The sequence below is a fragment of the Lepidochelys kempii genome, chromosome 5, assembly GCF_965140265.1.
Source record: "Lepidochelys kempii isolate rLepKem1 chromosome 5, rLepKem1.hap2, whole genome shotgun sequence".
Taxonomy (NCBI): Eukaryota; Metazoa; Chordata; order Testudines; family Cheloniidae; genus Lepidochelys; species Lepidochelys kempii.
Genome location: NC_133260.1, coordinates 22,136,082 through 22,280,260, shown reverse-complemented (window position 1 = coordinate 22,280,260; position 144,179 = coordinate 22,136,082). Strand labels below are relative to the sequence as shown.

Sequence of the window (144,179 nt, the reverse complement as noted above, 5' to 3'; positions counted from 1 at the left end):
CCTAGGAGATCGGTTCCAGTGCTTAACCTTCCTTATAGTTAGAAAGATTTTCCTAATATCTAACCAAACCTCCCTTTTTGCAAACTAAGCCACAGTACTTCAGCTGAGGCCTCACCAGTTCTGAGCAGAGCAGAAGAACTACTGTGTCTTACATACAACACTCTGTTAATATAACTGTCCCAAACTGAGGCTGTGCCTCAGTTTCCCCTTTTGGCTATATAAATCAGTCCCAAGTCAGACTTACTCTACAATAGCCCCTTGTTCATGGAGCCTGTCTCTTTGACAGCAGTCTTGATCTTCCTATTTCCTTCCCAGGAGTCAGGCTCACACTAGGCCTCTCTGATTGAGAGGCAGACATCAGCTATCCTCCTGAAGCTTACTGACAGAAGCTCCCCACTGTCTCACTTCCCCAGGGACTCTGACAGTTTTCTTGAAGCTTTTACTGTAAACTCTAAGCCCCCATTAATGACTGGTCCTCACAGAGGCCTAGTCCACCTCTTGTGAGTTCCTCCAGCCTGCAAGAGCCACAGGGCATCTCTATCTCATCCTCTTTGTATGGTTCTACCCTTCCAACTCAGCTGCTCCATTTCTAATTAGCTAAATGGTAAGCACCTGGAGCACCTGATTACTCCCAGGTCTTCCCCAAAGGGGCCTCGTGGGCCAGTTAGGCCTTAATCCTTCCTGATCCTATGACAACAATCCAGAATGACATTTACTTTTTTCACAATTGCATCCCAGTGTCGACTCATTCAATCCGTGATTGCTATGACCCCTAACTCAGGGGTCCCCAACGTGCTGCCCGCGGGTGCAATGGCACCCGCCGGGGCAGTTGTGTGCGCCCGCAGGACGCCGCACCACCAAAATGCCACTGCCGAGCACGGCCACCGGAGAACCGCCCGCTGAAATACCGCAGAGAAGTGTTGTCGTTTCTCAGCGGCATTTCAGCGGTGGGGTGTCTGGTGCCCGCCACAGTCTTCTGGGAATGGAAATATGCTATTCCCACAGAAAGGTTGGGGACCACTGCCCAAACTTCTTTTCTGCTGTACCGCTGCCTAGCTGATTTTTTCCCATTTTGTATTTGTACATTTGATTTTTCCTTCCAAAGTCCAGTACTTTGCACTTGTCTTTCTTATAATTTGATATATTATCAAGACTTTCAGAATTAATGGATACCTGAAAAGAATGATTTTTCCTACAAAATGTCAATAAGTTTTGTTTCTAAAACTTAAAGAGGACAAATAGTCTAGAGAGGTTAAATACCTTAGTCTGAATGCTCTTTGGCTCAGACTGCTTTGGGTGAATATTCCTTTTTTATTAAAATAATGTATTTTGTTTATTCAGATTTAAATACTAACTAAAAAGATGCCTATCCAAGCTTTAAATGCTCTGACACCCCATTAACAATGTAGTTAATAAATTATGTAGTGCTATAATACTGGCCTAGAAAGTTAAGATAATAGGAATGACTACACTGACTTGATGGTGATTGAACTTCTGTGTTAGGAAGAAGAGGGGAGAAGCTGCTGTTGAGTTGGCCATGCCAGGCTTTAACCAGGTATTTGAAAAAATGTATTAAGACAAAACTGAAGACTTGTATATACTGAAAATTTCTCTCTTATTGTTATGACTTTGCAGAAGTCATCCTTTGAATAGCTATTCATCCTGAGTATCAACATTTTGGCTGAATAGCTATTCAAAAGCTATTCAAAAGCTATTCAGTGGGGAAGGTTTAGATTGGATATTAGGAAAAACTTTTTCACTAAGAGGGTGGTGAAACACTGGAATGCGTTACCTAGGGAGGTGGTAGAATCTCCTTCCTTAGAGGTTTTTAAGGTCAGGCTTGACAAAGCCCTGGCTGGGATGATTTAACTGGGAATTGGTCCTGCTTTGAGCAGGGGGTTGGACTAGATGACCTTCTGGGGTCCCTTCCAACCCTGATATTCTATGATTCTATGATTCTAAAAACTAATTTCCATATAAACCTAGTAGTAAGAGATGAAGAGTATTTGTGGAACCTTACCTTGTATCTGAAGGAGATGCAACAGGAAGTCTGAAAAATGATGACAGCAAGGCTGTAACAGTGAAAGATGCCAGGAACAGAGTGGTTCCTAAGATAATCAACCCACATTTGCTTCTACAAGTAAAATGTAAAGAAAAACATTTTTAACATCCAATTTTCTGATCTCATTGCAAACATTTCTTTCATCCTGTAATTTAATCCCATTTATTCCTTTTCTGAAGTATCAAAATAATTTCCTCTAATTGTGTCACACAATCATTTCACAGATCCATTGTAAAATCTTGGGATATCTCATTGTAAATGTCATGAGATCTGATTATTAATACTGCAAATGTGCAATTATAAGACCCCGATGCATTACAGTACTTAACCATGTGCTTTAAAGGGACATGCTTTTCTCTGTCATTGATTTAGGGTCATATATTTTGTCGCTGTTCAATTTATTTACTTGATTTAAAACATCTTCAGAACATGGTACCAATGATAAAAAATTGGGGGGTTATAGCTATCTGATGCTTGAACAGACAGATACTTAATATTTATTGTGAGCATGTAAATCCAAAGCTGAACTGAGAGGCTAGTGAGACAAACAGCTCCAGAGAGTCTGCAAATCAGGCGAAAAGTTTTTCAAGATGTGTACCCAAAACCACTTATGAAAATTTTGCTGCAGTCCTATCACATGCTACAAGGCCTAGTAGAATAGATGATGGCAAGGTGTGAGTCTCACCTGAGGGATATGATCATTGCTTGCACTTCAGCAAAGCGATAATGGAAAGCATCTACCTTTTACTCAGTTCTCTTGAGATGGACCCTTCTGTGAGATGTTCACAGCAATCTTAAATCAGGTCTTTCATCATATTCCTTAAGACTTTTCAGAAACCATATATGACTGAAGCTTATTATATTGTGTTCTTTGGGGGAAATACAGAGGCCAAAAAATTAAGAGGAAGAGAAATGTGTAGTATCTGAAGCATTGTTCAAAGCATACAGAATTTGAAATTTTACAGTAGACAGAAGGCCGCTGGTATTTTAGAATTAGCATATTTGATCTCAAGGTATTGATTTCTCAACAAACAACAGGAGGTGTTTTTGAACACACACAAAAATACAAAGTCAGGCTGAAATACTGGCCCCATTAAACTCAATGGCTTTGCCTTCAGTGGGGCCAGGATTTTATCCTAAATTTCTAGAGCAGTATATATACTTAGGGGGAATTGGGTGATATTTATTCTAGCCACTCCTGATCTGCAGACAACAGGCCAGATTTGACTGAATGCAGCCTAGACAGAGCTTGGGGAGGCTCTCTCTTGGGTATTCCTGATGGTAAGATTAAAAAAGCAAAAGCAGACAAAATGTTTACAATACCTTTCTGGACTTTTTATGCATCATCATAATCAAAAAAGGACATCAGTCCAATTTTTTAAAAATTCCATTAGAAATCATCTTTAAGGACCTGGACTGTGTGACATAGCCATTAGAGAGACGTGGTGGGTGAGGTAATATCTTTTACTGGACCAACTTCTGTTGGTGAGAGAAACAAGATTTTGAGCCACACAGAGCTCTTCTTCTTGACCTGATGAATAAAAGATATTACTTCACCCACCTTGTCTCTCTAATATCTTGGAACCAACATGGCTACAACTACACATGACAGCCGTTGACACAGAACATCTGCAGAAAATACTTGTCCAGTAACAGTCAAACCTTCAGTTCCTAGCAGTTGTAGTGGCATATCCAGGAATAACAGATTATCTGGCAGCAAGAGTAATGTATGGGCCACTCCTGCAAAGACAGCACTTGAGCAGACTGCTGTGCCCTATGAAGCTCATTTCACTTCAGAACTTATCTATATGTTATGTAAGTGCAAAATACTATTATTTTTGCTATTAATAAAAATGTTCACAGACTATGTCTGTCTGTATAAAACCCCTTTCTATATTTTTTCAGTATCAATTCTCTGTACATACAACTTGCATACCTCATGCAACCAGCTGACTGAAAAAAATACCCTTGAAAAATATTCAAAGCCTAAACTATATCCAGTGTGTTAAAAGAAAAGAAAGGCATACAACTTTCCCCTGTACACAGTACTTGTGAAGTGCCTTTTAATGAACTGAGGCTCTCTACTGGAAAAATATGCCAAGTCTAATGTGCCATTTTTATGGTAAACAATCTCCCTTTCAAAGAATACTCACTTAGTGTATAAAAAGATCACCAAAGGTGTTGTGAGATAGAACTGGAAATCATTAGCAAGATACCACGTCCATCCATTGCACTGAAAATAAAAATGTTCAAGCTTTTATCACACTCTGGGTTTTTACAAAAATGATTTCCCACCAAACAGCTTTCTGACTTAGTTTTGTCATTAGTTTCCACTGACTTAGACATGAAGCCATGTTTCATGCAGGGCATGATTCTTGGGTTTGCTTAGCTCTTCAAGAGGTTCAGCCTCCTCTTTTAGACTCCCTAATAAAGGGATGAGATTGGTCATTCCAGAGAGATCACATATACAGCTTTGTTTAGGCCTACAAAGAAAATAACTTTTAAAGGGAGTAACTTGTGCATGCATGCAGGGTGGGATTACAATGAGTTTATAGTCTCTCCTTTGGCAAGAGGCTAGACCCCCAAAGCATCTAAAGCTGGTGTCTTGCACCCTGCTCCAGGCCCATAGGGAGTTCAAGTCCTGCAAGGTTCCAATACTGATATGCAAGGCCTTCTCACTGTCCTCTGACCAGGATACCTTGAAGATCACCTTTACATCTACAATCCATCAAAACCTTTGCATTCCTTGAGGACATGAAAACACTCAGGGTATGTCTATACTACACACTCAGCCTGGGCTCTGACTCAGATTTGCACCCAACACCCCCTTCAGTCCACACACAAATCAGTCTGGCTCAGGTCAGCAAGCTTGGGACTTGGGTCCTAGAACCCTGGTAGGGGAGTGAGTCAGAGCCGGAGTCTTGCTGTAGTTGTGGTCCAGGCCCAAGCCTTGTAATTTTGCAGTCTGGATGCAAGTCAAGCTGCAGGATTGAAGGGTTCTGGGTACTGAAACTCCCTGTTGGAAGAGATCAAAATGAGACATGATCGTAGGGTGATCAGATAGCAAGTATGAAAAATTGGGACGGGGTGGGGGATAATAGGTGCTTAAATAAGAAAAAGTCCCAAATATCAGGACTGTCCCTATAAAATGGGGACATCTGGTCACCCTACACGTTCAGCTTGATTTCAGAACCGAGTGCAAAACTCCCTTTTTACAGATGTGAAACAGTAAAAGACATTGAAGAATGAGGTTGAAAGGAAAGGAGGAAGAGAAAGGAAAACATGGCATATGATCATGTAATTGAGGACTTTATCATAAGCTTAAATCTGGCATTTCCTAACTTGTGGGGGCTTGATTTGCAATCGTAACATTCTTTTAACTGAGGGGTTGGGTTTTTTTGATGCAATAGTATCATATGTGAACATGATCCATGACAGACAAATAAGAACATGAGGTCTTAAATTTACCACCTATGATGGGCAGATAACAAAATGACAAGAAACCATGAAGAGAAGGACGCAGTGGCAAGAGAATAGTAAATAATGGGAAGAAAATTCAGTTGTTAGGCGATTGTTTTCCAAGGAAAGTAGCTCATATATATTTCTTTGGGGGCAGGGACCTGTGTTTGTACAGTGCCTAGCACAATGGGGTCCTGATCCATAACTGAGGCGCCTAAGGGCTACTCTAATTATTAATAAAATAATAATAATACATTTCAAGGTAGTTTTTTCCATTAGTTCTAATATGGAGGGGTGTCAGAGTGGGAGTAGATAACATGGGCGTGCGATTGGGGTAAAAAGCCAAGAAAAAAAGAGTTTGGAGGACAGCCTTTGAGGCGAGAAAGGCCCTTTGGTACATGAAAAGAGGCAATGTCAGAAATCGAGCGCAAGCAACTGACTGTTCTTAAGAGATTTCCAGGCTAGGTTTGCTGATTCAAGAGGTTTGGATAAACTTTGGAGAGGCATCCAAAGTTTTGGTTGCCTGTCTGAATTACACACAAACGCCAATCTCCTGTTCACGTCTTGGTAGCTGACAGTGCTCTTATAGTGCAAAGTTATGTTCACTAACTGCAAATATAGAGTCAAAGCTTGAAGTCCTTACTGAATTTTTACTCTTTACTTAAGTAAAATTCCCTTTGATGTCTTAATCTATAATTCTGTGACGCTGGCAGGCCAAGTGCCCACTCTTGCCCAGGCTGCAGGCATTAGCTAAGAACTAACAAACTCATAACTAACAAACCAGATCAGTTTACCTGTATGTTAATTTTCTCAAAGTAGGCATTACTCTTATAAGAATGTAATTAGTGTTTAGACTCTGTGAAATATTATTTAAATTGCTGCCTGCATTAATCTCACTTGTTATGTCTGTATTCCATGCTATAAGAAAATATGTAAAGATTTGCTTCATAACTTTGAAAATGTTTGCTCTGAACTTGTGAATCCAGGCATGGGAACCATCCTCCCCCTCTTCCCTTTGCCCCCCCGCCCCCCGGACAAGTTTTTAATGATACAGAGGAGGGTGATACTAAGGTGTATAAGAAATTTAATGAATATGTACTGAAAAGGTTTAAGATTACCCCTATTGATCGAAGTATAGAAATCTTAAAATGTCTGACAATGTCACTCATGTGGAATATATGCAGGAGATATTTAACTATATGAAAAATGGGTGGTAGGAGCAGGGGCTGAAAGTAGCTATGAAGAACTGTTTGATCTGGTGGCAAAAGAGCAATTACTGGGGACAGTCACTGATGAGGTAAAAGTGGCCATCTGACAAAAAGCCTTCCACATTTTTGGAGACAGCAGAAATTGCTGGTGAATACACTGAGTGAAGGGCTCATGAGGGGTTCAAACTCCAGGGGAAGGGAAATCCTCCTGTTCCCCAGGTTAAGAGGGATGAGGGGGTCTAGGAATAAACCTAAGACCAACTTCATTAAAAAAACCTCAAGGGAGCCCAGATTTTGAAACCTCTTATCCTAAGGGAAGGCAGGTAGTCTGCCATCACTGTGGGGTGCCTGGCCACATAAAACTAAATTGCCTAAAACTTAAGGTCACCCCCAATCTGCACCCACTTCCCCCACTGGGCGTGCCAATGCTACCACCTTGATCTCAGAGGAAATTGTAGGGGAAGACAATGACCTCATTAAGTATATTAGGACTGAGTCTTGGGAAGGTAGTGAAGAATTTGTTAAGAGTGCTAGAATGAATGGCATTGAATGTGCTGAGTGGAGAGATGAGGCATCACAAATCATTTTGCTTAAGGAAAGTTTGGTAAGGGGACAGACTTCCTGGCAAAAAAGTCTAAATATTTTAGCTTTGGCTGAAATTTCTGTGACTGTGCCCTGGCTAAAGTCCACCGTAAGGAGGAAGATTTAAGGGTGATGTTATTGTAGGCATCAGAAATTTGCTATTAATAGGAAATAACATTTTAGCCATATCTAAGCAGGCTAGTGTTATAATACTGCCCCGAAGAGATCTACCTATTTTGTCCATGGACAGCAGGGAAGGTGGCAAAGGGGAGGGAAGTGCCCTCAGTCTGTTGACAGTTGCAATTTAGCTTCTGAGGGGGAATTTGAAAATCCTTCAGAGTCTGCTCTGAATTTAAGTGAAACTCAAAGGAGTTTGTGAAGGTTCAGCAAGCTGACCCATCTCTGAACCAAGAGAGGGTTGCAGCTCAGAATAATGCCCTGACTGGGGAAGGAAAAGGTAGACACTCACATTCGTGAGCCACTCTAGACAGCGTGACACCACCCAAAGACATCAATGGGAGTTTTGCCTAAGAAAGGACATCAGATTTGACCTGTATGATTTGTTATAGTAAATCATACCATCAAGTTTGATATCCTTTAACAATTGTGAATACTCGATGCTTCAGAGGTAACTAACAACAATTCCATAATTCTCCTAGCCAGTAGTAAAATGGGTTTATTTCTTCTTTACTGTGTAGATATCATCCATTAGACCAAAAGAGAAGATTTGGTTACCACTATCTTAGCATATATGACTACAATTGCAGTTATTCATCATAAAATTACCCAGCTACAGCATTCGACTTCTTGTGCTAGTGAATTAATTTGGTTAAATAAATGATGCGTGAAAAAATATTTCTTTGTTTAGACTTACTGATTCTGTTACAGAAATGAAGTTGTTTAGGAAAAAAAGATTGGACCACCAAACCCTTCTGCAGTTATCCAGATGAAATTTGGAGATCTCCCATACCGATCCCCAGGGAATAACAGAGTAAAGCCCAACTAAAAGACATATGGAATACATATGGAGTGGCTGAAGTCTGAAAACACAGCAAGAAGAGAGTTGATTAGGTTTTATAAAGGTTCTGTATCCATGATTTAGGTAGGAGTTTCCACAGTTTTAAAGTGCTTTCATTTTCAAGGCAGACTCTGCTATATAATTATATTATTGTATGTTTGTAAATATAATACAATCAAAAGAGATTCATTAAAATGTATACATGGTGGATGAACTTGTTTGGAATAACTCTGTAATCCCCAGGGTTTTTTGCATTTTACGGTGATGCCAAGAACTTTCCAGGTCTCTATCTTATTACCATGGGTGCTGTTAACTTTATGTATAAATGAACATGGGGGGTGAGGGGGTAACAGACTTGCCATGGACTTCAGTGGGAGATTTTCTTTCACAAGGAGTATGGAATTGGGTCCTCAGCTGCGTTTAGGCCTTGGCATAGGCACTAAGGAGCAGTTATTGGTGGGGAACGTGATCTACAGATGTTTGGTCCCAACTTTAACCATGAGTTGACTGGAAACACAACCCACCCAGCTCCAATGATGAATCCCTAAAATGCGGTTTTACTAGATCTGCAAGAAAGTTAAAAAAGTGTGCAGAGACCAACATACTGCAATAAGTCTCTCCGGTGATATGGGGCAGGAAGCAAGAGGGGCACTTCCCCAGCTCCACCAACATTGTACAGACCCAGAAGGAAAACTACAGTTGAATCTAGATAGCATCTTCAAAAGACTTAGAGACCCTAAGTCTCTACTACATCCAAGCTGTGCTTGGACATAGTGGAGAAGGATGGCCTCATGGAGCCAGATGTGGCTCTCCGATTCAGAGCTGTGGGGACCTGTTCTGATTTACACGTCTGATGCTGATTGTATAAAATCCCTTACACCATCGGAGATCTGGGCATAGCCTCTTGCCCCAGTCCCACATGCCCGCTTCCTTTGTCTTATGTTAGGGGGACTGGTGGCTGATGTACAAGGTGGCCATGCTGTCTGCACCATCTCTACACCAGCACAGAAGGATCCACACCTGGGAATCTCTGGCTGGGTTAAGGCCATGTTGAACAAAACGGCCGTAGCAGAATGTTCAGGCTACACAACCACGGGGGGTGGGGGTGCGGGAGTGGGGCTTGATCCTGTGAGGTGCTCAACACCCTCAATACTCATTGAGCCTGATGTGCATTCACATTCAGGCCCATTTACACTACTCAGGCATTTCAGACATTTACACACACTTTCAGGGCAAAGAGGCCTCAGTGTAAATAAGAATCAGACCAACTGACTTCATGAAGAATTAAAGGGACACAGTACCTTGCAAAATCCAGCTGTTAACACTTATTTCTGTTGTTACCATTAATATCTCATGCTGCAGATAAGCCCTTAAATAATTTTTAAGAAAGGAAGCAAAACATCCTCTCTATAAGACTAACATCACTTTTTTTTTTGTTTTCGTTTTACACGTCTTTTTTTGCTTTTAATTTCTAAACTGTGAACCTTTCTACCAACAATTGTAAGAGAAAATATTGTTAAACATACCTGGCTAGTCGATTACAAAGATATTTCAGTGTGACTTTCAGAGTGATTCCTTTTTCTGAGTGATGAACCATGTTTAGAAGTGACCTGGAACTCAACCAGCCACTGGAAACAAATTAATATTATGTTTAATATTTCCCCAACTTTGGAGACTGTCCCGATTAATAGGTTTCTTGTGAAAGTGTTAGATTGATAGCACCAGAATAGGATGTCCTGTGTCCATAGGTACAAGTAGGTAGAAGTTTTGTTCTATTGCCCCACCATTGTGTCATGGGGCACAGACATGACTAGATTCTCCATGCCACCCGATCCTAGGCTTCTGTCAATTAAAGTAGTGTCTTTGTGTGTGTCAGATTTGGACACCTACCCACCAGGAATTAGACCGAGAACACCAATCCATTGTATATAGGCCAAACAGCCAGTAGGTGTTTTTAAAAAATAAAATTCAAATATGTTTTCTTTCAGATAGAGATTATTATGGAGGCATTGGATACAACTCCATACTTAAGGATGCGTTCTGTTTTGCACTTAGAGCAGGGAATCAACCTCTTTTGTGTGAAAAACAGAATATCCTCCCCAATACAGCACTTATTCTGAGAGTACAGAATGAATTTGCTGAGAATTTACAAGTAAATCTGTTTATTAGTTTATGACTTGCAATTAATTAAAAACTTGGACCCAGATCCTCAAGGCAATTTGTCTCCCCCCAGCTTCCATTGATTTTAATGAAAGTTAAGAGCCTAAACACCTTTGAGAATCTGGGCCTGGATCCTTTCAGAAATTTTGCATGTGTGTCAGTCTTTTTTTTTTTTTTTTTTTTTTGTCCCAAATTATCTTAACAATGGAATAATACAGGCACTTCAAATTTTTCATGCAGTTAAAATTAATTGAAATCTTATGCCTCGGCTATATTTGACTAAGTTATGTTGGTGACTCAGAGCTTTATGATGAAAATGATAGAACTCAGATCTGTTAGCTCCAAACCACATGATCCTAGCACCTGAATGAAACCAGACTCTCTCTCAGTTTTAGCAGCATAGGCCTCTGACATACAGTTGAGCAATTCTGAGACCATCCAGTTAAAGAAAGCGGTGTAAATAGACGAGACCGTTCACTAATACAAAAGCAAGGTGTCAAGGTTCCTTCCCCACTCTGAACGCTAGGGTACAAATGTGGGGACCTGCATGAAAAACCTCCTAAGCTTATCTTTACCAGCTTAGGTCAAAACTTCCCCAAGGTACAAAATATTCCCCCCTTTGTCCTTGGATTGGCCGCTACCACCACCAAACAAATACTGGTTACTGGGGAAGAGCTGTTTGGAAACATCTTTCCCCCCAAAATACTTCCCAAAACCTTGCACTCCACTTCCTGGACAAGGTTTGGTAAAAAGCCTCACCAATTTGCCTAGGTGACTACAGACCCAGACCCTTGGATCTTAAGAACAATGAACAATCCTCCCAACACTTGCACCCCCCCTTTCCTGGGAAATGTTGGATAAAAAGCCTCACCAATTTGCATAGGTGATCACAGACCCAAACCCTTGGATCTGAGAACAATGAAAAAGCATTCAGTTTTCTTACAAGAAGACTTTTAATAGAAATAGAAGTAAATAGAAGTAAAGAAATCACCTCTGTAAAATCAGAATGGTAGATACCTTCCAGGGTAATTAAATTCAAAACATAGAGAATCCCTCTAGGCAAAAACTTAAGTTACAAAAAAGACACACAGACAGAAATAGTCATTCTATTCAGCACAATTCTTTTCTCAGCCATTTAAAGAAATCATAATCTAACACATACCTAGCTAGATTATTTACTAAAAGTTCTAAGACTTCATTCCTGGTCTATCCCTGGCAAAGGCAGCATAAAGACAGACACACAGACCCTTTGTTTCTCTCCCTCCTCCCAGCTTTTGAAAGTATCTTGTCTCCTCATTGGTCATTTTGGTCAGGTGCCAGCGAGGTTACCTTTAGCTTCTTAACCCTTTACAGGTGAGAGGAGTTTTCCTCTGGCCAGGAGGGATTTTAAAGGGGTTTACCCTTCCCTTTATATTTATGACACAAGGGATATGGGAAACACAGGGCCTGATTCACCATTGCCTTGTGTAGTTATCTGCATTGTGCAGAGTGGATCTGAATTTCTACCAAATCAGACTTTGCCACTCACTTACACCAGTGGTGCCATCTGCATTCACTTTGCACAGAAGTAACTGACTACTGAGGGTGCAAGGCAGTGAAGAATTGGGCCCACAATGTTTACAGAGCAATAAACCATAGTTGCTAGTAGTTTAAATGTCAAAGCAACCTTTATCAACCCAATAGAATGCAAACAGTCAGAGTTTAAATAAACCCAGATAATTTAATCTTATTACCTGATCAGAAAAAATGTATCAACACCTAAATAAAAAGGTCCACTCCGAGAATAAACATATATGGGATTTTTTAGTACTCGTGCTTTCCATTCCAATACATTATCTATAGTGAAATATAAAATATATAGTAAAAAAGAAAGAAACATAAGATGATGTGTTTTGATAACATATAACGTCACACAGGGAAGGCAATGTTGTCTAGTAGATAGAGAAAGCACGAGGGTGGGAGTTAGGATTCCAGGGTCTTATCCCCTGCTCTGTTATTGACATGCTGTGTGATGTTGGACAAGTAACCACCCTGGGCCTCCGTTTTCCCATAGATGAAATGGGGACAATAATGCTTATCGTCTTCTGTAAAAAAAACTTTGAAAGCCAAGGACAAAAAGCACTATGTTAAGTGCTAAGCCTTATTATCATCCTCCTCTTAGGTTTGTCTATGCCTCCATCACCATAGTGTCTAAATACCAAATTACTTCTAACAAATTACTATTTATTTCCCTAGGAATTCTTGTTTTAATACCATCCAGTCCTACATAACAATTTCAATTACATTTCTCAAGTTTCTCCATCTATTTTCTCTCTCTCTCTCTTTTTTTTTTTTTCTTTTTCCCTTTTGGATAAGTTTATCCGTGACAGTTTTCTACCTGAATTACTCCTAACAAGAATATAAGGCTTTCTCCATAATCCTCTGTCATGGAGACAAATGTGGAAAAGAAACTTCAGTTTCTCTATGATCTCTTTGATGGACCTCTTTGCACCCCGCTAGTCTAGAAGATCTGTAGATTTTCTGTTGGGCATCATCTTTATTTCTTCCTTTAAACAAACTCTTTACTTTTTTACTACAGAGTGTATAGCCTCATAGTGATTCCTCTTGCCCATACTACTTTCTCATAATTATTTAGGACCCCTAAAAACAAACAATCTGCTGGCAACAAATTACCCTGCTTCTTCCCCTTGGGGATGTTTACAGTCTATGGCAGGGGTGGGCAAATTTTTTGGCCCAAGGGCTACATCAGTGTGTGAAACTGTATGGAGGGCCGGGTAGGGAAGGCTGTGCCTCCTCAAACATCCTGGCCCCTGCCCCCTATCCGACCCCTCCCACTTCCTGCCCCCTGCCTGCCCCCCTCAGGACTCCCACCCATCCAACCGCCCCCCCCCCGCTCCTTGTCCCCTGACCACCCTGTCCCAGGACCCCCACTCTAACTGCCCCCCAGGACCCCATCCCCTATCTAAGCCCTCCACTCCTGTTCCCCATCCCTTGCCCCCCCCCCAGAACCTCTGCCCTATCCAACCACCCCTTGTTCCCCGTCCCCTGACTGCCCAGAACCTCCGCCCGCCCCATCCAACTGCCCCCTGCTCCCTGTCCGCGGACTGCTCCCCGGGACTCCCTGTCCCTTATCCAACCCCCTGGCATCCGCCCCCAGCCCCCTTACCATGTCGCTCAGAGCCGCATGTCTGGCAGCCGCACTGCCCGGCTGGAGCCAGACACGCTGCCACGCTGCCCTGCATGAGCGCGCAACCCCACTGCCCAGAGTGCTGGACGGTCCTGCAGACTGGATGTGGCCCGTGGGCTGTACTTTGCCCACTTCTGGTCTATGGAGTATGTACCAGACTTCCAAGTATGTTACAAAACTGCGATTTGATTGTGAACACAAAAAACAAACACTGGTCTTTCTTTAAACCCAATAATGTATGCTAATTTGTCACATCCCCCATACCTAAATTCTGCCAGGCTGCCATCTGACTGGTGTGTCCAGAAATTATCCATACAAGACTCAAAACTCGGATACCATTTAGTGCAGAGCAGACAACTTTAGAGGATTTCATTGTCCATATAGCTGGAAGATTCTTTTGCAGGGAAAAGCATTTTAGAGTGCTGTCCAAGGCACCTAAAAAAGCTAGAACAACAAAGATGAATTCACCCCGGAATTTTTAACCAATGAATTTCGTATCATTAACGTAAAAATGGCGTCTCTTTTTTTCCCCAAGGGCTCCATCTTATTTCCATAGAATTAATGAGTGTTTTGCCATTGTCTTGAATCCTGATCCCAAAACCATGAAAATCAATAGAAAGACTCAGAAGGGATTTGGATCACACTCCTTAGCGAGTGGAGGATTGGGCCCCACAACATCAGGGAGGTGATATTTAGTGACAATTCAAGTTGTAACAGTTTGGTAACACATAAATCATGTAAATAATTTAATTTGGCATTGTAAAATCCAACATAGAAATAATCAAAAACAACAAAGAAAGAATTTATAGAAAACCTTTCAAATACGGAATCTATTTTTCAAATTATCAAAGAAAATTGGATACACTTTTCCTTAAAGATAGATTTAGCCCCAAATATTGCAAATTATAATAATAATTGAACAGTTTCAATATTGTCAATGAGCAGTTTCAGTGAGATCTTGTTTCACTCTCAATTTATATAGATCATAATCAGTATTTTTCCCCCATACACCCTTTATATGTGGTATTCCAACGTAGATAATTTATAGTCAAGACTAATCCAGGGATTAACATGCCCTCATACAAATTATATAACAATTGAACAAAAAACTATTAAGTATTAAAAATTATGCAAGTGACCAGTTGATTTATACAAATATTCCACTAGCCATATACTATGTACATTCAGTGAACAATAATATTCCCGGGGGGAAAAAACCCTACATATTTCACAAACGGTTTTAGCTCTGATACACACAGCACACGGCTTTCAAGTTATATATTCCTGTGTCTAGTATGGTTTTTGAGATGTAATCACATGTCCACTAGAACCACACTTGGACCACCTAACTCGGAGCCTGATTCTGCAGCCACTATTCACCAGAATTAATCACTTTAGTCACCTAAGCAGTTCCATTTACTCCATTGGGACAACTCATGTGAATAAGGATTCATCATTTGAGCAAAGTTTGGAGGATTGGGTCCTCATTTATTTTCCTTGATTTTTATAACGTGGGCCCAATCCAAAGCCCATTGAAAAGACTGAGAGTTTTTCTATTGACTTTAATGGACTTTGGATCAGGCCTCTTCTGCTTTTCATTTCTTTTTAATATTTGGACATTGAACTTCTTTTCAAACTAATATCTATTATATCAGGGGTTCTCTGAAGGAGGTGAGTGAAACCTGAAAAGGATACTCCATCTTTACTTATTAGTTCCCACTCATAGAGCTGTCCTTTCAGAGGAGCGTGGTCATGTTTTTTAGCCTACCTGTGTTTTGGCTTGTAGAGCTAATATGGACCCTTAGCTTGGATTCTTGAGTATGACAAGATCCTAGGCGTTGAATTTTTATAGGCCTTCACTGCATTCCAAGCACTGTCATTTTTTTCCCCTGCCCCCAAAACGTGTGGGGTTGAATCTGATTTTATTATTTAATATTGTTATTATTTGTGTTACTCCTGATACCATATATAACACATTTGGCTCAGATTTATGTATGTACCTTTGCCTTTGACATCACCAAAACATTTGATTTGACTCTGGCAATAAAATGACTAATAGTTAAAATATAATAGCGTTTAGGGATCCACATTCTAAGGTCCAACAGGATTTTTTTGCTATGTATCCAAACCTTGCACAGGATTGTTTTAAGCCACAGTCATTTCTTGTAATATAAAATATAAAATATGGAAACCAATATTGAAGCACTGGTACATTTATGATACATGTTTGATGTGCTCTTTAAAAGAGATATCTCCAGGCGATATCTAAAACCAATCTTGTATTTTGTTACAGTAGAGCATTGTATCTATTATTTCCCAAATGTGTACTATGTAAAGTATGACTTGACATGTTTGTGATCTTCATACAGAGAAAATACTTACTTTTCTTTGTGTAGCAGACATCATCAGAAACAACTGGCAGCACCGAATTCATTTTATAATGATTCCGTCTGATATCTCCCTTTGATTCACTCTTATCTTTCTCATTTGAAGATGTGCTCCCGTAATTTGCAGAAGGTAAACTATCTGATGGTGATTCATCAAATTTCACTTCCCACCTCACAGCGGCAGCATAAACAGTTCCAGTGATTGGTAAGACAATAAACAAAATGCTAACAAACCTGGAGGAAATAAAGTTCATTACTGCAGAGTGACAATCACTTTTATAGGACACGCTTTTAAAACTGATATCCCAAACCCTCCCATACTCACAAACAAATAGCAGCAAACGCATCAATAGAAAAAAGGCCTTTAGCACATCTGGCTACACTCACAGATGAGACTGTAGAATTCAAAGTGAAGAGAGATGGGAAAGGTGATACAAAAGAGATGGTCTTGAATTTAAATATATCTATCAAAAAAGAATGAATTAATATTACAATCCCAGATAAGGCAGCTTTTTTGATTATAGATCTTAGCAGCTTGTTCAAGAAAGTAAATGGAAAGATTTGTTCCTTAAGGCCCAGACTGTATTTCTGTTTAGTACAGTTTTATTAAACAACTGTTCATCTGTAAGTCCAAGCTGTAAACAAATTTTCTCTTCCAAGAATATTAAACTTTCAGCAATTATTTACTGATACTTATCATAGACAAAGGTCTGGGGCAGGCAGGCAGGGTTCAAGATGAGTATCTGGCCCTTTTTGAGGGGTTCGCTGAAGGAGGTGAGTGAAACCTGAAAAGGATACTCCATCTTTACTTATTAGTTCCCACTCATAGAGCTGTCCTTTCAGAGGAGCATGGTCACGTTTTTTGGCCTACTTGTGTTTTGGCTTGTAGAGTTTGGACCCTTAGCTTGGATTCTTGAGTATGATAAGATCCTAGGCATTGCATTTTTATAGGCCTTCACTACATTCCAAGCACTGTCATTTTTTCCCCTGCCCCCAAAACGTGTGGGGTTGCATCTGATTTTATTATTTAATATTATTATTTGTGTTACTCCTGATACTATATATAACACATTTGGCTCAGATTTTTTAAGGCACCTAAGGGAGTACCCCCAAATTCAGCATGAGCTGGGTGCCTGACTCTCTTAAACTACTTAGAAAATCTCAGTTTTGGACTCTTAGGGTATGTCCACACTGCAGTAAAACACTCGCGGCTGGCCTGGGTCAGCTAACTCGGGCTTGTGAGGCTCAGGCTGAGGAGGTATAAAATTGCAGTGTAGATATTCAGACTAGGGCTGGAGCCTGGGCTCTGAGACCCCACAAGGGGGAAGGGTCCCAGAGCCCAGGCTCCAACCCAAGCCCCAGTGTCTACACTGCAATTTTATAGCCCCACAACCTGAGCCCCAGGAGCCCGAGTCAGCTGACCCTGGCCAGCTGCGAGCATTTTATTGCAGTGTAGACATGCTCTAAAGGTCCAACCCTGCTACCACTGAAGTCACTGGCAAAATTCCCATTGGCTTCAATGGGAGGAAAATCAGATCCCTAGTAAATAAGAGACTATGTTTATGAAAAACATAAAACAAGTGTAAGACTCCCCTCCCACTTCCTGCCATGTGATTTGATCCTCCTGCATAGTACTCTCCCAGAGTACCACAGAGGGTCAGGAAATTTATTAGGGAATTATCATTCATCCAGCATGCGTAGACATGGCCTCCCCATTGGAGGAACACAGGAAATTTTAGCTGTGGGAAGAATATATATTTAAACTCTGAGTTAGCCATATTGGCCCCAATTCAGGAGATACAGCTCAGAAGGAGTTGGTGGAGGCTGCGGTAATTTCTGGTGGCCTCCCATTGCTGGTCTGCTGGCTCAAAATAATCTGAATGCTCTGTGGCTGAGCCACACCCCTTCCATTCGCCCCCAACCTCTCTGTCCCTCACAGCAAAGGCCTACTCCATTACTGTCTGGAACACCGGCCAGCAGGGGTATTTCCTGGGCCTAGTTAAGCTGGGGTGGCAGTCACAGCATAGCAGGCAAGCCAGTGAAAATACAGCTAGAAAAAACAGGAACAAAAAAAAAAAAAGCAAATATTTAAAATAGTGTTTTTAGAAGGTTGGGTTGGTTTTTTTTTAAAATGTCAAGGAAATTTTTGGAAAATCAAAACATTTTCAACACGCTGTACTGCCAGGTGGCCCCGGTGGAGGCCAGAGCAGGCCTTTACCTCCAGAAGGTTGTTTTCCTCCAAAAAAAGTACTATTATTAATAATTTTTTAAGAAGAAAGGAATTGTCAGACTGGATCAGGCCAGTGGACCCATCTAGTGCTGTCTCTGACAGTGGTCAGTATCAGCTGCTTCAGAGCAATAAGCAATAATGAAATAATCTGCCCTACTGCCCCTGAAAAATTCCCTTCTATCCCCAGTAGCTAAAGGGTGGATTATGTCAGGAGGGTTTGCATTCCTTCCAAAATGCTTGTGTTGGCTTTGGTTTAATTTTTGCTGTTATAACCCTGGATATTCTTGTTATCAATATAAATGTCTAGTTCTTCTTTAAATGCAGTGTTGTTGTAGTCGTGTCTGCCCAGAAGAAGATCTCTGTGTAGCTTGAAAGCTTGTCTCTCACCAGCAGAAGCTGGTACAATAAAAGATATGACCTCCCCCACCTTCTCTGTATAGTTTCTCTTTAAATCTTTTAACAGCATGTTCCAGTGATAATTCTCCATAATGATAGAAAAGTGGCCCAAGTGTACAGAATGGCAGCACAGCTTGATATGTATAAAGTGTTCATTTTCTATGAATATGGAAATTCAGTAACTATCAGTAGAAAAGTACAATTAAACACAAGAAAGGCCTATTAGGTTATCTAGCCCATCCTCTTCTGGCAGAAGCTGAATAGGTAATCTGTTTGGCATGAAACGTGTAGATTATAGGGTGCAGTAGCCAGTGTATTTAGCTCCGGAAAGTTTGTATTTTTAACTAGATGTAAGGGGACTGTTGCCCCCTTACTAACATTCAGTGGGGGTGTTTTAGATGCTAGCTCCCAGTACTAAAAAGGGGGAAGGGTCGATGGGGAATCAGGACCCTGAGACTGACAGCCCCTAAGAACAATGGGGAGAGGCCAATGCTCCTGGTCAGCCTGAATGACAGGGCGTGCAGGCTAATCAGGGAGTCAGGAGGCCAGGGAGGTCCTGTCCTCCCTGTGAGCTGGATTTGCCTGGGTCAGACAGAGTGGGGCCGAGCTAAGGAGAAAGCAGGGGCCCAAGCTGAGCTGGGGAGCAGAGCTGGGCCAGATCCAGAGGGACCAGAAAAGCAGCCCAGAGAGACCAGACTTGCCCTGGGAGCAGAGCTGCAGCAACCAGAGCCAGAGGGGCCAGAAAAGCAGCCCAGGAAGCAGGTCAGTGCTGGGAGCAGAGTCACAGAAGCAGCCTGCAGAGCAGACCTGTCCTGGGAGCAGAGCTGTAGCAACCCAGAGCCACAGGGGCCAAAGAAGCAGCCCAGGGAGCTGGGGCAGAGCAGCAGCAGCGGTGCTGAGACAGAGTGGTGGAGCTGGAGCAGTCCGGAGCTGGGTGCAGTGAGCAGCTGGGGAGAGTGAGGGGGACCCTGGGCAGCGGGCCCAGCACAGGGAGATGCCTCAGCTAAGAGGCTGTGCAGGCCAGGCTTGGATCGTAACCCCGACAGGGCAGGGGCAACACTGGAAAGAAGGGTCCTACCACTTAGGGCCTGAGAGCGTGTGGCCACCACCAGAGCAAGTGTCCAACCCACAGCATCCCTGCAGCACAGCCAGGGCCTGAGCAGAAGGCCTGGGACTTACAAGGAACAGACTGTGAACTGCCCTGACCTTCCAGAGACACTGTTTGTGATGTTCCCTGCCACAGAGCGAGTTGATGTGTTTCCTTTAACCTTTCCCATTTTTCCTTATTCTTTTTAAAATTAATTGTTGATTAAATAACTTGCATTTGCTTTAAATTGTAATGGTCAGTGGGTCAGAGAAGTGCCCAGTGCAGAGAGAGTACCCTGGAGTGGGGACACCCTAGCCCCTGTCCTAGGTGACCACAGCAGGGTTGGGGGTCGAGCCCCCCAGGAATCCTGGCCTCGCCTTGTTGGGGTTACGAGGACTCTGCCAGACAGGAGAGTGGAAGGGGAGTCCTCAAGGGCAGGGAGGCCACTGGGTAAAGGAAGTGGGAGCGAGGACTCGGATCCTTTCGCTAGCCCACTTCACCGGGAAAGTTCCCCACAATAGCGGGACTATTCCCCCGCTTGCATAGACTAAGTAGAAGCTAACATATGTAGGGCCAGGTCCTCAGCTGGTATAAATCACATAACTCCATTGTCCATACCAATTTATACCAGCTGAGGATCTGGCTCAAACTCTTTGCAGAGTATTGTTATAGCATGGTAGTGTGGCAGTATACTGGCAAGAGATGTCTTGACTAGAAAATAGGAGTCGGTAACATTTGCTAATAATTATTTGTAGTATGATAGTGCCTGGAGGCCCCATCATTATTGAGGCCCTTCTGCGTTAGGCACTGTACATACGTAACACAAAGATGGGCAGTAACTCAAAGAGATTACAACTTAACCATATGACAAGAGTGAATGGTGGGGAATGGCACAGGGTTACAATGAAATCATTATGATCACAGCACACCAGCTATCTAGTGGTCACAGCACACCAGCTATCTAGCCACCGTCAGTGTTTGGTAGGCAAACTGGAAGAAGTGTTAAACAGCGTGGGGAGATGATACTCATTAGTAATTCATTATTTTGCCTGCTGCATATGACATTACAAATTGTAGGGGCGCGATTAAAGTTAGATAGGCAGTTAAAGCTGGTTAGGGTTATAGTGAGTGAGGAGGGATCATATGGCAGTAGGGATCTGTCTGGATCCTTTCACTCTTTGTTCTCAGAGGCCATTGGATGAGATTTGAAAAGCTGCCTATGATATCTGGACACAAAATCCCCATTAAAATTAATGCAAACTGAGTGTCAAAATCACATAGGTAGTTTTGAAAATCTCTGAATTTAACATTTGGGATTTTTGTAATTTTTTGTAAAGAAAGAAGAATATTGTTTCTGCATGCCGGCTGGACTCCACCAAAACAAACTCTTAACCTCAACTTTTTGCTTTTTAAAAGTTGATAAAAACATGCTTTTCTTACCTAATATTGCGAACGTTGTAATGTCTTCCTCGTGGCAGGAGTCAGGAACACATATACCAATACTGTAATCAAACCCTTCCTAGAAGACATAACTCTCCTTAGCACTCTTTGCCCAAAATGTTTACAAACAACCTAGGCTGAGAGGTAGAGGCCTAGGCAGAAGATGGACCCTAAGGGAGTTAAATTCTCTAAACCCATAGAGTTTCAATGGAATTTGAGTGCTCCTTTGTCAATATTTACAAGATGTCTGTGGAGAATTAGTTCCTCATATGATTGTGTTTAGTCCTTGCTTTGGTATGCACATGAAAAGGGCACAAGGAGCCTCCAAACACCACCACTGTTCAGGGGCCTGGTCCAAATGCATTCCAGGCCAGCACCACCCAGAGTACCAGCCACCCCAAAGGGGCCAAGGAAAAGGCATAACGATAGCCCTGTCCCTCACTGTAACTGGCTAGTGGTGCTGGCCAGCAATGGAGGGGAATGCATGTGGTACCCAGGAAAAGGTGGAGAAGGGGTAATGCTTCCCTGAGCACTGTGACACTCCAGGAGGTGTTAGTGTATCTGCCCTAAGGGGAAAGGGTGAGGTGATTTCCTATCCCTTTGAAGGGCCGAAGGGATTGAGTGGGAGTCTTTGTAGCTGGTGACGCTCCCCAGAATAAAAAGCAAAATGAGGCAGCAGCCATCTAGGATGACCAGATAGCAAGGGTGAAAAATCAGGTCGGGGCTGGGGAGGGGCGAGTAATAAGCCCCTGTACAAGACAAAGCCCCAAATATTGGGACGGTCCCTATAAAATTGGGACATCTGGTCACCCTAGAGCCATCTCACCTCCCCAAAAGGGCCTGGGTGTGAGGCACTGGGGTTCAGCAGGTAGCGGGAGGGGACTCACTAGACAATTGCCCATTCACCAAGAACAGAGTATAGCAAAAGTAAAGTTTTGGAGCAGGCTGTCCCACAGCCTGGAAGGGAACCGCCACAGCTCAAGCTGGCTGATTTTTCTCCTGTTCTTGCTATGGACCTGGCCTGATGTTCAGATTTACTAAAATCTGATCCCATCGTTGGTTGTGGGTGAGTTCAATGTTCTTACCAAACACTCTTCACTGGCCTAATGTTAACTCCACTGTGATAGCCAGATTCCAAAGTAGGTGGCTACATTTGGCCAAACTAAATTCTTCCTGCCAGTTTAGTTAGTATTTCCTGTTCTAAACTGTTGTGTAGACTTGATGTGCTGGATGCTACCAAAGCAGTGACTGCATCTCAGGGATGGGTCAAGTGATCCTTGCCTGCCTCAAATGGATTTTTGTGAGGCTTAGCTAACTAATGTTAGCTCCTCTGAGGAAAAGTGCTGTAGAAAAGCAAAGTATTAACACAATCATAATGCACTACCAGGTTCACAATAATAATTAAAAACAAACCATGCAAATGTCAGACAAAGAGCAAAATTGTATTCAAATATTTTCTTAATCATTTATGACAATAAGAATAAATAAAATAATTCTCTTGTCCATGCAAATTGAGGGATATTTCTATTAAACATGGAGTTTGGCTAGTATTTAACCCTGACATTTTGTTTTCCTTCAAAAACCACTTATCTGATTGAAGACATGAGATATTAATAGTGTATTTGTTGCTTATTAAAAAAGAATAATTCAATGGGTCTCCATCAACTGATGAGGCTTTGATGATAAATTTGCTTTCTCCTGCATTTAAAATTTATGAATCCAACTATAACAGGGTTAAAAAAAGAACTAGATAAATTCATGGAGGATAGGTCCATCAATGGCTACTAGCCAGGAGGGGCAAGGATGGTGTCCCTAGCCTCTGTTTGCCAGAAGCTGAGGATGAGTTACAGGAAATGGATCACTTGATGATTACCTGTTCTGTTCATTACCTCTGGGGCACCTGGCATTAGCCACTGTCGGAAGACAGGATACTGGGCTAGATGGACCTTTGGTCTGACCCAGTATGGCCATTTTTATGTTCATTTTGGGTCATATTTGAACTTAAAAAATATTGAAAAGAGATAGAATTTTCTTACCTTTACTGTGTTTCTTATGTTGATCAGAAAAAGTATTTTTAGTTAGTTAGTTACCTAATATAACACATTTGAAACTTATCATGTTGACAAACAGTGCTGGTGGAATATCTCTACATGCAAGTAACAGAGTGGAGGCTGATTTACCTTATAGCAATCCCTAAAAGTATTTGTGACTTAAGGATGAGATTTCAGTGCCTCTAGTGTTCTTGGAAGTGAGATATTTTCAAATGTAAGGTCTGATACTGCTCATGAACTCCCATTGAAGCCAAGAGGAATTCCACATTGTTCATTTTACTGTTACTTCATCCTTTCTGCTACCCCATCTCCATTTGTCAATTTGGTAAACCTGTCTAACACCTATACTGTGACTCTCTGGAGTAGGGACTATCCTCTTTGTTACTTCTTTGTACAGTACTTAGCACAATAAGGCATTCTGTCTTCATTGGGATTCCTGCTCACTACTGTAATACGTAAATAATGGCAAACAAAGACATCATCATACATCACATAATGCATCACATTGCATAATCTTTTACATTTTAGCTTGGTTGAAAATGAACTTAAATTTGGAAGCCTTTTTTTGCATGTAGAATCCACTGTATCAATCCTTTGCAACTCCAGGATTCCTAATCAGAAAAGTAGCAATTTTCAAAAGAAGCGTAGGAATGAAGATGAGTTATTATGAAAATTTAGTCAATTATTTTATGTCAATAAACTATCAGATGAAGGCTGAGGGGGCAGTTGACTTAAAATTATTGTGATCGTGAATTCTCAGACAAAATCTATTTTGGCAGAATTTATGGTTTTATAGTTCAGATTGTAAACTCTGTGAGACAGGAACTGTCTTTTTTGTTCTATGTAGGTCTAGAGCTTAGCATAATGAGGTCCTGATTCATGACTGGGGCTCCTGGGTACCACCACAATTCAAATCATAAATAATTTCCTGAAATTCAATTCCAGTCATTATTTTTGCATACTGAAGGGCCTGATTCTATATTCCTTGCATACTCAGTTGATGTTAGCAGGGGTTTGGTTTCATAACTGACTACAGGATCGGCACCTAAGCATTTACGCAAGTTTTAGTCAACTGTAGCACACCAGTATAACATCAATCAAAATAATATAATACTTGAAAAGAGTATACCTGCTGCACTTGCAATTTGCAGTATTGTCCTTGGAATTTACCTGAAGGCACCTTGGCAGACAGACATTCAGTGTAGGATCCCAGTCTGTCTGTATTTCCACCAAGGATATTGCTACCAAGTTTTCCCAAAGAATCATACACTGAAATTTGAAAACAAATATACTGAGTAAATAAAGGTCCTTAGACAAAGCTGGAAGCTCAAGCCAGTTTAAGAGGTATGTTGCCTGCCATGCATCCCATAGGAAATTGACACAGGCTGTCCAATCAGAGAACTCTTTGATAATACAAAGTATAGTACCAACCTGACCACTGTCTTGCACTTGAACTAAAATTTAGTCTTGACCCAGTTTCATTAAAATTATGAAATAAACTCTGTGGCAACCAGAATTTTGTTTCTCAAACAGCGTTATCGGGGGGAAAAGATCATGTCCACGCCCCAGTCTGAACTGTTGTATCTCTCTGTCCATAAAGCCGGAGGGGGGGGGTGGGTGGTCAGTTAGCAGAAGCCCAACCTAAAATAGCTTAAAATAAAATTACATCTTTAAAGCCCAATATCACAGAACATTTCAGGGCTAAAAGAAATTTCTGTGCATCTCCACCACTGAGAAGCTAGGATTAATCCATTGAAATGAGGAGAAATGCCCTCTGCAAGTTTGCAAGGTGCTTCTAACATACATCATAGACAACTGCAAAATAATGTATTTCATCTGCCCTCATGTTACCTTCTTAGAGCTCGCTCCTATAATTGAATATGCTAGTACAGACTCCCCCCCCAACCCCGGAGCTCTGTGAAACTGAATGTTAGAGTCTGTGCTAATACATCGAACTGCAGGATTAAAGCTTTAGCGATACAAGTGACTTCACTAGGATGCCCATCTGAGGATAGCAAACAAGATTTGATCCTAAACTGAACTGTTTAAAGGAAGGCTGAAAGCAGAGTTTCCCATTAAAGACATTCCTTGCTATAGTACTACTAATCCCTGGAAAGGATGGTCCAACCGTGGGGGCACTAGCCTGAGACTTAGGAGAACCGAATTCCCTGCTCCACCACAGAGTTCCTGTGTGACTTAGTCTCTCTGTTCTTCAGTGCCCCTGTCTGTAAAATGGGAATAGCTTTGGGAAAATGGGAGATACATCTCCACCTCACAGAAGTGTTGTGAGGATAGGTACTTTTATGGTTGTGAGATGTTCAAATAGTATGGTAATAGGGGCCATATAATTACCATAGGTAGACAGATCACAGTTAAATTCCTACCTCTTGGATTCTATATGCCTCACCATTTATATCTGAGACCAAAATTGCATCTGTGGGTTCTACATACAGAAAAAGATCAGCCTTTCCACCTCTGCTCCTAAGTTTTGTAGTGTGGTCATTAGGTGGCATAGCCCAATTTCACCCTTGTAAACATACCAGAGGTAGAAAAATGTACTTACTCATTATTGCATACGCTTTTGGTTCCACTGCATTCAGATCAGAAAGAAATTGATTTGTGTCTTCCAAACACCTTAGAGAAACATTTCTTACAGGAGAAGCATAATGTATTAGAGGCATCAGAAGGAGCATTAACAAGGAGACCGACATTTCTCTACCTCTGTTTTCCCTAGGCTCTTCACTTGTGTCCCTTAAATATTTCACACGGTATGTGTAAGGGACACTAGTAATTTCACATAGGTCAGAGGAAAATGTGATACTTCCTTCTTCTTAATATGCATAGACACGACATGCTTTCCAAAACAGCTGCGTAGCGACAGAAATGTACAAGCGTGAAAAACTATTTATGCACCTACTTTTTGTTGAATAAAATAGCTCTCCAGTTTCCTGTGACCTTCCAGCCACCTGCCATCCATTAGCTATGCGGATCAAAACGGATGTTCAGCCTGGATACTGCTTTTAATCATGTTCTTTGTGTGTGTGTGTGTGTGTCTCTTTTTGCACACGCAGACACACACACTTTAATGGTGCCAATTTAGTGCTCACTAATGTAACCCTCCTATGAGGTAGGGTCGGCAGCAGAAAGTGCTGGGTTCAATATCTAGCGGTTCCTCTTAACAATAAGAAACAGAAGCAGTTCGAGCCCCCATCCGGTAATCTGGGAAAATTTACCACCACCACCTTTGGGTGCCTCTAAAAGGCCATACTTCCCCACTCACACTCACTGAGACTAGTGTATAACAAAAAAGAGCTTTTATTAAAAGGGAACCCAGCATTAATTTGGGCAAAAACCACAACCCCATTTGAAAGCATGTGACCATAAGCAAACCCAACCTCATAGTGCATTAATCAGCATCCTTTGCCTCAGTTTCCCATTTGCAGTGGGAAAGTCCAATGAACGATGTCCCTTTAACACATCACTCCCCTCTCCCTCTGCTGCACCCCACTTGCAGCTGGTGATCCTTAGTTAGTGAAGACCCAGAATCCAGAGATGCATTCACAGGGTTCACCTCCCACCCTGGGGGAAGAAGGAAGTGGCATTGAGCAATGCCTCTGCTGCTGCTTGTGCAACTGGCTCATAGCTGCCACTGTCTCCCTGCCACCGCCCTCTCTCTGCCATGGCTTGCTGCTGTCTCGTTGGCACCACTCTCTGCTGCCATCACTAGCTGCTGCTGTGAAATCACGTTCTGAGGTTCCACCACATAACCCAGCTCTCGGTGATTTCAGCAGATAGCGGGGAACCCCACTGCCAGTGCAGTTCATGTTGTCCTTCTCACACAAGGTCAAAGGCTTAGCCCCTAGACTTGTTCAGGAGTGAGAACAGTGCTAGCAACCACTAACTGGAAACAAGAACTCTTAATCAAGCCTAATCAGCTCTGTCATTAAATGTTGGAAAGGGACAGGTCAAATAGTGACTAAAATCTAAAGTGACTCTTCAGCCAGCAGCCACACCACCAGGTAAAAATGCCTATTCTCACCCACTCTCTTCTTCCCTGATATTTGGCATCCCTACCGTCTGCTTAGTAAGAGAGGTTCAGCTGAGGGTGACCCCCTCAATCAGGACATGCTAAGCACTGTTCTGCTACCCTTTACTTGTACAATAAGGATAACAACATTTCATTACCCCTGTATTCAAATACTAGAGTGATTTGTAATTCAAAGCCAGCCAGAATTGATCATTTTGGCAAAGCAGCTCCACCATGCTGCACACCCAGGCGGTGTCTATGCAAACATGGTCTTTTTCCCCAGTGTGCCACTAGATGTCAGGGGAGAGCTCATTCAGACTGTGCTTACAGTGTGCTGAAGTGACAGTGCTCGAGAATTTGGCCCAGATCTTCGAAGATAGGAGTTAGATGCCTACATACCTGTGAGAATCTGGGCCTGTCTCTATCTAGGGAACTTATATGTCCCCCATTACCATAGTATCTGAGCTCCTCATAGTCTGTAATGTATTTATCCTCACAACATCTTCATTTGAGGTAGGGAAATATCCCCATATTTACAGATGAAGGACTAGAGCATAGAGAGAGACTAAGTGACTTGCTCAAGTCACACAAGAAACCTGTGACAGAGCAAGGACTTGAATCCAAATTTCAGGCTAGTGCCCTAACTAAACCATCCTTCATCTTTGTATTTAGCTTGGTCTTAATGCTTTGCATGAGTTATGATCAGATTGCAATGCTCTCATTTCCTAACCCAAAAGATGTGGCTAATTAACTGAAATTAGCATTTCAACATCATTTTAGGAGTCAGGCTTCACATCAGCAATTTGTGCAAAATGTGTTGGACAGGTGAGTTTGTAGAAGTCCCGACACACAGTACCCTGAATCTGCTGCTAAAGGACAAGTAGAAACCTGCATCTATACACAGGGGACCATACATAAATGAAAACATCCAAAACTGTGTTACTTGCATATGAAGATTTAATGTTGCTGGCTGAGTTAGCATGTTATCTCATGTGATTAGTTAGTCCTACTAGGTGGGGTTATCATTCTGCAACTGTATGTTTAATTGTTAGAGCAGCTAAAGCTTTATGTACAGGCATTTATGGGTAGTTTAAATCTAAATAAATACATGAAATAAAAAAGTTTTGCAACAGGCCATTGTGCAAATCAGGTAGAGCATCTGAGGCTCTCCCCGGTTTCTGGAGAGTTGTGTGCATTAGCACTTACATAAATCTTTACAAACTTTACTTAATAGTTTCAACAACTCTGTTGTGGTAGGTAAGTAATATTAGCCCCATTTTACAGATGGGGGAACCAAATGAGCATAAGATGGGTAAGTGACTTGAGTAAAGCTAGAGAGGGAGCTGGTGTCAGGTGGGACTGGAATTCAAAAGTCCCTTGGTCTCTGTGATTTTTGGGTGCTTCAATTTGTGGGTGCCCCACTTCTGACCCCTTAGAAAGACCTGGTTTTCAGAGGGTGGGTGAGCACTTTTTGAAAAATCAAGCTCCTTCAAGATGCTACATATCATCACTAGTCATTTTTGACAACAGACACATTTAGAAACCAAACAAAATGTTCTTACCTTGGTTACTCACAACATAGATTAACTCACTGAAACTGAAAAATTATATTTCAAATTGAATTTGCTTTCAACCACTTATATTCTTTGCTTTCATTTTGCATTTCACTTATTGAACAATGTAAATTAACTAATCAGTTTCATTCTCACAATCTGGAAAAGGGGGTAAACAGTTAAGTGGCAAAGTTTGGAGATGATACAAAATTACTCAAGATAGTTAAGACCCAAGCAGACTGAAGAGTTACAATGGGATCTCACAAAGCTGGGTGACTGGGCAAGAAAATGGCAGATGAAATTCAGTGTTGATAAGTGCAAAGTAATGCACATTGGAAAACATAATGCCAACCACGCACATGAAATGATGTGATCTAAAGTAGCTGTTACTATGCAAGAAAGAGATCTTGGAGTCATGATGGATAGTTCTCTGAAAACGTCTACTCAATGTGTAGTGGCAATCAACAATGTTAACAGAATTTTAGGAACCATAAGGAAAGGGATAGATAATACAGTAAATATCATAATGCCTCTATATAAATCCATGGTAAACCCACTCCTGGGATACTACATGCAGTTCTGGTCATCCTATCTAAAAAAAAAAGGACACATCAGACTTGGAAAAAGTATGGAGAAGGGCAAAAAAATAATTAATAGTGGTATGGAACAAATTCCATATTTCATATGGGGAGAAATTAAAAAGACAGACTGTTCATTTTAGAAAAAGAGATGACTAAAGAGGGGGATAACAGAGGTCTATAAAATCATAAATGATGTGGAGAAAGTGAATAAGGAAATGTTATTTACCCCTTCACATAACACAAGAACCATGGTACACCCAATGAAATTAATAGGCACAAGGTTTAAAACCAATGTAAGAAAATACTTCTTCACACAAAGCACAGTCAACCTGTGGAATTGATGGCCAGGGGATGTTGCGAAGGCCAAAATAATATCTGGGTTCAAAATAGAATTAGATAAGTTCATGGAGGATAGATCCATCAGTGGCTATTAGGCAGGATGGTCAGGGATGTAACCCATTGCTCTGGGTGTCCCTAAGACTCTAACTGCCAGAAAACAGGATACTGGGGTAGATGGGCCATTGGTCTGACCCAGTATGGCCATTCTTATGTTCTTAACCACAGTATATGGTGGTCTTGGTCTATGGGTTTCTGTGGGGGAAATCTCCTACCAGGCCAGAAAGCAGCAATGGTACTACATCCCCATTACTGCTAGTACAGCTCTGAGACTTCATTAAATCCCACAGTTCCTGCTTCCCCAGTCCATGGGGCAATGGTTCAGGGGCCTGTATAGCAGTAGAAAGCTTGAAAAATGTTCCGATATCTACAGAGCATTTTCATACTATATCTATTGGGTATAAATAAGCGTAATAAGTAAAAGGGACCTTAATGTCAGAACATATTGCTCCCAAAGGTTATAAAGCCCATGCATCATGGCCATAAAGAAAAAGTCACAGTGACAGGCATGATGAACTCCAAAGTGTTTCCTCATGAAATGTAAAATCCATAACTGCTCATTGAGGATCTCTTTATTCTTTTTTTTACCTTTTATGGTTAGAGTTATTGTTGTCACATAAGCATAGAATAAATATTACCAGTAAAACTGTGTTAGGTACATAAAATCTATAGTGAGGAAAGCGTAAGGGATTGGATTGATTAGGAGCTTGATAACTGGACATCCTATCAAGATCCCAACAAGGCCAGTCAGGACCAAGAGTCAGAGCAGGGGCAAACCAGAGGCTGGGAGTAGTGGAGGAGTTCATAGTCAGGCCAGGGTCAATACCACAGAGTCAGATTTCAGGATCCCGATCAGGAGGCAAAGTCCAAGTCAAGCCAAGGTCAAAGCCAGGAGTTCAGGAACAAAGATGGTCATGGTAGCTACAGAAGACCCACACTGTTGCCTAGACACTTCCCAGAATGCCCCAGGGAGTAATATAGGGTGGGGAGCCAATGAAAAGACATGAGGCTGTTGCCTGTCAGGCCTAGAGTTACCATATGTGAACATTCAAAAAAGAGGACACTCCACGGGGTGGGATTTGCTCGTGGCCCCTGCCCCTTCCCCACCCCCATTCCAACCCCTTCCCCAAAGTCCCCACCCCCTCACTGCCCCACTGGACTCCTTCCCCAAATCCCCACGCCGACCTCGCCTCCTCCCCTGAGCGCGCTGCATTCCCCCAGGTCCCCCCTCCCTCCCAGCCATGCAAAACAGCTGTTTCACAGCGCAAGCACTGGGAGCTAGGGGGAAAAAGCGGGCACGCTCTTGAGAGATCAACATTCTCTCTTTCTTGAATAATCAACTCTTCTTTGGGGAAAAATAGTAATGGCAAAATCCCAGATGTTTTTAGATATTTAAAAATTCCTCCCTGATGGCGATTTAAGAACCCAAAAGCCGGACGTGTCTGGGAAAATACAGACGTATGGTAACCCTAGTCAGACCCCTTGAGGTGGGACTTCCCATGGTCTGTGTCCAGAGTGGGCCATGGAACGCAAGGTAGTTATAGCTGTCACTAGGTGGCAGTATGGTGCTGTCAGGAGCCTGGTGGCTTTGCAGGCCTGGTTTCCAGACCTGTGGGGGTCTTAAACAGAGAGCTTTTTTCACTGGCTTAAACTGGACCCAAGCTGTAGTGAGCTAAAGTTGTTGCTGGATGTGGGTAATATGTTTGGGAATCCCAGCCTAATTCCTAGTGGACAAGTGTCTACATCACAGAACCACCACAACAAACTAACATTGATTGACAACCTTAACGCAGCTTCAGAGGGTATGTCTATACTGCACTGTGGGCCTGCTGACTTGGTGTTTCCAAGCCTGCTTTTGGACATCCAATTGCTGGGCCTGGATCGCCCAGCCATGCTAACACATCCATACTGCACTACTCAGACCGTCTGTCTCAGGTCTGCCACTTGAGCTGCAGCCCCACTGCAGAATGATGAGGATTAGACCCAAGTCAGCAGGACTGGGACTCTGACCCACCAGTCTTGCAGGGTCCGAGGACCCAGGTCCTGAGTGCTTGCTGACCTAATTCAGACTGATTTGTGTGTGGACAGAAGGGGTGCTGGACTCAAACCTGAGTCAGAACCTGGCCTTAGTATGCAATGTAGACATACCCAGAGATGCCAGGGTCCGAATGGACATGAAGACTGAAATTTTCCTTCAAACCTAAGGGTGCTCCCTGCAGGTCAGAGAACATTTTCCAGGCAGTGTTTGATTACTTACGCGGTCACCACACATACAGTACTTGTTCTGTGGATAACACATTTTATTGAGTCTGTCTATATGTACTACACAGCAGTAGCGCCAAGTATAAACCCTTCAGTTTTGATCCTGATCCTCCTGGAGTCCCTGAGTGTTTTGCCATTGATTGCAATGGGTGCAGGAACTGGCCTTTAAGGAGACTAAAAAAGAAAATTAAGATCATCTGAACTTAGTTGCTTGTCTGGTTATCATGTCCTCAAACTATACAATGAGGATAAGCCAAAGGATTTTAGTGGTTGTGTTTTAATTTCCAGGACGAAATAGAAGGGTGGTGGGAAGGTACAATATACTCTGATCCCACTGTGTTCCTTATAGCAGTATGAACATGCTTCACACATGCAACTGAAAAAATGGAAGGGGAACTGCCCAAGGCAGGAAGGGAAACTTGTCTGCTGGATTGTACCCTTTTGTTTGTAGCTGTCATAGGAAAATTAGGGATGACACAGTATTTTGATGCTTGCAGATTTTCTTTAGAAACAGGATAAAATGATACAATTTGCATGCCAATCATGAGTGGTGGAGAAGAGCATAGCAAAGTGAAGGGACACTGTCAAAATCCTTTAAAATTGCTACCATTTATAATATCATATTAAGATCTTGAAAATACGCTCTTTTCTACCAGTTTAATTTTCCATTTGGACAAAATGTGTCCCTCACCCCTCACAATTCTGTTTCTTATGAAACACAATGCAGTAGTAAGTGAGCATACAGGAACAGACCCTTGAGACTTGTGTACACTGGGAAAATATACCAAAAATTTCCCACATGTTCTAGCATGTGTTGGATTCCTATCAGGGTGACTTCTCTAGACCCTGGGGGGGGGGGGGGAGTGCTCCATCTTTCACACCAGCCTCTGGTAGCAGATGCCTCTGATGTTTGAAGCCTCCCATCTCATGCCCACAGCTTCTGGAAGGGAGAGGAGTAGGGCTGGTTGGAAAACAATTCCATTTTGCAAAAATATGAAGATTTCAACATTTGTTTTTGTTCTGATACAGCATGACAGTGAGATCTTTCAAAAAAATTCACAAAAAACCCATCCCAGAATAGTTTATAGCTTGGTGGTCAGGGCACTCACCTTGTATGTCAAAGACCCAAGTTCAAATCCCTGCTTTGTCCAATTCAGAGTAGGAACTTGACCCAAACTGTCCCACATCCCAGCTGAGTACCATAACCATAGGGTAACTGAGTAAATCTCTCTCACTCTCTATGTCCAGCTGTGTGGGTCCTTACATCACTTGAGGCAGTCAAGGACTCTGGGAACCAGCCACATGTTTGGACAGGCTGTGCTTGCTGGGAATATAGATGATTCAGAATCAGGCTTGGAGACATTGAGAGCGAAGCCTGGTGTGGGGCTGCCCTATGACCTAGAAGTTGCAGACAAGACCTTGGTGTGGTCTGAGTTCTCTGCTGCAGATTTAAATGAGACTGGACATTGTGACAAACCTGGCTGTAGGTAGGTATGCCCTGCTGATTGTGGAATCCAGGATGGCTCCAATGAAGTCTGTGTGTTGGACAGATGTTAAAGTGGAGTTCTCTATACTGAGCTGAAGGCCCAAGGGGTGGAAGAGAGCTAGGCCTGGTTGGTGGCAGACTAAACCTCAGAGAATGGAACAACCCTTGAGGAGCCAGTCATACAGGTAGGGGAAGACAACTATTTCCATCTGTCAGAGATGACGGAGACCACTGAGAGGAACTTTGTGAAGTCTCTCGGGGCAATTGAAATGCAAGAGAAGAACCTGGAACTGGTAGTAGTTGTCACCAACAATAAACTGTAGGAAACATCTGTGCATGGACTACATGGCAGTATGCATCATGGAGGCTGAGGGACACACACCAGTCCCCTAGAGCTTATGATGGTACTATCACTGCCAGGGTTATTATCCTGAATCTCTGAAAGTGTTCAGAGCCCTGGGGTCCAGGATTGGTCTCCATTCCTCTTTCTTCCTGGGAGCCAGGAAACACCTGAAGTAGAACCCCCTTGTAGTGAATTCTGGACGTTCGATCACCACCACTAGCCGGAGAGATTGAATGTCCTGCCTTAAGCAGCCCTCATGAGAAGTGGCCCTGAAGAAAGGTGGGGAGGAGGGTCAATGGGGGGGATGGAGTTGAAAGGTGTGGTGTAGCCTGATAAAACTATTTACGGTGTCCATCTGTCTGACATAATGAGCTCCGAGGAGGGTAGAAAATGGGAGCGATGGTCCCCATATGATGGGTGGAAGACAGTATGGTCCATCATAGGATTCACACAGTGGGGTGGGTGATTTGTGACCCTTGACCAACAGGTCAAAATGGCCATTGGGACGAGGTCGCTGACTAGGAGGTAACAGTAGAAGATGGTTCCTTCTTGGGGAATCTAGATCTGCTCTTGGGTGATTTGGTCGGTCCATGGGAGGTGAAGTACTGCACTGGGCAAGACGATGGGCTTTCTAGGACTTGCTAAATTTCCTTTTTGTTGCAGGGATGTAAATATTCAAGGATTTCAGGGTTGCCCTGGAGTCCTTGAAACAGTGCAGGGACTTATCCCCTGCATCACTGAAAAGCTTGAGACCTTTGAAGGGAAGATCTTCCACCGTATTCTGCACTTCTCTAAGGAGACCAGAGAACTGCAGCCAGAAAGCTCAGCATATAAGTATGGCTGTAGCCATAGAGCAAGAGACTGTGTCAGCAGCATCAAGGGAGGCTTGGGTGACCCCTTGGTGCCAATTGGCAGAGGGCATAAGGGGGCAGTGCCTAGGAGTTTATGCCTACATAATAATGTGTGAAAGGGTGGCATGTGAGGTCACCACCAACAGCCAGTAATGTACTGGTTGTCCTAATCATTGTGAGATGTATGTACAGATGACATTTAAGGAGGTATGTCTCTATAATGAAAACTATGGTCTTAAGTTAAGACGGGTCACCTGAAGGAGATAAACATGTTCTGTTCAGACAGGCTGTTGGAGACACTTCTTGCTCTCGAGCTGACCATTGAGTCTTACAAGGTAAGTCTATTTGTATATGGAGCCACCAGCTAATCAAGATTGCGAAGTCGACAAGAGATCACAAAATCTAAAGGAAGGAGCACACAGTAAGGGTGGGAAGGGCGTCCTGATTATGACTAAGCTCAAAGAATTACTCTGGTATATCAGGAGACTGCAGAGAGAGACCCAGTATCCTTCAGCTAGGGGACTAGCTGCCAGTGCTTCAGCTAGGGGACAAGCTGACCTGGTTGTTAATCACTGGGAAAAACACGTTGGGTAAGATAACCTTTATGGAACAGAAGAGCGTCTTGTTCATTATGTCTAGACTCTAGAAGGCGTATTATGACTTTGTTTCAGATGTAGTCAATTGTTTCCAATATTTCTACCTACTTGTTATTATTGAAGCTAAATATGTATTTAACAAAGAAATATATACTTATTTTCACTTTCAACAAATCTAAGTGTTGTAAATTAAGCAGAGTGGTAATCCTGAGGTGAAACTGGCAAGCTGGGTGTAGTGTTCCTTTGGGAACAGAGCATATGTAAATATGGTGAATTTCTAGTGGAACAGGGGTTGAGCACAACAGGGGGATGCCCAGAAGGCTTGGGGTTGGAGCTTTCCTATAGCTAATTTGCAGGAGAGAGGAGCCTGGGTTGATTGAGGAGCGTGCGTGTGTTGCCCATGACTAGTGGAGTCAGGGAACTGACCCCCGATAGGCACAGATAAGGCTCCCGCACGCTCAGGGCGAGGGGGCCTCACAACCCTGGGTATTACCAGGAAATGTCACAGCTGCTGGTTAACTAAAGGCTCTCTCCAGGCACTTATATACCAGATACTAAGAGATTCAAAGGTGAGGAGGTTGGAAACAGAAAAAGAAAAAGCTTATGGTTTGTTATTTTCAGCTTGTTTAGTTCGGGTAAAGGAAATAAAACGAGTGCGTAAACAAGAAACGTATGCCACACTAGATAAGCAGCAGTTGGAGCAGCCGTGCACAGCTCAGAAATTAGATATTGAAGGGAAAAGCATTGAGGAATTGAGATATTTGCTCATGGAGCAACAAAAGTTGCATATGGGACAAACAAGGCACCCTCATGCTAAGGGCAGGTCGTTGTGTGATGCCTCATGATAGGATATAGATATTCAGGCCTGTCTGTGAAGGCCTATATTCTAATTTAGGTGTATTCTTATCACTTAGCTAGTTATAGAGGTATAAAAAGAATCAGAATCACTGTCTGCCAGTGGAAGATCCTTCTCTTACTATGACAGTCTGAGGCTAAGATCTTTGGCTAAGCAGCAGAGGCAGCCATAAGCTAGGAAGCAACCAGTCACCTCCTCACATTCCAAACCAGTCACATTGAAAGAAGGTGCTATTGGGCTGTTAGGAATTCAATCCTGTCCTGATAGTGCCTATCACCTCCAGAGAAAGGGAAGTGCCTAGAAAATGTAAAAGGAAACTTAGTTTGATAGCATCCTGTCTGGCAAGAACTCACTTATCAATAGCTGAGATGTGAAATCCTCATTTCTTTGTTCTTCTATCAGTGTAGTCCCCATTTCCCTTTTGTTTGTCTGTATAATCTCTGTCTGGTTCTGTGATTGTTTCTGTCTGCTGGATAGTTAATTTTGCTGGGTGTAAACTAATTAAGGTGTTGGGATAGAATTGGTTAAATAATCATGTTACAATACATTAGGATTGGTTAGTTAAATTTCAGGAAAATGATTGGTTAAGGTAGAGCTAAGCGGAACTCAAGTTTTACTATATAGTCTGCAGTCAATCAGGAAGTAAGGGGGGAAATGGGAACAGGGAATGAGAATCATGTTTTGCTAAGGGGGAATGGGAACAGGGAATGGGGTTGGGGAAATTGGAATCATGTTTGGTTAAGGGTAGGAATGGGAACAGGGATACAGGTGTAAGGCTCTGTGGTGTCAGAGCTGGGAAGGGGGACACTAAGGAAGGAAACTGGAATCACGCTTGCTGGAAGTTCACCCCAATAAACATTGAATTGTTTGCACCCTTGGACTTTGGGTATTGTTGCTCTCTGTTAATGCAAGAAGGACCAGGGAAGTAAGTGGGTGAAGGAATAAGACCCCTAACATCTTGGATGAATTGCACTGGATAGATGAGTGGCAGCCTGTAAATCCCCCTCCCCAACAGTCTGCACAGCTGCTTGGAGGGGGTATCGCTAGTTGTGGGTTTTGACAAGCCAGGGTAAAGGATTTTTTGGATAAATGGATAAGGAAGAACCAGGGCCCATACCAGGTGCAGGGGTCAACCTGGGATGGGATTAAAAAGGAAATGGAGGAAGTGTTAGGGGACCCAGAGGAATGGGGGGTGGCTGAGGAGCTGTCAAGGTTCCTTCCCCACTCTGAACTCTAGGGTACAGATGTGGGGACCTGCATGAAAAACCTCCTCAGCTTCTCTTTACTAGCTTAGGTCAAAACTTCCCCAAGGTACAAAATATTCCACCCTTTGTCCTTGGACTGGCCGCTACCACCACCAAACAAATACTGGTTACTGGGGAAGAGCTGTTTGGACATGTCTTTCCCCCCAAAATACTTCCCAAAACCTTGCACCCCACTTTCTGGACAAGGTTTGGTAAAAAGCTTTACCAGTTTGCCTAGGTGACTACAGACCCAGACGCAGAAGAACAATGTTAAGAACAATGAACAATCCTCCCAACACTTGCACCCCCCCCCTTTCCTGGGGGGATGTTGGATAAAAAGCCTCACCAATTTGCATAGGTGACCACAGATCCAAACCCTTGGATTTGAGAACAATGAAAAAACATTCATTCAGTTTTCTTACAAGAAAACTTTTAAAAGAAATAGAAGTAAATAGAAATAAAGAAATCCCCCCTGTAAAATCAGGATGGTAGATACCTTACAGGGTAATTAGATTCAAAACATAGAGAACCCCTCTAGGCAAAACCTTAAGTCACAAAAAAGATACACAGACAGAAATAGTTATTCTATTCAGCACAATTCTTTTCTCAGCCAATCTAACACATACCTAGCTAGATTACTTACTAAAAGTTCTAAGACTCCATTCCTGGTCTATCCCCAGCAAAGCAGCATATAGACAAACCCACAGTTTCTCTCCCTCCTCCCAGCTTTTGAAAGTATCTTGTCTGCTCATTGGTCATTTTGGTCAGGTGCCAGCGAGGTTACCTTTAGCTTCTGTATTCCTTTGCAGGTGAGAGGATTTTTTTCTCTGGCCAGGAGGGATTTTAAAGGGGTTTACCCTTCCCTTTATATTTATGACAGGAGCCCCCCCTCCTTGGTATATGGGTAGTGGAAGAGGGTCCCTGCCCATGGGGACTGTATGCCTTCCAGGGAAAGGAGGCACTTCAGTCCGCTTGTGAGAGGTTTGAAGTAAGGGCAGCATTATGGGAAGCTGCCAGTAATCTTTCAAGTTTGGTGCTGCTTCAGCAAGGGCTGCTGAAGAGTTGTGGAAATGGTAAAAGGTAACTGTTGTGAAGATGTTAAAAGAGTAACAGTTGTGGTGTTACAAGAAGGAAGTTTTTGTTTAATGATAAAACCCAGTTACATAAATGTAACTGTAAGTGCAACTCTGTGCAGTCACATTGGATGGAAGCTTGAAAATAAGGGGAACAGGTTAACCCTAAGGTGTGTGTACGTACAATTCTAAAATCTGAAGCTGTGTCTCAGCTATTACCTGAGAATAAAATTAATTATACAGCAGACAGAAACAATCACAGAACCACTGAACGCATCCAATGAAGTGAGCTGTAGCTCTCGAAAGCTTATGCTCAAATAAATTGGTTAGTCTCTAAGGTGCCACAAGTACTCCTTTTCTTTTTGCGAAGACAGACTAACACGGCTGCTACTCTACAACCAGACAGAGATTATACAGACAAACAAAAGGGAAATGGGGACTACAGTGATAGAACAACAAAGAAATGAGGATTTCACATCCCAGCTATTGACAAGTGAGTTCTTGCCAGATAGGATGCTATCAAACTAAGTTTCCTTTTACATCTTCTAGGCACTTCCCTTTCTCTGGAGGTGACAGGCATTATCAGGACAGGATTGTATTCCTAACAGCCCAATAGCACCTTCTTTCAATGTGACTGGTTTGGAATGTCAGGATGTGACGGGTCGCTTCCCAGCTTATGGATGCCTCTGCTGCTTAGCCAGAGGCCTTAGCCTAAGAACAGGGCCTCAGACTGTCACAGTAAGAGAAGGCCCTTACACCGGCAGACAGTGATTTTGATTCTTTTTATACCTCTGTAACTAGCTAAGTGATAAGAATACACCTAAATTAGAACATAGGCCTTTGCAGACAGGCCTGAATATCTATATCCTAACACCTCACAAACCCGGGCACCCCCGGGAAGCATCACAGCTTGCAAATATGCTTTGGCAATCGCCTGATGTATAAAATGAGGGCTTGAACATTGTCCTTGTGGTCCTGTGGGGGTGGTCAATAAATTGGGAGAACTTGATGTTACTGGCATAAGTTATACTTCACCAGCAAGGCATGATAGTTGGTGACCCTGATTTGTAGCTCAGCCAAAGAGTAGCTCTTGTGGCTCAGAAGGGCCAGGCACTTGAGCTCTCTATGATGAGGAATAAATATTGACTTTTGTTGTCCATTTCTTTCATTAACTGGGTTGACCACCAGGGAGTTATGGGGTGGGAAAAAAGCTATTCTGAGCCTTTGGCTGACACAATACTTTTTGTCAGCCCTCTTGTATGTGGGGGGGATGGTAACAGATGTCTGCCATGTCGTATGGACTGATGACAAGAGGGCATCATTAATAGGCAGGCTATCATTCCTTGAGACGTAGTATGCAGGATATCCACTAGAAAGAGCTGAATCTCCTGTATCTTCTCTAGGGGAATTTGCAAAGTCTCAGACACCCTTCCTCTTCAGTTCTTGAAAGACTTTGAAATCATCTGCATAGAACGGGGAAAGGGGAATAACTGCCTTGTCTGGAGAGAAAGAGGATTTATTGGAAGGAGGTGCTTCCTCCTCATCTCTTAGCGCTTGATCCTCTGAAAGATATCTGTGAGGAACAGGGACTTCCTGGGGAGGAGTTTCCATGGAACCAGTGGCTGGTCCTCTTACTTGAGGGCACGCTATAAAATTGGTCACTGTAGGGGACCCAAGGGTCCCAGAAAGCCCAGTGAGGTGAGGCATTGGGAAAAGAAGGACCCCAAGGGTGTTCCAGACATGGTTTACAAGTTAGGCATCAACTAGTTCCTAGCAACTTGTCCTCTGGGTACATCACTGGGGAGGGAGGTTGGAATGCGAAGGTGGTGCAATCTTGGGCAGAGATGTCTGATTCCGAGGATGTGTCATGAAGGGGCTAAGGGTATCACTTACTGGTAGTTGAGTCGGTACCAGTGGTCGAGTCAGCATCAGTGACTGAGTTTTTGTGAGAGAGTGCAGCAGTGCTCGTTGGTAAGTTGGGGCAGGCGGTGTCAGGGCCGGGGCATGTGTGGTCTGGCCTAGGGGTTAGTATCAGGCACAGGCCAAGGGTCCAGGAGCCAATTACCAGGAATCAGGCTGGGATAGAATGAACCAAAGGGCAGGGACCAAGAGTCAGGCCAAGTCAGGATACCAGGAGATCAGGGTCAGATGATGGAACCAGAGGGCAGGAACCAGGAGGCAGTTACCAAGAGTCAGGATACCAGGTCAGGCTCGGAAGACAGGAACAGATAAATGCGATTCATGGCAAGGTGAAGCCCAGTTGTACAGACAACTTCTTGTTTCCTCCTCTGGGTTAAATAGGGGCTATGGCCCAATCCGTAGCTCAAGCTATTTAGTCTAAGAAGGAGAAGGTTAAAGGGTGACTTGGTTACAATCTATACATACCTACATGGAGAACAATTATTTGATAATGGGCTCTTCAATCTAGCAGAATACAATGCAATCCAATAGTTGGAAGTGAAATTAGAGAAATTCAGACTAGAAATAAGCTGTAAATTTTTAACAATGAGGGTAATTAACCATTGGAATGGATGGATTATCCATCACTGGCAATTTTAAAATCCAGATTGGCTATTTTTAAGCTACACTCTAGAAATTATTTTGGGGAAATTCTATATGGTCTGTGTTATACATGAGGTTAGCTTGGATGATCACAATGGTCCCTTCTGGTTGGAATCTAAGAATCTGCCAGGACACGATGGCATCTCAGGGAAGCTTCCAATCCCGCAAATGCTGGTTGAATATCTCTGAGCTCCAGTAGGTGTATGTGATGAGGTCTACAACCCCTCCCCACAAAATACAGGCAGTTAAGAACCCTACCTGTCTGCAGACACCAAACCTAGCCACACCCCAGCTCAGCTGTGAGAAATGCCAATTATGGATCCACACTCACAGCTGTCGTGACTAGTGGGGAAAAGCCCAACTATGCAGAGGAAGGAACAGGAAAGAGCTTGGGACTGCTAAGAAGCAGTAATTTTCTCCCAGCCAGCGGAATTAGCAGCAGACTGCCTCTGAAAGACTATTAACCTCCTTGGAGGGACAAGGGAGGTAAACAGAGACAAAAGCCCTGAGGATCAAGGGCCTTTGGACTCTTTTAAAATGTATGTTTACAGTAAGGTGACCATATTTTGTGAACCAAATCCAGGGGTGCACAGGGATGGGACCACAGCAAAGTAGCCAAGACTGAAAATGTAAGTTGAGGAGTGTAGCGAGGCAAATTTTTTTAGCAGCTTATATTTTAACAAATATGCATATAATCACCACGGATGTGACATCACACTGAAGAAGTGCATTCAGATACTAGTGACAAACAAGACTAAAACACTATTCAGGAATGGCAGTTTTCCATACCCAACATCCATATGGCCTATTTAAAGAATCTCTTTCTTGGTCCCCCTGCCAACGCCATGTCATGTCCCCGGGCAGTGGCTTGTGCAGCTGCCGCCCCATTGGCAGCAGTGCAGGGACGTGGGGTGGTAGCAGCAATGTTTGAGGGGGATGTCTCCACCCCACGGGGAGCCTAATGTGTCTCCACTACAACCTGCCCCTCCAATCAGGGAGTGATGACATGTCATGTGCTCACTCTGCAGACTAATAAGAGGGCAGCGCTGTAGGGGCCCTAATTCAAATTCTTTTCTACTTGCCGTGGAGATAGCTGGGCCATGGAGTTGTGACTTGTGGGCCCCAGGCCTGACCAGGCAACCCTGCTGGTAAGTGCCTGATGGAGTCCTGCAGCAGCCCCTTGTGCTGGGGCAGTGAGAGTGGCATAGCCCTTCCCCCTCTGCGCCCCCAATCATCACACACCAGCCTCATGCCCCCCACCCGAGTGGTCCCAATCTCTCCCTCACCCTGGCCTCATGCCCCCGCCCCTTAGTAGTCCCTGGAGCCCCCCACCCTGGCCTGGTGTCCTCCCCACCCCGGTCGGTTCCTGAAGTCTTGTCCCCTAGCTCATCACTAGATGTCAAGGGAGAGCTCATTCGGACCATGCTTATATCTGGCATAGCTAATAGTAATAACAACAATAATGGAAGCGTTCTGGATATTTCTCTCCAGCACATTTATGCATTAGACTGGGGTGGCCAACCTGTGGCTCTTCAGAAGTTAATCTGCGGCTCCTTGTATAGGCACCGACTCCAGGGCTGGAGCTACAGGCGCCAACTTTCCAGTGTGCCAGGGAGTGCTTTTGCATCATAGGCCTATTGTAGGAGTGCATGTTTGACTGGGGAAGGAAATATATCTGACAGAGAAGAGAGCTGATGCCATTTTCTCAGAATAAGTGACTAGAAGACTTAAGAATTGCCTGGCTTGGTGGATCAAGACTGCAGAAGGTGGCCATGATCACCACAGGAAACACCTCCATGAAACTGCACTTGGGGAACACAACATCCTGGAGGGCTGTATGTCCTGAGATATGAAAGCTTTCTCTACTTTGGTGTAGGTAACCATCCTGAGATGGAGGTATTTTCCTGTCAGTAAGGAGCCCCCCCCCCCCCCCCACATACACACTTAGCTTGTGCTAAGAATGCTCTTAATAGAATGTCGTCTAGCATATTTCCACCTGAAAAAGGCTGGCCACTTTTCTAGCCTTCTTCTTGGCGATGGAAGGGAAAAGAAGAAAAAAAAAAAAAAAGAGAGAGAGAGAACGGGAGAACTGTTTTGAGAAGAAGGATGATACACAGAGATGGGAAGGTGTTGCAGCTATTAGGGTATTCTCTCTATCTCTTCTTAAAAGGGGTGTGTGTGTGTGTGTATATTCAGGGCTTATGGAAAATCAAAGTCCTATTTATTTACATAGCAGGTCTGTTACCGACAGTGACAGGGTGTATTTCCATATGCTTTCCTAGCAATGTCTATAAACCCAAATCTAGAAGAAATGCTTCTAGGAATTAGGAGCTTGTTCAATCCCTGTCTTCCATTAAACCTCTGCTGAAATTACTATCAAGGAATGACAATTCTGCCAACCTGGGGTTTTAACTAATGCCCATTACCAAATATCTGAGTTCCACCCACTTAACGGATTGGCAAATGAAATCCCTAAGGGAACAATTTGTGGCAGATTCTTTGACACATGCGCACTTGGAAACTGGACTGTGACCACCAAACGCATTTCACATAGCCTACCTAAAATCTTGGAGTGTCTGCTAACTTGGCAGTTTTTTGCCCTGTATGTAGTGACATAAAACCATTAGTTCAGGCTTTCTCCTTTGTAGGTGTACAATAATGGAAAGGGAACAGACAACAAAAAGTATTAATAATGCCTGTGCAAATTTAACCTTTATTATCTGTTCACTGTATACAAAACACCATTGCTGCATAGTGATAACTTATTTGCTGTACAGTTGACAGTGCTCATCAACAAACAAGTGTTAAAGAGGTATACACTTAACAAAAGGGCAATGATAGCCAGTGCACATAACTGACAAAAACATACCAGGAACCTGCAACTTCAGCTATAAGCTTTAGCATACAGAAGTACTGCATAACCACCTAATACTTGAGTAGTGTATAAAGGGGATAACAAGCATCTACTAATCAACCAAATTAGGAACATGGATGGAGAGAAAAGGTAGAGCTAAAGTTTCTGATATACAACACAGAATGGCAAGAAGAATTTTTACATAGAAGCTCAGGTTTCTAACGCTGTTAGAATTTAATGATAAATAACAGAATCTCACAAATCTTTAGGGGCAAAATGCGCCACATTTATTTACATATGAAATGTACTTAATACAGTTATAATGGACATAGTGTATAGTAACATTTGAGAGCAGCAAGACTTTTAAAGAACCGAACAGTTACTACAGTATATCATGCGGATATCTATATATACACAATTTTTTTTAAAAAAGGTACAAAATTTGTTTAGGGATCCATACAAGGTATAAAATGCAAAAGCAAACAAACAAAAATATAACTCTCACAGAGAACTATATATGAAAGGGACAGTATGGTACCTTTTCTGTACTTCAAGAATGCATAACCAGTAATATTAGGTATACTTTTTGAAATGACTGAACTAGTTTCAGATGGTCTGTGCTAATGTCGAAAGGCCAACTTCTACTGAAATAGGCTGGTGTATTACCTTCTTAACAGTTGTGGTTGGACAGAACACTGAGCACCAGAATACTTGGCATTAGCATACAGAGCTGGGAAATACCAACTCTCACAGCCAAGGAATTAAACTATTTTCTTTCAAGAGCCAGAAGAAAGGAAAATACACAATGCTGTGTACTCGCTTCTGTATAATGTTAAATAAATTATATGACAAACCCCACCATAATTATAAAACGTATTTATCTAATTACATCTTATTTGTTTAATCCACAGCAGCCCAGCCTTTCTGTAACAATTTTAACTTTGTGTGACCTTAAAGACCTCCTTGCAGGGCCTAAACAAATGATGTAGTGATGCCCAGTTGTGCAGTAACATTTTTTCAAAAGTGCAATGACGTTCTAAGGAGTATGCACTCTGAATAGTAAACACCTGGTATTTCTGGTGTTACTGCCTAAACACTGTATTCTTTATAGATGCAGTGACTATTCCTTACAGAAAGATTTTCAAAACCACCTGAAAGATTTAGAAGCACGAGTCCCATTGATCTTCAAAATCTTCCCTATACATAAAATCACTGTTTTCTGGTGCAGTTTCATTAACTAAACTTTCTTTCAGAAGCATTTCATATATAAAACAGTTTAACGGAACCGAAGGAACTACCCCTGTGTTAAGAACTCTGTTTTAAAGAAACTTACTACAAAACAAACAAAACAAAAAACGGATTTTCCACTAAATAGCAATACAAACACGTAACAAAGAGTATAAAAATTGTTAGTTTAAATATATACAAACTCTTTTCAACTCAAATACTGTTTTGATGCTTATTGAGCATATAGACAATGAGGTGAAGAGGATACATTTATGTAGAATATATTGCAACAGCCTGAACTGTACTGTTAACACGATTATATGGAGAACTTTCTGTAACAAAAATGTCATTTATATTCCAATGTGGAGACGGATTTTTGCTTCTCAAATATCTGATCACTTTTCAGCTGAACTCAATCTTTTAGATTTAATGAAGGCCATGCCATGTGTTCTCATATGAGTATTTAAGGCCGCTTCAGTTTCAAATGTCTTTGCACACACTTTGCATTTTCGGTCTGATACCATGTTGTCAGATGATTCATCTTCATGATTGGCTTTATTTTCTTGTTGATTATCCTCCCCAGACCCGTTCTGTTTCGATACTGGCTGAGGCTCCTTCAGCTTATGTACAATGAAGAGATGCCTGGAGAGAGATACATGAGAGGTATAGCAGAGGCCACATTCCCTGCACTGATACGAAGAGCCATCAGATTTGTGCTGAGGGATATGTTCATGAAATTGAAGAAGATTTTCTGTTGTAAAGCCACACACAGCACATTTGTGGACTTTAAAAACATTTATCTTCAACTTCTTCAATGGCTGTGTGATTGCTCCTCTGGGAGGCCTGAATTCCAGTATAGGTTCTTCCAACTTACGCTTTGGACTGGGAACCTAAAAAACAACAAAAGTGTATTTATGCAGGTATAAATACACAGTTCTCATGAATATTCACCACTTGTGGACTTAAAAACCTTCCATGGGTATGTTCCAAAACCCCCCTGCTAAATCCAATCTCTGAAATAGTAAAAACAACCATCTATGTTAACAAGAATCAGTTCCTTAATATATTGTACAAGAGATTGATTTTGCTAGCTAAGTAACAGCATTTGGTGCATTGTACAAACATGAATAAATGTTTTCCAGTATTACTGTTTTAAAATATAATATTCAATGATACAGTAATGATGGACATATTTAGAATATCTTTCTATCAGCACTTCAGTGCTTACTCAGAAATCTCAATCTTAACGGGATTTGATTTTATTCCATGCATGACGATGATGACCGTAGATCACCTCCTGACTGTTTGTGGCCAAAAGGAGATACTGGAGAAAGATGAATCACAGAGTACAATTTTTAATTACTACCAATCTGTTTCTTCATTTTATTGTGCAAGAGGCATATTTTTCAAAAATCCTTCACTTACCTGTTTGGCTCAGAGAATCCACGTTATATTTCAAGATTGTATACCTAACATGACCCTATTTTCAAAAATGTTTTTAGAAAGCGGGGACAATTTCATGGCAACATTTTTTAGGGTAGTGAAACAGTCACACATAAATTGTGTGCTGGTGTCACCACTATCAGCCTCTGACTCAAAGACATGTGTATTTCTTAGGGTACAGAATGAGTTGATCATAAAACACTGAACAAGTGTCATTAACATTCACCCTGGGCAACTCAACAACTCTGATAGCACCCTATAGCCATTTTAGTTTTCTCTTCACTCCTACCATTCTTCATTACACTGAACACTAATTCCACTCTACCATTTATTTCTGGTAAACACAGACAACATTTTACTTAGTATGGAAATAAATTTTGATAAAAAAATTCAAATATTTGATTGATGTAATGGGAAAAAAAATGGGAAAATTCCAGGTGTCCTGAAAGAAATTCCCAGGCATTGAATGGAAAACGAGGCCTGTCTCAATAAAACCAAGATACTTAATATATACCATGAACATTCCAAGCTCTGTTTTTGGATCAGTGTTCCTCTGGCCAAGGAGGATTGTTCAGTGTTAGTCAACACCACTCACTCATCCGGCACTGCAGGAGGACTGCCTTATTCTATGGATTACTTTAAGTTACAACTTTAAACTAAGCCTAAATTGGTATTATTACTATGTCATGGTTGTTCAGCGTCCTATGTGAAATGAGTTTGGTGGTGCCAGTTTGCCAACAAACATAGCTTCTAGCTAAGCTGTAGCTGTTTGGTTGATAAAGGATTTTGGTTTGCAAAGCTTCCAACAGAGCACCTTTAAAGAGGTGCTATGGAAACAACTCATCAAGAGAGAGGCTGAATTCTCTCTCACTTGAAGTCTTTAAGTCAAGACTAGATGTCTTTCTAATAAACATGTCTTAGTTCAACCACAAGCTATTGACCTGATGCAGGCCTATGTTTTACAGGAGATCAGATTAGACAATCATCATGGTCCCTTCTGGCGCTAAAATCTATGCATCTATAAAAAGGTCTAACTTCACACAAACAAGAAGGGACCAAATAATTCATTGTTGAAAGAGGTTCTCCTAAAGTGTTTACCTTTGTGTCTTCTTTTACTTCACTTTCTTCTATATTGGTTGATTCTGTCATTTCTTTCACATCAGGGTCTTTAATGCCATGCATCAACTGAATATGTTTTTCTAACATCAGTCGTTTAGTAAAAGTGCGTCTTGAATCTGGGCAGTGCCTGTATAAGTGCAAAGCAGACATACATATGGTCAAATGTTTACCTTTTTTATAAACAATCTTTTTTAAAAAAAAGACACATATGAAGTAGTCATAGAATCATAGAATATCAGGGTTGGAAGGGATCTCAGGAGGTCATCTAGTCCAACCCCCTCCTCAAGGCAGGACCAATCCCCAATTAAATCATCCCAGCCAGGGCTTTGCCAAGCCTGACCTTAAAAACTTCTAAGGAAGCATAAAGCAATATGCTAGATCAGCGGTTCTCAACCTTTCCAGACTACTGTACCCCTTTCAGAAGTCTGATTTGTCTTGCATGTTCCAAGTTTCACCTCACTTAAAAACTACTTGCTTATAAAATCAGACATAAAAAATACAAAAGTGTCACAGCACACTATTACTGAAAAATTGCTGACTTTCTCATTTTTACCATATAATTATAAAATAAATCAATTGGAATATAAATATTGTACCTACATTTCTGTGTACAGTATATAGAGCAGTATAAACAAGTCATTGTCTGTATGAAATTTTAGTTTGTACCTGACTTCGCTAGTGGTTTTTATGTAGCGTGTAGTAAAACTAGGCAAATATCTAGATGAGTTGATGTACCCACTGGAAGACCTCTGGTTGAGAACCACTGTGCTATATTATACACAAGTGGGACAGCCCAGAAACTCTGGTTGTCATTCAAATTCAGAGTTGATCCATGCATTCATATAATAAATAAACTGATCTAACTGAATTAATTAGATGTTTGGTTTTGCATAAACAAGAAGTGCAGATAAACTGACAACAGCCTCTACTTTTCTCTTTACCTTTGTCTCCATTGATCTTAAAGAACATTAAAAGTAGAACTTACGAGCAGGTATAAACTTTCCTAATGCCTTTGTGTTTGATACGATTGTGGCGACATAGACTATGGGATGAACTGAAAGATTTGTCACATTGTCGACAAGGATGTTTCTTCATTTGCTTTAAAGAAGGGAAAAAGAAGAAAATATTAAGTAGCAAGGTAATCAAAGGCAGTATATATTCTCAATCTTTTAAAAATAACAAAGTAAGGTTACTTACCCAGATCCTTTATTCTTCGAGGACACTGCCTCTCTAGGACAACATTGTAGGAGTCACTGGTCCCAGAACAGTTTCTAAACTGTGTGACCATTAAGAGGCATGCACACGCCTACCTGCATTGTAAACTGTAGTGAAAAAAAGAGATGACCTTGCCCTCTTTTCAGTTCTTCTCTGCCACCAAAGATGGAAGGGGAAAAAGGGAGGATCAGTTTGAATTTACATAAGCAATGTTTTCAGATAACTCTAGTTACTATTAAATAACCCTTTCTCCATTGCCAAATTGCCTCTTCAGATCTTCACTCTGGTAGATTAGCAAGGAGCAGACAACTGCAGGAGGAAGGGTGAGGGATACCTAATTGAAAATAGACTGAAGCACTGCTTTGCCAAATGTGAAGGATGGTGATTTCATCTCACAACTTCGACTCATAGGAAAGATCCCTGAAAAGGCATGCAGAAAGATGGGGTATAGCATGGCATTCCATTGTAGGACATAAGCCTTCTTCATAATTTCGAGGATCTAATGGTTTTATATTATAGATGACCATGTGGAAGAAGGTGGGAAAAAAATCCCAAAAAGGAAGGAATGAAGCAGAACAATTTATGTCATTCATTCGGAGCTCTCAGGAGATTTTTTTCAAAATTGTACTTGCTTGAAATAGACGCAGCTGCAGGTGCCAGCATAGAAGCCCTCTATTGTGTTGAGTTTCTCTAAAAGAGAAAGATTAATGGAATCATCTCTAGTGATGGTACTCCTAACGTGAATGGCCAGAGGGTCTCTAGTATCTGAAGAGCACTTCTTCCCACTTCTTCCCAGCTGCAAAAGCTCAAAGAACAAGCCATAGTTAATGTCCCCTATAACTGATTTAGCATATCACCAATCCAAGAACTCAGCAAGTCAGTCCCTTAAACAGCAGGTCTATCACCTTGAGCTTGCAGCAAAGACACTGCACACTCATTGCACACTCAGGAGACTAGAAGGTTTACAATTAGAAGTTTATCGTCGCAGCCATAATTTAATCGTATTGACAGCTTAAACACTTCAGAAATTGATAAGTCAGTCCCCCACAGTCACCAGTTAAAGCTTTCTTGCTTCCAGGCAAGTGGATTTTCTAAACCCTGAACTATATCTTTCTGTTTCAAAACACTGACTTCTTAGGCCAGTTCGATAAAGACCTGGAACAGAGGATTGAAAGAAAAAGACAAAAAAAAGCTGACTGATCTAATGTAGATCACTTTGACTTAGATGATCCTTCTGAGTTAATTAGAACCAGGCTCCTGGTTCACTCAAACTATCCCCTCCCAACTAGAAGACTGTCAGATCCGAGGACTCTTTGCGTCTGAATATGCAACAGATCTGCAAGAACTGGGTTGGACCCTAGCTAGGAGTGCTGTGCCCATAGAAGGAAATCCAGATCACTCAGACACTGAGCTGAAGTGCTTTGATTTGAGGATGGCTTATACTTTCCATTCAGGTTCAAGTGAAAGGATGGCAAAGAGACATAGTCTGATCCAGAGTCTGCCTGGTGCCTAGAAGAAGAAATATCTGATATCTAGGATCATTTCTTCCTTTTCTGATAGAGAACACACCTTTCCTCCAAAGTGACTCAAACTTCATCTCCTTCCTCTTTTTTTCATGGGCACTGGCCAGGTAAATCAGAGTCTCCCAGTATTCCATTTGGGACTTCTGAGCCGAGTTCTTGGATCAATGCTTGGGAATGAGACTCCAGAGGTGAATCCATCTATTCCTAGCCAACAGATTCAAAGGAATGAGCAGCAAGGACTTTTCCAGGAGGATGACATTCAGTTTCTGGCTCCATTCATTCCTATCCCTTGAAGCCAAATAGCCCCTACATAAATGCCAATTTTTAAACAACTCTTAAGCTCATATGTTGATCTCAGGCATTTCAATATCACAGGAGGTACATGTCTTGAATGCAGAGCACCTCTCCAGATCTGCCCAACCTAACCATACAACAGGCTGAAGACAAAAGGGAATGTTTCCAGATTGTTTGTGCTGACAGAATTAAGAGGAACTGAAGACGGTTTTAGGGACAGTTATTTCATCTCTATAGTTTTGAATGCCAGATTGTTAGTTGGTGTGCACATCCTCCCTAATGGTTACACTGCTTAGGAATGGCTGCAGGACCTCTCACAGATAATGGGAAAAATATATCAAATGGGGTTAATCCTAAATTAGAAGTTTTTACAGACACAGTCCTCTCTGACCCCAACCTCCATTTTATATTTAATCTTTAAAATAGTGACTCCTTAGGCCAGTTGAAAAAAAAATGAAACCATGTAAGCATGTAAGAAGCCCCACTGAAGCTTATGGGACTACTCACAAGCTTACAGTTAAGCACTCCATAATTGCCCTGTTCTGTTCATTCCGCTTGAAGCAGCTGGCACTGGCCACTGTTGGAAGACAGGATACTAGGCTAGATGGACAATTGGTCAGACCCAGTATGGCCGTTCTTATGTTTCTTAAGTACCATGCTTCTTCAGGTATAAATCCCTTGTACATGTTTCTAAAAGAAAAGACATCTGGAGGGACATGAGCTGAAGACAGTCTGAAACCACATTTTTACAATATATAAATGCCTGGTGGTATGCTTTAAAGTTTGGCAAGAGCTATGTATGACTGCGTCTCATGATGAAGCCACAAGCGTGTTATAGGGGCCATCCAAAAACATTATACCACATTACACCCCCATGTATTCTCTTTACTCAGCCTATTTCAGAGGAAAAAAAGCTTTTTTCGGAGAACTTAATTGTTTTTATTGGTACTATTTTTCATACCCTCCACCTGTAAAGCCAGGCTTCATTAGTACCATGAATCCAACTATACAGGCCTTCCTGGGAGAGAAAAACAACAAATACATTTTTGAAAAATGGGAAATTCATTTTCATTGTTTCACAAAAATTTAGTCTTTTTTCTGTGCTGACATTTTGAAAAAAAAAAGTCATTAAAATTTTGAATTTTGGAATTTTTCAACAAGTCCTACAGATTTTAGAAATCTGTAAAAACTACCTAAAGTAGTTTTCTATACATAATAATGTCATGATTTTATATCTTAGGAATGCTAGACTTAGAAGGAAGGGACATGTCTTGTTGGGAAGCTAGAATTCTTTCCTTTTCCAAATATACAGATAGAAAATTCCATATATATATATTTCCACAAAAAGGTCCTATATCTAGCCCTCTTTGGTCATGAGATATGAACCTGAGACTAGTGCAACATAGAGTAACTGCACTGCAGGACATTATAATTTTCAGGAATTTCCACAACTGGGGAAAAAGGAAACATTTCTCTAGCATATTTTGTTTCTTTTGTAAATGTCTGTTACAAGCTGTTCCAGTGTTTGAAATGTCAGTAGAACAAGTCAGAAAATGTTGGTAACTTTGAAGAAGAAGAGATTGTGCACTTGTGCAGTAACTGTGGGTCTTCGAAAAGTATGTCCTTATGGATGATCCACTTCATGTGTGTATGCATCTCTCAAGCCCTTGATCAGAGATTTTCCATTAACTGTGTCTGTTCAGCCCGCGCATGCTCCCTATATCTCATTGTGCTGGACACCGAGGCTATATAGGGACGTGCAGGCAAACTGCCCCCAGTTCCTTCTCCTCCCACACGTTCCATAGAGAACAGTCCAAAGCAAAGGGGAAGGAGGGCGGGTAGTGGAGCACCCAAGGAGGAAACATCTTGAAAAACGGTAGTTACCGCACAAGATGAGTAATCTGTTTTTCCTTAAGTAGTGCCCTATGGGTGTTCACTTCAGGTGACTTCCGAGCAGTACTCCCAGAGGGAAGAGGAAGTTTTGGAATTGAGTCCAGAACTGAAGACAGTACTTCATTAGCAAGTGCCACATCGGATCTAGCGGCATGGATCAAAATGTAATGTTTAGAAAATGTATATAATGAAGCCCATGTTGCAGCCCTCATACCTCAGATACTGACACATTCTTAAGTAATGTTGTGGATGTTGCTTGTGATCTGGTAGAATGCGTTATCACCCTTTGCAGGGGTTGAATGTCCGCAGTACCAAAACTAGTGATAATACACCCAGATATCCATCTTGATAGATCCATGATCTGTGCACAGAGACTATCTGTGAAGGAGATGAACAATCTAGGTGACATTTCTAAATTGTTTGGTCCTATCTAAATACAAACCCAACCCCCTCCTAACATCCAAGACATGAGAACAGGTCATCTGCAAAGAGCTATGCAGTTTTGGACTAAACACTGGTAGATGAACGGATTATGGAGCAGGTCCTCAAGGAATCAATTCTGAAGCACTTAGAGGAGAGGAAAGTGATCAGGAACAGTCAGCATGGATTCACCAAGAGCAAGTCATGCCTGACTAATCTAATTGCCTTCTATGACAAGATAACTGGCTTGGTGGATGAGGGGAAAGCAGTGGACATATTGTTCCTTGACTTTAGCAAAGCTTTTGACACGGTCTCCCACAGTATTCTTGCCAGCAAGTTAAAGAAGTATGGGCTAGATGAATGGTCTATAAGGTGGATAGAAAGTTGGCTAGATTGTCGGGCTCAACGGGTAGTGATCAATGGCTCCATGTCTAATTGGCAGCTGGTATCAAGTGGAGTGCCCCAAGGGTCAGTCCTGGGGCTGGTTTTGTTCAATATCTTCATAAATGATCTGGAGGATGGTGTGGATTGCACCCTCAGCAAGTTTGCAGATGACACTAAACTGGGAGGAGAGGTAGATATGCTGGAGGGTAGGGATAGGATAGAGAGGGACCTAGACAAATTAGAGGATTGGGCCAAAAGAAATCTGATGAGGTTCAACAAGGAGAAGTGCAGAGTCCTGCACTTAGGACGGAAGAATCCCATGCGTCGCTACAGACTAGGGACCGAATGGCTCAGCAGCAGTTCTGCAGAAAAGGACCTAGGGGCTACAGTGGACGAGAAGCTGGATATGAGTCAACAGTGTGCCCTTGTTGCCAAGAAGGCCAATGGCATTTTGGGATGTATAAGTAGGGGCATTGCCAGCAGATTGAGGGATGTGATCGTTCCCCTCTATTCGACATTGGTGAGGCCTCATCTGGAGTACTGTGTCCAGTTTTGGGCCCCACACTACAAGAAGGATGTGGAAAAATTGGAAAGAGTCCAGCGGAGGGGAACAAAAATGATTAGGGGACTGGAACACATGACTTATGAGGAGAGGCTGAGGGAACTGGGATTGTTTAGTCTGTGGAGGAGAAGAATGAGGGGGGATTTGATAGCTGCTTTCAACTACCTGAAAGGGGGTTCCAAAGAGGACGGATCTAGACTGTTCTCAGTGGTAGCTGATGACAGAACAAGGAGTAATGGTCTCAAGTTGCAGTGGGGGAGGTTTAGGTTGGATATTAGGAAAAACTTTTTCACTAGGAGGGTGGTGAAACACTGGCATGCGTTACCTAGGGAGGTGGTGGAATCTCCTTCCTTAGATATTTTTAAGGTCAGGCTTGACAAAGCCCTGCCTGGGATGATTTAGTTGGGGACTGGTCCTGCTTTGAGCAGGGGGTTGGACTAGATGATCTCCATGAGGTCCCTTCCAACCCTGATATTCTATGATTCTATGATTAGTTAAGGTGGAATTCCAACAGTACCCTTAGGTAAAAATTTAGGGTGTGGACATAAATATACCTTATGCTTGAACACCATAAAGGGGTGATCTGCCATCAAGGCTCCAATCTCTCTGATCCTACAGGCTGACATGATGGCTATTAAAAAGGCTTCCTTCACAGATAAATGGAGCAGTGAACAGGTTGCCATTGGTTCAAATGGAGGTCTCATAAGGTAACTGAGTACCAGGTTGAGGTCTCAGGTTGGGGTGGCAAGAATGGCATGGTATTTACCAGAGGTAGTTTTTACCAGGTAAATCATGTTTTTTACTGCCCCTGGAAAAAACAGTTAGTACTACTTTGCGAGATTTTCTATTTAAAAAACTGCTTTGTTTACACTTAGTATTAGTTACATTTTCATAATGGGATTACATAAAGCACTAGATTTAGAGATTAATTTAGGGTTGTAGAAAGCGGGGACTCTGAACTCTTGTGGTACCAAGTAGGGGAATGGTACTGACACGGTACTGAGGATGCAGTAGCCAAAGCTTATGGTGGAGGAGGGCCCTAACAACGTAGGCATCAATGGTGTTTGGAGCCATTGCTTGCTTGGTTCCGAGGGTGCTGAATGGGTAGGTACTGGTGGAGGGCTGAGCCCAATAGTGTCAGTTTGGAATGCTTATGCATGCTCTTCTTGTGCTGTGGCCCTGTCGGAGCCATGTCTCTCCTTCAAGCTCTGGGACTTTCCAGCTCCACCAGTACTGGAGGAGGAGTTCTTCAACTCAACAGTACTAAGCCAAGAGGTTGAGGCTTTGGAGACCATAGACCTCGAACAAGATCTGGGCTTTTTTGGAGCTGGCTTTTTAAGATGAGAGTCTGCACTCCTCTTTTTAGAAACCTTAGCTGAAGCCTCCAAAATATTCCCTTTTCCAAGGGGAAGTGTTTGTGGAGATTGAAGGAGAGCTGGATCTGTCCAGAGACAGATGTATGGGAGGTTTTTCTAGCCTGATTCAAAAGCTGTCAAAGGGAGCGTTCCATCCTCAACAGTCTGAGTTTAATCTCCCTTTCCTTCCTTAACCTGGATTTGAGAGCCAGGCAGAAGCTTCGCTTCTGGGAGATATGGCACTCACCCAAGCAATGGACACACTTAGAATGGCTGTCACTAACAGGTAGAGCCTCTCTGCGGAGTATAAAACTTGGTGAGCCAGGCATGCCCTGTCTGGAGAATAAGGCTCCCTGAGGGGAAGGAGAGGAACAAAATAATCCTTCCATTACATATCTCTAACTAAAACTATCACTAATAACTAACCTGTACTAACTAAACAAACAACGATAGGAAAAAACTGCATACAAGATAACAGAGGCGTGTTCAAGGCGGACCCTCTGAGGCTCTATCTCAGGCCAAGGTGGCTGAGAAATAACTGACAGGGGTTCAACCACACATCCCTGTATATTCTCGGTATCTGGCATGAGGAAGCATTCGGAGAATGTTCAGGCCAAATGGACACTGCTAACGGAAAATCTCTGATCAAAGGCTCAAGAGGTGCATGGGCACCTGAAGAGGAGCACCCATAGGGACGCTACTCGAAGAAGAAAAATGGGGTTTTTTTGGTGGATTTTTTCTTGTTTTTTTGACTAGCTCTAAAGGTTATTAGATCTACAAGAGGCAGTCAAAGATGCATGAGGAATGCAACATGTAACGTAAGTCTGTAATTTACAACAACCACACTCATCTGGCCAAACAAAAACAAAAAAAATTATGTCCTCTGGAACCAAACTGTTAAAGAATTGTGAGGGGAATGGAAAGAGAATCAGAAATTAGTTTAGCTGACTCAGAAAAATTTCATAGGAACTTTTTTCAGTTATTCCATCTGTTCTTGAACAACCTTTGGTATTGACTAAATAACCCTACAATTAACTGAGGGCGATGAGAGTCCTTCAGTAGAAATTTAAAAAGCTAAGCAACATAAAAGGAAATGGATATGAGAACAGGGAAGAAAAAAAATAGAGCACAAAAATGAAATAATCAGAAACATTATCCCTCTATTTATAAAGGTCTATTGAATTTGAAAAAAAGTAACTGTTGCTATTTTAGCATTAATTCATTTAATTTGGAAGCTACAGTAATTTACCTTTCCATGCTCTTTCCTCATGTGGGATATGTACACATCTCTCTGAGTGAAGAGTCGATCGCATTCCCAGCACGTCCAGCCAGGGTTGGTTACTTTTTTGGGCTCTGCTTTCTTTACAGGAGAGGGAGATTTCTTCTCCAGCTTTTCTGTTCCGTTGATGGATTTTGAATCCTCTTTGTTGTGACTGGCTGAGTTTTGAGTTGTGGGTTTAGTGCTTAGGAGCAAATTTATACCCAAGTTTGGTGGCCCCTCAACACTTTTCAATGTTCCATGCATAGACTAAAATATAAAAAATAAAAATGTTACACAAGTTTGCTGTTGGTGTGGCTAAAATGTAAAAAATAATCTGACTAAAGGCTTTACCTCATTCTACCCCTCATGATAGAAATCTATTTATTAGATCACTTGTAATATAAGGACACTCAAAACAATGTTTAAATAAAAACAAGGTTGTAATACAAACAAGCAACATAAAAATCCATAGACAAAGTGTAGTTATCTTCAATGGCTGCCTACAGTTACATTAAGTGAAGCTGTGTGAGTGAGAGGTTTAACTTGCTTTTTTGTGGGGGGGGGGAGCTTTCTAAAAAGGCCTTCTTTATCCTGATTAACTCTAATTTTTCATTTTACTTGCACAATAAAGTGGGTCAGTCTTCCCTAATGTGGACCACCTGATATATAACCTAGCTTATTGTTTCCTGTAAACAATTCAAAACGTGTTTGCATTGACAGAGTTTGGACAGCAATATTGGGAAAAAGATACAAGTAAAGATGGCTTTTGAAAGATTAGATAACCCAGTTAATAATCCCTTTGAACCGTGAATTTGCTAATCAGGAGATTACCTTCACATATGAAAGCCTTGCCTTCCAATTGCTAGTGTTCTCAGGGTCTCTTACGCTGTCCATTACCTTTGCCTTGCTGGTTTGCATGTCCAGCCACTCCAAATATAATCATCCTATCTTATAGCTGGGCTGAGCAAGTAGTCCCAGCAGCCAAAACCATTCAATACGTTGTTGAACCAGAGGAAACTGATACTGGGATATAAATCTGATACTTTAGCAAAGCCAAACTATCTCAGTATCAGGCTCTTCTTTGTAGGATAATCAGATGATTCCCATGGACTGTTTGCCAGGTACTTCGCAAATGTCATACTCAGCTGTGCTGTGGAACAGAACTGTCTTTCTGTTTAAGTGGTCTCTACAGAAATTAATGCCATTTACTTTCAAAACCAAAACGTTTCATTAAAAAACGGTGACTAAAAAGATAAGGTACTTTCATTTCACCCATCTGACATCCAAAAAGAAGAAAGGTTAACTCTTTTTAGCATGTCTAAATAAAGTACTAGCTAATATAATGAAATCTATTCCCACTACAAGTTGACAAAAACTCTATGAAAGGTAATGAAAAAAAAGAATTTCTGGCGTGTGGAGGAAAGGTGTAAAAATGGTTGCTCACTTTGAAGTATTCTGCACATTTTTAACTTAAGACAATGTTAGCTATCAGAGTGATAATAATTAATCACAATATTTGAAAACAGTTCTTCTGGAATACAATTGTCTCACTGGGATCCAGTTGCTTATGGCACCATATTCTCAGCAGAAAAAACAGGAATTTAAAGAAAAAAATAATTTCTAGTCTCCTCCCCTACCTGGGTGTAGACGAGAAAGAACTTTAGGGTATATTGTGTATTTTTAAAAGAGTTGGTTTCTCAGAATTGCTGTTCTCGCCTTCAGCACAAATCTCAGCCACTTCCCAGGTAGTACGTGCCATAGCTCAGGCTGACATTCACTGTGCTGATTTCAGCAAAGACTATGAGTCTGACTCTCCATTGCCCTGCACCTTGTTAAGTCATTTATGTTAGTGTAAAGGAAACGCAAAGTGGATGTCAAATGCCACTGTTCTGGTTCACACCACTTTACAATGGCATAAACGATGACACAAGGTACAGGGCAATGATGAATCACACCCTTGTGGTTTAAGGAATCTAAGAGTCGCTAAGGCCTCCAGTACTTTAAAAATAAGGTAAAGCAATATATTTAAAATAAATGGCTAACAAGTTGCAGCCGGGTGGGTGTGGTGGGGGGGAGTTATTGTCTCTTAATAACACAGGTTGGAAGGATAATAGCCAGAGTTCTCCAATAAATCATCTTATTATGAAAATACAGTTATGAGATATTCTGTTTTATTTTACCTTCTAAGGGTATATGTATTTCTGCATCCATACAAGTAACACAATGCTTCTCTAATCAGTGAGTTCTGAGTACAGAAAGCTTGATTCTGTAATGAGCTGAGCACCATCAACTCCCAACGGACTTCAACAAGAGCTGATGATACTTAGCTCACACTGTAGGAGATGCCAACACTTAGCAGGATTGGGGCCATAAATCTCGCTGTAACCAGTATTTTTATAATATATCATCTTGCATGCAGTACACACACTCACAGGCAATATATAAAATACTAACATTCACACAGAGAAATCTAGTTAGTGACTAGAACATATAGACTCTATATTTTAACTGCATAGAGATATTAACTGCAAATTACTCTTTAGGAATAACTACCACCTATTACTTTCTGTGGTTTTCTCATAATTTTGTGCTTTTCTGAGATGATTATGTGTAATGCTTTAAACATGACAAATGCTGTACAAGAATTCAAATGAAAGGAGATGCCCACACACCTTGATATGATCCATCATAAGTTGCTTCTGTGCATATAAAAGAGAACAGTCCGGACACTTGAAAACAGACACCTTCTGGTTTTCAATGTGTTGATCAAAGTGGCGATACAGCAAGGGTTGCAGGGTAAACACAGTGTCACACATGGAACATTTATATATTATTCTAAAAATAGAAGAAGTTCAGTAAATAAAAGTCAGTCATCCTGATCATTTATCAGCAGGAATCACTGTTAAATTTCTTCTCATCACAGGTGAGACCAAATGTATGTATACATGAACATATTGGTCTGTTGTGGAAAATCAAAAATGAAAATGATACAACTAATTCAAGAATAATCCTCAAAATGGAAAGTAAAGCAGCATTCAAGAAAAACAGTATTAAAATCCAAAACCAACGGCACATTTACATCTATTTATAACCGTTATATATAAAACCAGTAAATGCTTCTGACAAGATTTTCCCAACGTATATATCTTTAGATCTCTAATTCACATTTAAAACAAAAGGGCTGTTGATCTACCTGACTTTGGAATTCAAACGCACAAATTTGAAGGGGTTACTGATTTGATCAAAAATGTTAACATGTTTAAAGTAGGGTTCACTTTTGGCTTAGATGAGTCTTCTCAACTTCTTAAACTATTAGTCCAATCCCTCCAGTGTCTCACTGAAGCTGAAATTTCACTGGAACGCAGCCTTTCTATTTGGCAATTTAAAATTTTTCATCGGCTACCTATTTCAAAGCATTGTACAGAAATGACCAAAGCACAGCTTCTAGCACTGCTGATGCAGGACTGCTGGAAACAGGAAAAGCCAATTGTGTAATTTTAATAGCAAGTGAATCAACTTCCTTCCTGTATTACAATATTCTCATAAAGATGTTAACTAGCAACAAAAGCACGTTATGATGAGTCAGCTGATGATTAAATAATGCATAAATTCATCCAGACTTTATAAAAAGAATGGTGAAGAATCTAAGATAGTAATTAATAAGGACCAAAACAGGCTGAATTAGTAAAGGACATTGTAACAGCAGTCTCTGAAGGTGAGTTAAAATGACAGCATAAAAATGTTTCCCAAAATGAAGGAAAAATTATGAATTAATCTTGAAATGGGTATCATTTCAGCAGAATTCTGACTCTGTCAAGCTCCCTACCAATAATTAATAAACCAGAATGAAACTAGGATGTGCTAATGAAATGGAGAGATCAAGTCAGTTCACTGAGAGGGTAACCCTCTGGTCTAAGTGAAAGAACTAATACTACATAATAATGGTTTGAGGCTGGTTGCATTTTGCCAATGATTCTTCAAACAACATGGGATGTTATGCACAGGTTTTCTTTTCATGATTTTTTGTTTGTTTGTTTTACATGTTTGGCTCTATAAGAAATTATTGTAATTTTTAAATAAAAAAACACTGTTAAGATTGGTAGGTCCAAAATTTATTCTCTTTTTCATATATCTGTTTATAAAGCCCATGTAATACCCTTTATTTCTTCAGAACTGTTGTAATTTTTATTTAGAAAAAGAATAGAAAGCAAATGGCATTTGAAAGGGAAAAATAACAAACAAGCATAGGAATTGCCATATTTAATCAGACCAGTGGTCCAACTAATCTAATATCCTCTGACAGTGGCAGTAGTAGCCACTTTACAGAAAAGTGTAAGTATCTAGAGTCCCCTGACATTTTTTCATCATCAACGCTTCTAAAATTTACTTTTAAAATGTTAATAATAATTTTCCAATGTTAATAAATATTCAGTTGAATCTTACTGGTACTGGTTGTATTTTGTCCCTAAACTACTGGAAGAGCTAACTCTGTTAAAGTAAAATCTCAGCTCAGTGCCCAGTCAGAGCACCTCAGCAGAATGCTGGAGAGATGCAGAGCAAAGGAATCTTTCCCCGGCCACAGAGCTATTTTGGACATGTTCCATGCGCATCACTTAAGTCTTAAGGATGCAGTAGCACCTGTGCCCATAATGCATCCATAGGGAATGGGGAGAACCCAAGGATTCACATGGCAATGTGTTCACCCTCCACCGTTGGGCACACCGGGAGCTACTGTGTAGCTCTATACTTTATAGGGGGTGCACACTCCCGGTGATGGCCTCGCTCAGCAGAAATGCAACAGCGAAAAGCAGTTTAAAATGGTAATATTTTATTCTCAGCATTCTTCATTTTAATGTGAGAATATAAAGAACAACTCACTAGCAAGAGTATTTGTAATTTTCATTTATTCATACATTTTGTAAAGAAGATGTGTATTTCCATCAATAATAGATGGCATGTATCAGATATCCATATTTTGTGATGGGACTCATCTCTGATGAAGTGGTTTTACAAAGCTAATTAATAATTATAACCAGGTTTGGAAACTGAGGCACAGGAAGGTTAAGAGACTTGAACAAGGTTATACACCACGGCACTGACCCTCCAAATGATTGTCACCCATGGCAGCACACTAGACAGAACATTAGAATCCTGACTCCTGATACCCATCACTAACTCCCTTGGCTGGCGCCGCTTCCCGCAGCCCCCCGTTGGCCTGGAGTGGCGAACCGCGGCCAGTGGGAGCCGCGATCGGCCGAACCTGCGGACTTGGCAGGTAAACAAACCAGTCCAGCCCGCCAGGGGCTTTCCCTGAACAAGCGGCGGACCAGCTTTGAGAACCACTGATCTAGGGTACAGTTCCATAGCCAGTGACTTGAGTGGAAGTCTGTTTCAGGCCCCTAATCTATACATTTGCGACTACAGGATTATATATATTGTCAAATGGTGGCATATTATGTTAGTACTTTTTGATTTGCTTTGCTTTCTGATCTTTTCATTGAATTTAAAGTAAATTAATCCTTGAGTAATCACTTCATGTGTAATGGAGCAACACAGTGCTCATTAGCAAAACCAGCTAATATTGATAGGAGAAAATAAATCTGCTACTGAGACTATTACACCTCTTTAAAAACATCAGATTCTTAATATTCACATTTTAAATAAACATTTAAGTTAAGTTAAAGTTGCTCCGCTTTCGCAGAAGTTCAAAATCTTCTTGATAGGAGTCCAAATTCCCAAGTCATCTATTTTCAGAATAAACTCTACTAATTTAAATTGATACAGATATTCTGTATGGTATGCTGTATCATGGTAGACACATGGATCCAATTCATTACAAAATATTTCTTTCAGCCGCATTTTCAAAGTTAGGTATATGCAACTGAGCACATACATTTGTGAATCAAACAAATAATGTGAGTCAATACCAAATGTGTCTAGCTAAGGCCATGATCAAAACAAAGTACTAAAGCATGTATTTAAGGGCTATGCTCGATCATGACTTAAATTACTGTAGCCCCAATTCAACAAAATACTGAAACACATGCCTTAGTTAAAGCTCATGAGTAGTCTAGTTGAGGTCAGTGAATATGCATGCACATGCTAAATATTTCCTCACAAATATTATGCACCAACAACTGTATGTGGGAAATGCACTTATTTCAATCTGTGAAAATCTGGCCAATAGAAATTTTAAAATTTTCCGTAGAACACATAAACATGGAATCTACAGGCAGATACCTGAACATCACATTAAAAGACAATCCTCTACTAGGATATGGCATTTCTCCTTCCAATAATTTATATGTCTATATACATGATAATTTGTGCAATAATGTCCTATATTGTGTACCAACAGTCTAATGTTATTAATAAATTGGTTCCATACATATTAATTTCTCCAAGCTTTAAAAGGAGATTACCAATAAAAAAAATCTTACTGCTACTCCTAAGAGCTCATACTAGCTACAAAGAAAAAGTCACAGAGGAGCTTCTTTAGCCCATAAAATAAATTAAGCTATCCCTGATGAGACTGATGTGTGTGTGTGTGTGGAGAATTAAAATTGAAAAAGCCTTCCTTCTCCCCATATTAAAATAATCTCATTTGTACCTATTGAAAGCCATTCTACCTAATGTGGTTTTTCATAAAACAGGTTAAAATTAAATTTAAGAAGTGAAATCATATCTTATTTGCTGCATCTGTTCTGATAAACAGACATTAGTAATACAATTATAAATCATGCAATTTCACTAAATGCCAAGGGCATACAGTGTCTTACTTAATGCTCTATCTCCATTAGTTCCTGCAAACAAAACAGACTGCATGAGCCGGTGACTGCCACAGCTGCAAACATGGTACACATCCCTGCGTAGGTTCTAAACTCACCTCCATCCTAGGGTTTCACTTTTGTAACAAACGGAGGAACAATAAGGCAACTAACTGTAAGTCCACTTCTGTCCAGGCTGAGCTGCTCCCAGTGTTCCTAGTTCAGTTTGGACAGGCCCTTGCCTATCAGACTTTCCCTCTGACACACAAAACCCTGTGTCAGGAGAGCCCAGGCCTGAAGCCTGTTTTCCACTTCAGCCAGAGGAGGGTCCTTCATTCATTCCTGGACAGGTGTTTCAGGGGTGGCTCCAGCCCTTGTCTTCAGGACAGATCTATAAATCCTTCCTGACCAGTCCATCCATCACACCTTATTTTCTGCAGTGCTGAGCACACACAACTCCCAGAGGAATTGCAGGCCACAGTTCCCAACCAACAGGAACGGCAGAGCTGGTTGGCTGCCCTTCCACCTAGGAACTGAGGGAAGGGGATGTCGCCACTATTGGGGAGGTGCGGAGCCAGGTAGGGAGCCAATTCCCCCCCTACCCCAGCACCAGCGGGGCTCCCAGGCTGCGTGCCCCTGGGCTGCCCCCCTCCAGCACCCGCAGCAGGCCTGGGCCGACCCCTAACCCCAAGATTTAGTCAGGGGTGTAAAGTACAAGTCATGGACAGGTCACAGGCCGTGAATTTTTGTTTACTGCCCATGACCCATCCATGAGTTTTACTAAAAATACCCGTGATTAAAACATAGCCTTAGTGATAACATATCATCTGCAGGTGTTTGTGAAGGGTCCGTTTAGAGGGGAAAAAGCTTAGCACTTTAAGAAAATCCAACTGTTAATTCTTAAAATAATTTGCTATAATACAAAAATGTATAGAGCCCTGCAAATCCGCGGATACCTGCTTTATATCCACAAACCATGTTTACGGATCACGGATAGACACGGATCCAAATTTTATATCTAGAGCTTTGCAAATCTGTGGAGATCCACTTTATATCCACGAACCATGTTTGCAGATCGGATATCAAATTTTGTTTCTGTACAGGGCTCTACAAATGTATTCCACAAAAATGCATGTTCTTCCTTCTGCATATGGCTCTAATGATACACCAGTTCATACTCAGAAGAAGCATGTCATTTCATATCCACAAATAGGGGAGCCAGCTCAAAAGAATTAACCTGTGAACATGACCTGATACAGCTCAATACGGTCAAGATTAATTCAAGAAATCTTTTGAACTCCTTCAATGTGAAACAGTCATTTGTAATTTCTGATCTTAGGGTTTTTTTGCTGGCTGTGAGAAGGCCCTCTGGCTCCAGCCTCTGCTCCAGCTTACAAACTGCTCAGAGACCCTTGTGCTAGTCAAACATCTTGTGTAGTTTATTTACAATGTGGGTTCCCCATACCTTCATACTATATACAGCTCTGCTTCAACAGTCCTATGGAGCCCCCAACTGCTAAACCAAGCAGGGATGGGAAATCTCTCTCTTCTCCCTGTTACCTGCTTTCTCCCCTCTACTTCCTTCCTGTGCCTAATACCTTAATTAGCCTTCCAGCTTTCCTCCACCACAAATTAGGCACAGCTCTGTTTAACCAGCCCCATTCTGCATTATTTGATTAGAGCTGCTATGACCAGAGTGCTGGATCAGCTGTTCTTGCTTAGCACTCTGTCACACTGGCTTTTACTACTACTACTACGAAAAAAAAAAAAAGAAAATCAATCACATAACTAAAAACTGTTTCCTTACTGTTCAGCACAGCAATCTAAAAGTTTCTGAATTAAATGTTGGCATTTCTGAGCCTACTGTCAGAGATGCCATCTTGCTAAAAAGGAACATAATTCGCAGCAACGGAAACATGGGAATTCAGGGTCAGAGCCCATACATTAGTTTAAATTCTGCTTCAATATAGGTTTGAACAATCTGAAGAATAAAAATATACTTTGGAATATTAAACAGGACAGTGTCAAGTTTAAAAGGCTTAAAATTAAACATAACGATGGATGCTGCACTGTTCTTTTACTCTGCTGCCTTGAGGTTTTTTTGAGCATGCAAGATATTGAAATATAGAGCCATGCTCTCTGCGTTTCAGAGCGGTAAGATAGCGCAGAATTCTTGAATATTTTAATACCCTACCTAACAATGGAGAAAGCAGGGAGAGGAATGACAGCTTTGTGGCAAAGGCACTGGGTTGGGATTTAGGAGGTATGTAGATTCCACTGAGTTCAGCTGGAGCTTACTCTCATATTTCTAAAAACAGGATCCTGAGGCTCAAATCCTAACTCTCCCACAGCCCTTGGGTAAATCACTTAATCTCTCTCTAAGCCCCTCTGTAGTAAACTGGAAATAATGCTTCCCCATTTAACAGAGGAGTTGTTATGCATCAAAAAAGGCACGTGCAGAGACAGACCAAGGTGCATCTGCCTTGACCTTGGCAGGCAAGGTTGGAGACTGTTTAATGGTGGGCCTCTCTCACTTAACTGCAGTTGGAATTCTCTTTTTCTTGATGACATGTGGGTCTTGTGAAGGTGCAAGCCTAGCTCAGCACTCCCAAAGGTTGTGGCTAGTAGTGAAGACAAGCCAGGTAGAAAAGACTGATGGGGGACAACATCTCCTGGAGAAAAAACACATCTTGTCATGAAATGGCCTACCTGGGAGAACTTTAGGCCATAGACAATTCTTCCCTGACAGAACAGCATGAAACCAATGAACTGAGACTACCTAGTATTTCTGAGACTGCCAAAAGTGACTATTGACAGCCCTGCGAGCAAAAGTGACTGAAAGAAACAAGCTCTCTTGAGTCAACTGCTCTGCAATACGTTAAGCATTTACCAAACACTATCCGTATCTTTTCTGGTTTGTCAGGCAAGCATTATGAAGGAGAAAAGTGCAATAACAGTGCTGAGGAATATTAATGATTATTAAGCTACACTAAATGGAAAAGCTATATTAACTAGAGTGCATTCTAGAAGGTGTGGAAAGCAAGGGCTTTTTCTGTTCAGTTTGAAAGGCAGAGCTATATAGAGGAGCTTGGGAGAGAAGAACTGAGGGACTAGATGTATGTAAAAAATTACTCCAATTTCTCTAGTACCTCTGAATGCTGGTTGACATGGTTGACAGTCGAGAAAGTGTGGACCAAATTTAACATAATCAGAGAGACATCATACTAGTTTCTAATTTGTTTAAGGCTCGTGGTGTTTGCATCCTAAATTACAGGTTTCAGAGTAACAGCCGTGTTAGTCTGTATTCGCAAAAAGAAAAGGAGTACTTGTGACACCTTAGAGACTAACCAATTTATTTGAGCATAAGCTACAGCTCACTTCATCGGATGCATACTGTGGAAACTGCAGAAGACATTATATACACAGAGACCATGAAACTATCCTAGCAACAAAGCCCGTTGCCAACTGTGCCCACATATCTATTCAGGGGACACCATCACAGGGCCTAATAACATCAGCCACACTATCAGAGGCTCGTTCACCTGCACATCCACCAATGTGATATATGCCATCATGTGCCAGCAATGCCCCTCTGCCATGTACATTGGTCAAACTGGACAGTCTCTACGTAAAAGAATAAATGGACACAAATCAGATGTCAAGAAGTATAACATTCATAAACCAGTCGGAGAACACTTCAATCTCTCTGGTCACGCAATTACAGACATGAAGGTCGCTATCTTAAAACAAAAAAACTTCAAATCCAGACTCCAGCGAGAAACTGCTGAATTGGAATTCATTTGCAAATTGGATACTATTAATTTAGGCTTAAATAGAGACTGGGAGTGGCTAAGTCATTATGCAAGGTAGCCTATTTCCCCTTGTTTTTTCCTACCCCCGCCCCCTCCCCCCGACGTTCTGGTTAAACTTGGATTTATGCTGGAAATGGCCCACCTTGATTATCATACACATTGTAAGGAGAGTGGTCAGTTTGGATGAGCTATTGCCAGCAGGAGAGTGAGTTTGTGTGTGTGTGTGTGAGAAAACCTGAATTTGTGCTGGAAATGGCCCACCTTGATTATCATGCACGTTGTAGGGAGAGTGGTCACTTTGGATGAACTATTACCAGCAGGAGAGTGAGTTTGTGTGTGTATGGGGGTGGGGGGTGAGAAAACCTGGATTTGTGCTGGAAATGGCCCAACTTGATCATCATACACATTGTAAGGAGAGTGATCACTTTAGATAAGCTATTACCAGCAGGAGAGTGGGGTGGGAGGAGGTATTGTTTCATGGTCTCTGTGTATATAATGTCTTCTGCAGTTTCCACAGTATGCATCCGATGAAGTGAGCTGTAGCTCACGAAAGCTTATGCTCAAATAAATTGGTTAGTCGCTAAGGTGCCAGAAGTACTCCTTTTCTTCATCCTAAATTAGAGACCATTTCCACAAAACCATAATATTACACTTTTGTCCTGCAAAGCAATTGTAATATGGATGACTTATCACTGTAAGCAAAATACTTGCTGATTCACCTGTACATTGTATTCTAAGTTTTACATCAGAATCAAGTCAGACACTGATGATTGTTATGTCAATTTATCAATAATATTATTGCACTGTAAAAAGTTATGAAAATACCTTTATTATATCACAGCATAAACCTGCAATTATTTTACTAATTAATGAATAATAGTATAAGAACATAAGAACGGCCCTACTGGGTCAGACCAAAGGTCCATCTAGCCCAGTATCCTGTCTTCCGACAGTGGCCAGCGCCAGGTGCCTCAGAGGAAATGGACAGAACAGGTAATCATGAAGTGATCCATCCCTTGTTGCTCATTCCCAGCTTCTGGCAAACGGAGGCTAAGGACACCATTCCTGCCCACCCTTGCTAATAGCCATTGATGGACCTATCCTCCATGAATTTATCTAGTTCTTTTTTGAACCCTGTTATGGTCTTGGCCTTCACAACATCCTCTGGCAAGGAGTTCCACAGGTTGACTCTGTGTTGCATGAAGAAATGCTTCCTTTTATTTGTTTTAAAACTGCTGCCTATTAATTTAATTTGGTGATCCCTAGTTCTTGTGTTATGTTGTGAAATAAATGTCAGTGACCATCATGTTTTCCCCAGATTGTAGGTTTATGCCTGCAAATAGAACATTAGATGGAAACAGTACTCTGTTAGAATTATAAATGTCTCAACACACTTCAAAAACAGCAAATACGTTAATCGTTTCGACTGTCACTACTGTTACTCTAGTTCATGATAAAAAATGCAGCTGATTTAAAATCATTTAGTTTAACAATGAAAAAAAAACCACTGAGCAAGACTGAATACAGGTAGTTTCTTGGCTGCAGTGTATCAAGTTTTCTGTGCTATGGTTAAAAAAATCTTATTGTTATGTTCATGGAAATCTTATCCTTGCCAAATAAATGACTAGAAAATGTGACGTACTCCACACATTATCAATAGTATGATAAATGGCGGGTTATGCAGTATGTGACTTTTAACATTATAAATACAACAGAGAATGTAATTGTACTGGTTATTAAAATATAGCATTAGAGTAAGAGCAAAAGATTAATATTGCTTACTTTGGTTCTCCTATCTTGATACCAGGGTGTTGTGTATAGGCATGGGAATGTGTGCTGGGTGCAGATTTAAATGCCATGGGACAGATAGGACACTTGTAGAAGACTTCACAGTGGGAACCTTGAATGTGAGACTTGAGTGCAGCCACATCAGAGTACACAACATTGCAATGTACACAGCTGTAAGAGAAGAGGAAAAGAGTCAATCTAACATAACACAAAAGTGTACTAAAATAAGTGGAATCAAAACTGGGTTTTAGGCAGGTGGAGGAGGGAGGATTATGTATTCAATCTGATACAATAATATGATTTGATTGGTTAACAAAGTACAAATCAGAGAGATAAGGTGGGTGAGATAATAGCTTTTACTGGACCAACTTCTGCTGGTGAGAGAGACAATTGTTCCAATAAAAGATATTACCTCAGCCACCTTGTCTCTCTACTATCCTGGGACCGACACGGCTACAGTAATACTGGAAAGTACAAATCACACATTAAGATCCAACAGAAACAAAGTGGTTATAGACCTAAAAAAGAAAAAAAGATAATAATTAATTTGCAAGATCTAAAGCCAGAGGACAAGATTTGATAATAGCGTTATGCCAGCAATAGACAGAATGGCCAGTGGAATCTATTCCATCTGCTGATTATAAATAAGAACTTTTTAGACCCTATAGGCCCTAGAAAACACATTTTTATCAGGAGTAGTAGATTGTATGAAGAACCATATTGCAATCTAGAAGCTACCAAAAATGAAATACAACAAGAATAACAACTTTACTATATTTATTCAGGTTTAATTTTAATGAAAATGTTTTCTTAACTGAGTGATTTTTCTCTGTACATAGTCAAATCAATATTTGGACAGAGAAGAGTAAACTTAAATTCAGGGTGACTACGCAGGAGCTTTACAATCCTTTCTAAACATCAGGTTGGAATTCTGAAAATATTTTTCTAAAATATGCCTTTGAAATCTTAGTGTCTCTGACACCTTCCCCCAATTCAATCTACAGCAAAGCAAGTAACATAAATTGAGTTAATATAAGACCACAGGAATTTCCATACTAGATCAAGTCAATGGCCCATTTAGTCCAGTGTCCTCTCTCCAGTATTAGCTGCTTCCAAGAAGTTCCAAAAATACCCTGTAGTGGACAATTATGGAATAACTTGCTTATAGGGGAAGTTTCTTACTAACCCCAATCTTTTGGAAGTTCACTTTGAAGAATGAAGGTTTATATCCCTTCCAAACTTTATTTCTATCTAATATAATTATGGAACTTCTCGTTAGCCATATAAATGTCCAATCCTTTTGACACCCACTAATCTGTTGGCAACGAGTTCCACAGGCCAATTATGCATTGCATTTAAAAATATCCTTTTATTGGTTTTAAATTTGCTTCCAATTTCATTAACTGTCCCCTTCTTTTCATATTAGGAGAGAAAGGGTAAATTCACTCAATTTACCTTCACTATATCATTTATTATTTTGTATCTACCTGTTCGTATCTTCTCTAAACTAAACAGTTCCTACCTTTTAAATCTCTCTTCTTATGGAAGATTTTCCATGCCTCTAATTATTTTCGTTACCCATCTCTGAACTCCTTCTATGTCTGTTATATCCTTTTAGAGATACGGTGATCTTATGGAAGAGAGATAGCATGATGATATAGGAAACATATGCCATTTTTCAGATACGGCAAGCCAAAAGAATTAGGAAACTTTTTTTTGAAAAGGAAAGCACAATTTTTGAGCCCTCTTATCTCACAAACACATTGTCTCTGAGATACCTCCAAATTTCTAAAAAACCTCTACTTCAGCATAACAACATATACGTGAAATTTCAGGTGATTTGGCTTAAATCTGTTAAAGATGGGAGGGGCTCAAATGAAACTTATAAATGAAAACGACCTTCCATCTTAACTACAGACACACAACTCTCCACAACACTAAGTTTTAAGTATCATCATCTTTTTACATTTAACTCCATATTAGTTCTACTTCTAATGTACTAGTGATATCACATTCAAGAGGGTTTTTTTTCTTTCCATGAGTTTTTTTCCTTATAAATAAAATAATCCACAACTATAAGCATCCACTGCTGACTACAGTCTGCATGTCTGCCTGAATACAAAAGTAGCTCTGCTGAAGATCTGGGTCCCCCTCAGGTCCAGGTCCCCCCTCCTGGACTCACTGTTGCAGCAGCTTTTTTCCCCTCAGTTTGAGAGAATCCAGCTTGAGTCAAGTGAGCTGAATTTCCTCAATTTAATTAGCTCAATCAGCTAGTCTAGATCACTGGCATCAAACAGCTTCCTTAAATTATTGGACACTGTTTGGAAAGGCAGGAGGAAATACATCCTTCCTCAAGAGCAAGTTTGGTGTTGATTCTGAGGGTTCTAATGAGGAGAAGATGGATTCTTGATTGTCTTAGATATTTTTGTTTTAGGATCATTGGATGGAGAGGAGAAAAGGAACTTTGACGCAGATTGTGGTGAAGGGTTCACACAGTTTCTCATAGGGTTTTGAAGAGAAATCCTGGATAATCTAGCACCATTGTCCTGATTCATTGTGGAAAGTAGATTTTTGACTATGAGGGGGTCTTCTCGTTGCAACGGCCATATGGGTAGAGGCCAGGTGTCTCTGAGGAAGACGTTGCATCTGAGTCCCACAGGTGACTGAGGTATAGGAAGGGAATGGGCTGGGGATGGAAGACACGTCAAAAACCTTCCCCTTCTTCCGAACACCCCCTGCTTATTCAGGAGACGGGGAAGAAGGAGAGAGAGAATAATCCAAAGATACTTTGGGGCAGATGAGAGTTGAATCTTTGGCCTGACCTACCCAGGTCACCAAAACCAGAAAGATCCTGCCACAACATCTGCCTAGATGCAGTAAAAGGGCTTCATCCTCCCCTCAGAGTAACCTTAACAGAAAACTTTTCAGCCATCCTGATAACTGAACTGTGTTTGCTTGAGGGGAAGACATACTATCGGCTGGTGGGATTCTAAATCACACCACTCTATCTTTAGGAAGCCAGTTAAGACCGACTGCAAGACTATATTGAAGTGCTATGCAGAGGCCTGCTGTAGGAGCTGGGAAAAGAGAGGCTATTCTGAGCTGTTGGCTTGGTGCTGCTCTGAGTGTTGGTGGAAATCTAGGGACTGACAGAGTTTCAAGGCTGGTCAGTGAAAGGCTAGAGGTTTCCTTGATACTCCTCCAATTCTTGTTACTCCACTGACAGTTGCTTCCCAGCAGAAAATGTAGGGGAAACACAGGAATTAAAAAGAACGAGGAGTACTTGTGGCACCTTAGAAACAAGTACTCCTTGTTCTTTTTGCTGATACAGATTAACAGGGCTACCACTCTGAAACAGGAATTAAAGACTCTCAACAAAGAGCCAAAGTAGCAGACTGTTGCACTCTCTGATGGACAATGTGAACTGGTTTAAAATATAATGTAATGGTAAATCCAGCAGCGGGAACCTGGACTTCCCCAACTGGGGAAAAAGAGTGAGAACAAGAGAGGCAGAAAGACTTCAATAAAGTTGCCTCCTGTATCTGATAGACAGGTGGAGTACACCCATCAGTGCTTTAAAGATACAGTCTAGCAGTAAATACGGAAAAGATTATCATTATTTTACCAAGACTATCTAAAAGTCAGCTTACGTCTTTTTTTAAAGAAACTAAATTGGTAAAACGTCTGAATTCATTAGCTTAGAAACTGTATGCCTTAATATGACATCTCATGGCTGCATGAAATTAGTAGTATTCTGATTGAGTACCATACATAAGCACATGCCCAAATTCATAGCTGACACCCAGCAAGAATTTTTATCCCAAAATGTGTAATACAAATAGTACTGTAGCCATGACAACTTTAAAATAATAAAGCAGCATCTTGCAAGCAACTGTCACAATAAAGAGAAACTATTTCAGTTTAAGTTTGAAAAACATAAAAGAAACCCATTACATATATATATACATATATATAAACTGACAACATATTTTAGTTACACGTGTGTAATCATACTGACCGAAAACCAACTCTTCGTGTGTAATGTAGGCAGTTCTTAGTGACGTGGGTCTGGAAGTGGACCGATCTGCAGATTGCTCCACATTCAGGACACGTATATGGAGATTTATGCTGATGAATTCTCTGGTGTGATGCAAAACTGCACTGGTTAGGAAGCAGCATCTGGCAGATATTGCAAGTCTTCTAAATGATAAACCAAAATAGATAAAACAAATGGTTTGGTTCAATGATATGCTTTCTTCTGTCAAACATTACAGCACATTTTAAAAAAACCCTGTGTTATGGTTGTGATATAAACCAACAAGAGCAGGCAAATTCAAATGTAGGCCCTACTCCTGGATCCCTTTGTAAAACAGAGGCCTCTAAATTGGACATTCTGGGCCTGATATAAAGTCCCCTTTACACACCACTCTGGCACTGTGAAAGAGCCTAAAGGTCCATGTGAACTATATTTATGCTCTTAACTCAGAGCACCACAGAAAAATCTACGCCACCAAAATAAACTTAAATATGGTGTGTTATCTTTACTTTTAGATCTCCTTGCTTATGTTGTTTTTTAATTGTAACATTCAGAGTACCACTTAATGGGGGGGGTGTTAATTTTTTTTAAAAAGGTGGTTTTAAATATATTTACCCACAAGACCAGAGTATTGTGTATGCATTGTAAGTATTGCACATGTAAATAAGAATTAAATTTATGTAAAACATTTCTAAAGCTTTTTTTTTTTTAAAGGAGTCTCTGTAAGTGCAATAGCCACTTTCCCAATCTCAAGCAATTATTTTTGGTTTTCAAAGTAACTAATTAACTAAAATCCTTTAGTACATGATTGATCACTTGTTAAGTCAGAATCATGAGCACTTTTTGGCTGCTTTGTGCCATTCCAGTGATGGAATGCAAATGATGTAAATCGGATGTAAACACAGATTTAAATTGGATTTACAGCTCCTTTCCATCACTGAAGAGGCACAAAGAGGCTGAAGGGTACCTGTGAATCTGGCCCATATAGGTTTTAGTTACATAAATGCAAAAAAGCATCTCTAAATAGCTAGGCTACAATCCTGGACAGATTTATGCTCTGTGCTTGACTTTAAGCACATGAATAGTTCCAATGACTTCAACTGAACTATTCACATGCTTAAAATTAAGTACTGGATGTTAAGTCTTTGCAGAACAGGATCCCTAATTCTTCTTTTTAATACTTTGTTTGTTTTTTAATAACAAGATGGTTATAATAAAATAATAAAAAGTAATTAATAAGTGATTGACCCAAGGCAGAAAGCTACAAGCCCCAAGCTGAAGCCTGAAATTAAACTAAAAACCAAAACCAGTAAATCTCTTACGTCCTACACTTTAAACCAAGCTATAATATACATAAATAATGGATAGCTAATGTACAGGGCTTCTGGTGCTTTTTGGTATTTCTATTTTTTCTTCACGAAAAAAATTAGAGTAAGGAGGTCATCGTCCGTGAGAAAGTATAACTTTTAAAATGTTCAATTTCTACTGTAATGGATTCTAGGGTCAAATTGTCAAAAGTGCCCCTTGACTTTCAGTGGGACTTATACTCTTGAGGGACTTAGGCACTTCTGAAAATAAAATCGAGTCTCCTAAGTGATGTAGGCGCTTTTGAAAATAAGACTTTTGAAAACTTTACCCTTAAAGTAATGAACTAAAACGCAAAACAAAAAATCCTCTGTCAATTTGTATTAAAGACAGACTTATTGAACTACTGATTAAACAAAATTGTAATTATGAAATAATACAACACAGTGTGTTTATTCTTGCTGTAAAAGAGTCTGTCCCCCGCAAATGGTAGGCATAATATGAAAATGACCATCTCCTCTTATTCTGGACCATTTTCCTTTGAATAATTCTGTGTTTCATAGTAAAGTCCAAAGCTGCTCCCTCACGGTATGTTGCAATTCTAGTCATAACAGCAGAATCAAACTTGCAATTGTAAGCACAATAGTAGAATGTTATAAGTAGGACCCTACCAAATTCACAGCCATGAAAAACACATCAGGGTCTTTTGTGTACAGATTTCACGGGGGAAGACCAGCGTTTCTAAACTGGGGTTCCTGACCCAAAAGGGGGTTGTGGGGGGTTGCAAGGTTATTTTAGGGGGGTTGAGGTGTTGCCACATTTATTTCTGCGCTGCCTTCAGAGCTGGGTGGCCAGAGAGTGGCAGTTGTTGGCCGGGTGCTCAACTCTGAAGGCAGTGCCCCGCCAGCAGCAGCACAGAAGTAAGGGTGGCCATATCATACCACGCTGCGCCGTTGCCTTCAGAGGTGGGTGGCTGGAAAGTGGCGGCCCAGCTCTGAAATAAGGGTGGCAATACCACACCAGGCCATCTTTACTTCTGTGCTGCTGCTGGCGGCAGCGCTGCCTTCGGAGCTGGGCTCCTGGGCCGCGGATGCCGTTCTCCAGCCACCCAGCTCTGGAGACAGGGCCGCCGCCAGCAGCAGCAGCGCATAAGTAAGGGTAGCAGTACCGCAACCCCCTCTACAATAACCTTGCGACCCTCCAACAACTTCTTTTTGGGTCAGGACCCCTACAATTAAAACACTGTGAAATTTCAGATTTAAATATGTGAAATCATGAAATTTACAATTTTTAAAATCCTATGACCGTGAAATTGACCAAAATGGACCATGAATTTCGTAGGGCCCTAGTTATAAGTAGCTTAAATGTGGTGCTGACTCATCATTATTGGCAATTGAGTCTATGCACCCATGTAAAGTTAGGGCCTAAACCTGCTCCCACTTAAGTCAGAGTTTTGATACTAACTACAAGAACAGGCCCTTAATAGTTACTGTGAAAAATAACATAAAGGGGTTAATTTGTTTTTTAAAAGAATATTAGTAAATACCATGAACCAAAGTAATCCCTCAAACAATTTAACAGTTTGAGAATGTTATGCTTATTCTAACATGGAATATACTTTTTATTAATATTATGGTGATTCTCCACCAGGGTCACAGGCATGTTCCAATAAGGATTGCTTCTCTGAGTAGGATTGCAGGATCAGACCCTAAATATATAAGATGAAATCCTGGTTTCATTGACGCTAATGGGAATTTTGCCTTTGACTTCAATGAGGCCAGTATTTCACCTGTAAAGGAATTCTTTTTTAAAGATGCTATTTTGTACTACTCTCTAATTTTAGAAACCTGACAAGAGACAAAGTTCATTTTTATTCCTTTCATAATGCAGGATCTCAGTCTAAATGGTTTTGAGGACCCATGCAAACCCAGAAAAAAATTACATATAGTTTTATTTTAAAGAAGAATGTTAAAATGAAGTATCTTGAACTCTACACTGAATTAGGGAGTTTAATTTCATGCAGCTCACTCTTAAACTTTACTTTATAATCCTGATGGCCCTATATGTTGGAACATGGCCTTGTTCTAAGCATGTGCCACAAAATGTCCTCATTTTACACACACACGCACACACACACACAAACACACACACACACACTTTAAAAAGCCAAATATTTGTTCTTAATTGTCCCAGTAAATAATTCCTGAAACACTGAATTATGACTTCCATTACTAATAGAACTAACGTGGGGTTTTAATTTTGTGTTCATCACAGGCTTCAGGGCAAAAGCCTGACTAACCATAACTCTATTTAAAATGTTCTTACCACATTTATTGAGCTTCAGTACCACTGCCACAATTTATCTTTTGCCATCTACGTATTAACAAGCAGTAATACAACAGTGGAGAATCTGGAGTATTCTTTGATTACATAAGAAAATGGCAAAACAAAACTTCTTATTCCAATAATAGAAATATATGGATTTTTCATATTCCTTCCAAAGTATCTTTGTTTGCAGCACTACAAAAGAAAACCCGGATGTTACGCCACAGAAAAGCCATACACCGTTACCAATCCCACTAAGTATTCCTCAATTTCAGAAGTGCCAGCAAGCAGTTTGCATAATTAGTCTACAACACTAACACTCCAGAATGTCACGAAACTCCAGCAATACTAGTTGTCAAAGTAGGCAGTTTACTACTTTAACAAGTGTAGAAAATATGTGTAATTGTAGCTGCTTACAAGAAGACACTACCAGGGAATTCTACAAGCCAACACTTCTGCTTAACACTTTACGTTGGGCTTAAGGTGAGCCTGAATTTCCACATCTATCATTCCAACCCACATAAGAGCAAACCATGTTTTTCTCAGTGTGACAAGCATTACAAGCATTCGGATCTAGGAGTAAGGAGGAAGAGGCTTGGGGGGAAAATGGTGGTGAGGAGAAATAAAAACCCACAAGACCAGTTAAGTCATATTAAGGGGTGGGCTACATAGTTTCCATGAGCGCTATGCAGTTATACCTCTAAGCCTATCTTACCTGAACATTTTATTACTTCAGGTTCACTATCTTCTCCATACAGCGCACTGACTCAATCCTGCACTTACACATGAGTGGGCCCATTGAGTTCAATGGGACTACTTACATGAGTAAAGTTAGGCCTTGTCTACACACTGTGGCAAATAACTCTAAGCGGGTGTAATTTGTGAAGCACTCTAAATGCTCCACATAGGCCCTGCTGGCATGCTCTAAATGGTACCTACTTCAAACTGACGTAGTGCTATACTGCCATGTAGATAAGCCCTTATTCACGTATTCATCTACAGTATTAGACACATAGTCCGTTTCCGTGGTGGTTTGGGTGGATCTTTCACAAAATAATAAGGAAGAGTTCCTATAATATGTGGAGAAGGACCTCCATGTTCAAACCGTTAGACCGGTGGATTTTTTTGGATAGTTTTTAAAAGAAACCTTCTAACCTGTTTCCGAGAAATATTTTTAAAAAGAAAAAATTGTTATCTAGACTAAACCAAAACACAACATTTGTGCTAACTGCACTGCAAGAACAGTTAAAAGCACACTGTGAAGATTGGTAACCCCCAAATAGGAGTTACTGTGCTTTCTATTTGTTTGCAAAATCCAAATAATTCCACATGTTCTTCCCGGCTCCCCCCAAATCAATCCACCTTTTCTGACCTCCTCTCCACCCCCCCCACTGCCCCAAGAAACAAGTCAGTCTAGCAACCCACATTCTTGAGCAACTTTACAATAACAAGCCAGTGCTAGGTAAAAGGAAGATCAAAAGTCAATAAAGAAATAATATTTCTCTTTCAAGTTTCTAAAGGGATATTATAATGAGAGAGAAAAATTCAAAAATGATTAATAAATACCTAGACAATGTCCTTCTGCAACAAACACTATTCCGACAACAATGCTTACACTGATTGATGATAGAGCACAAAAACATATCTTGTCAGAAAAATGTGATATACTGTTGTTGCTGAAGTGGTAGTGTTCTTTTAAGCTGCTTTCATGTTGGGCATTCCATCTCAGTTGTAATACTACTGAATGTAATAATGCACACATATAAAAAAGTGGTCAGAGAGGTTGCAACCATGTCTGACAAAGGAAAAAGACTACAATAAATAGGAAAAATAATTCATTTTTTTTAAAGAGGATTTTGCAAACAACAGAGATTTATAATATTTAAAAGCTATTTATTATCAGTGTCCTTTAAAAAAAAAAAAGAATTAAAATTAAAACTTTCTGCCCTTGCAGTGGCTTACTGAAATAATGGAGACCGATGTAGCTAAAATGCTTAGATTTTTTTTCTTTGAAAACAGAACATCACATGGCCAGACACTAAGGCCTTGTCAACACTTAAACTTTTAGAGGTTTTGTTACCAGTTAGAGACAGCCAAGTTGTTCACAGGTTATATGCAATACAGTCTAGTTTGTGTCCCTATAGCAGCTTTTCTGCCTTCATAACTGTATTTGAATGTCCACACTTCTGATTCTGCTTACTCATGTTTATATTAATACATTCTGGGGAAATCTGGGCAGCTGTCCCATAGGCCTCAGCAGAGGAAAATGTGTCCAAAAGACATGCACACAGCACAGAATAGCAGCACATTAGGCGAGAACATCCTAGTTTAGGGACAACTGGGAGGAAACAGCACAAGCCATGCCGATTATACAAACATGATTTGGTTTCTTTGCCCACCCTGGCAAAAACCACCAACAAAAACCCGGCATGATGGACCAGCATTTTTTTTCATGCTTTTCTGCTCAACTCTGTTCATTTTATCCTTACCTCATCTTCCCAGCCCACCCGCACTCCACATGTCCTGTCTGATATGTAGCTTCTGAGCTCTCTGGGGCAGGGAATGTCTTCTTTCTTACTTGCTTTTACAGTGCCAAGCCCAATGGGGCCTTGGTTGGGGTTCCTAGGCACTACCATAATATAAATAATAGTAATGGATTAGTTACAAAAAAGCCAACTGTACGCCAGCCTAGGCCTCTGACAGGGTTAGCTGACCAGTTACGGAGTTTTAATTATGTTGCGCATGGGCACAAAATATATTTAGAGTCAACCATGCCAATAACTGGTTCAACACTTGGTTCAAAATTATAGTGGGAGCAAAGGGTGAAAATTCACCATTCCATCTTCTTCGCCCAAAGCCTAAATAATCAGACTTTATGCAGGGATCGCTATAGCATTCCAAGGGTGGGAATCCACACATATCAAGCCACAGTAAGGCCATGAGATTTCACTGCAGGCTCTTTGTAACTATTATCCCAGCTAATAGCTGGAATAGCATCTGCTACTGTGTCATATAATTCACGCAATCCTGGATTCAGTGTTTCCACACTCATCTACCTTTATATGCAGGGCTACTTCAGGTGATGTGTACAAAGTGTTGCTTCACAGACATCCTACCAGCACAGTCCCACAATGTGTCTTAAGTAATATGGAGGCCCTTGTAAAAGCCACCTGCGTCTGTACTGTCCTGTACTCTGTACTGTATCAGAGGATTTCTTACTAAGTGCAAAAGCTCAGCAAGTCTATCCCTGCCATTGCCCATAAGAGGAAGAATGTTATACCCACACTCCTGTCTCTGGCGATCTGAGTGTATTTACTGGCTTTCCATTCACACATAACAGGAAGTTGCAACACGAAAGCCAGCCACATGCTTTGAAATACAGTAGAATCCTTTTTAATTGGCACACCCCAGGGAAAATCCAAATATGCCAATTAAGCAATGGTCTCAATTATCAGAGGCTTATAGACTACACTGTGCATTGGTTTATTTCACTTTTATTTAATAAGTTTATGTAAATTATGCAATGTACACAACATTTTAAAAATACTATATTAAGATAAATTTGACTCATTTTAGCAATCATAAGAGAGAAAGAAAGCAGTAACAAGAAAACAAATGGGCACACAGCTGGAAATATATGCTAGCAAACACCACTTTTCACTCCTATTTTCAGAAGGCCTGCACAGCAGGCACATCATTTAAATAGAGTTTGTGTGCCATTTATTCATTGCCTAGAGTCACTGTAGCACCCAAATAAGCGCCTAGCACACTTACGGCACTATAAGTAATAGAAATTGAAATCAAATCAAAGACACAATCAACCATAAGACAATCGTTCCCATTAAGTGCGTGTGCTGTTAAGGAGGGTGCCAATTAAGTGGATTCCATTGTATATTTAAATTCCAAAGCATAAAAAAGGATCACTACAAGTTCTCAGTGAATATCATTACCGATTTCAGTATCTCAGGGCACAGTTCTCAGAATCTTCCAGGGCTTTGGAGCTGTGCTCCGGCTCCACTCTGGCTCCAGACAAAAACCTGCAGCTCCACTGCTCCGGAGCTGCTTCGCGGGCTCCACTCCAAAGTCCTGGAAACTTCGCTAAATCTTAATTTTAAAAACCTCCACCACCCTTACAGATGTAAACTTTAAGACCTGGATCAAATCAGATTTTTCCAACAAAGTACACTCTAATTCTGAAAACAATGACATTCACTATTTTGTGCTTGCAGGTTTTTTTCCTATTTTTAAAATATTCTTTCAAGCATTTATTACTTCTCTCAAATGAGGTATGAATGTTTAAGTGAAAGCAAAAAACACATTCAGATCTCCTATTCTTATTGCTGAAACACTGGAATTTAAACATAAGATACTCTACTTGTCCACTTGTGTCTGCAGCCTGCTGGAAATGTGTAGCAAGAGATGTCTCATCTTGGAAAACTTCATTGCACTCCAAACACTTTAGACTATGTCTACAGAGTTTTGATGGGTCTTCATCTAGAGGCATAGCTGGAATGATAGGTGTACTTGCTGGGGCTGATATTACTGTTCCAGTTATGCCAGACTGTATCTTGGTTACAGTATGTGTGCCAACTCCCATTGGGCTTTGAAGAGTAGAAGATGCAGCAGTATTGCTTGAAGGAGACGCTATCATTTGATCTGCTGGGACTGGTTTTAAAATCAAATGTGAGCACTGCATTACAACTCCTTTTTCCTTATGTCCACGCGCATGAGAAAGAAGACTGCATTTATTGTAGAAAACTAAATTTTTTGTACAATGGTTACATGTCACTTCAATTCGCACACTCCTCCTATCATAATGCTGTGTCAGACTCTTTTCGAGAGCAAACGAATCACCACATTCCAAACACTTGTAACCACGTGTTGGTAATGTTATACCTGCATTGGCAGGAGGACTGAGGTTTGGGACGTAAACTGGGACAGGATTAACACTGCTCAGCACCTTATTGAATGCTTCCACTACAGAACTCTGCAGAGATGACACCACCTGGACACGTGACACTTTTTTAGAAGGCTGTGAGGCTGCTGCAGAAATTATTGCCTGCTTTATTTGTTGCTGAGGTTTTGTTAGCACTTGGCGGAGTTCAGAGGTGGTTTGAGCACCTTGAGGCAGAAGATTAAGGTTGGCAAGATGGACTGTCTTTGGCACAAGTTTAGCGCTGGCAAGGCTTGATGCTGGCACCACAACAGTCTGCTGCTGTATAGCATTTGCAGCTTTAATAATGGCACTACTGGCACTTTGCACAGAAGCAGCAGATATTACAGTGGCTTTCACCGTAGTATTGTTAGCAAGCTTCAGATTAATCACTTGTGATCCTGCTGTTTTAACTGCTGAAACTGGGAGAAAAGCAGTAGCCACAGGTTTAATAGTGACCTGCTTTGGCGCAAGTTCTGCAGATGCAACAGCATTGGTGACAACTGCTGACTGGAGAGGTGTCCTAGGAGGAGAAGAAAGAACAGCAGCAGAAGTTGGAGAGGATAGGAGAGATGTCATGGAAGCTACCATGGAAGCAGTTGGCTCTGGCTTTTTACCAGAGTCCAAATCAACTTCTGGCAACACCCTTGTAACTGTTCTCTTGATTTCCCCAGAAGAAGTTTTGATGGTTTTTATGCGAACTTTTGGAATGGCTGGCGTTGACCCTGCAGGAGAAGATGGAGACCCTTTGCTGCTGTTTTCACTTGATACACTTCTGGGACTATCGGGTTGTTTTATAGATGGTTTTTTAGCACCATCAATAAGACTCTGAGATTCAGGTGATTTCTCAATAGCCCGGGGACTTTCATTCATGTCTTTTGGTAATGGAGAAGATTCTCTTGAAGTAGACTGTAATTCGTTACTGGTATCTGTAGCTGCCTTTTTAGCACTCAGTGCTGCAATTGCAGCAATGCATGAAGAAAGCTTTGCTGATGACTTTGCTTTGGACTGTGAAATGCTGGCAAGATTTGTTTCACCTTTTTCAGCACCTAGTTTTCCATCAAGTACCCTGTTTTCAAGCAGCTTTTCAGAATTGTCTTTCATCAATTTGTCCTCTATTTTTCGGGCTTTGAATGGTTCATAGACACTTACATTCACAGAGTTTGTTTCTGTTTCTCTTTTAACACCTTTGTTTTTATCTATATTACTTGAAGCTGGAATTCCAGGTTTAATCAAGTTTTCCCCTCCAAGCATCTTTAGTTTGTCATATTCCTGCTGAGAAACTGATCCTGTTAACACATTTGCTCTGAAATTTGCATGCATCTCTTCTTTATCTGGAGGATCATCCACCTCTATTTTTTCATCATCATCAAATTCTTCAGCACTTGAGATTGGGCTAAACTGGTTGAAAGCTGACTCTTTCAGAGTAGCCTCAGAAGCTGACCCCTCCTCTTTCAGACACTTCCCTTCATCTTTACCATAACTTTCAAGAGCAGATGCTGTTAGAAAACCATTATGTAAGCCATTGCCTGTGGAATGGTGGCCATCCTTATCCACTCCTTCAGAAGACTCAATATTACGTACATTTTTCACAATGACGCTCACACCAACATCTGATGATGATGGCACATGAGAATCTTCATCTGTATGAGCATTCTGTTTTATGTGGTTTTCATGATCATCATGTCCAGACTCAATAGCTGCTTTAGGATCGACCATGTCTGGGATGTCAAAGGCTGCAAGAAGGTCGTCGAAGTCGGGGGTCTTCATATCCCCCATGGTCATGTATTTGTCTGGAAGCAAATCTGTAAAAAGAGCACAGAATCTTTATATCAGTACCTTAAACATCAAAACCATATTTTAATACTATATATCTATATCTATCTATCTATCTATAAATAAAAATAATGCCCCTATACGTAGTTTGTAAATGTTTTTGCGAAGTGTTACCACACTTATTTCATCCATGAATGTATAGAAATGTTATAAATCACAATTTCTTTTCAGAGGTTAGAAATTATCCAGTAGCTGTCCAGGTCGAAGCGAACATGCCAAATGATTACACTGTGAGACCAGCACAAAAGAAGCCTTTGGGGATTATAATTTTCCCTTTTATTTTAGATTTACACTTTACTTTCAAAAGCACCCTACTCCTGTGCTTAAAGCCAGACACCTCTACATTATGGAACTTAAAAACCTAGATCTCTTGCACATTTGTACTTTTCACTGTTAGTCAAACCACTGAACATACCCAAAGACTGTAGATCAAATGCACTCTTAAAAAATGGCATTGTTCCATCACACTATCTTCTATATGACGTGAATGTCCAGAATACTCACTTTTCATTACAGCTATGAAAGAGGTTCCATCAGGATTAATTCCAATTTAGTATATTTAGGTTGATAAATTCAACTCCAATTAAATAGGCAAAGGAGTAGAGAGTGAGGAGTGTTGCCCATTATTTGACATCTACTGACTGAGACAAGATGGGTGATGTCGTATCTTTTACTGGACCAACTTCTGTTAATGAGAAACAAGCTTTTGAGCTACACAGTGCTCTTCTTCAGGTCTGGGAATGGTACTCAACTGTGTCACAGCTAAATACAAGATCAAACTATCGGTGACCCTCTTGAGTACCTTTCCCAGACCTGAGGAAGAGCTCTGTGTAGCTCGAAAGCTAGTCTCTGTCACCAACAGAAGCTGGTCCAATAAAAGATATTACCTCACCCACCTTGTTTCTCTAATACCTTGGGACCAACATGGCTACAGCAACAGAGCATATCTAGTGACTGAATCAATTAAGGTCATGAGGTCTTTGCAGTACTGGACATTTGAACTGTCTTCACAGTAAACAGTTAACCTCAGTAAGCTATTTTCCAGACTATTTTCAGTCATCCACTATGGCCCCGATCCTGCAAAGATTTACACACATGCTTAAATTTATGTACTGTGAGTAGTCCCATTGACTGTTAAGTACTTTTGTTATGGTGGTTGCCCTTTGTTAACTGTGACACTGCCCTGCAATCTTTCCTTTTTCTCTGCAAAAACTAGGCAGATTGAAATTCCTTTGAGTTTACAAAAGGGTGGATTATTAATTAACTGCCCCCAGAACATTTTCACAAGGTTAGAGTATGAGGAGTACCTGTAAAGGTCCTTTTGCCCCCCTCTACTCTAGGGTTAAAATCCTGTTAATTGAGCTGCTTTTAAACACATAGCATACCAACACTATTTGCCTGACCAGTGAATGTAATGCAGAAACATTTTTCAGATGGTCTTTAAACAAACACACCCTAGACTAAAATACCATATTGACCTCATTTGTAAAGTAATGATATCTGGTCTACACTGGGCAGACAAGCCAGTTTTCCTTAATGAAAATGGAACATTTTTGTCTATAAGGAAGCAGACCCTCAGATTGTAACAAAGCAGCAAAAACTAATCTCAGGGTTTGTCCTAGGAGCTTCAGATGGACAAAAGTTCAACTACAGCCTTTAGAATACCTAGTGCTTGAGATAGGAGATCTGCCTTGTGCAAATTCATAAGCATCTGGGAAGAATCTTTGCAAAGGCCTTGTCTATTCAGGAAAAATTACCAGCACGACTATTCTGAAATAGTTATTCTGCTACTGCTAGTCCACTACAATTTAACTATTCTAGAATAACTCACCCATGTAGACACTCTATTCCAGAATAAAAATGATTTTAGCCTGGAATAACTACTCTGTTTCCAAAGCAGAGTAGTTACTTCAGAATAAAGTCATATTTATTTCAGAACAGTAAGTCTATGCAGGGATTTTCCATTATAGCTGCCTGTCAATTTCCCCATGCACACAAGTCCTAACTCTCTGAAAACCTGATAAGAAAGGGTCAGGAGCTTGAACTTAGTGGCATGCTTACTTCCTGTGCAAGATACGCAGAGGGCTCTGCTTGCTACCATTAAACCAGCTGTTTGACAGGATACAATTAAAAGGGAGTACTTGGTCCTGTTACATATAGTTAACAAGACCAGGGATGGTTCAGACAATGCTGCCACATCTGCAGGAGGGGTCAGGGCATGGGTTCCCACCTGAGACAGAATGAAGTACTAGTGACATGTTTATTGCTTGTGAATCAGTGCTTTGATGGATACATGGTGTGGAGAACAAGGTGCTACTTATAGAACGAGGGCACTATTAGTGAGTATCATCCATTTATCACTAGGGGAAATCACACATTCCTCTGAACCAGAAATCTTCACTCACTACTCATTTAACTCCTCCCGCAAATACATATACCTAGTCTAAACATAATACCTAGACTTCCCTTCCCCCACCCCATATCAGGCCATGGTCACAGCATGGGGTGGAAAGAGCTTGCTTATTAAATTCTGGGCCTTGTATGCAAAGGGAAACAATAAAATGGCTTTGCAGGGGCTCCAGCTTTGTTAGTGTTAACCCTGAACAAAATACTACATCACAGATGGCTAAAAGTCAACTGGAAGATGTTTCTGTGGGAAGGACACAGTAGTTCTCAACTATTCCACTGACAACCCAACCAGAGAAATACAGGATGCTGGGCCACAAATTCATAGGATCTCCTACAGACCATATACACAGATTTTGGTTTCCAGTGGAATTTACAATATCTTAATCCCCTCATGGAGAGATATCACTAGCCAGCTGCTCAGATTAGGTTTACTGAAGCACAACTCAGGACATGATACAAGTAAAATAAATAAGTTATTAAACAAAAATAAAATAAAAACAAATTTACCAGGCTATTGTGGTGGCGGTGGTGGGGTTTTCCTTTTTGTTTGGGGGACTCGTTTGTTTGTTTGTTTCTGAAGGCGAAAAATGGGATAGGACTGCTTGAATAGGTTTTTTCTTCTTCTTATTTTAAAACAATAATTCTGCATACAGGAACTACAGCATGCAGCTCTGTGACTATTCAGTAGCCTTCCTGCCTCTCTGGTTCTTCCATCTGTACTGAAATATCCAAAACGTTGTTTCATGCCTTTATCCTCAGCACTTTATTCTCCACATAATCAGCCAGCTGAGCTAGCCCATGCCTATATCTTCCATTACTGGTATACGAGGAAGATTCAAAGGTCTGAGCCTTAGGTGATGTAAATCAGTGTAGCTCCAATGAAGTCAACCCTCCACTATCTTTCTCAAACTTACCACAAGAGAGCGCTTAGGTATATGTACAGCAATAAAAACATAAAACAGGGCAAGACTTTTAAAAGTTTGTAACAGAGACCTTAGGCCCCCATACTTGTTTCAGATGTACTGATGCTACTCACTGCTATACAGTTCTCTTCAGCTATTTAACTGCAAAAGCTGAGAATTCTGCTCTTCACCTTAAATTTGACACTTAATTCAAAATCTGCTTTTTGACACCAGTAAAAATGGTTCAGGATCTAAAAATGAATCTATACTAAGGCTTCAGCCACCATTAAAATCTGTTTGGCTTAACTAGTTTTAGAAACAGAGAGTAGAATTTTAGAAAAATGTCCCCCATGTAGAACAGCCCTACAAGTCTTGTCTTGGGCCACATGTGGAAGAAATCATCACTACTTTGAAGAGTGACAGAGGCTTCACTAATATGACAGATTATGTTCCATGGATCACACAGAAGGCTCCCCAGACCACAGTTAGAAAAGATGACGGGGGTGGGGGACAGGACTACATTTCAGATAATCAAGGCCGAGATGCAACAGAATTATTTGCTTGTGACATTTAAACATGTGTGTTCAGTTTCTGTAACTCATTTTATGTCACCACATGACTGGGCTCCCTTAAAAGTTTTTAAGATGAGTTGAGATGTGATTTTTATAGATGAACTGACCGTCCATCCTGAGATGGGCTACAGTCTTGTTATAGTAAGTTCCCAAACAAGTGTTTGGGAACAAAATAATGCATATCTAATAGCTGGGTTTGGTGCCCCGATACACTAGTGAAGGACACCTTCAAAAGGCAGGCAGATAATATAAAAATCTAAAGACCAGGAAAATTGCCATCTTGTCTGTACAGTGACTTGAGGGTCCAATCCTGCCACTTTTGGAAACCCACATTTCTACCATTCAGCTGATAGCTACAAGTATCAGGAAGGAAGTTTCTACCCACCAGCCCACCCACACTGAATCCAAGACTGCAAGATCCAAGATATCTATGTCCAGATATCTTACTGATGCTTGGGTATTTACATTCCACTGAAACATCAAGCATAGGCCATTTCTGGAGACAGGATACTACTGGGTCTGAGGTATCTTTGGTTTGATCTAACATGGAAAACCCTATGTGCTATGAAAATCAGGAGACAATCTTGTACAGCCCAGGAATTTAGATCTCATGTGGCAGGCAGTCATCTGAGAAACACATCTGCAAGTCTACTTGTAATAGGGCTCTACAAGGGTTTGGGTAGCCAGGGAGCATCAGCACTTTCACTGTACATCACTCTTGGTGAGCCAACAACTAGCCATTCCATGGCAAGAAATGGCTGATATCTGTGACAGTGGAATTGGTTCCTCAGCAGACAAACAAATGAGAGAGGCTGGAGACTTTCCAAGGGGTTTAAAGGAAAGTTTTAATATAAAGTAGAATTTTCATGTTAAATGTTGCAATTATTTAATCTAAGCAATAATTTTTATTTTATACACAAACCCTGACAAAACTCTTTTTAAAAAGAGTAACAGTGAAACTCCTCACTACTAAATAAGCTCAGCCATCACCACGTTACGTTTACTAGCCTGCCACCTCAGATCAGTTCAGTTGCCATGGACTTTGCAAGTGCTACTGTGGAGGTAAATAATCTTTTCTTCATAGTCGCAGCATAGGATTTCAGAAATCCTTTGTGCTCTGACAGAAGAGACTCTGGACATCCATGTTGGAAACAGTACACAAAGAAGTGAACATAGCTGGAATTTTCAAGGATAGCCTTTAGCGAACCTATAGTCCATGTTCCAATAGCTATTAGAAAGACAAAAGAATATCAGATACCAGCATCATGTTTAAAACATAGGAGGATGTACCAATAATGTCAAACACTGCACTGAGGTCAAACAGGAAAATAATGAAGTGTAAGGGAGCCAAGATCAGAACAGTGGGGGGGAGTGGATGACCACAGTAAGGATTGTAGTTTCAGTGCTAAGGAAGAGGCAGGAGATATTGGATTGAGGAGGTGGTAGGAAATGACGTCATTAAAGAGATAAGATCACTATTTCCTGTCCTGTATTGAGAAAGAGTAAGTTACACATCGTTAACTTGGGGATGGGTGGAGGCCAAGAGTGGTATGATGGCTCTAATTTTCAGAATTAACGGTGTCCTCAAAAAAAGGAATGGGGAATGACAGAGGTGACAATAGAGAAAACTGGGTAGAGAGAAGAAATGGTTCTCTTTGTAGGACAGATGTCATGTGATGAGGGCAGTGACACCAGAGAAAGAAGAACAAGTTGCCAATAGCTACAGGAGATAAGAATTAAAAGGGTTTTCACAAATATAGCAGAGGAGGGAGAATACTTCTAATGAGAAAAAACAACCAAATGCAATGACGACGACTAAAAATGGCAAGGCATGTGAACTCAGTTTTAACATCTGTCTTTAACAGAAAGAAAGTTTGGACAATTAGGGAATAATAAAAAGGTTGTAAAAATACCTATGAATTAGAGCTGTCAATTAATCACAGTTAACTCATACGATTAACTAAAAAAAATTAATCGCGGTTTTAATTGCATTGTTAAACAATAGAATGCCAACTGAAATGTATTAAATATTTTCGGATGTTTGTCTACATTTTCAAATATATTGATTTCAGTTACAACACAGAATACAAAGTGTACAGTGCTCAGTTTATATTACTTTTTATTACAAATATTTGCACTGTAAAAATGATAAACAAAATAAACAGTATTTTTCAATTTACCTCTTACAAGTACTGTAGTGCAATCTCTTTATTGTGAGTACAATATTACAAATGTATTTTTTTTTTGTTACATAGCTGCACTCAGAAACAAAACAATGCAAAACTTTAGGACTGAGTGGACCTGTAGGCTCTACTTCCCGTTCAGCCATTCGCTAAGACAAACAAGTTTGTTTACATTTACGGGAGATAATGCTGCCTACTTATTTACAATGTCGCTAGATAGTGAGAACAGGCATTCTCATGGGACATTTGTAGCCGGCCTTGCAAGGTATTTACATGCCAGATATGCTTAACATACTTGTAATGAACACTAAATATATTTAAATAAATATAAAGTGAGCACTGTGCACTTTGTATTCTGTTATAATTGAAATCACTATATTTGAAAATGTACAAAACATCCAAAAATATTTAAATAAATGGTATTCTATTATTAACAGTGCGATTAATCACACGATTAATTTTTTTAATCGCACGATTAATCACAATTAATTTTTTTAATCGCTTGACAGGCCTACTATGAATAAAAAGCAGGAATTAGAGTGAAAACAGGGTGGATAAAAATCAAGCTTTTAAAAAAAATCAATTCTGGATTTTTATTTAAAATAAATGTTTTTAAATTTAAAAACTTATTTAAAATTAATTTGCAACCGACAACCTATTTATGGCCTAAGCTTCTAATATTAAAATTGTGTAAATTAAATACAAAAAATTAGCATTCAGCACTGAACTGGAGGAAGTCACTGGCTAAGCACCTGGGATCACATTGTTGAAGTGCTAAATCAACTTTTGACAGTAGTAGCCTCTTCTGCAGGAGCACAGAAAATAATTTGTTTATTCAAATAGTTAAATTCAATGATTATTTCATTCAAAGTTAAGAAACCAATTGGGATTTATTTTCCTCTTCCAATCTATGGAAGAAAAAAAAAAGGTGTGAGAGGATGAGATCTACTCTTTTTAAAATCTTGAAAGACATGATGACCAGAAACAATCAGTTCAATTCATTAACTATAGACAATACCTTCTTTGTTTAATAAATCAGTTAGCTTACAATGCAAAGACATTTTTCATAATTTTTTTTGTTATGTATGCAGCATATTTAAGGTAGTTTTATTTAACAAAAATACTTAAAATACTGGTGTTATGCATTTTTAATTGATCTGAATTTCTATTCAACTAGAGCTTGACACAGATCAGCAGGTGGTGGGTATTGCACTGAGACATGAACACTTCAGACAGCCTGGTCAGCCAGGACAGCAACCTTCTAATCCCTAACTCCAGTATAGGACCAGAGGGGAGCCGGCAAGTGCCAGATGAGGCTGCCAAAGTGATTTGTGAGCAAAATGGTCGCCAAGGAGGCTCTGCTGCTGGAGTAGCTGCAACACATTCTGGGTCCCTATGTGGAGAAGCTTTTTAATGCTTCCCTGGAGGAGCTGCCTGCCATGGAACCAGCATCAGAAATGCAAAAGGGAGAAATAGCCCCTGAGCCTGTTAAGTTTCTGGCTCCATGTTTGTTGTTATTAACATAGGGAAGGGAGGAATTTCCTATTTATAACCCAGTACAAAATGTATTGCAAGCCGTAGGCAGCAGCATAAGCCCATCTAGACACACACCACGTGGAATTCAAGGAAGCGCAAAGAACAGCGAAACAAGCACTTAAAACTAAATGTTTACTAGAAACTCGCACATGCTTACAGAGATGTGCCGTGGTGTGTAAAATAAGAACTGTATACTGCTTTCCCTTTTAATACACCACACTGTGCAAATCAGGCATGCCACATCATAACGAGCTGCCTGTAAACAAAAAATTGACTGCTGTGAGGGAGGTTAAGTGTAGTCCATGGGTGACAAAAATCAATGTCTGGAGTACAACCAGGAGGTTGTACGTAGTCCTGAAATGTGCCAAGAAGATGGGGGAGGAGGGAATAACTGTGTAGTTCTCTGAGAATCCATATTATCAGGTGTGTTTGCATGTAGTTCCTGAGTAGATGCATTCAGAGTAGCCTACGAGTGCTGTACAGAGCTGTAGGGAGACAATTATCCATGTGGACACTTGCGTAGCATCCCGTTGATTCCCTCATGAATTCTGATCCAATCCTGGGCACTGAAGAAGCTATTTTCCCCCGTAGTAGGGACTCCAGATAGGCAGACAAATTTCAGGGAAGGGTATATTTCCTAGGCCCTCCTCTGTAGGTCATCAGCCCACTCCACTCATCCATATGCTCCTCTGTCAAGGAACACCTCTGTCTTATACACAGCTGTCTTGCCACCAGCAGCTTGGAATAAAATCCCCCTTCGCCATTCTGGGACCTCTAGGATTGTTGATGTCCTCAAGAATGTGGAATGCCTGAAAGCATAGAGAAGGTTTATGTAGAAAGCTACACCAGCCCTTCAACAATCCCCAAAAGGCCAAGCAGGTCTGTAATTTTAAAACAAAAATTATAGTAAATTGTAACTTACCATTGTCTGCGCAGTCTTTTCACTGTGATTAACTGAACTTTGTCTAAGAAGCTTCTGGGAGCTGAGGCATTCCTCTCAGAATCTATAGAAGCTCAGTTTACAAAAGTATTAGCTTGGTGTTTCACGAGGCACTGAACCTCTCTAGGAAGCACAAACAATAATGCAGTCTGATATCTGCTTTTAAACCCTTCAGGCTCTGATGGTCCTTCAATCTCTGATGGTCCTACCACCTCAGCAGCATGGGCCTACTCTAGCACGCCCCTGGGATGCAGAACTGTCACAGACTGGTCCAAGCAGATGTGTTTCTGTGATGAACTTATGGTGGACATTCTGGACAGGGCCAACAAGCAGGTGCAATACCAGAGGGAGAAAGATGTGCGGCAAATGGAAAGGCACAGACAGACTGCAGAGTGAGAGGACAGAGTTTCAGCACATATGGGAGGTTTGCAGCATTTCTGGAGCAGGAATATCAGCTGAGGAAGAAAGATAGAGCTCAGCCGAAAGACCTGTTTGAGAGGCTGCTTATGCTTATAGCCATCAGAATTCAGCCTCCTGCTGCACCTGCACCATGGCTGGAGTCCCCCTCCGCGGTTCCATGTGCTGCAGACCAGGAACACTTTGGACATTTCTGTGGTTGGCTGGGCCATGCAGCTCTCCAGCCCATGCTGGCCCCCTCCTCCTTGCATACATACAACCACTTGCTGACCTCTGCCCATGTGAACAGCTCCACCCACCTGCTGTGCCGCCAAGTGCACACTACACGCGGAAGAAAGGCAAAGGAGAACAGGGGGCCAAGGAAACTCAACAGTAAGAGCTGACAGTGGAACCAGTTCCAAAAAATTTGCACTATTCATGTTTAAGGTTTTGCTGTTGATTTATTGCTGGTGTTTTGGTGTGTTAATATCAACTGGTCTGTCTGGCAATGGTTTAATATTGTGTGTTTCTAATAAATCTTCAAAAAATAAAAAGTTTATTTTATTAAGAAATGTTATTGGCATCACTGCATTGTATCATGTAACGTGTACTTCAAATAAAAGCTTATCACATGAAAAGGCACAACTGGGAAGTCGTATGCAATCATTATTTCTCAATAAATTTCTCTACATCAAGCCATAATCTAAAATCCAGTTCCTGCCACTTCATAAGCTGTCATGATATTCATAACTACAATGCACGGCAATCAACCTCCCACATACATTTCACTGCAAGATGTAAAGACTGTACAAGCACATTCATAAATGTACTATACTCCCTCTTCCATTAGCCCGTGAGTCCATGATGTGTGAGCACCGAACATCCCTGATGTGTGTGCCTAGATGCATCCTGTCCTAGCTGTGATAAGTGAACTTTCTGGTTGAGTGTACCAGTTCAGCAATCCATTACTATAATAGCTCCATTGACGGGTGCATGGCTCACCTTTGGCTTCAAAAGGCTTCACAAGTATTCTGAAGAGTACAGCAAGCCACAATAATATGGACAGCATTCATGACACAGGCTTCCAAATGTGTCTGTGAACAGTGCCAGTGGGATTTCAGTCTTCCAAATGCACGTTTAACCACCAATCTGCATCTGCTAAGAATGTAACGGAATGCTCCTTTGCTGGTCTCTCTGAGATCAGGATATGGTTTCATAGCCAAGGCAAAAGGGGATATGTGGGGTCCCCCAGGATAACAGTGACTCCATTTATGACAATGCCATTTGGTGGGAACAGTATCCCAGTCTGTCCATTAAGGACTCCTGACCATCGGAAAACGCTGGCATCATGAACTTTTCCAGGGCAGCCCACACTGGCATCCATAAGTTGGCCTGTGGTCCACAAGGGCCTGGTTCATAACGTAGAACCCTCTGCAGCTTATGTACTCACGTGTTCCTTGAATAGGGCAAACAATGAGCACACGAGTCCAGCCAATGGCCCTGGTGCAGTTTGGAAACCCCATTCTCTCAAAACCACCAGTTACTTCAGGAATATTGTTTTGGCCTGTTTGCGTAAATCACACACCTGATTCGCTCTGAAACCTCCATGAACACTTTACCCATAGATGACTTTCCAAGGCCAAACTTGTTAGTGATGGACCTGTAGTAGTCTGAAGTATAAGGCAGCTTTCAGACTGTTACAGAAACCTGCTTCTTGACTGGTATGACCGCCATCATGCATGCGTTGTGATGCTGGAGGGCAAGCTGCTCACAAAGCTCCAGAAATGTAACTTTCTTCATGAGGAAGTTCTGGACCCATTGTTGGTCATTCCATTGTTGGTCACTCTGTATGATGATGTGATCCCATTAATCTGTGCTTGAGGCTGGGCTCCAGGAATGCTTATCTACACAGACATCAACAGCTACACCAAGAGCCACAAACAGCATCAGCCAGTTCCATTTTTCCATGTCTGTCATCCTCCTCCTCCACCATAATCTGCTGCCAGAACGTCCAATGGCATCTAATGGATGCTCTGCCCATTTGCTGAAACAGGAGTGAAAGCGTAAGCAAGAGAAGCTCTTCAAATGGTGGCTCCTCCCAATGTTACTGGCTCCTGTTGCCGGGGAATGCAGACCCAAAAGACAACTTGGCAGGATCTGTTGGGAATTTCTTGTACATGCCTGGTGGACAGCCAGGTTTTCCCATGCTGAGCAATAAACCAAAGCCTAAAGCAGCCACATCTGGAGAGGGTGCTAGGAAGCCTGGGATAGAGTGGTTTGACTCAGGTCTGATTCAGTACTGCACTTCGGAAGCTGGAGCCCTAGGTTTGAGGCCCAGCTCCAGAAATTCTAAACCTAGAATCAATATGTAGTGTGGACGCTCAAGGCCTGGGCTTGCAAACCCAAGGTTCATAGACTAACCCTGGGCTTACATTGCAGTGTAGACGTACCCTGAGGGTCAACACTGGACTGCAAATTAATCTTGGTTTTGCAATGTGATTTGGTAGCAAAAGAGGACAATGCATCTTTATGTTGTAGGCTATGTCTACATTGGAATATAGGAGTGTAATTTCCCTGCTCGTGTACAGATACTTACCCTACCTCTCATTGAGCTAGCACAAGTACAAATAGCAATGTAGCCACAGTAGCACTGGCAGCAACAGCAAAGGCACAGCTCAGCGGTGCCAAGTATATACCCACTCAGGTGGGTATGTATTCAGCACGGCTCAACCATGCCTCCACTGCTGCTACCAGTCCTACTGCAGCTACACTGCTATTTATACTTGTACTAGCTTCGTAAGACCTAGTGTATGTGTACACGAACCGCGGAATCACACCCTTATCTTGCAGATATAGACATAAAGCCTTCATGTAAAAAACCAGGAATGTTAGTAGTCTCAGTATTGCTTTGATACAGCAATGTCTCGAATATTAATTCAGTACTGGACCCTCATTACCAGGAAGATACAAAAAAAGTTCACAGAACAAAAATGATGATAGTCAGAAAGAATAAACAGCTTAGACACTACCATGAAAATACTGCAAACAGAAATGCAGAGTTGGGCCAAGATCAACTATCATGGACACCAAAATAATTTTTCTCTACCTTAACCATGTCTCTCACTCCTAGCAATTGATGTTCCAGAGAGAATTTTCTGTATACATTTCCTACTGCTTGCATAAAATTGGGGCTTAGAGGAGAGCTAACAGACTGATGTTCAATCCAGATAAACCTAACGCTGGTAGATGCAAGAGACAGCCATAAAAACCTGAAGATTGCATGAACATTCGCAATGTAACGATCTTGCTAGATCCTTGGCTATTCAGTTAGGAGCTGTAGCCATATTTTCCATCTGTTATGGTAAGATGACTGACTTTCTTTCATTTGAGGACCTTGCTAAGGCAATACATGCCTTTGCCACCTCAAGACTATATTAACAGGCTGTGCTCTACACAGAGGTACATTTTGAGACCATCTAGAACAGGGGCGAGCAAACTTTTTGGCCTGAGGGCCACATCGGGTTTCGGAAATTGTATGGAGGGCTGGTTAGGGGAGGGGGTCGTGCCACCCTCCCCCGAGACTCCTGCCCCATCCACAGACACCCCGCTCCCTGTCCCCTGACCACCCCCGGACCCGTGCACCTAACTGCCCCCCGCCACCCCATCCAACCCTCCCCTCCTTCCTGACTGCCCCCATTCAACCCCCTGTTTCCGCCCTGACCCCTATCCACACCCCCACCCTCCCCTGCCCTCTATCCAACCCCCCCTGCTCCCTTACTGCGCTGCCTGGAGCACCGGCCACGCCACCTCCACCACCATGCAGCACAGAGCACCGGGTCAGGCCGAGCTCTGCAGCTGCACTGCCCCCGGAGCTCACAGCCCTGCTGCCCAGAGAATTGCGCTGGGGGCGAGGTGAGGCTGCGGGGGAGCGGGGACAGCAGGGAAGGGGCCGGGAGCTAGCCTCCCCGGCCAGGAGCTCAGGGGCCGGGCAGCTGGGTCCCGCAGGCCGGATGTGTCTCACGGGCTGTAGTTTACCTACCTCTGATCTAGAAACTGAAGCTAGCGCAGAATGTGGCAACCCACTTATTGGCTGTGTTTCTCACTAAGAGCACATAGTATCAAGGCTCCCAGAGGTGTTCTGGCTGGCTGTTGATTTCAGAGTGGACTTTAAAGGACTTTTCAAAAAACTTAAAACCCTAAAGAATTTGGGAACCTCCTATCTGAGATAATTTCTCTGACTAGAATAAACCTCTGCATTTTAGATCAGTGGAGATACTCATGCCCACTTTGTTTTAAAAAAATTGGTGGGGCTTTCTAGCAGGTAATTTTTTTCCGGAAGCATCCTAGACTCAAGAACTTGCTCCACTCGGTCTCTCAGATCCCAACATTGTTGATTATCCAGGCTGAAAAGTCCATAAATGCTCACAGACATTTGGGAAGGGAGCTAGTTGAGGGAGAGAATGAAGTCACAATGTATGTGGGAGTTATTACAGGTTCATAGGCACTGACTGTGTCGAATGTGATAATGTGAATTTTATATATTGTTCTATTTAAAAGTTAAAAGTGCCTAGAGCCAAGGATAGGCTCTTAAATTATAAATGAAAATAGACAATTTTAAAAGTTCATCCAAATCACTTAGGACATTTTTGTTTTTCATCCGGTCTTCTGTTTTCTTGGCCTTAGACTGTTTCTTTAAGAATCAGAGATGGGAGTTGGAGATTTGCATCTGCAGCAATTCTACCTTTGAGGCAGCAGTTGATATCTGTATAGGCTTGGTCAAGAAAGCTATTGCAGAATGGACCGCAGAGATTAGAGAGGAGGAATTAGGGGAAGGGGAGGAATGAAATCTTCATTAGCACAAATCCTACCTATTTAAATCAAGACTGGATTTTTTTTAAAGATACGCTAGAGCTCAAACAGAAGTTATTGGATTGAAATAGTAATTATTGGGTGAGGTTCTTTGGCCAGCATCATGCAGGAGTTCAGCCTAGATTAACAGAACAGTTAAACAGTCCCACCTGGCCTTAAAAATCTACTTCTTCCTTGGCAAACACAGCCAGTTTAACAATTCTGGAACACAAAGCCATATGTAAAATGTCCATGGATGAAAATAATAAATTAGAATAATCATTTACCATACATCAGCAGGAAGCAAAAGGAAAATAACTGAAGCCTTGAGTAACTTATTAATAGTATAATCATAGGGCCTTGGAACTCCTGTCAAGGACCAGGATCCCATTGTGCAAGGTGCTGTACACACAGAATAAAAAGACAGTCCCTGCCCCAAACAGCTACACTGCTTCCTTTCCTTAATGCTAAATATAGACCTTCTCTTCATCATCCGTAAAGGAGGCAGGGGACAAAAAAGCTACTAAAACATCCACTATAGCAGATCCTTGAGACTTTGAGAACTAAAGATATCTGCAAGCTATTACTTCTGCTTATGTATAGTGGATCTGTTAGTGCGCTTCAACTCCGTGAACTCCCTTCGTAGACCGGCACTCAGTTACATTTCTGATCTGCAAGGTCTTTACTGAACTGCCAATTAGCATGGAGTCTGCCCTGGCTGGCACCACCAAAGGGAGGGACAACATGTTAATGGAGAACTCGCTTTTAGTACATGACTAGAAGGAAACTGTCATGCTGCTTAGGCCCCTTAACTTTGTGCTATGTATTGTCAGCCATGATTCAAACTTGCCTTACCAGAAGAACAATACTGATGTTCCTCAAAGAGAATACATAAGGAGAGACACCAATTACTAGCTAACCCCTCAAAAATTTTAGAAATTTAAGAAAATATCCATTTAACTGATTTGGGGAAGGTTGGAGGGGGAGGGGGAGGTAAAAATGTTAAGCAGTATGAAAAGTCAGGAACCAACAAGATTCTGGCTTTGGAGATACAATCTGGCAAGGGAATCAAGGATGCAATACTCACCCCAAACTAAAAAGAGTGACTGCTCTGATTTTGACCCCCAGACACAGAATCCACTTTAGGAACAGAAGATGTGGTTTAAATGAAGAAAGTACTATTGACTACATCATAAGCAACAAAATTTCACTGCTAAGTATCCAGCAGTTCTTTTTCCATCTCCCGTGTTTTTGATTTTATGATGCAGATTATCAAAACCACTGGTAAGAAGACTATAGGCACAAAATATCTTATGCACAATTTCACAAACACAGACCTTTTTGCTTCTACAAAGAGAACCATTTAAAATGTTTTGGATAACAATTCAGTGTTAAAATATTATGACAGGATTGGGCCGGATGGCTACAGAAGAGTAATAGAAGGCAGATATATTAGCCCCAGGTTAACTAGGTCCCTTTTCCCTGGGTAAGGTAACAGGGAAGGTTCCAGAATAATCAGGAACATTCTGGAGACAATTAAGACAGACAGGCTAATTGGCTGCTAGAATCAATTAAGGCAGGCTAATCAGGGCACCTGGGTTTAAAAAGGAGGTCACTTCAGTTTGTGGCATGTGTGTAAGGAGCTGGGAGCAAGAGGCGCTAGGAGCTGAGAGTGAGAACCCGGACTGTTGGAGGACTGAGGAGTACAAGCATTATCAGACACCAGGAGGAAGGTCCTCTGGTGAGGATAAAGAAGATGTTGGGTGGAGGCCATGGGGAAGTAGCCCAGGGAGTTGTAGCTGTCGAACAGCTGTTCCAGGAGGCACTCTAAACAGCTGCATTCCACAGGGCTCTGGGCTGGAACCTGGAGTAGAGGGCAGGCCCACGTTCCCCCCAAACCTCCCAGCTCCTGGTCAGACACAGGAGGAGTTGACTGGACTGTGGGTTCATAAAAACAGCCAAACTGAGGGCTGCCGTGAAGCTCCAACGCGAGCAAATCTGTCAATAAGCGCAAGACCCCACCAAGGTAGAGGAGGAACTTTGTCACAATATATAGTGATTTATTTTAGGATAAAGAAAATGAATGATGTATTAGAAGTACAGCCCAGCTGGATTAAAACTAAATACTGTACTTCTGAGATACCACGCAGACATACTGTCCAATGGAGTAAAGGCATTTTATTAATATCCTTGGGAATTTAGTTATCCAAGATGCAGTAGAAAAATATCAGTTTACTAAGAACATTGTTTTTAAAGATTTAACATAAAAGGCTGCAGAAATCAGTGTAAAACAACACCCATATACAGCATCACGAAAAAAAATCAACCTTACCTTTGAGTTTTCCATAACTCAATTTACTGTAAATTACACTATATTTGTAAATGTATCCAAGTCAGATTTTTATTTTTATGCTTGTCAAAGAAACTACAAAGTTAAAATCTGCTTAGTTTATGATTTTCTTTTAATTATATGTTTTGAACTTTTTACATATGACAATAGCAGCGTAATAAGTAAAAGCCATTTAAAAGTTCTCAGATAAAATACTGTGTAAGACTCAGATCAAAACAGGAATTTTGTTCTTCCCTCACTAAGAACTCAGTTAAGTTTGCTTCTGAAGCTGAAAAATAGCTCAAAAGAACTTGCATGCTGTAACATTAGGCATGGTTAAGGTTAAATGTTTAAACTTCACCAAAAGAGTACATAATGCATAGTTCTAAATGTCTATCAAAAGAAGGTAGATCAATTCCCAGTATAGGTGGGAAGGAATGGTGAGCCTGAATGCTTAGTGAAAAACATCAGGCAAAACAAAGTTTACTTTGTATCTCACATTCAGGCTCACCCTTTCCTACTATGGGTCTTTCCCATTCACTGGACTTTCAAACAATCTATGAACGCAGCTCAGATGGGAAAAACCCACATACATGCAAATGGCCAGTAGTCTCACTTGCTGAGTGGATGAAAAGTTTGTAGCTTCCCTTCACCTCAGGAAAAAAGCACTGCTCCTGCTCCTCCCTCTCTGAGGCAGACTGTTGTTCTCAGGCATCTGGGACCAATACCTTCCCAGCTTAAATTACATCTTGCCCCTATCACAGCAGCCAGGCATTTGAACCCTGATTCTTCCCTTTTATCTCAAGGTCCCTTCCTGATTCCTTCATCATGGAGAGCTCTACCTCCAAGCATGATTTCTGGTAGGTGTTCTAGGATAAAATCAACAACAATCTGCCTGCAGGCCAGACCACTGACTTCTACTTCTGCCCTGCCCTGATGTGCAGTTTGCAATGTTCATTACAATAGGGATGAAGTGACTTCCTGATTTGTCAGGAAACCATGATCTCCCAAGAACTGGATTATTCACAGAATATCTGCCTTCACTTTATCCATGAATGGAGCCCAAATTAGGAGACAGGTAAAAGCCTGAGGGCCGCCACTAAGGCTACAAGTGCTTTGGTAAAGACTCGTAGTGCATCTGAGAGAGCAAGTGGAAGCACCTAGAATGTAAAATATTTGAATATATTTAAAAATATTTAAATCTGCAATATATTCTGCATGGTGTGCAAACACTGATATGTATCTCAGATTAACAGAAGAGAAAAAGTTTGAAATTCAAGACCACTCATTTCTGCCCAGTCTTAGAATGGAGGACTATTCCCCTGAAATGCAACTTCCTTCATGTCTGCTCTCCACAGATTTTGGGGTGCAGTATATAAATACAACATGTGTTTGGAGATACTGATTTAATTTTATAGCATATCCATTCTTGTTTATTTACTGAACCCACCTGTCCAAAGTGCTGACAGGCCATTTAGTGTTCAGATCAGGGACTGTCTCACTTCAGAGGGGGTGATACAGAATGAGATCTCTCCTAGTCCTACCTCCTCTAGACATGTTTGATTTCCCTCTTTTGTACTGGTTGTCTTTTCTGACTACCCAGCAAAGGACTTCCTGCTTTTGTAAAAGGACTTAAAGTCCCTTTCATACTACTTGAATTATGAGAAGCATTTTATCACCTTCTCAAAATTCAGCCACTACTTTGTCTAGTGATCGCTCAAATATTTTCCCTCAGAAGTTTTCCAAAGAATGGAGGAGTTCTTTAAGCCTGGATACTGATCTTCTAGTAGAGTGCCTGCATGCTTTCAAGAGACCACTGCGTAACAGAGAGTAACACCAGTGAAGTGGATAATATGAATTAAGCTTGCTTTTCTGACAGTGTGTGGTGAGACCTCTCACAGGGAATCTCCCCATTCTAGGATCTCAGGGAAAAAAAGGTAGAAGACGCTGAAGGCCCCGGGGATATAAGAACGGCCATACTGGGTCAGACCAAAGGTCCATCTAGCCCAGTATCCTGTCTTCCGACAGTGGGCAATGCCAGGTGCCCCAGAGGGAATGAACAGAACAAATAATCATCAAGTGATCCATCCCCTGTCAACCATTCCCAGCTTCTGGCAAACAGAGGGTACGGAAAACACCCCTGCCCATCCTGGCTAATTAGCCATTGATGGGCCTATTTCTCAATGAATTTATGTAGTTCTTTTTTGAACCCTGTTATAATCTATGCCTTCACAATAACTTTGGCAAGGAGTTCCACAGTTTAAGTGCACTATGTGAAAAAATACTTCCTTTTGTTTGTTTTAAACCTGCTGCCTATTAATTTCATTTGGTGGCCCCTAGTTCTTGTGTTATGAGAAGGAGTAAATAACACTTCCTTATTTACTTTCTTCACACCAGTAATAATTTTATAGACCTCTAACATATCCCCTCTTAGTTGTCTCTTTTCCAAGCTGAAAAGTCCCAGTCTTATTAATCTCTCAACATATGGCAGCCAATCCATACCCCTAATCATTTTTGTTGCCTTTTTCTGAACCTTTTCCAAGTCCAATATATCTTTTTTGAGATGGGGCGACCACATCTGCACACAGTAGTCAAGATGTGGGCATGCCATGGATTTATAGAGAAGCAATATGATATTTTCTGTCTTATTATCTATCCCTTTCTTAATGATGCCCACCATTCTGTTCGTTTTGTTGACTGCTACTGCACATCAAGTGGATGTTTTCAGAGAACTATCCACAATGACTCCAAGATCTCTTTCTTGAGTGGTAACAGCTAATTTAGACCCCATCATTTTATATGTATAGTTGGGATTATGTTTTCCAACGTGCATTACTTTGCATTTATCAACACTGAATTTCATCTGCCACTTTGTTGCCCAGTCACCCAGTTTTGAGAGATCCTTTTGTAGCTCTTCGCAGTCTGCCCGGGACTTAACTATCTTGAGCAGTTTTGGATCTTCTGCAAATTTTGCCACCTCACTATTTACCCCTTTTTCCAGATCATTTATGAATATGTTGAAAAGGACTGGGCCCAGTACATACCCCAGGGGACACCACTATTTAACTCTCTCCATTCTGAAAACTAACCATTTATTCCTACCCTTTGTTTCCTATCTTTTAACCAGTTACCAATCCATGTAACCAATTTTCTCTTATGCCATGACGGCTTACTTTTCTTAAGAGTCTTTGCTGAGGGACCTTGTCAAAAGCTTTCTGAAAATCTAAATACACTGTATCCAGTGGATCCCCTTTGTCCACATGCTTGTTGACCCCCCTCAAAGAATTTTAGTAGATTGGTAAGGCATGATTTCCCTTTACAAAAACCATGTTGACTATTTCCCAACAAATTATGTTCATCTATGTGTCTGACAATTTTGTTCTTTGCTATAGTTTCAACCAGTTTGCCTGGTACTGAAGTCAGGCTTATCGGCCTGAATTGCTGGGGTCACCTCTGGAGCCCTATTGAAAAATTGGTATCACATTAGCTATCCTCCAGTCATTTGGGAGAAGCTGATTTAAATGATAGGTTACAGCCGACAGTTAGTAGTCCTGCAATTTTACATTTGAGTTTCTTCAGAACTCTTGGGTGAATACCATCTGGTCCTGGTGACTTATTACTGTTAATTTATCAGTTTGTTCTAAAACCTCCTCTAATGACACCTCAATCTGGGACAGTTCCTCCGATTTGTCACCTAAAAAGAATGGCTCAGGTTTGGGAATCTCCCTCACATCCTCAACTGTGAAGACCAATGCAAAGAATTCATTTAGTTTCTCTGCAATGACCTTATAATCTTGAGTGTTCCTTTATCATCTCGATCGTCCAGTGGCCCCACTGGGTGTTTAGCAGGCTTCCTGCTTCTGATGTACTTAAACATTTTTTTGCTATTACTTTTTGAGTCTTTGGCTAGCTGTTCTTCAATTTTTTTTTGGCGTTCCTAATTATATTTTTACACTTCATTTGCCATGGTTTATGCTCCTTTCTATTTTCCCCATTAGGATTTAACTTCCACTTTTTAACGAATGCCTTTTTGCCTCTCACTGCTTCTTTATTTTCAGGGAAGAGTCCACTCACCTATCAACAGGCTCTTTGGTAGAAAGTCCCTTTTGTGGGCCTTCATATCTTTTACCAATGTTTAATCTTCAGCATCACGTTCTGGGAGAAAAAGGAAATCTCCTTTGCTTCTATGTATGTAGTAAATGTTCATGACTGTTCACATTGTTTCTTTGAAAGTGCCTGATCTGAAGTAATTACATCCAGAGAACAGCATGAAAAGGGTCAATTTCTGAGCTGAAGGGAAAATACTGCCTTGCTGTTTCATTGCCTCTTTATTTTCTTCCTGTTTATCATTTTAACTCAGTTCATCACACAAGTTCCATTGAAGCAAATCTCTGGTATGAGTGTAGCATCAAAAGAAGATAGCAAGCCCCAGCGAGCTATCTATAGAAACGGAAAGTGGGAACCTGGGCAAGAATTCACTGGTTTGCCACTGGAAACACTCCATTTCTTTGGATCCTCTGGGGCCCCCCCTACATGGCTGCTAAGATAGAAAGGCAGAAAACCATGCTGACTCTTGGTATGGGAAGAAAGTTGCTGCAGCAGGAAATCTATGACTGGGGGCCCTTACCACTACTGCCCTGGTTTCCTAGAACCTGTGTTGAAATGTTGATTTATCACAGCTGTTGTGGATCTGAAGTGGAGGAAGTTCACATATTCCATGTTGAAACACTCTCAGGCGGTTTAGTAGCAGTAGCTCTTTCCCTGGTGTGGGGGTTCCATGCTGAGGGGTTAATGAAGGCATTTTGAATTTACTAAAGGGATTCTCCATCACTCCTCCCTAAGCTCTGTGGCTGGACTGGTTTGAGTTGGAGGGACTCTAGTCCTAAGAGCAAAACAAACAAAACTATCCTTTCAAACACTCGAGCAGGGGAAAGGAACAAAAAAAGCATTGTTGTGTCCTAGCTTTTTTATTTGTCTCAGATTTCACTTAGAGCTGGAGCGACAGTACTGGTGCAGTGCCTCAGACAGGAGACTGGGGGAAAACAGTCTTCCAGGAATGAGGCCAAGCTACTATAAATTAACGTTGAAACTGAAAAGGTTTTTTTTTGGTTTTGTTTTGATCTGTAAAGAGGAAAACTGAAGCAATCGGTATAAAACAGCCTGATGCTTTGTAGGAGATCTGTCAGCCCAATGTATGGAAACAGAATAACCTAGCAGCCTCCTCAGTGGATGGGTTTAGCTCTATACTTGTAGCTCAGAGGTCTGGTTCTGCCCTCTCATTTACAAGCAGACACGACTGATTGCAACTTCTGTGAACCTGGTTATGCTAAACAACCTTTTTTCTTTTCCAATTCTTTCAGTGTTTCTCAAATTACTATTCAATAAGAATAGTCTCTAAGAATCACTTCTTGATTACATCTTGGGCCCTATATGCTCAGTCCCTATTCTCCTTCATTCCTCCACTATTGTTGATACAGCTGATCATCTTCTTCCCTCCTTGATATCCTGTCCTTTTATCTAGCCTTTGTAAAACTGTCCTTTCTTTAGTTTTCTTCTTACCACCAACTGCTTTTTCAGTGCCTTCGCCCCTCTCCACTTTGTGGGACCTACATGGGTTCAGGGCCCCTTCTTCTCCCTCTAAACCTTATAGTTGAGCAACATTATTTGCTCACCCAATTTCAGTTACCATTCTATGAAGATGACTTGCAAATTTACCTTTTCCACTCCTGACTTGTGTTGTGTTTCCACTTCGAATTTTAGGCTGCCTCAGCAACCTCCCTTCAAGATATTTTCCTAACCACTTAAGTGTAACATGGTCAAAAATAAAGCTCATTTTCTCCTAAACCCTCTTCACTTACCCCATTTTCCTTCCTTATTATCACCACCATCCTCCCTGTCACTTAGACTTGAAATCTCTGTGTGATCTTCATCTCCTGCCCTTCATTCTGTCCTCTCATCCAAACTGAGTACAAAGTTTGCATTTCCCCCTCCACATTTTGAACATTTCTCTCTCTATCCCAACAGCTAAAATTACCTTTATTCCTTGATCTGCTCCCATCTAAATTACTGCAACTTCCTCCTCTCCAGTCTCTTTCATATCCACGTCATCTTCTCTCTTTCCTGTCCATCTAAAACAGTTGCTAAAACTAGCCCCCGTGACATAAAAACCATTGGCAAAGGGTCCCCTATTCTTTGCAAATGTCTCTCACCTCAGATGTGACAAACCCACAAGACCAAACACATTTCAGAAAGTGGAATCTAGGTCAAATTACAAAGGATGTATATAAACAAATAACACAAGGACGTAGGGGCAAAATTAGAAAGGCCAAGGCACAGAACAAAATTAAACTAGCTAAAGACATAAAGGGGAACAAGAAAACATTCTACAAATACATTAGAAGCAAGAGGAAGATGAATGACAGGGTAGCCCTGTAACTCAATGGGGGCGGAGGGGGGCAATAACAGAAAATGTGGAAACAGCAGAAGCATTAAATGACTCTTGGTTTAGTTTTCACCAAAAAGGTTAGTAGCAATTGGATGTCTAATATAGTGAATGCCAGTGAAAATGAGGTAGGATCAGAGGCTAAAATATGTAAAGAACAAGTTAAAAATTACTTAGACGTCTTCAAGTCACCAGGGCCTGATTAAATACACCCTAGAATACTCAAGGAGCTGACTGAGGAAATATCTGAGCCATTAGCGATTATCTTCGAAAAGTCACAGAAGACGGGAGAGATTCCAGAGGACTGGGAAAGGGCAAATATAGTGCCAATCTATAAAAAGGGGAATAAGGACAACCCGGGAATTACAGACCAGTCATTTTAACTTCAGTACCTGGAAAGATAATGCAACAAATAATTAAGCAATCAGTTTGTGTCTATCTAGAAGATAATAAGGTGATAAGTAACAGCATGGATTTGTCAAGAACAAATTGTGCCAAGCCAACCTAATAGCTTTCTTTGACAGGGTAACAAGCTTTGTGATTGGAGAAAAGCAGTAGATGTGGTATATCTTGACTTTAGTAAGGCTTTTGATACTGTCTCACATGACCTTCTCATTAACAAACTAGGGAAATACAACCTAGATGGAGCTACTATCAGGTGGGTGCATAACTGGTTACAAAACCATTCCCAGAGCATAGTTATCACTGGTTCACAGTCAAACTGGAAGGGCATATCAAGTGGAGTCCAGCAGGGATCAGTTCTGGGTCCAGTTCTGTCCAGTATCGTCATCAGTGATTTAGATAATGGCATAGAGAATACACTTTTAAACAACTGGTAATGTTTTTGATTTTTAGTGATTCAGGAAATATAGCTGAATATCCTTAACAAATTTTTTTGAGTGGCATGATACATTTTTAAACTGTTTTAGGCAATAATCAACTATTAGGTAGTTATAGTTCATAAATGTAATTCATGATTTTCTTTGCAGTGAGCATTAATTTAAAAGTTTTAATATTGGGAAGATTTTGCCAGAAGTATCTTGCTGAGATTTCTGTTTTCTAAAGAAAAACAGAAGTTTTTGAAAAACGTGTGCAAATTGAGAGGCTGATTTTAAAGTTTCTTCTACTCATTGCAATTTATGCATACAGACAAACTTGATTTTTTGTTTTTTAAGTTTAATAATTGTTTATTATGTTGAATTATATTAGGTTCTGTTGCTTGGTGCAAATTCGTCTGAAGCTGAGACACACTAGCACTTCAGCAAAAATATTAAGGAAACTGACTTCATCACTTTATTGGTACTATGGGTAGGGTAAATAACTTTTATTAGGAGAGAGAGCAAAAATCCTGCTTATTGTAATAGCTGCATTTCTGAAGCAGTGTTTCTTCTGAAGTGAGCTGTAGCTCACAAAAGCTTATGCTCAAATAAATTGGTTAGTCTCTAAGGTGCCACAAGTATTCCTTTTCTTTTTGCGAATACAGACTAACACGGCTGTTACTCTGAAACCTGTCTCTTCTGGCTGTCCCATAGTATCAAATTGTGGGATTTTTGATAAGCCAGAAGGAGCTTGTGTGTTATGCAGGGATGAGAGGTATTACTGATTGAGGTTAAAGTGGCCTCTTCCATATCCTAGTTGCCTTCTGAGTATTTCAAACCACGCTGAATCACAGTTTGAGTTGTGGTTACTCCTATTTCCTGGAGAAGTTATGCTAGCTGATAGCTCATGAAAACTAGCGTACTGCTTTTGTTTGCCTTAATGTACTTGCCTTTCACAGCAAATCATCAGAACTATTGATCGGCTGTCACTGGTAACATATTTGCTTTTGTTTAGGCTGGTGTTAAGAAGTGATATCCATTATTGATGATCTAACTGGGAGATAGGGCACGTCTATGTGGGGAAATTTCCCGACACAGCTACATGGGAATAGTTATTCTGTTGAAGGTACATTGTTCTAGCTCTTTGTGGGGACATTTGATAAAACTGAATTTATTCCAGAGTAGAATGTCCACATGGGTACTTATACTTGTATACTTACACTAAAATAACTTATTTGGCATAGCTATGCTGGGAAATTTCCCAATTTGACAACACTTCAAGCTAGCCACTGGTAAGCTCTCTGCACACTACTACTATTTATTATTTTTACAATACTCAAACTGGTGCTGAGTTGCTTTACAGATCAAATAGAAAAACGTGGTTTCTGCCCTAAATAATTAGCAGCATAGTTCTAGACATAATATGAATTTGGAGAACAACTGTTAAGGAGAGAAACAGGTGAGGAAGGGGATAAAGGTAAGAGTTACAAATTTGAAAAAAAAAATTGGTGTAGGCATATGCACATTTTGAATGCCTCAAGCCGTTTTCTCTACCATAACAATTGTAGACTCACTTCTTGTGGGAATTGCAAAAGATATGCAGATTGAAGAGGTATTTGAATAAGGAGATGGGGTTACAATGTAGGTATTGGCAGAGCTATGTAGGGCATGGAAGGTGAAGACAAGATATACTTCATGGAGCAGAAAAGAGGGAGCCAGAAGAAGGATTGAGAGACTGTGTAACACGGAGGATTTGATTTAAATCACTAGTCAGGAAGACTCGATTTAATCATGATTTTCTATATAAAAGTGCATTCTTGTTGTTTGTTATAACCTTAATACATATTCTTCACAACTCAGAGATAGATATAGGTTTAATTTTTAGAAGGTACACACTATCCATTTTTAAACAGTGATTTATTTTGAAAACTTTTCAGATTAGTTTTACAGCAATATCAGAAAATGAATGATTGTTTGGTTATTTCATTTACCAAAGGTAACTGAAGCAGATAGTTCACCTCCCAATGACTTCATAAATATCTCCAATTCAACAGGTTAATCATTAATATTTGGAGGATTTTCTTGCCATGCTGTACTAGGAGGAGAACATCACTAGAGAGACATTTAAATTGTTTTATTTAACTAAAACAACAACGTTAAATATTCTGGATTTTTTTCTTCAACAGTAAACATATAATATTTAAAAAAAACAAGCATATGTCCCTCGCTTCTCACATTTACCTTGACTTCTTCTCCTTGTCCAAATCTATTCCGCCCCCAACAATCTTCTATTCATTGAACTTTTTGAAACTTTGCACTTTTAGAGAGAAGTAAGGGATTGACTCTATCTACACAGATTTGCAGAGGGACAATAGAGTTGAGGTCTGTTATTTCTCAGCTCTATATATTATTTATTTATTTAAAACATTTTTGCTGTTAACAAGCATGTTACCTCTGGAGACACAAATCCACAGTTTGAGAACTGCAAAATTAAGCATCTCTGATGGTATCTTCTAGACTGAGCACTGAGTTCCATTGGGTAGATAGAAAGATTAACCTAAATAATCTATACAGAAACCTGTGGAACCCCACAAGATTGGGTCGTTAATCCATGAACTATTAGAACTAATTTACAAAACTTTTCTTAAACATTACATTAATATATTGTCTCATACTATAGAATTAGAATTTATAATCCCTATTCCATGATGAGATATCTTTGAGCTATAATGTACCTTAATTAAAACTATCTTTAGATAAGTTTTTTTCCTCAAAAAGTATTTTATCAAAAAAAATCCAATTTAAATAAAAAAAAGTAAAAATCATTTATTTTTATCCATCCTGCTGTGTAACGTGGTTAGATTCATGGGGAAAGAGGTATGGTGGTTCTTGGGGCACCCAGGAGTGTGTGTCACCTTGTTACCTATTGCCTTGTTATGCCCTTTCTCTAGCTGGAGGGAGTCTTGGTTAGTCTCTAAGGTGCCACAAGTCCTCCTTTTCTTTTTGCGAATACAGACTAACACGGCTGTTCCTCTGAAACCTTTCTTGGAATAGTTTGATGTCAGCTCCCTGACACCATCTGCCTTTCAACCTCTCAAGCCATCTCCTCTAGGCTATGCTAGCCCTAATTTCGCCTTGCAGATTAACAATAGGTACACCCAAATCCCTGAGTCCCTTTCAATCATTCCCCTGTGATGTTCAGCCCTTGACACTGGCTATGCATATACATTCCAGATTCTGTGCACCCAAAGGGGCAGTGTTTACCAAGTTTACTTTAAACCACTGCTCCTGTAAACCATACAGCACTTGTGAACATTTATGATAAAACAAAAGTAGGTTTATCTAAGAAAAAATAAAGATTTAACGAGAAACAAGAGAAGAGTGGTGGAAACAAATTGTTACAATACACAACAAAATCATAACATGGGAACTAGGGGCTAAGCTTAGGAAAGGTAACTATTGATATCTGATAAAGAATATTTCCCCCCTCAAAGTTCAATCTGTTGCAGAGCTGTCTGGTTTCTCAAGAACCAGGATCCAAATGTTTATGAAAGAACCCCCACTTCACAATGTGTTTCTCCTGTTATACTGAAAACAGCCTTTTGTTTCTATTCACAAACAGGGCGAACCTCTGTCTTCTTGTAATTTTTCTCTTATACCTTTAAGTAATTTTGATTGTTTGTCGTTTCCTCTGATGGTTTCCTATTCAAAATCTTAGTATTTTGCAAGGCTAAACAATTGAGTCTGGCACTGGATCACTGGCCAGATGGAAGGGGGTGACACCTCTCCCTTGCCAGTATGGGCCACCACCAAGACACATCTCCTGGTGACTAATTTCTACTCTAAGTCCATAAAACATACTTTCAGTATAAAGACATTATTCCTTAAATGTTACCCATACAATCATCTCACAATGACTATGAATATTGACAAGTTACAAGCTTTCTGTAGATACCAAATATGTTACTCTTTATGAATAAATATCCTGTAAGACATAGAATTGTAGGACTGGAAGGGACTTTGAGAGTTCATCTAATCCAGTCTGCTGCATATGGTATGCCTGTGGACAGAGAATTTTAAAGCTTTTCCATGCCATTTGCTGGGCAGCTTGTGTTTGGGACAAAGGACATACAAGCCGCATGGCAAAGGACTATAAAAGGCAGCTGGATCGTCTCCATTTTGTCTTCATTCCTGCTTCTTACCTCTGGAGTAACTTTTCTACATACTGAAGCTCTGAACAGAGGACTGAATGACCCATCCACGCTGTGGATGTATTCCAGAGGGACTTTCAAGCCTGCAAACTCACCAATGCTGCTAAGAACCTAATATATGGACTTTGAAGTCTTATGTATGTATTTTGATTGCTTTACTACTTAACAACTCTCTTTTTGTTCTTTTTTTCTTCTTTAGTTCTAAACACTAAAGGATTGGCTGGCAGTGTAGTATTTTGGGTAAGATCCGAACTAATATTGACCTGGTAACGCAATTGACCCTTTGCGGTCAGAAGAACATTTTGTATTGTGAGCAAAGTTTTTAAATAACTTCTCAATGTACTGGACCTTTGTGCTGATTGGGAGTCAGAGAACTGGAATGCAATAAAGGAGGCTGTGTGATTTCTTTCAGCTTCTTGATAACCCGTGTGGGAGATCAGGAGTACAGTTTGTGACTAGTTAGTGAGTTAGTAACTGCAATGTTAATCACAAGTTTAGTGAGAATCTGCTCTACTTATTGCAGCCTGCCCTGACCTTGGCATTTTCAATGAGGTCAGCCCCAGGCACGCCAGGTCACAGCCATCATGGGCAAAATAGAAATGGTTCAGTGGTACTGATTATCAGCTTTGTTTATTATGCCAAAAGAGTTGTAATGAGGCACTGGTTAAGACATCAGCAGCCAGCCATAAATTATGGGAATCCATCCACAAATAGCATGCACATAGTTACATAACATATCTGACATAATTAATTACAATCCCAAAGTAACTGATTACAAAATTCTTGTTTTTACTTTGGCCTTGACTATTTTTAGGAGTCAATGGGGAGCTGGAGAATACCAACTAGTAGCTGAATCTTTGGAGAATACCACTGCAGCAGACCAGGTTAAACACATTGTTTGGTGGCACCTTACATGCTACAAGCAGCGCACACAAACTGAATTTGGTACAGTTGGAGAGGCAATATATCGAGCTTCAAGAAAAAGTTGAAGATGACATAGAAAGTGCCTGCTATTGGCGAGACTCATCTTATACAACGTCCCAGGGCACGTGTTTTGAGAAGAACACCTGTTTCTTTTGCAGTAAGCCGAAAGCCCAAAGACCTCCATTAAACACGGTTTCAACATGTGACGCTGGTGAAATCACTCTTAGGGAGAATGTTGCATGGAAAGTAAAGTGAGTGCACTGACCCAAAAGGTGTCCACGCCTAGGACAGTGCGTATCACATCGAGTATGATATCAAGAATGTATGTAATGTGATGTGTCAAAAGGCAAAATTCAACAGAAACAATTGCTGATTTTACTACTGCAAACTGTGCGACTCAGCTGGAGTTCAAAAATTGCCTCACAGAGTCTCTAATGGATGGAAAAGTGATAGCAATAGCTGATGCAGAAGCTAAGTACAGAGAAATATGTGGTTTGAGCTGGATTGAAGAGGAACAGATGCTTAGCAGAAAGGCTCTTAAAGCACTTATTGAAGATGAACTATGGGATATGGATATAGCTTTTAGCGACCCTATCCACAGAAATGAATCACAGCGCTTATCCTTAAAAGCCACAAAAGACATGGTGCTATGAAAAGCGGAAGAAAGTGCTGACGTCAACAGTTATATGCAGACTCTGTTTGCAGCTGCTAAATTTTTATGGAAAAGCATTTTGTCCTGCGGTACGTATGAGTTTCAGGGATCCACAGCTGATGCCAAACCTCAAAAAAATAATATTGCATGACTTGTAGTTCTTCTTTAGGTGGTACACCAGTAGCTGCAGTGACTTCAGCACCACCAAGTATGACAGCAAGCAAATGGAGCCAAGGCTGTCATTTTATCACAGAACCTCATGTACCAGTGCTTGAGTGAAAAAGAGGTTTCCACGACAACTGGGTGCATTGGTGTATAATCTACGACTACAAGTGCTGTTGGAAAGACTGAATTATCTTACTAGAAAGCATTTGATTCAGCCTCCAGAGATTCTCTCTTCACTCCAAACATGCTCGGAATGGCTACGACAGTCACTGATGAGGTCATAAATGCTACGGAGATGTTCATCTGCTGAGTTTACCATTTGAAGACCAATATTATGACACTTGCGGAGCTACACTGGTGGATGTTTTCCAAGAAGCAGACAAAAAGAGAAAAATTGCCGTCAACAAGGGGAGGCAAATCATCAAGTAATGGAATAGCTCCAGGATAATCAAGCGCATCCAAAACTACCCTCCCCTATTGGCCATTGATGTGTCTTGGAGGATGGACTGATCACACCAGTTATGTGCAAAATACCACGTGCTTCCGAATCAATCTTTAAGCTAATCAAGTGTTTGTGTGCAAACACCAGATGCTCACCACCCCTGCTAATGTTTGGTCAGCAGCCTGCCTTGTACAGAGATGTACAAGTGGGGCTCGGACGAGTATCAGTGTGACAACATGTCTAGCAGTGGTGCCCTATATGGAGACAATACCGAAGTTGACTTTAATGAATAAATGTGTTCAGTCCTACATGTCAAGGCTAACTTCCCTAGGATCATCAAAGATCAGTGTCTTTTTTATGTAAGCAATGTATCCCTGTGTTAAAGTGTAACATAACATTTTCTCAGATATATAACTACATCATTGTTCTTGGTTTGTCATGTCTGGTACCACTGTGTTCCCCAGAGCAGGGGTTCTCAACCTCTTTCTGAGACTCTCCCCAACATGTTATAAAAACTTCACAGCCCACCTGTGCCACACAAAATCATAGAATATCAGGGTTGGAAGGGACCTCAGGAGGTCATCTAGTCCAACCCCCTGCTCAAAGCAGGACCAATCCCCAACTAAATCATCCCAGCCAGGGCTTTGTCAAGCCTGACCTTAAAAACTTCTGAGGAAGGAGATTCCACCACCTCCCTAGGTAATGCATTCCAGTGTTTCACCACTCTCCATCAACCTTTTTTCTGCATATAAAAGACAAGGCCAGCTTTAGAGAGTAGCAAGCAGGGGAACTGCCCAGAGCCCCACACCACAGGGGGCACTCTGATGCTACATTGCTCAGGCTTTGGCTTCAATCCCTGTTGGTGGAGCTCGGTGCCCCAGGCTGCAGTCCCATTCAGTAAGGCTTAGGCTGTCTGCCCTGGACCCTAGCAAGTCTAACGTTAGTCATGCTTGGTGGACCCTTGAACATAGGCGGCAGATATAAAAGGCCAAGGGAGGCTAAGCCTCCCCAAACAGCCTGCCCGCCACCTTTGGAGCACACCGCCACTGAAAGGGTGGGCGCCCCGCCTGCAGTCCCTCATGGGCTTCCCCCCAAGGCCCCAGTCCCACTTGTCCTCTTCCCATCTCAGCTCCACCTGCATGAGAGTCTTGCGGGAGGGGGTGAAGAGGCTGGCTGGCTCAACTGGCCAGCAGGGGCGAAGAAGTGCATGAGTGGACAGCTGGCTGGAGGGCACTGGGGGAGAAGAGGAGCACGCACATGAGTGGCCAGCTAGCTGGCTGGCCGGCAGCTGGGGAGATGGGGCAAAGAGGCACACACGCGCATGTTTGTGACCAGGCTGGGGGAGGGCTCTGAGTGAGGGGGCAAAGAGGTGCATGAGTGGCTGGCTAGCTGTCTCGACCAGCGAGGAGCCCCTAGGGGAGGGGGAAAAGAGGCGAATGAACAGGCAACCGCCTGGCTCTTTTGGTGGGCAGGGGAGACTGGGGGAGAGAGGGGAGCCTGCGTGAGTGGCCAGCCGACTGGCTCAGCTAGCTGGCTGGCTGGCAGGGGAGGGTGTCTGGGAGAGGGGGCAAAGAGATGCGAGCGGCAGGAGGAGGTCTTGGGGAGGGGACAATCAGGCGCAAGAGGCAGGCAAGGGGGCTGAGCGGGGCTAGGGGTGGAGCATGGGCAGGGCTTCCAGGGGAAGAGGCTGAGCAGGAGTGGGCCTCGGGATGGGGCCACAGCTTCCCCAAATAGAGGAGTCACAGGCTGCCCAGGCCCCTGAAACCTGCTTGTGACCCCCTAGGGAGCCCCGGACCCCTGCTTGAAAACCACTGCACTGGAGATATGGCTTTTGAATAATACCAAACTCGACCCACTTCTCACGACATTGTATTACCAAAATTTCCAGCAACCAGAGACATGGAGCTGAGAGCCAGGGGAGACAGAAAATCTCTCCTGCCATGCTGCGGAGGGTGACACCACTGAAATTATGCTTCTGTAGAGTTTACAAATCAAATGACACCTCTCTTACCTTTCTATCACTAACCTTCCCCTGGAATGAGATTTGACTACATTATACTCCCAGATTATTATTGTGTGGCATTGTAAACTAAAGGCAACGCTAAAAGCAAACTATCAAATATATATGATGGGATAAAAATTGCTTTAACAAAAATTTAATATTCTCTCTTTTTAACTCATATCTGTATTACCCTATTTCTGAAGTACAGCAGAACCTTGCTAATCCACACTAATACCTGGGAGACTGATTTGTCAATTACTGACATTTTGTGAATAAGCAAGTACTGTAAGCCAACAATTAACAAAGACAATGCATCACAAAATGTACTTTGTTGATTTTGACAATTGTAGTTTGGTTTTATTTATTTATAATACTTCACAGTGTACTGTGATATATTTTGTAAAAATAATGAAGACTTGAGCTCAAGTAATGTGCCATTTTAAGAAAACATTTTACGAATGAAAGCATCGGAAGTCTATAGTTGGGACAGTGAAGCTATGGAGACCCCAGACACATACAGGTATCCATGCCAGACAGAATATATCCATAGTGTATTTCTATAATTTAACAGAGAGAACAGCCAAGGATGTAGGTCTATGCATAATAGCGTCCACTGGGACGCACAACTAATTTGGGTGCCTCAAGAGGCATTGGTCTGCATCCATTTCTTCACATAGGGTGCAACAGCAGCTCCAGACAGGCTGAGCAGAGAGCTGGAAATCAGCATTATGTTCCCCTAGCTTTCTGTAGTTCCTAGAGACAAAGCTCTTTCAATCAGTCTTTGCTCATGGGTTCAGGTTTGGGGCCTTAAAAATACGAAAGTTTTGTACGAAATCTTTGTACGAAATCTATGAAATCTTTACTATAAGGTACGGCAAGACCACTATTTGCATATACACCTTAGCTGAGTTTTACAGCTATGGACTACCAAGCACTGGCAAGCCAACAACGGTCCACTATCACAAAACGATGTTTTTTTTTGGATCTCTAAGAGAACTTCAGTAGTTTGCCACTTGCCAACAATTTCCTATGCTTATAATAGCTAACTGTTGGCAATTGCTGTTTTGTTTTTAAATGATGGGTACTATATCTTGGAATTTTTTAATGTCTGATTTGTTGAAAGGTTAGTTTTTGTTTTCACAATTGTTATAATTACGCTAACAAAGCCTCCATATTTTTTTTTTTTAAAAATCAAATCACACACTGATATTTTCTACTTTAAAAAAATCTCACTGGTGGTTTATGACTCTTTGGAAGCTTGAAAATCTTCTTCCACCTCCAATCATCAATTGTCTACAAAGTGGGCTGTTAATGCAGAATTAACTTCTTGGTGGAGACAGAGGGGGAAGAAAGTGAAAGGAGAAGAAGGGGAATTCTCTGGAGTTTTATCTGGAGTTCTCACTCCTAATGGCCTACTTCTTGGTTGTGTTTTTGCTGTTGTTGGGATTGTCTTTTGTACTGTTTATTAAGGCAAAGTTACAACAGAACAGTAACATAGTACACTGTACATTACTTACTCAGGATCAGGTTAATATTCACAGAACCTAACCAACTGGCTTCCCAGCTGGTGAGCCCTCCTCCTCTGAGTATAGTAGGAAGGGTGCCACATTTCTAAATACCTATCCCTCATTTTGGTTCTTCTCTTCTGTATATGCTTTGTGTGCCCATGTCCCATTCTTCTAGTCAAAAAGAACCAAATGCGGCTTTTCAAACTTTGTTATTGCCAAACTTTGGTTGGCAGCCAGAGAGCAGATTTTTCACTAACATGATAATAATACACAGCATTTACCAGTAGATCTCAAAGCACTTTAGAAAGGAAGTCAGTATCATTATCCCCATTTTACAGATGGGGGAACTGAGACCGGAAGTGACTTGCCCAAAGTGATTCAGCAGGTCTGCGGCAAAGCCAGGAACAGAACTCAGGCATCCTAACTCCTGGTTCAGTGCTCTATTCTCTGGGTCAGTGGTCTCCAATTTTGGGGGAAGGTACCCCTGTCTGCACCACCATCCCCAGGAGCTGGGGCCAGGAGCGGGGCCATGGCTCCCGGGGAGGGGTGGGGGGGACGGGACGTGAACAGGAGTAAGGGGGCTGAGAATGGGGCTGCAGCTGGGGGAAGGGCTGGGGCTGGGAACGGAGCCCTGACTGGTGGCCAAGGCTGAGGACGGGGACAGGGCTGGAGCTGCTGCAGGGGGCTGAGGCTGGGGGCCAGCACAGGGCTGGGAGCAGAGAAAGCAGAGGTGGGGCGGGGCTGGGTTGCACTCTCTCCCTGCCCCCCAATGAGGGCTAGCCTTGACCTGCCATGCCCTCCCACGAACGGTCCTCTGCACCCCCTGCCCTACAGTCTGGGGATTAGTGCTGTAGTTTAAGCCATTACAAAGCACTGCTTTCCCCCCACCCTCTGAAGCTGAGCAGACCACCTCCACAGTAAAACAGTGGAGGAAGATGACAGACATAAAATTGCCTACATTTTGCTAACAAATTTGATTAAATACGGTACATCAAGTTTTGGGTCTGTCAGCCGCCATAGTTTCTCCTTAAACTGAAGATAAGCCCCAAAACCATCTAAATCCCAAAAACTACTCTTTTTTGCATGCTGTTTTGAAAGATTATTACAAAAATAGCTCTCTCCTACTCTGATATCTTTTGTATGTAAAATGGGCTGGAACATTAAGTTACAGACACCTGAACATAAGAATTTATAATGGTAACTTAACAGCTCTGGATATCCTGAATCTAATGAAAAAAAAAGGAATAATATTCTAATTACTCCTTCTTCCATTTATTTCCTCCACTCAGACTAATACACTCTTCTCCAAAGTGGATGGTAATTCTTGCTCAAAAGCAACATGAAGCAGCTACAGGGAATCTCAGTGAGAGCACTCCAAATCAGGCAAGGCCTGTCTGCGCAACACCAGCAAAGAGAACAGGCCCTGAAAACATAAGGGTCAATATTTTCACATTCAGTTCCAGGAATCAGTATGCATATGTATGTTCTACCTTACAGTCATACTTCCAAGAAACAGAAACCTAGCTGTTTCATTCAAAGGAGACCTGGAACCTGATAAATCATTATCCCTCTGTTCAAGATCAAATACCCAAGATAATCTTCAATCCAAGATGAGCTCAGGATTACTGATACAGAGGATCAAACCTTCTAACATTAAGCAGCATTTTCAACTGAAAAGGCTGGCCTACGTGGAAAAAACAAAGCCACCAGAAGTACCATATAAACCAGCATCTATTCCGGTTTCTCATGTTACAGTATAAACTTCCTCACAAATGTAAATAAGACATCCGTTGCAAAAAATAAAAATAAAAAATGGATAACGCAGAACTAGTGCCAAAAACCAAATAAAACACATACACTGAGTTTTGTTCAATTCAAGTACCTACAGTTTTAAAATAGTTTACTATTCTGGTGGGAAAAAATGAAATGAAAGGTGCTCCCATGTAACCATATGAATTTTAGCTGACACTTGGAAAAGAGCATGCATCATCATCAGCAATAAATACTATTCCTATTATGCAACATGGATTCGTGTTTGCAAGCATAATTCTGTTACAGATGTCTATAGTCAAATATAGAACCTCTGCACTCAGAAATTATGTAAACTATTAAAAGAAATCATAGCACAGTGATTTGTTAGGCATTTTACTCCACCATGCAAGCTATTCACCCTATCAAATTTGAGAAACACAATATATTATACCTACATATAAAACTATATAAAATATTTTCTGGCTAAACATTTAACATGCCACTTTCATTGTATCACAATTCACTTCCAAATACGTTATGTAATCTACTGCAGTCAGAAATAAAAAGGTTCCTATATATTTGTCACTCTTTGATATAGACACCCTGCCTATCAACAGCCACCATACAACTTACCCAATCCAAAAATTCTCAAGGCTTTTAAGACTGTCTACTTTACTCTGCTGAACACAAAGAAAAAAAACTCATTTCACACTAGAATATTTCAATATTTTTCCTCCATATTTTTCTTGACTGTAGATTTATAAAACCAGCTTACAGCCAGGACTGGTTAGCTTTGTGAAAATCATACTGGATAAGATTCGAGAGTTACTGATTTCCTGTTTTAGGAAGTAACAGTTCTAGCAAAAGAATCCCCAAGGCAAAATGTTTAGTGTTCCAGTGTGTAAGCTCTAACAGCCTTTGTTCTTCCCTTTGCTATAATCATTACTGCTTTCTTCTCTCTCCCCCTCTCCCTCTCTCTGAAGCCTCCAGCTTTCAGTTTAAGATGCAAATGCCAGCTCAAATCTAAGTACACATTTATTTTTTAGATGACAAAAAAATCCTGTCCATTATGCATTGCTGTGAAGCTTTGGTTAAAAGCAGTCATCCCTTAGCAGCTGATGCACTGCCCATTCGGTTTCCTATTCTTATTTCATAACTGCTTAATATTATAATTTATGTCACTAATAATCCACTGGAACGCTATCAAAGCTCTAAAATATATCCTTCCACTTGGCTGCAAAATCCTCTCGGTGTAATACAGTTTAAGAAACACAATCAACTTAGTATATTTTATATATATTATACACCTATACATAAAACATATATAAAATACCAGTATTACATTAAAGTTGTTAATTCAGAAATAATAAGTAGGCTACCTAGATTTGGCCATGCAATCAATTTATAAATAATTAGATGGAACATTCAAAATGTGTAATGCTGTACTGCAATGCAGAATAGTTCACTGCCATGTGGTCCACAATTTATGATTGTCACTCAGAGGCCTATTCTGTATGACTGAATAGTGAAAAAATCCTCATCTATGAGATATATAAATGAAGATATTGTATTTAGCCTGGGTATCAGTAAGTCTTTACAAACAATAGCTTTAATCCCATTAAACTTGGATGAGGTTAATAGTATTTCTTCACCTACATTGAAACCATTGTTTCTTCACTAATGTGTCAGGTGTGCAATCAGAAGTCAGATTTAGTTTTTGTATACATGTAGCTTCATACTGTTGTTATAGTCATACTCAAAATACCATATCTCACCTTGTGAACCTTGACCTTTGAAAGATTTTTTAGCCAATGCTCAGTTATTGTCAGAGATGCATTACCTCTGCAAATATGAAAGGGTTAAAGGCAGCCCCAATCAATAGGCCTACAAGAAAAAAAAAAAAAAAGAGTATGCCTTACAGCATCTTTGCAATGCTTTTATGCACAATCCTACAACAATACTGTTTCCTTTGGCCTTTAAGAAAGACACAGCACCCCCCTTCACATCTTATAACGAAGAAAACGGTAAGACAACACCCTGTAAATAAAACAGCATGCAAAGCAGCATTCTTCAGTCACAAGCATAACGACAATTACAAATCATTCAATCCATTTTTATTTAGTTTAACCAGTGTCCCACCCTTGCAAACCAAAAATATTTGAATAAGGGTCATAAATCTCAGCTCTTGCCCATTCTTTAAACATAAAAAGGAATGAAAAGCTAAAGTAATCTCAGTTACTGCAAATATGTAAATTTATATAAAGAATCCTTTATGACTACATTAGCCACATACCAGTGCAGTGTGTCTAAAGTGTGCATTCACATACTGTTTTGGGATGGTATCTTTCTGCAAGCTCCTCTGCTTTTGGCTGCCATGAAGGGAGGAAGCTATCCCACTGTAGTAGCTCAGTGACTGCATTGTGTTCAGGAGCTGATCTGCCTCAAACCAGTTTCAGCCGGTTCTGGTCACCCTACATAAAAAGCTATGGCAACCCTCGCTGAGTTGCCAACAAGTCCCTGAAAATTGCAGGGGCTCTTTTCTTCTTTGGATATGGGGGTGATTTCAATCATGTCCCCCTATTTCAATCATATCCCCACTGCATACAAACATCCTTACACCCCAACTCCACCCCATAAACGTTCCCTTCCTCTCCTCCCCCACTTACCTCCCACAACCTGGCTGAAAGCTGTGAGCGTGTGTGTCTGTAGCTAACAAAGAGACTGCAATAAAAATCCTCATAGGATCTCTCTTGCTGCACAAGGCAGACTCGGCCGCAGCACTGGGGTGACTGCTAACCAAGGTCCTCTCTGCCTCCACTCCCTACAGTACAGGGTGGCTGCCGATTAACGTCATACCTGCCCCCTCATGCCGGCAGCTCTGGGGTGGCAGCTAACCAAGGTCCTCTCCTTCCCATCCTCCCATCTCTTCACAGTATTTGGGGCAACGCTAACAAGTGCTTTCTCCCCTCCACAGATGATTTTTCTCCCCACCCCACAATCCGCTTCCACAAGAAATCACTTCTCCCCACGCCCAACAGCACTGTGGTGACTTCTTTTGCCTCTAAATCCTCTTTAGGCTCTGGTGGAAAAGAGTTGTTAACCAAGGTCTGATCTTCCCCCACACCTTCACAAAGCACAGGGGGCAGGGAGCGGGTGCTGCTAACCAAAGTCTTCTCATCTCCCACAACCCCCATCCCCAAATGTGACTCTGTCCTGATCAAGGTCTTCCCAACCCACTCAACTCCCCAAAGGTCTAGAATGGCTCCTCATCAAGGCCTTTTCTGCACCCACCCCTCTCAGCACCGGGATAGTTCCTAACCAAGTTCCCCGCTTCCTCTGCCATCCTCCAATCCAGGGCCTTGCTTCCTCAACACACACTTGAGGGTGGCTCCAAATCAAGATCTTCTATGCCCCCATTGCTGTCCTGTCCACCATTGATCTTTTCTGTGCCCTTTCCCATGCTCTCAGTGAGGTGGCTCCTCACCATGATTTTCTCTGCACCACCCTAACCAATCCCCCCAGAGGTATAACTAATGGCGCTTTCTTCCCTCCAACCCTTCCTCTTAAAGAAGCAGCTCCTGACAAAAGTCTTGTCTGTCTCTGATCCTCATGCCACCTTCTCCCCACACAGAAGTGGTTCATAGCCACAGTCTTCTCCACATGCCTTACACTCATCTCCTCCCAACTCTGGGGCAGCTGCTAACCCCAGTCTTCTCTGTGTCCCTCGCCCCATCCCCTCAATGCACTGGGGCAGCTCCTAACCTCAGTCTCCTCCACACCGGTCATCTTCATCCCTTGCCTGCACTGGGGGGCTCGGAACCACATCACAGTCTCCTCCACATCCCTCACAGCCACAGTGGGGGGCTCCTAACCATGGTCTCCTCCACACCCTTCACCCCATCCCTTCTCCTTCTCATGGTTCCTTCTGCGTCCCTGACCCCCATCTTCTCCCTGAAATGGCAGGCTCCCAACCAGTCTCCTCCGCACTCCTGGTCTCCATTTCCTCCTTGCACTGGGGGGCTCCCAACCAGTCTCCTCCGCACTCCTGGTCCCCATCTCCTCTCCCTGCATTGAGGGGCTCCCAACCACAGTCTCCTCTCCCTGCATTGGGGGGCTCTCAACCACAATCTCATCCGCACTCCTGGTCCCCATCTCCTCTCCCTGCGCTGGGGGGCTCCCAACCACAGTCTCCTCTCCCTGCATTGGGGGGCTCTCAACCACAATCTCCTCCGCACTCCTGGTCCCCATCTCCTCTCCCTGCACTGGGGGGCTCCCAACCACAGTCTCCTCCGCACTCCTGGTCTCCATCTCCTCTCCCTGCACTGGGGGGGTCCCAACCACAGTCTCCTCTCCCTGCATTGGGGGGCTCCCAACCACAGTCTCCTCCGCACTCCTGGTCCCCATCTCCTCTCCCTGCATTGGGGGGCTCCCAACCACAGTCTCCTCTCCCTGCATTGGGGGGCTCTCAACCACAATCTCCTCCGCACTCCTGGTCCCCATCTCCTCTCCCTGCGCTGGGGGGCTCCCAACCACAGTCTCCTCTCCCTGCATTGGGGGGCTCTCAACCACAATCTCCTCCGCACTCCTGGTCCCCATCTCCTCTCCCTGCACTGGGGGGCTCCCAACCACAGTCTCCTCCGCACTCCTGGTCCCCATCTCCTCTCCCTGCACTGGGGGGGTCCCAACCACAGTCTCCTCTCCCTGCATTGGGGGGCTCCCAACCACAGTCTCCTCCGCACTCCTGGTCCCCATCTCCTCTCCCTGCATTGGGGGGGCTCCCAACCACAGTCTCCTCCACACTCCTGGTCCCCATCTCCTCTCCCTGCACTGGGGGGCTCCCAACAACAGTCTCCTCCTCACTCCTGGTCCCCATCTCCTCTCCCTGCGCTGGGGGGCTCCCAACCACAGTCCCCTCTGCACTCCTGGTCCCCATCTCCTCTCCCTGCGCTGGGGGGGCTCCCAACCACAGTCTCCTCTCCCTGCATTGGGGGGCTCCCAACCACAGTCTCCTCCGCACTCCTGGTCCCCATCTCCTCTCCCTGCATTGGGGGGGCTCCCAACCACAGTCTCCTCCACACTCCTGGTCCCCATCTCCTCTCCCTGCACTGGGGGGCTCCCAACAACAGTCTCCTCCTCACTCCTGGTCCCCATCTCCTCTCCCTGCGCTGGGGGGCTCCCAACCACAGTCCCCTCCGCACTCCTGGTCCCCATCTCCTCTCCCTGCGCTGGGGGGCTCCCAACCACAGTCCCCTCCGCACTCCTGGTCCCCATCTCCCTCCGCACTGGTGGGAGGCCGTTCCCAAACTAGAATCCCTACATGGTCTCCAGCACCAAGCTAAAGCCCCTTCCTGTTCAGAGCGTAGCTGAGGCCTGGGTGGGGGCTGGACCAGTTCAGGGACCCCACCCCAGAGGGTGCTGGGGGCCGCAGGGGCCTTGCCTGGAGGAGAGGGCGCTCCCCTGGGCGCCCACCTTAACCCCTCCCGCGGCTGGGAGCCGCTAACCACCCCCCTGTCGTGCTGGACTTTGCAGCCCTCAAGCCCTGGCAGCTGTAGCGCTCGGGTGACCTCGGCCCTGCGCGCTGGCGCCGGCTGCCTCCCCGTGGCGGAGGGGTCCCGCCGGTGGAAGACAGGGGACACCCTTTCCTCCTTCCCCGCTCCCCCCCCCCGCCCCCCGGCGGCCTCGCGCCGCCTGGGAGCCCCCTGGGCGGCGGCGGCGGCTACCGCGGCGGCGGCGAGCGCGGGGCCCGGGGAGAGAGCCGCGGCTGCCGCACTCCAGGCCGCTCTGCCACAGCCCAGCGGGGCCTAGCGCGCGTGGGAGCAGCAGCAGCAGCAGCAGCAGCAGCCGGGCCGTGGGGAGAAAGCGAACCCGCTGCATGCACATGCCGCACCCCCATGCAAACAGACCTGCTGCTGCCCCGCAGGGTCAGCGACCCGCACCCGTGGGGGGCAGCTCCTGCACGGGGGGGCCTCGGGCAGACAGGGCTCAGGCCTCTCTCACGGACACTGCAGCCTGCGGAGAGGCCTGGTTAAAAGATGGTTGAACATAATGGCAGAGAGAGAGAGACACTCTGGCTGGGACTGGAGGAAAAGGTGGGGGTGGGGGGGTGCCTCTGTGGCTTGTCGAGAGATGGGAGAGATCTCCCGTGTGATCCGATTTTAAGCTTCTCCCTTGCTGGGAAGGCGGTTAGGGGCTTTTATAGGTGTGTTTGGCGCATTTCCTTTGACAGTCAGGGACTCCTTGGGGGACAGAGGAGAGCCAGAGAGAGGGCGAAGGAGTTAAAAGTCAACCATACATGGCTAAATCGCAGACAAGGGGAGCTCATGTGCACTGCTGGCTTAACGGGGGATCTGCAATTTCGGGGGCTTTAAAAAAATAAATAAATAAAACTTGTTCTTTAGGAACCAGATTGAGCAGGCCCAGACAAAGAGTATATATATATATATATATATAGGTTACCAGCTGCGATTCATGGGTTTTGGTTTTTCCAAATTGAAGACTGAAAATGGTGTTGGCTAAAATGTCAATTACAGAGATACTCATTTTAAAAATAAATGAGCAGTGAGACAAGCAGGATCTGATTTTTTCCTTAATGTTCACAGAGGTTTTTACAGCTGGAAACTGAGAACTCGACGTTTGACATTCAGAACAGAAAAATCCCACTGACTTCACTAGGAAATTGGGGTGGGGAGTATGTTTCCTCCTTTCACAATCTTTTCTGTTTTCTTCAATCATTACCTATGTTAAAAAGCCTCTACTCTCAGAGAGGGGTCTTCTAGTTTTTACAGGACAGGAATCAGATCTGGGTTTTGTTTTCACCTCTTGCAGTGACTTGCTATAACCACAAACAAAGCAAAAACTTGTTTGTACCAGTTTCATCACCACCCGTAAAATGGGGACAATATTTCCTTTCCTCACAGGGACACTTTACAGCTTTGTGAAGCTATTTGACGTCCCTAGACGGAAGATGCTATGTAAGAATAAAGAATTATAATTATTTGCTGTAAGGTGGGAGAAAGGGGTTATTTTTTTCTGACTCCTGCAGTAATTAATTTACACCCTAAACATGAGATTTGATTAGACTTATTTTGCCACTCATGAAGGGACGTGGGCGGTTGAAATTACATATTGTAAAATAAAATGTGTTTTTTTTTATCAGTATCATTGTAGATTAATACACTAGCAGGAAACTTAAAATATCTGCACATGCTTTTTAACATTATTGCAAATCATTTGCTTTTCACTTACTGTGTACACTGGACAATGAAAACAGTTTCACTTTTGTTTCTTGGCAGTCTCACTTTCTGCGTTATAGGAGAATGTTTAAATCCAACCTTAAGGACTGGCTCATAGAAGCTGGTGCTTACAATTTTCAATAGAGTTTTGAATCTTAGCTGTTATAAACCCCTTGGCTTTTTGACTTCTTTTTTTTTTAAACAAAACATATAATTTTTGACTATATTGACTTCATTGTTCCCTAACTACAAATATTATTGATCATAAAATTATCCCACCTCTTTCAAAAAATTACTCTATAGTATGACTGATCTCTTGTGGCATGAGTTCTATGAGCTGACTACAGGCTGCATGAAGAAATAGCTTTTTGTTCATTGGAAAGCTGCCTGCCATTAATTTCATTGTTTGATCCTTTTTCTCTGATAGTGGGACAGCATATTGTACAATTGTACAGAATTCGTCTTTGAAGCTTTACATATGAATGACTAATTATAACATCACAATAATAGCATTATTACATTTGAAATAGGTGTTACTATTTTACTCTATATACTTTGGCATGAACTTCTGCATTTTTTGCAAGTATATAGAAATTTGTCATATACACACTTGATAATCATGAATGCTACAGTAACATTCCACGTAAGACTCACAAAAACAGCATAGATGCAATAAGCGATACCAAATTAACATTAAAGTATCATCTTATGGAAGGATGCTCTTATTAGAAGATTTGTTTACAAAGGCCCTAGTTCTTCAGATTCATTCACTTGGGACAGATTATCCACCCATATATGTGAGTTTGCAGGATCAAGACCTTAACTTGCTTATAATCTTAATCAAAATAATAAGTGATTAGCACAATAAATTAATTACAGGCACAATATTGATCCATAGTGAGTTTGGCACTTTTTAGAGCAAGTATTTGAATGAATTTGGCAAACAGTAATAAGAATAAACTAGGACTGTTGATTAATTGCAGTTAACTCATGCAATTAACTTTAAAAAATTAATTGTGATTAATCTCACTGTTAAATAATAGAATACCAATTGAAATTTATTAAATATTTTTGGATGTTTTCCTACGTTTTCAAATATATTGATTTCTATTACAACACCTAATACAAAGTGTACAGTGCTCACTTTATATTATTATTTTTGATTACAAATATTTGCACTGTAAAATGATAAACAAAAGAAATAGTATTTTTCCATTCGCCTCATACAAGTACTGTACTGCAATCTCTTTATCGTGAAAGTGTAACTTACAAATGTAGATTTTTTGTCTTATATAACTGCACTCAAAAACAGAACAATGCAAAACTTTAGAGCCTACAAGTCCACTTAGTCCTACTTCTTGTTCAGCCAATTGCTAAGAAAAACAGGTTTGTTTACATTTACGTGAGATACTGCTGCCTGCTTCTTATTTACGTCACCTGAAAATGAGAACAGGCATTCATGTTGCGCTTTTGTAGTCGGCGTTGCAAGGTATTTTACATGCCAGATATGCTAAAGATTCATATGCCCCTTCATGCTTTGGCCACCATTCTAGAGGACATGCTTCTATGCTGATGATGCTTGTTAAAAAAAAATGTGTTAATTAAATTTGTGACTGAACTCCTTGGGGGAGAATTGTATGTCTCCTGCTCTGTTTTACCTGCATTCCGCCATATATATTTCATGATATAGCAGTCTCGAATGATGACCCAGCACATGTTCGTTTTAAGAACACTTTCACTGCAGATTTGACAAAACGCAAAGAAGGTACCAATGTGAGATTTCTAAACATAGCTATAGCACTTGACCCTAGGTTTAAGAATCTGAAGTGCCTTCCAAAATCTGAGAGAGACGAGGTGTGGAGCATGCTCTCAGAAGTCTTAAAAAAGCAATACTCAGATCTGAAAATTACAGAATCCGAACCACCAAAAAAGAAAATCAACCTTCTGCTGGTGGCATCTGACTCACATAATGAAAATGAACATGCGTCAGTCCACTCTGCTTTGGATAATTATTGAGCAGAACCCGTTATCAACATGCCCTCTGGAATGGTGTTTGAAGCATGAAGGGACATATGAATCTTTAGCGCATCTGGCACGTAAATATTTTGCAACGCCAGCTACAACAGTGCCATGCGAACACCTGTTCTCACTTTCAGATGACATTGTAAACAAGAAGCAGGCAGCATTATCTCCTGCGAATTGTAACCAAAGTTGTTTGTCTGAGTGATTGGATGAAGTAGGACTGAGTGTACTTGTAGGCTCTAAAGTTTTACATTGTTTTATTTTTGAATGCTGTTACTTTTTTTTACATAATTCTACATTTGTAAGAGATTGCACTACCGTACTTATGTGAATTGAAATACTATTTCGTTTGTTTTTTACAGTGCAAATAGCAGCTCATTTCAGCAACATTATTCTTCACCTGTAAATTGGCCTTGTATGTACCCAATTCATGGAGAGTTGCAGGCTACCAGTGAGACCATGTCTACATTACAGATATTACAGTGCTGTAGTTATGCCACTGTAGCACCATAGTGTGGAAGTTTCCTACAGCAATGAAAGGGGTTTTTCTGTCGCTGGCGGAACTCCATCCTTCCTGAGCGACAGCAGCTAGGTCAACATTCTTCCATTGACCTACCTGCATTTACACCAGGGGTTAGGTATTTTTCACACCCCTGAGCTTCATAGTTATGTCAACCTAACTTTTAATGTAAACCAGGCCTGAGTCAGAACCATGTCTCTCTTTGTTGGTGACATCAAGTCACCAAGCAGTTAGAGTTGCTGGAGCCATTGTTGGTCTCTTCAGAACCAGTGAGTTTGGTTTTAGGCCTGGTCATAGCATGGAAACTACCCTGATTGTGTTGGTTCACAACCACTTCCTGGTAATTAACTATCTGTAAGCTTCCTTCATTACCGTTGAGGTACCATTAACTCATGTGTGGACAGTAAAGGTAGGTAGAGTTGCTTGAGTTTCTTTATTCCTTTCTTTTGGAGAGATCTCTGAAAGTAGTACTGGGCAGTTGCTTGTCTGCCCTGATGCTTCCCTCATTCATGTCACCTCTCCTGTTCCATGTGTATATTGAGCCATTAGACGACATAGGCTTTGGCTTCCCTACTAAAAAAGGTGAGCTTTTTACCTCACATTCATGAGCTATCCCAAAGTAAAAACACAGTGAAAAAAAGGCACTTTAGTTTTACTATAAAGTAAACGAAGCGAGGTAAACCCCAGCCTGAGGTATAGGGCTGACTTAAGCGAGTGTACCTCATAGTAAACCTAAAGTGCCTTGTCTTGCTATAGTCTTAAAGTGGGATAGCTCACATGTGAGAGTTACCCTGAGGTTCAAAACACACCATTTTAGCGATATAAACAAGACCTTAGTGGGAAAGTGTGGTCTCATTGTAGGGTCTTCAGTTTGCAGATTATACCCAGCCTTACATGTCCATCATTTCTGATGGGCCAGTTCCTGACAAAAGGTATCAGCAACAGGCTCAACACCGTTTAAGGGCTGCATACAGTTTAAATGTAAGTGTAGATGGTGACAAACTGCAGTTAAAACCAACACCGAGAATATCTGAACCACAGTTTTCTGAAATAATGATAAGTGGGTTTGCAGTTAACCTGCGCATTGCTGAACCTATTGTTGAAATAGCTGTTGTTGAAACCTATTGTCAGCAACAGGTACTTCTGCTAGTAGAGGATCTGGCTTTTGACAAGGCCTTCCCTAGTAATAGCCACTTCCCTAGGACATCTATCTAGTAGCAAATGGGAGTGGAAGACACAGAAGGCAAGAAGAAAGGAATTAAACACAATAAATAAATAAATAAAAATTACAACACACACACTCTAGCATACAGCCATTAGGGCACACTCATTGGTTTGTTAATTTATTGTCTGGTACTTAAATACCATGGTGATCAAACTATAGATAGATTAGATAGATAGTTGAGAAATACTTTCTATCCCTTAGAGGATTCTTCTTCAAGTTACCTTGATATAGCAAAAAGAACAGGAGTACTTGTGGCATCTTAGAGACTAACAAATTTATTAGAGCACAAGCTTTCCACTTGATCAGATGCATAGAATAAAACATATAGTAAGAAGATATAAATATACATACATAGAAGGTGGCTACAGCCCACTTCATTGGATGCATAGAATGAAACATATCATAAGAAGATAAGGAGTACTTGTGGCACCTTAGAGACTAACCAATTTATTTGAGCATGAGCTTTCGTGAGCTACAGCTCACTTCATCAGATGTTTACCGTGGAAACTGCAGCAGACTTTATATACACACAGAAATCATGAAACAATACCTCCTCCCACCCCACTGTCCTGCTGGTAATAGCTTATCTAAAGTGATCAACAGGTGGGCCATTTCCAGCACAAATCCAGGTTTTCTCACCCTCCACCCCCCCACACAAATTCACTCTCCTGCTGGTGCTAGCCCATCCAAAGTGACAACTCTTTACATAATCAAGTCGGGCTATTTCCTGCATAGATCAAGGTTTTCTCACATCCCCCCCACCCCCATACACACACAAACTCACTCTCCTGCTGGTAATAGCTCATCTAAACTGACCATTCTCCAGGTTTAAATCCAAGTTAAACCAGAACATCTGGGGGGGGGGGGGGTAGGAAAAAGCAAGAGGAAACAGGCTACCTTGTAGCTCACGAAAGCTCATGCTCAAATAAATTGGTTAGTCTCTAAGGTGCCACAAGTACTCCTTTTCTTTTTGCGAATACAGACTAACACGGCTGTTCCTCTGAAACCATAAGAAGATAGATATATATATACTGTGACAGGGTCAGGCCAGATGGTTATAGAATTTTTTTTTTTTGAAGCAAAAGATATTTTTTATTTGCATAACACACTTACAAAGAAAAAACAGCAGAATATGCAATGTGTAACACAGCAACCAATCACAATTGTTTTCTCATTAGCTTCAGGGGAGGGAAGTGTTCAAGCTTGCCTGGGCCCAGAGCGGGGGGGCTTCCTCGTCTCTCGTGGTCTTCCACCCTTCCAAGTTACCTGGTGGCCCAGAGCGAGGGGACTTCATCGACTCTCTTGGTCTTCCACCCCTTCGAGTTACCTGGCGCCATGCCCGAGTGTCACCAACAATTCCCTCCTCTGAAAGCACCCAACAAGAGGGGCAGGCTGTGGGGTGGACAATCCGGGATGGGGGCACGTGCACCCATGTGTGAAAGGACCCCTCTAAGGTGGTGGTGTCCGCAGCAGCAATGGCTGGGGCTGGGGTCCCTTACTCTCTCCCCCAATCAAAGGGTCAGACAAAGGGACTCGAACGGGGACACCGAGCAGAGAACCTCGGACAGCACCTACCGCTCCTCAAAAGCATCAATGGAGTCGATGGACGCAGCCCAGAGGAACTCCACCTGGATACGTGAACGGACTGAGAATCGGAAAACGGCCCCACGGTCACAGGAAACTCCATCGGCCAACCTCCTCTCTCTGGTTTTATAGATGGCCATTTTAGCCAGGGCCAGGAGGAGGCTAACTAGGAGATCCCGTGACTTTGTGAGGACACGGATGGGGAGTGCATAAATAAAAAGGTGAGGGGAAAAATGCAACCAAAAACGTAATAGGAGATTTGTGAGGAGCTGGAACAGGGGCTGCAGCCTGGCGCACTCCAAATATGCATGCGCCAGGGTTTCCCTCACACCACAAAAGGGACAAGTATCTGGGACGGGGGTGAACCGCGCCAAGTACGTGACCGTGCTCACAGATCCATGAAGGAGCCGCCAACTGATGTCCCCGACGGATCTCAGAACCAAGGTGGAACACAGGCTGGCCCACCAGGGCTGCTCACCCTCCAAAGGTGGCAGAAGGTCTTGCCACTTTGTGTCGGGGTGGGACACTAGGGTGAGGGCATGAAGGGTGTGGAGCATGAGCGTGTATAGATGTTTCCTTGGCGTGGTTTGGAAGCATACCGGCTGCAGTTCATGCAGCCGGCTCGCAGTGAAGGGGTGAGGGGGTCGATTGGGTCTGCGGGGCAGGGGTCCAATTAAAAGGTCCGGCGGGCCTGGGGTAGAGGGTGGGCGGGGCGTGCCCTTGAGCAGGACCCGGTCGAGATAAGCTCGAGAAGCGGGTGGCAAAGCGACCTTCACCTCCTGAAGTACGCGCCAGGGGGTGTGAGGTCTGGAGAGCGTCGGGATCCAGCCAGTCTCCCCGGTCATAGTCCAGGAGGTCTCCGACTCTCGTGACTTCTGCCAGGATCAAGCTCTGGTGCACCGAGCAGGACTCCGCCACCTGCACATGGAGCTGGGGGTTGTGTAGCAGGGGCTCCGCGAGGAGATCTACCCCCTCGGTGGCTACCACGGACCTGGTCGTTAAAAACAGTTTCCAAGTCCGGAGGAGGTCCTGGTAGAAGACCAGCAGCCCCAAGAGGTCTCGCGGAAGACCTCCCGGACGGAGATAAAAGAGCTGCTGATCATATCAGAGCCCTTGGATGCGGCGAAGGATGGCATGTGCCAGTGTGCTCCACGCCGAACTGCCTGCACCATAGAGGAGTCTCTGTAGGGCCTGGAGGCGGAAGACATGGACCTGAGTGTGCAGACACTTCAGGCCCTGTCCTCCTTCCTTCAGGGGTACATGAAGAACCCCTACAGGGGTCCAGTGCGTTCCTGACCAAAAGAACCCCAGAATTGATGTCCGGAGGTTGGTCAGGAAACCTGGGACCAGGACCAGGGTGTTGAGCCAGTACCAGAGCATGGAGAGGACTAGTTGATTAAGCACCAGCGCTCTCCCTCGGAGGGAGAGACATCAGAGTAGTCCCGTCCATTTCCAGAGCCGCTCTATCACCCCACCCTCTAAATTTTCCCAGTTTTCCGGCGGGGAAAGGTGTGTGGCAGAAAGGTAAACATCGAGGTAAAGCAGCGGACCCGCGCTCCACCGGATGGTCTGAACCGTGGGTGGGAGGGAGTTCACCTGCCGCCAGTCTCCTACCGCCAAGCCAGAGCTCTTGACCCAGTTGACCCGGGCAGAGGAGGCTGCCGAATAGATGGCCTGGCAAGCCTCCACCCGCACCAAGTCGCCGGGGTCCTGGATCATGAGGAGCACATCATCAGCGTACGCCGAAAGGACCAGCTGCAGCTCTGGCTCCCGCAGCTCCAACCCTGTCAACCTCCTGCAGAGGAGACAGAGGAAGGGTTTGATCGCCAGAGCGTACAGTTGGCCCGAGAGGGGGCACCCCTGCCGTACTCCTCGCCCGAAGATGACCAGTTCAGTCAGGGTCCAGTTGAGCTTAACCAGACACTCTGTGGAAGTGTACAGCACCCGGAGAAAACCCACAAACTGGGGTCTGAAGCCAAATGCCTGCAGAGTGCTCAGGAGGTACCCGTGGTCCACCCTATCGAACGCCTTCTTCTGATCTAGGGACAGGAGGGCGAACGACAGACCATCTCTACTCCCGAGTTCCAAAAAGTCCCGAACCATAAATAGGTTATCAAAGATACTGCGGTCCGGGACGGTGTAGGTCTGGTCTGGGTGGATCACGTCCGCCAGCACAGACCCTAGCCGCAGCGAGATTGCTTTTGCTATGATTTTGTAGTCCGTGCTGAGGAGCGAGACGGGAAGCCAATTTCGTAAATCGCAGAGGTCCCCCTTCTTCGGCAATAAGGCGAGCACAGCTCGCCTACACAAAAGAGGGAGGACCCCGCTCTGCAGAGACTCGGCCCAGACAGTGACTAGGTCTGGGCCAAGGACGTCCCAAAACATGCGGTAGATCTCCACGGTCAGCCCGTCCATGCCTGGAGACTTATTAGTGGGTATACAACAGAGGGCTTCCGAGAACTTGGCCAGAGTGAGAGGCAACTCTAGCCGGTCTCGGTCGCCCACGCTGACCATAGGGAGCTCCTCCCAACGCACTCTGCAAGCGCTAGGATCAGTCGGATCCGGGGAGAAAAGACTTGCATAGAAGGCTCGGGCCTCCCGCACATCTCCGCCGGTTCCGTGAGGGGGGGTGCCGTCTTCTGCCAGGAGGCAGGTGACGTGTTTCTTGGTCCCCCTTGCTTTCTCCAGGGCATAGAAGAAGCGGGAGCCGCGATCCATGTCCCGAAGGATGTGGATGCGGGATCGAACAAAGGCGCTCCGGGCCCGATGGTCCTCGAGGGCCCGGAGCTCCTCCCGCTTCTTCTGGCACGCTCCGCAAAGGAGCGGGTCTTCGGGGCTGGTGGCCAGACACCTCTCCAGCTCTAAGATCTCCCATTCCAACTGCTCTGTCATCGCATGTCTCCGTCGGCTGGTGCACCGGGTGTAGTCGCGGCAGAAAAGCCAGGCGCGCACCTTCCCCAGGTCCCACCATCGCCGCGCTGAGGGAAAGGCACGCCGCTGCCCTCGCCAGCCCAGCCAGAATTCCCAGAAGGATGTCATGAAGCCCTCATCCTCCAACAGGCTGTTGTTAAAACGCCAATAGGCCGGCCCCGGCCTCTCCACACAGAGAGAGGCTGTCATGGTGGCTAGGTGATGGTCAGGAAATGGGGCCAGCCGAATGCTGGAGGAGTGGGCTCATGAGAGATGGAAGTGTAATAAATAAATGCGGTCCAACTGGGAGTGGCTCGACCGATGGGCTTCCACCCGGACAAAGGTGAATGTGGAAGTGTCATCCGGGTGGTGGTCACACCAGATGTCCACTAGGGAGTGATGTTCAACTATCTCCCGGAGGGCGTCCGCGGCGGCCGGGCACTGCTCGGTCCCCAAGCGGTCTCGCTCCTCGAGGGTGGTATTAAAATCCCCGCCCAGGACCAGGCACTCGTGAGAATCTAAGGTGCCGAGGAAGGCGGACGCCTGCTGATAGAATTGCAGCCACTCCAGGCCCGATGTCGGGGCATTGACATTAATGAGGTTAACCACGAGCCCCTCTATATGGACCTGGAGATGCAGCAGGCAACACTGCACGGCCTCGGCAACCCCTAGCACCTCGGGCCGTAGGTCGGGGAGAACAGGGTTCCCACTCCAGCCTGCCAAATCGTGGAATAGCTAAAGTAGACCCTGTCCCCCCACTCCAGCCGCCAACTATCTTTGGCGGTCGGATCCATATGGGTCTCTTGCAGGAAAATCACAGAGTACCCTCCCTCCTGAAGGAAGGAGAGCACCTGGGACCTGCAGAGAGCCATCCTACAGCCCCGGGTGTTCAACGTTGTGATGGTGAGAGGTGTCATGGGGAGGGCCGGGGGGGATCCTCACTGGCAGGGACGCTCGCATCCCACAGCGGGCCGCGCAACAGTCTTTGACCCATCCCATAGGTGAGTAATTGGTGTCGGAAGACGTGGACCCGCCAGTAGGCCACGGCATCCTGCTTCGCTGTCCCTTTACCTTCCCCCTTGAGGGCCCTTGTGGCCCGGAGGATTTGAAAAAAATCCCTACATCGCTGGAGAGCAAGTTGTACCTTGTTGCAGGAGCCACGGACATCCTCTAAAAACTTCTGCAGCTCTCCTGGCAGCTCATGGGGGGGTGGGGTTACAATTTCCCCGTTGTTCCCCGGCGGGGCCCTTGGTGCAGCCCCGTGGCCTACTAAAATGGGCAAGCAGGGTGCGGACCCCCAACCGGGTGCCTGATGGGCTGGAGCTTCTAGGCCCGCCTCAAGCTCTGGGGCGATAGGGGGCGGTGGAGAGAAAATAACAGCCCCTAATGGGTCAGGGCAGGAGAACGCAAAGGCCGCTCCCTGGGGGTCATCGGTTGGAAAAGGGAAGGAGACAGCCCCGGGGGCGGCGATAACATCACAGGAGGTAGACTGGATAGGGTAGGGGCGGGGTAGGGGCAGGGGCAGAGGCGAGGTTCTGGGTTTCAGGAGGCAAGCAGCTGGATGGTGGCGCCTCCCTATCAGGCTTGAGGGTTAAGGGGGTGAGGAGGGAGCTCTCAGTGATACCGAGCGCGGGCTCTATGGTGAATTTAGCGGCCACAGCATCAGGAGGTGGATTATCTTCTGTTGGGCCGCCGCCTGGGAAGGAAATCGATTGCTCTGCACCAATGGGGGGTGCCCCTGGCTGCTCGTGTCCCGGCTGCGTGGTGCCAGCTGTCACCTAAGCAGGCTCGGTGGTCGTCAGTGGGGTGCCATCAGTGGCCGGGTCGATGGAGGAGTCCAGGGGCTCCGCGGAGGTGGGAGCAAAAGCAGCAGTTAGGGGAAGGGAACATGGGGAAAGGAGGGGTGGAGTGAGGTCACCCAAATCAAGGTTTGCTGACAAAAGGTCGTCCTCCCCCTGGGCGACCGGGGTCAGATCTAGGGCCTTGATCTCCTCGAACATGGAGTAGAGGACACTTTCCGTCACCTCGGGGTTCTCCCCGCTGGCACCCGCCAAGACGGTTGCCTCAGGGTTCACGGGGGCTTCGGGTAGTGTCAGGACAGAAGGAGCTTCCTCGAGGGTCTCCCGTGGAGGGGAGACACTACCTTCCAGTGCTACCACATCTTTCCCGGCTGACACCGCTGGATGGGACACACTCGTGGACAAAGCGGAAGGTTCGGCATCGGTGCCCCCCTTCCTGGTCTTCCGGGGGGCCTCCGCCTCGGGTAGATGAGGCGAAGTTCAAGCCTTCCACTTGCCTCGCTTCCCCTGGACTAGGGCCCAGCCCTCCATGACATCATCTGGGGGCTGGTTAGCAGGGATCGTATCAGGGGGTAAAGGCAATGGCTCAGGGACTTGCGGGGGTGCCGGCGAGGCAGCATAAGGGAGGGAGGATTCTCCCTGGGGCAGGCTCTCTCCCATGCTTGGTGGTATCTCTGCCACACCCTCCTCCATAGGCCCCACCAGATTGTCAGCAGCGAGGGCGGGGCTTTTCCGCTCGTCTGGGTGATGTAGGGGAGGTGCCCCTTGGGCCTGAGCGGGAGAAGCGGTGGTCCGAAGAGGAGGGGGGGCTGGTTCAGGTATCGGGCAGCCAGGGGCGTCGGCAATGATGGGGCTGATGTCCTGCCGGGTCTCGGGGATCCCAGGTGCCCCTCCTTGCCCACCCTCCGGACATGCCCTGATGCCCGGCAGAGGTAGCACCGGGCTTCCCCCGTGGAGAAATACACCCGGTAACGGGCCCCCTGGTGGGGGACTGGGAAGGACCCCTCGAGCGCCCCTCTGTCATGCGCCGCCGACGGCAGTAGAAGCTGCACTTGCCGGTGGAAGGAAAAGATGTGACGGAGGGTGGGGTCCTTGCAGCCCAACGGGAGAGGGCTGATGACAGAACAGGTTTCCCCAGGGTGGAAAGGGCGGGTAACAGGGCAGCATTGGGAAGAAAAGGAGGGACAGAGGTCAGGACCAGGTGGACGCCCAGGTCCTCCAGTGGCTCTAGGGGGACAAACACCCCCCCTACCGCCTGGCCCCTCTCCACTGCCTCCTGGGCGGCAGCCTCCGATGCTAAGAATTAGACGACCTTCCCATACATTTTGGAGGCCGCCACAATGGCCGAGGGCCCCACCACCCTCGCCAACGCCTGCACGTAGGTCTCCAAGTGGGGCAAGGCGGGCACCAGGAGGCATTGGACACCGTGCTTCCTTGTCATGGTGGGGAAGGGGCCCTGGCCGCTGTTGATGGTGGCAGAGGTGGTGGGCAGGAGAGATGATGAGGCGGCAGGCGGGGGGGCTGCTGCCACCCGGGCATACGTCCTGGGGGGTGAGGGAGGGACACCCGCAGAGTCGGTGGAGGGGGCAGCAGGGAGGGATGCTATGGTCGGTGGCAGGGCCACAGCAGTGGGGGGGGCCCTGCCACGGAGGGCCTGGTGGTTTTAGCAGGGCGCTTCCCCTTCTTCTTGCCCTGGCCTTTCCCGATGGCTGGGGGGGCTCCCCTAGAGTCTGGGGAGGCAGTGGGCATGGCAGCGGCGGAGGTCACCCCGGTGCCCTCTATTGCCGATGCCCCAGCGGGGGCGGTGGCAGGTGGTTAACAGGAGTTGGGGTCAGGTAAAAAGGGACAGGCTGTGGGATGGGCAGTTCATGGGGGAGGGGGGGTATATGAACCACCGTACGCTTGTCCAGAGAGTCCTGTTTGGTTGGCTGGTGCTTCTGGCCCACACGGTGGAATCAGGGCGAGCAGCTAAGTCCAGAGGCAGATGTTAAACAGCCAGCAATGACGATGGAGGGGGCACTGATGAGGATAGTGGTGTGGGAGTTGGGAGGACACAGATGAATCGGGTGCCACACCCCCTTTGTCCCTACAAACACAGTCATGACACAGTCAAGGCCTCCCCACACACAAGAGCACAGTTTGAATGTTACTCAGTCTTGGGCCCCCTCCACGGCAATTTGTAGATTCCCCGGGCAATGTTCCTCCGGTAGACGGCTATTTCTCTGTCTTTGGACTTTCTTTTTCGCATCCTCCAGGGATGCCGGAGCGGATGATAAGAAATTCTCTCAACCCAAGACGGGTCTGCAGACAAACAGCAAGTGGCTGGGTCTGGGGGCTGGGTCCTTCCACTCCCCACCTCCAGGGAGCGGGTCAGCAGCCCCCCCCCCTTGGGGGGGGTTTTCAGCTGGAGCGGCAGCAGTGTCCGAGGGCAGGTGGCGGGGGGGGGGGGCGGCTAACAGCCAGCCGGCAGCCGGCCCGCACTCTACCAACAGCAGAGAAAAGAAAAAAAAACAACAAAAAGAAGAGAAAGGTGGGAGAGCGTCTGGCCCGGTCGGGGGGGAAGCCAAAAGCTGGGGCAAAAAGCAAGGAAAGCCCAAGTCAGAGGGCAGCAGCAGGAGAGCAGGCTAAGTAGGTCCCTTTTCCCTGGGTAAGGGAACAGGGAAGGTTTTTTTTTTTTTTGAAACAGAAAAGAATTTTATTGTGTAACACTTGCAAAGAGTTACCAAAGAAAACAAAACAAACTATGCAACAAAACAACGCAAACAGAAGGTATAACACAGCAGCTTTCAGGAGGGAGAAGTGTTCAGGCTAGCCTGGGCCCAGAGCGGGGGGGCTTCCTCGACACTCGTGGTCTTCCACCCTCCTGAGTTACCTGGTGGCCTAGAGCAGGGGGGCTTCCTCAACACTAGTGGTCTTCCACCCCCTCGAGTTACCTAGTGCCGCACCCAGTGTCACCGATTATCCCTCTCCTGAGAGTGCCCGGCAAGATGGGCACGGCTGCGGGGTGGGCGGTTTAGGGGTGCGGGGGGTAGACACCCATGTATTATAGGACCCCTCCTAGATGACAGTAATGATGGTATCCACAGCGGCAATGGTGGGGGCTGGCGTCTCTCGCTCTTCCCCTCAATCAAACGGTCAGATGGAGGGAACCGGACGGGGTCACCGAGCAGAGAACCCCGGACAGCGCCCACCGCTCCTCCAAGGTGTCAAGGGAGTCGGTGGACGCCGCCCAGAGGAACTCCGCCCAGATTCGTGAATGTACTGAGGATCGGAAAAAGGCCCCACAATCGCGGGACGCTTCATGGGCCAACCTCCCCTCTCTGGTTTTATAAATGGCTGTTTTAGCCAAGGCTAGGAGGAGGTAAACCAGGAGGTCTCGTGATTTTGTGGGGTCACGGATGGGGAGTGTATAGATAAAAAGGTGCGGGGAGAAATGAAGCCAAAAGCGCAATAGAATATTTGTGAGGAGACGGAAAAGGGGCTGCAATCTGGCACACTCTAGATATATGTGCTCCAGGGTTTCCCTCACATTACAAAAAGGGCAAGTATCCGGGATGGGGTTAAACCATGTCAGAAACACGCTCGTGCTCACAGCTCCGTGAAGGAGCCGCCAACTGATGTCCCCGACGGGCCTCGGGACCAAGGTGGAATACAGGCTGGCCCACCGAGGTTGCTCACCCTCCAAGGGTGGCAGGAGGTCCTGCCACTTTGTATTGGGGCGGGACACCAGGGTGTGGGCGTGAAGGGTGTGAAGCGTGAGTGTGTATAAATAATTCCGTGGTGCGATTTGAAAACTGACCGGCTGCAGTTCATGCAGCCGGCTTGCAGTGAAAGGGTCAGGGGTTTGTTGGGATCGGCAGGGTAGGGGCCCAATGGAAAGGTCCAGCGGGCCTGCGGTAGAGGATGGGCGGGGTGCACCGTCGCACAAGGCTCGGTTGACATAAGCCCGAGCAGCGGGGGTCAAGGCGGCCTTCACCTCCTGAAGTACACGCCGGGAGGTACGAGGGCTGGAGAGCCCCATGCGCCGAGCGAGCGTCAGAGGATCCAGCCAGTCTCTCCGGTCGTAGTCCAGGAGGTCTCCGACCCTCGTGACTTCCGCCAGGACCAAACTTTGGCGCACCGAGCAGGACTCCGCCACCTGCACACGGAGTTGGGGATTATGTAGCAGGGGCTCCATGAGGAGATCTGGTCATTAGAAACAGTTTCCAGGTCCAGAGGAGGTCCTGGTAGAAGACCGGCAGCCCGGAGAGGTCTCACGGAAAACCTCTCGGACAAAGATAAAAGAGCTGCCGGTCGTATCGGAGCCCTTGGAAGCGGCGCAGGAAGGCGTGCGCCAATATGCTCCACGTCGAACTACCTGCACTATAAAGGAGCCTCTGCAGGGCCTGGAGGCGGAAAATGCGGACCTGCCCTCCTTCCTTCAGGGGTAAATGAAGAACTCCAACAGGGGCCCAGTGCATTCCTGACCAAAAGAACTCTAGAATCAATCTCCGGAGGTGGGTCAGGAAACCGGGGGCTGAGGCCAGGGTGTTGAGCCGGTACCAGAGCGTGGACAGGACTAGTTGGTTAAGCTCCAGTGCTCTCCCTCGGAGGGAGAGACATCGGAGTAGCCTCGTCCATTTCCGGATCCGCTCTATCACCCCGCCCTCTAAATTTTGCCAGTTCTCCGGCGGGGAAGGGTGCGTGGCGGAAAGGTAAACACCGAGATAGAGCAGTGGACCCGCACTCCACCGGATGGTCTGAAGCGCGGGTGGGAGGGAGCTTACCTGCCACCAGTCCCCCACCGCCAAGCCAGAGCTCTTGACCCAGTTGACTTGGGCGGAGGAGGCTGCTGAATAGATGGCCTGGCATGCCTCCACTCGCGCCAAGTTGCCCGGGTCCTGGACCACGAGGAGTACGTCATCGGCGTACACCGACAGGACCAGCCGCAGCTCCGGCTCCCCGCAGCACCAACCCTGTCATCCTCCTGCGGAGGAGACAGAGGAAAGGCTCGATCGCCAGAGCGTACAACTGGCCCGAGAGGGGGCACCCCTGCCGCACTCCTCGCCCGAAGCTGACCGGTTCAGTCAGGGTCCAGTTGAGCCTAACCAAACACTCCGCGGAGGCATACAGCACCCGGAGAAAACTCACAAACTGAGGTCCGAATCCAAACGCCTGCAGAGTGCTCAGGAGGTACCCATGGTCTACTCTATCGAACGCCTTCTCCTGATCAAGAGACAGGAGGGCGAACGACAGACCATCTCTCCGCCCGAGTTCCAAAAGGTCTCGGACTAGAAATAGGTTGTCAAAAATGCTGCGACCCGGGACAGTATAGGTCTGGTCTGGGTGGATCACGTCCGCCATCACGGACCCTAGCCGCAGCGAGATTGCGTGCTAAGGAGTAATCCGTGCTAAGGAGTGAGACGGGATGCCAGTTTCGTAAATCGCGGAGGTCCCCCTTCTTCGGCAGCAAGGCGAGCACCGCTTGCCTTCATGACAGAGGGAGGACCCCACTCTGCAAGGACTCAGCCCAGACGGTGACTAGGTCTGGGCCGAGAATGTCCCAGAACGCGCGGTAAAACTCCACGGTCAGCCCGTCCATGCCCGGAGATTTATTGGTGGGCAAGCGACGGAGGGCTTCCGAGAACTCGGCCAGGGTGAGAGGCAGCTCTAGTCGGTCTCGGTCGCCCACGCTGACCGTGGGGAGTTCCTCCCAGAGCACCTCGCAAGCGTCAGGATCGGTCGGGTCCGGGGAGAAAAGGCTTGTGTAGAAGTCACGGGCCCTCCCACACATCTTCTCCGGATCCGTGAGGGGGGTGCCGTCTTCCGCAAGAAGGCAGGTGACGTGTTTCTTGGCCCCCCTCGTTTTCTCCAGGGCATAGAAGAAGCGGGAGCCGCGGTCCATCTCCCGAAGGAGGTGGATGTGGGACCGAAAGAAGGCACCTCAGGCCCGGTGGTCCTCGAGGGCCCGGAGCTCCTCCCGCTTCTCCCGGCACGCTCCGCAGAGGGACGGGTCCTCGGGATCGGCGGCCAGGCGCCTCTCCATCTCTAAGACCTCCCGTTCCAACTGCTCTATCGCCGCATTTCGCCATCGGCTGGTGCCCCGAGTGTAGTCACGGCAGAAGAGCTTGGCGCGCACCTTCCCGAGATCCCACCATCGCCGCACCGAGGGAAAGGCACGCCACTGCTCTCACCAGGCCAGCCAAAACTCCCGGAAGGACATCACAAAGCTCTCGTCCTCCAACAGGCTGTTGTTAAAGTGCCAAAAGGCCGGCCCCGGTCTCTCTGCACGGAGGGAGACCGTTACGGTGACTAAATGATGATCGGAGAATGGGGCCGGCCGAATGGCGGAGGAGTGGGCCTGTGAAAGATGGAAACGGGATAAGTAAATATGGTCCAACCGAGAGTGGTGTGACCAATGGGCCTCCACCCGAACAAAAGTGAACATGGAAGTGTCATCTGGATGATGGTCATGCCAGACGTCCACTAGGGAGTGATGTTCGACTATTCCTCGGAGAAAGTTCGCGGCGGCCGGGCTCGGCTCGGCCCCTGAGCGGTCCTGTTCCTTGAGGGTGGTGTTAAAGTCCCCTCCCAGGACCAGGCACTCGTGCGAATCTAGGGTGCCGAGAAAGTCAGACACCCGCTGATAGAATTGTGGCCGCCTGGAGCTCATTTGCGGGGCATAGATGTTAACAAGATTAACCATGAGCCCCTCCATATGGACTCGAAGGTGCAGCAGGTGGCCCGGCACAGCCTCAGTGACCCCTAGCACCTCGGGCCGTAGGTTGGGGGAGAACAGGGTCGCCACTCCAGCTTGCCAAGTCGTGAAGTGGCTAAAGTATACCCCGTCCCCCCACTCCAGCCGCCACCTGTCCTCGGCGGTCGGGCCCGTATGGGTCTCCTGCAGGAAAACTACAGAGTACCCCCCTTCCCGAAGGTAAGAGAGCACCTGGGACCTGCGGAGAGCCATCCTACAGCCCCTGGTATTCAGGGTTGCAATAATAAGAGGCGTCATACGGAGGGCTGGGGGGGGTGGGGGTTTCTTGTTGGTGGGGGTGTTCGTGGCCCCCAGCGGGTTGCACAGCAACCCGTGACCCATCCCGTGGATGAGTAGATCGTTTCGGAAGCCGCGGGCTCGCTCGTAGGCCGCAGCACTGCGCTTTCCTTGCCCCCTGCCCTCCTGTATAAGGGCCCCTGTGGCCTGGAGGATTTGGTCAAAGTCCCCCCATAGCCGAAGAGCCAGCTGTACCCTATTGCGAGCGCCACGGGTGTGTTCTAGGAACTTCCGTAGTGCATGCCGCAGCTCATGGGGGGGTGGGGTTACAATTTCCGGGGTATTCCCTGGTGGGGCTCTTAATGCAGCCTCGTGGTCCGCTAAGGCGGGTAGACAGGGTGCGGACCACCGACGGGGCGTCTGACAGGCTGGGGTTATTAAATTCATTTCACGCCTTGGGGTGGAAGGGGATGGCAGGGAAAAAATTGCAACTCCTAATGGGTCGCGACTAGAAAGTGCAAAGACTGCTCCCTGGGGGGAATCTGCAAAAGACGGGAAAGAAATAACCACAGGAGCGGCATTAGCATTGCAGGAGGAGGGGAATTGGGCAGGGACGGGGTGGGGGCGGGGGCAGAGGTAAGGCTCTGGACTTCATGAGGCGAGCAGCTAAAAGAAGGTGCCTCCTGAGCAGACTCGAGGGTTAAGGGGTAAGGGAGGGGGCTCCCAGTGACGCTAGGTGCTGGCTCCGTGGTGGTCTTGGCGGCCATGGCATCAGGTGGTGGACCACCTTCTGCGGTGCGCTCGCCCGGGAAGGCAATTAGCGGGAGGGAGCATGGGGAAAGGGGGGCTGGGGTGAGGCTACCCAGATCGAGGCCAGCCGGCAGTAGATCATCTTCTCCCTGGGTGACCGGGGTCAAATCTAGGGCCTCAATCTCTGCATACACGGAGGAGAGGCCAACTCCTGCTACCCCGGAGGCCTCTCCTCTAAGGCCCGCCTCAACGGTCGCCTCGGGGTTCGCGGGGAGTTCGGGTGGTATCCGGGCAAAAGGAGCTTCCTCTGGGGTCTCAGAGGGGAGGGTCTCTTGTGGAGGGGGGATTCTGCCCTCCAATGCCAGTCTGTCTTCCCCTCCCGACACCAGCGGATGGATCTCACTCATGGCCTTAGTGGAAGGCTCGATATCAGTGCCTCTCTTCCTGGTCTTCCGGGGGGCTTCCGCATCGGATGGGTGCAGCGGAACTCGAGCCTTCCGCTTGCCTCATTTCCCCTGGACTAGGGTCCAGCCCTGCATAGCGTCATCTGGGGGTTGGTTAGCAGGGGTCGTGTTGGGGGGCTGGTTCAGGGGTTCGGGGTTCAGGGGTTCGGGGGGGTAACGGTAAGGCAGCATGAGGGGCGGGGGGTTCTCCTTGGGGTGGGCCCTCTCCTATACCCGGTAA

The 144,179-nt window shown here is 43.3% G+C and overlaps 1 protein-coding gene across 9 annotated transcripts; it reads right to left on the bottom strand.

The window, feature by feature from the left end:
- Nucleotides 1-43,796: 43,796 nt before the first annotated feature.
- On the bottom strand, nucleotides 43,797-124,517 carry ZNF532 (zinc finger protein 532). Of its 9 annotated transcripts, none has more exons than XM_073343648.1 (10): nucleotides 124,384-124,517; nucleotides 120,256-120,364; nucleotides 81,056-83,418; nucleotides 73,033-73,214; nucleotides 69,009-69,185; nucleotides 59,320-59,482; nucleotides 56,636-56,914; nucleotides 48,726-48,838; nucleotides 47,720-47,867; nucleotides 43,797-46,068 (listed from the first exon to the last, which is right to left on the bottom strand). In XM_073343648.1, the coding sequence occupies exons 3-10, from the start codon at nucleotides 83,396-83,398 to the stop codon at nucleotides 45,574-45,576; spliced, it is 3,900 nt and encodes a 1,299-aa protein (XP_073199749.1). In that variant the 5' UTR covers nucleotides 83,399-83,418; nucleotides 120,256-120,364; nucleotides 124,384-124,517; the 3' UTR covers nucleotides 43,797-45,573. The 9 variants fall into 9 exon arrangements, with proteins under 9 accessions (XP_073199749.1, XP_073199750.1, XP_073199748.1 ...); XM_073343649.1 differs by lacking the exon at nucleotides 124,384-124,517 and adding an exon at nucleotides 121,147-121,437; XM_073343647.1 differs by lacking the exon at nucleotides 124,384-124,517 and adding an exon at nucleotides 120,808-120,869.
- Between the last annotated feature and the right edge of the window lie 19,662 nt (nucleotides 124,518-144,179).

Coding starts and splice junctions, on each gene's coding strand:
- ZNF532 (XM_073343643.1), bottom strand. CDS start 120,856: ATGGCAGCCAAAAGCAGAGGAGCTTGCAGAAAGATACCATCCCAAAAC. Junction 69,186..73,032: donor ACACGAAGAGTTGGTTTTCG/GTCAGTATGATT, acceptor CTTCTCTTACAG/CTGTGTACATTGCAATGTTG. Junction 48,839..56,635: donor TGAGGAAAGAGCATGGAAAG/GTAAATTACTGT, acceptor CCTTCTTTAAAG/CAAATGAAGAAACATCCTTG.